At 39.3% G+C, this 124,809-nt stretch overlaps 4 protein-coding genes across 13 annotated transcripts; 1 reads left to right on the top strand and 3 right to left on the bottom strand.

Annotated features, from left to right (window-relative positions):
- Positions 1-6,198: 6,198 nt before the first annotated feature.
- Positions 6,199-34,515, bottom strand: KIF27 (kinesin family member 27). The gene is made up of 18 exons (XM_058828093.1): positions 34,428-34,515; positions 32,633-33,029; positions 30,712-30,912; positions 28,409-29,346; positions 22,274-22,417; positions 19,136-19,342; positions 18,439-18,605; positions 17,925-18,058; positions 17,227-17,382; positions 15,996-16,198; positions 14,861-15,082; positions 14,388-14,498; positions 13,139-13,315; positions 12,293-12,508; positions 11,060-11,266; positions 8,609-8,807; positions 7,988-8,152; positions 6,199-7,375 (listed from the first exon to the last, which is right to left on the bottom strand). Coding segments are annotated over exons 2-18 (3,759 nt in total). The 5' UTR covers positions 32,943-33,029; positions 34,428-34,515; the 3' UTR covers positions 6,199-7,373.
- An 848-nt stretch (positions 34,516-35,363) lies between these two features.
- Positions 35,364-42,593, bottom strand: QNG1 (Q-nucleotide N-glycosylase 1). Its single transcript, XM_058827683.1, has 4 exons — positions 42,167-42,593; positions 40,899-41,158; positions 37,277-37,472; positions 35,364-36,056 (listed from the first exon to the last, which is right to left on the bottom strand). The coding sequence occupies exons 1-4, from the start codon at positions 42,501-42,503 to the stop codon at positions 35,824-35,826; spliced, it is 1,026 nt and encodes a 341-aa protein (XP_058683666.1). The 5' UTR covers positions 42,504-42,593; the 3' UTR covers positions 35,364-35,823.
- An 832-nt stretch (positions 42,594-43,425) lies between these two features.
- HNRNPK (heterogeneous nuclear ribonucleoprotein K) lies at positions 43,426-64,484 on the bottom strand. Of its 9 annotated transcripts, none has more exons than XM_058864905.1 (16): positions 64,349-64,484; positions 61,828-61,906; positions 61,644-61,722; positions 60,682-60,792; positions 59,253-59,309; positions 57,708-57,751; positions 56,753-56,825; positions 56,153-56,266; positions 55,062-55,190; positions 54,298-54,599; positions 53,885-53,939; positions 50,114-50,164; positions 46,071-46,092; positions 45,911-45,993; positions 45,284-45,453; positions 43,426-44,525 (listed from the first exon to the last, which is right to left on the bottom strand). In XM_058864905.1, exons 3-16 carry the CDS (start codon positions 61,689-61,691, stop codon positions 44,492-44,494), a joined length of 1,293 nt encoding a protein of 430 aa, XP_058720888.1. In that variant the 5' UTR covers positions 61,692-61,722; positions 61,828-61,906; positions 64,349-64,484; the 3' UTR covers positions 43,426-44,491. The 9 variants fall into 9 exon arrangements, with proteins under 9 accessions (XP_058720888.1, XP_058720887.1, XP_058720891.1 ...); XM_058864904.1 differs by lacking the exon at positions 64,349-64,484 and adding an exon at positions 64,079-64,231; XM_058864908.1 differs by lacking the exon at positions 64,349-64,484 and adding an exon at positions 64,079-64,231 and having other exon boundaries at positions 43,426-44,464.
- RMI1 (RecQ mediated genome instability 1) lies at positions 63,496-69,747 on the top strand. Of its 2 annotated transcripts, none has more exons than XM_058864903.1 (2): positions 63,496-63,963; positions 66,981-69,747. In XM_058864903.1, exon 2 carries the CDS (start codon positions 67,009-67,011, stop codon positions 68,887-68,889), a length of 1,881 nt encoding a protein of 626 aa, XP_058720886.1. In that variant the 5' UTR covers positions 63,496-63,963; positions 66,981-67,008; the 3' UTR covers positions 68,890-69,747. The 2 variants fall into 2 exon arrangements, with proteins under 2 accessions (XP_058720886.1, XP_058720885.1); XM_058864902.1 differs by lacking the exon at positions 63,496-63,963 and adding an exon at positions 64,487-64,624.
- The last annotated feature ends 55,062 nt before the right edge of the window (positions 69,748-124,809 follow it).

The following is a 124,809-nucleotide window of genomic DNA, read 5'->3' as shown; positions in this document are numbered from 1 at the left end:
AGATATGAGAAAATACTATTTATTTCTTTCCAAGAGACATGGAAAGAATTTAAGAACAACATAGAAGAGAAAGGAATCAGCTGATTGAAGAATTCTATGTAATTTATATTGGATAGACTAATTCTATACTGGACAGGCTAACACAGCAAATGGTGAACAGGGAAAGGAGTTGTGTTGAATAAGAACTGTATTCAGCATTGCCCAAGTCAGGAACATGTAAATGTTTCTTTAAGGCTTAAAAACTGGTTTGTATGGACTTCTTTTATGATGGCATCAAAAGGCATTCCTAGAATCCAATTTTAGTTTAATTTAAACAGGACTCCTGTTAATCAGCAAGCATAATGCAAACTAATTTTTAAATATATCAAACTCTATAGCACAAGGAACAACACAGGTCTACACTGGAGGATGACAGGGCAGGGAGTGGGGTGGGTGGAGCTTTTACTGAATGTCCTGAAAGAAAAAGAACATCAAACCAAGTATGTCAAATAGGGATATGTAGACAAATTAAAACTTAAGGGAAGACAAATTCATAGAATAGCAGGTAATCAGTCTTTTGGATTTTGGCTTCTGTTTTATAATTGTCTTGGTTTGGAAGACAGGTATCTCCTCTGGCAGGAGCCTCCCTTGGAATGAAAATGTAGACCCCTTCCCTCCAAATTACTATAATTTTGAAATCAAGGGGCTCTCAGGCAGAGATCTGGGGATAGGAACAACAGTTCTTTACTAGTATGTATAACAAGGTGTGGTGGGTTTTTAACTCTAGCTAAAACTCTTTTCTTGCTGTGCGATATGGATTAGGAGAAGGGCAAAACAGGCTTAAAAGTAATAAAGAAAGTTTATTAACAGGAGTAAAAGAATAAGAAACCAGAATAAAACCTCCAGAAACTTTTTCTTCCCCCCACCCAACCTTTTTTTTAACTGACAATGATGAGACAAAATCTGGGATGTTAAAGCAGTACCTACTATACAATAGTCTTTTCATCAGTCTTTGTAGGGAGATGATTTTTCTCTTGTCATGCTGTGGAGATTTTTTTACAAGAAACAGTTCTCTCATGGCTTTTCATTTCTATGACTGGTAGCCACCCAGGCACAAACTCTGCCCTCTCCTCTCATTTTCACAGACCTCCTAGAAGTGTGTTCATGGGCCATGAACTCATGGGGTATTATTTTAAGTATGAGTTATTCAAAGGCAAAGGTTCTCTTCATCTGTCTCTTATGATCATCTTTGAGAACAAAGGTTTTCTTCTTCTCTCCCTGGGGCAAAGAGTCTTCATCAGCTCTTATCACTCTGTTCAAGCGTCTCATGGGGTCACAGTCACCATCTGCTCAGCTTCATCCATGGATACCTTTGCTCAGATCTGCAGCTTGAATACTTCATTCCCCCAATACTTTTTCATGAATTAAAGGAGTTATTTTTCAGAACATTATTGTCCATCTCCATGGCCCTACCAAAAGAATATTTCAGCTTATTAGAGCATCTTCTCATCCTCCTTCCATCTGAGGCTTGACTCCTTCTTTTACTGACCTTGATGTTTCACATTTTCTTTTTTATGTCTTGACTGCTCTCATCCTTTTCTCTTGGAGAGAGGGACAAGGTCTGCAGATCTTAACTGTGTAGTGAAGAAGTTAAATCTGGCCCAAGCTGCTGCAGGCAGTCGTGGTGTCGGATTTCAGGTGTCTTTCACCCAGCAGCCGAAGGGAGGGAGCAGACAGTTTTTGGCTTGGAGCGGTCTGTGAGGGCCGAAGGTGGTGGGGCTGGGGGGGATGTCGGTGAGTATCAACAGCTGTCTGGGGGCCTCCCTGGGAAGCGCTTCGGCTACCCCGCCAGAATGGAACCCGGAGAACTTCTCAGGAGAAGCCAGCACCACCACAGAGCCTGTCCCGGGCTGGAGGGGGGACCCCATAGTCTCCATCCCTCGCCCAGGAGCCGCTGGGCTCTGGCCCAGCCCCGCCCAGGCCGCACAGGCCACAGGGGAGCGGGGCCAGCCTCACCAGAGCTCTGCTGCCTTTCAAGGCCGGAAAGAAAGAGAGAGAAGTTCCCAGGCTTGGGTTTTTAAAAGGTGATATTCACAAAGGTGAACTTACTTTTCAGTGGTGCAAAATGCTGTCAGTTCTCAGAACTGGCCAGCTTTTGGCCTGATCTCAAGCACAGAAGAAACTCCCAACAGCTTCTCTCAAAGAAATCACTTCCATGGGTGTTTCCCATTTCTTTCCCTAAACGCCAAACTACCATACAAGGCAAACAAACAACATTAACTACAGCATTAACAAAAAAACAGAACCAGAGGCCCCATGACAGCCTTCTCAGCCGAGACGGGAAGGGATGGAGGAGAGGCTTTGCTTCACAAACCCCCTCGGGCAGTCAGTCCCGGTGCTCCTGCAGGGCTCTGAGGAACACCCAGCTGGAACAGCAGGGATGAGCTGAGATCCTGGGCCGGTGGCTGAGGTGGATCAGCAGCTCCTGGCACTGGCACGTCCTGGCAGGACAGGGGGTGTGAGGCCACCAACGAAGAGGGAAGAAGGAGAAGAAGGAGAAGAAGCAGCAGCACCTCCGTCTGGGTGATGGCAAATTCCGTTCTCTCCGCTGCAACAGCTCCCAGCAGTGTCCTTCTCTGAAGATGAAGAAGCCGCCAAACTGTCCCCACCCTCCTCTTTTCCTGCCCCCCCTTCCCCCTGGGCCCAGCCAAACTCTTTGTGTTTCTCAAGTACACACCAAGTATCTGCAGTCAGGTTTTCCCGAAACTAATGGGTAAAAATTCCATTGGTGAGCCAGAAGAAAAGGAAGGACACCCAACCCCCAACAATAATACAGAATAATCAAATTACTCTCTCTAAAAAGAATCTAGCAATTTAATGGTACTTTGAAACAGACTAATTCGTGTTTTTGTGAAAAGATGAATATCCTGTATTTCCTAATTCAAAATTGCTTACAAATACGAAAATGTTGGAAAAGAAGTCACATCTCCAAGTTATGGGCACCACTGATTTGATTAGATAAAAGTCTTGGTCTTGTAACTCTTGGTGAATGTTTTCCTTGATGCAGCAGGTAATGAAAACACATACCACCTCATCAAATGAAGGGGATTTAGTTTGAATCAGACTGGTAACAAAACAGATTACTTCATTCCACCCAGTAGCATTCTATCTGTCAGGATGTAATTATGCACAGTTTAACCTGTGTGGTCACAGGGTCTAGTTCTGAACAGTGGCACCAGTAACATTCTGAAGATAACAAATTTGAAAATTGTTTTTGAAGAGTTGGCCAGAAAACAAACAAACAAAGGTAGGACAAACAAATTGGTGAATCTACAGTAAAACTTTCAGCATTATTATGGAATCTGAATAAATGTGGACTGTTAGTTACACTGTCTCATTTCTTTGAAAAATCTTATTCGACTGTTAGAATCTTCATGGAACTAGTTTTTAGAAGTCAGTAGTAAGTTGTAACAGTATTACAGAGTCATGCTACCTTTATTAATAACGACTCTTGTCACACTTTACTCTCCTGCTGCCCATACAAGTGAAGCTCATCACAGCACTCTTCACACATACTTTGCTTTGGAAATGGCTTAGTGCTACAGTGTGTGGAAAAAAAAAGAAGTCTTCTTTAGACTTACAGGTATTTTGCTTTGTCTACTGTTTGGTCTCTTCTCTGTTTTTTTCCCTCCAATTTCCGTATTCTCTGCTTGTTTCTCACGTAATTAACAGGTTTCCCCAATTTTCTTCTAATCAGCCAAATTGTAAGTTCAACTTCAGCAATTATCATTAAGTAACATCCCAGGATTTAGTACTGCACAAACAGTTCTGCATTTTTATAGCCATATTGCATTCAGTGACAAAATACATGTTTGAGCTTTGTCTTTGTAGTACAAGAGGAATTGTTTATTACTAGTCTAGCTCTGGAGAATGACACATGGCACTTTTCTTAACACTTAGCAGGCAGGGAAGAGCTTTTTCTGTAGTAGTTGCACAGGTTGTCATCTGTATTTTGCAACTGGAAGTCATGTAGGTGTAAACAAGGCACGGATTATTGAATTTTAGAAACACAGAATGTTTTGGGTCAAATTTAAGTCCGGTATGTACTGCCTTGGCAGTCCCATTGCCAAGGGCAGGGACATCTTTCACTAGTGTCTCCGTCCCAGTTGTTTTTCTCACCCAGGCTGGCTCCTGGCACAACAATAAGAGTGGGCCATCCTGAGAGAGGCAGGCAGTCCAGGGTGCAGCTTGCAGGGAGAAACGTGGTCAAGGCACCACACTCTACGGCTTTTGGATGGTAAGACATGCAGAGGATCAGAGTAAAGGACGGAGAGGGATCTTTGATGTGAAGCCCAGGGTGTTTACTTCCTAAGGGAGTCAGGAACCAAAGACCAAGAATAGGGTGAAACAGTAGCTTATAAACAGGGGACGATTAGAGGGAGGATACAATGCGGTAACCAACCAGGGAATCTTAGGGGAGGGATACAAGGTGGGGTATGCATTTCACAAACCAATAGGAGAACATAGTGGGAGGGTACAGATCAAACAAGCCAATGGAGTCCCTGGCACAGGGAGATTGACAGTGAACTTTATAGGAACAAAGAGTAGGTGCCAGTTTGGATTGACAGGGAAGGTCCTGGAATAAGGGGTTGGGTTACACTGATGGACAATTGGGAAACGGAGACAACTGGTTCAAGGGGAGACTGACACTGAACATTCTGGAACATGGGGAAGGGTTTTGGGATAAGTGACAGTGGGAAGAGGTGGGGACAACTAGGAAGGAACCACTCTTATTCAGGGGGAGTAACCTGGAGCAAAACAGCTGCAAAACAATCCATAATATTGACAAATAACAAAATGCACTACTACACACTAGGTTAAAGTGCTCAAAGCCCCGTGCAACCTGACCTTGAACACTTCCATGAATGGGGCAACCAAAACTTATTGTTATCCAAAACCTATTTCCAAGCTATTTGTTTTCTTAAATTCTATTCAGATTTTCTTGCATTTAAGAGCGAAACATTGTTTGTTGGCAATATTTCTGTACATTCAGTCCAATACTGAGGGAGAAAAAATCCCGTATTTCCTCAGTTTTAAGAGAAGTTATTTTAAAGCTGTATTATAACAAGAATGAGACCTGTACTTTGTTCTATTTTCTCCTATTACATAGAACTGAAATTGGAAATCTGATTCATCACCAGGAAGAAAATATTTGTTTGCTAATAATTACAGATTATTGCTATTCACCACTGTCATCTATAAAACCTTAGATTGGCTTTTGCATGTGGAATTGTTGTTGTTGTTTAGAAGTTGTTCATTGTAGAATTGTACTGGTTGTGTTTTTTGTGTGTTCCAGTTGAATGTTTAATTGTCATAAGCATTATCCCTATTTTTGTAGTCCCTTACTCATTTGTTTGTTGCTATTGATGCATTGTTTATAAGTTTAATAATCTCTTTTAAGTTTGTTACTTTTGAGGTTTTCAAAGCAAATCCCCTCACCAGCAACATCTTACAAAGAATTTTTAACCTGCCCCAGAAGACTTGTAACTTGACACCACGGCAATGGTGCGCACTAATGAGGAACTTCCCCTCCAAAACCGCAGTTACCCCAACGACAGCAAACTGTTGGAGGAGAAGATGTTACCAGCACCAATCAACAACAGCTATAGGGGTGGGACTTCCAGCAACAAGCTGAGGGGACAGAGATTATAAAAGGACCTGTGAAGTTTGAAGAACTGCCCTTTAACTGTGGATTAGCTGCAGCTGAGGACCTGACACTGCAGACTTCGGTCTACATCTCTTTTAGAGACTTTTTTATATAAATTTGAGTGCAGATTAGCTGCATTCACTGCAGTGCTGCTGAGTTCTTGCTTTGGGACCAAAAATGCCGGTTCGGCCAGAGGATTCCTCAATCCTCAGACCCCGGACTTTTTTTAATTTCTTTTCTTTTTTTCTCCCTCACCCATTATCCCTTCCTCCCCTTTGTTTTTTCCCTTAATAAACACCCTAGTTTATTTGAACCCCCAAAATTGTGTCTTTTTCCTCACAACCACAGTGGCTAAGGAAAATTGCCTTCTCTCCCTGTTTTCAGTCTGTGTTACCATTGTCTAGATAGTATCTAAAGCAAAACCCCCCAAAAATCCACTAGGAATTGGCACTGTAACAAAATCCAGTAAAGCAGTATAGAATTATTTTAAATTACTTTATTACTGTTTTTATTCATTGCTTAAAGTACACTGAGCAGACTGACTGGGAGTTCTCTGATACTTCAAAAATTACTTTTTCTTGTAATTACTAAAGACATGAACTTTATTAACAGCTGTTTTCACTTGAATTCCTCAGAAGCAACTTCTGCTTTCTCTTGACTGGATAATAACACCAACACTGTTATCTAAAATGAAATTTGCCAGCTGAAAAATACCTAAAAGTTACAACTTCTCTGAGTGTCTCATAAAGGTAGCCAACATGGTTTTACAGCATCAAGAACTTGCATCATGAACATAATAAGGAGTTATCAGCTCCTCACATTTTGCCCTTTCTATTCAAAAAGTTCACCACCTACAAAAACATCAGAGGTACTTGCTTGTTACTTTCATCTGAGAAGGTGCTGTTAATAATACAAGGCTCATCATTCTAACTTGTCATGTATCCTAGTTAGCAGTCTAAAAACCACTGAACCATGACAAATATGAAATTAGTCATATATTGAAAAACAGCAACTATGCTAGTACAACACACAAAAGACACTCAATAAATTTGACTGCAATATACAAACAGGAATCTTATTATTTCTAAAGCTCAGTAACAAATTATGGTTTTATTGCATTGTATAGCAACAGGTTTCATAATATACTAAAAAGAAAAATAACTAAATGCAGAGTATTTCTTATAAAACTTGCAAATACATGCATTGGAAAAAGTTGGAAATTCATAGGGGTCTTATCCCTTCTTCCCACTCTTACAGTTTGCCAAGGATAGGTGCTTCCCCACATATCCTAAACTACATGTTTTTTTCTATATTAGATACAGAATAATCTTTCCCATGCTCATTTATAATCCAGTCTCTAGAATATTCACGTTCACAATTTGATAGTAATGAATGTGTAGGCTCACTATCTTGCCTAGAGGGGAAGGGCTGAACCCTAATTCACTCTGGGAGTAGAGGTATGTGATCAGCATCTCTCTGTAGGAAGACATGGCACTGAGTGGAAAGCCTGTATTGGAAGGAAGAACCAGTCTTGCTGAACCTTAAAAAGAAACAGCAACAGGCTAAGAAGGCTATGTTGTGCATGTGAGGTATTGTGGTGGCACTGAGAGGTATGAAACAACGGAAACAGTGATGAAACTGAACCTTCTTTTCTTCTCCATGTGAATAGCTCTGTTGTACATCTGGATTCTGGCAAGAAGGACATGGGACAATTAAAAACTTATATTAACAGTTAGTTGTTGTTTTTTGTTTGTTCAGTTGGTTGCAGGTTTTTTATGTCAAAGTACGGAGTCACAATAAAGACCACTTATTTTTCTCCTTCAGTTGTGTAAATGTTCTCTTTAGGCTTTAGCAGGTAAGTAGCTAAAGTAAGTTAGTAACTGGAAGTGTGGCATTCTTCATTGACAATCTCCCAGAAACTTTTAAGAAATCAAATGCATGGCATATAACAAAGGTGTTAGTTACAACAGCATACAGATGTTTTCAGACAGCAAAATGCCTTTGTCTTAACCATAACAGTTTGAGGCTGTAGATGCTGAAATTATGTTAGAATCCAGAGAAAACAGAACAATAATTTAAAGCACTGGCACACCACTGCTACAGCCATAAACAAATATCTCTCACTTGAAATGGGAGTAGAGGTAGATTATATTCCTGAAGAACAGTTAACTCAGTAAAAATACAACGTTTTACAGCTATCTAACATAGTTCTGTTCACCACTCCTCAAATTTGAGGAGTGTTCACCACTCCTCAAATGTTCTACTGACAATTGCATAAATAGTATCAGATAATATGCTTACATTTAGTGGATGACAATGATTGTTCAGATGACTCTCCAAGAAGACCCTTCAATTTCTTCTTCAGCTCTCTGCTGGTTTTCTTATAGAAAAATAAATCTTTTTCCAGTTGCTGGATTTTTACTTCATACCCTTTCAGGGTTTCTGCAATACCTTCACTATTTTTTTCTAGAAGAAATAAAACAAGTTTAAGAACCAAGCATCTGTGTCAAAAATCAAGATGCCCAACTAGACAGAGTATCTCGATGGCAGTTTGCTTGCAATGTGCATGTTTTAACTAACATGAAATAAGATCAAAAAGGCAGTGCCAATCCCACCTTTTAGTTGTAATAGTATTTAGAAGATCAAGATCAACAGAACTGATATCTTACGACTCTTCAATATCAGTATACTCAATATGAAAATAAAACAATTCTGATACTTCTTTAAAAAAATACTCAATTTTGCATTCATACAGACACCATGTGTCTGTTCCTTGACATCTTACATAATGATAGAATTAGTGACAACCAAAATATATCTCTGAACCTTATTATTTTATTTTTTTTTCATATGGAATACAGTATTTCCATTAATGACTGAAGAAAATACTTGGTGTATAATTCCCGTCCAAGAAGAAAATACCTTTTAAATTATTCAATATAAGCTGTATTTTTTTCTCATGTTCTTGGCGCTGGTGAGTCAGCTGCCTGTCACACTGCAACTTGATGTGTTCAAGTGCAGATTCTAATTCACGCATCATGTTTTTCTGGTGTATGGACTTCATTTCCTGTTCTTCAATCTGCACTTGTAATTTTCGTTCAGACTCACGTAGGCCAACAATCTTAGAAAGAAACACACTTTTTTTGATTTATCAAAACATTTTAAGAAGATCTTTTACCCTTCAGCCTAACAGATTAAAACATACAAAAGCACTGGATATCTACAAGTAATTAAGCTTATACTGGAAATAGACTTCCTACTGCTACAAGTTGTCACTTCAGGACTGGTTACATTTTGATCACATGGACTAGTAGATTTTTTTTAATACCCTGTGCAAAATTTAAACTGAAAGAATATTGCTTTCCAGATTCTGAAAAACTTCCAACTTGCATCCCATAGACAACTTTTTTACAAAATTATCAAAGGTTCATCCAAGGTCACAAAGACACCCTGTCATAATGCATTTAATATTTATGTTTCCAAATGTCAATATGATTTCTAAGCATGTAGCTGCACACACTGCAGAGAGCGTATGCAAAATCAGTTTATACTGGTGTCATGGTTTGACACTGGCTAAAAGCCAGGCACTCATGAAAAACTATTCACTTATTTTCCCCTGCTATAGTTGAGCAGAGGAGGAGGAAAGAAAAACTAAAGGGCTCGTGAGTTAAGGACTGGGAGGAAACACTTTAAGGGCAAAACAGGCTCAAATTTAAATGGTAAAATGAAAAACTTATTAAAATAATTAAAAAAGGATAATGAAAACCAAAAGAAAATCTTTTGAACATCCTTTTCCACCCCCCCTCCAGCCCCTCCTTCCTTCCACTGACAGCAGGTTGTGAGAGCTTTCGTCAGTTTTTTCACTTGAAATTTTTCTTCAGTTCACTTAAGGAGAGGATTTTCTTTTGCTGTGCCATGGGACACTGTTCTCTGCATTCTAGCATGGTTCTAATTTTCATGAGTAGAAGTCCTGCCTGACCTGCTGTAACATGAGTCCCTCTAAAGGACAACGCAATCTTCCCAAAACTGCATAGCATGGGTGATTTTAGTTCATGGGGTGTAGTCTTCTAAGGATAAGCTGTTCTAGTTTGGAAACAACGGCTCTCTATCTTCTCTCTCTGTTCAAGCTTCTCACTAAACTACAGCTTTTCAGCATCCACTCACTCCAGCATGAGCACTTTTTCTCACAGGCTGCAAGGGGATTTCTGCATCCCCCCATGCACTTCATGAATTACAGTGAAACAGTTTATTGCATTTTAAGTCCTCACCACGGCGTGTAGAAGAATCTCAGCATAGAAGAGTCTCACCTCTGATGTTTGGAGCACCTCTCCTTCCTTTCACTGACCTTAGTGTTGCCATGTTGTTTTCCTCATGTGTTTTCACCTCCCTTTTTCTGACTCAGAAGAAAATTGTCTGAAGGTTCGTTTGTTCTCAAGTTCTATCCATTAAAAAGTTCTTACAGGGTTTTGCAACACTAAAAGTTCAATCTCGTCCAGGTTCTCTATTGGGGAAATGCTCCCCATGCCCCTTGCTGTTGGCCACATGGTCCCTCCCACTGCTATGTGCGCAGTTCCAGCCACCGTAGCAGGCACCAGTCAGTGCCTCTCTTCATGCAGGGCACCTGAAAGGAGGAGCCACTACCGCTGTCCCTGCCCTTCTGCCCACAGCACGGCTGCCTAAAAACGGCCAGGCAGGCACAGGTCACCACTGGCCGTGCCGAGGTGGCAGCAGCTGCATGGCCACAGCAGCCACGTGGTGGTCACGGCATGCCCCCAAGCCCTCAGAAAAGAACTGCACACTTTTTTTTCCTTCTTAAAGATGTCGTCACAGAGGCATTATGAACTTCTCCAATTAGGGCAGCAGCATGTCCATTGTCAGAACCTTCAGAGATTGGCTCTGCTGGACATAGTAGAAGCTTCGAGCAGCTTTCTCTATCATAAGCCACTTCTGCCCCCACTAAAAGCCAGGCCATGTTAAACCAACACAACTGGATTTAGGAAAAAGACAACAGGAATAGCTTTATGAAGCTTTCTGAAAGCTTGCAATCAGGAAGAATTTGAAGACAACACCACTGTTTAAACATGCTATTTCTCTGTAAGTTAGCAACACAAAGCACTGGAAAGAGGCAAGGTAATCTGCAGATTTTCAGCACCTTTCTAGCTAATGACATCAAATCAAGATATACAAAGTTAACCCACAAGTATCCTATTCAAGTTAACATAAAATTAAACATAATTTAATAGCAGATCTATGTAACCTGAAGATATATTTACCAAAAGCTTTTTAAATTTATTTTTATTTCTTGTCACCATGTCAGTATCTGGAATAGCAATAGAAAATGGGATAAAATAATATTCATAAGCCAAAACAAACCTTGTTGAAATAACTGATGATGATAGCTCTGAGCTCAGCAGCAGACAGGGAAACTAGTTTCCCTATTACATTATGCTTGTTCTGTGAAAGACTCTGAGAAGACGACCTAAGTAAGTGCTGGCGATTATGAATACTTTCATTCTTGTAATCAATTGCAGCTACAAGGGCTTCAATTCCTTCTTCAAGCTGGAGAAGAATATGTTCTTCCTACAGAGAAACACATGAGTGAGCTCTTAAAAAAAAAAAAAAAAAAAGCTCAAAATTAATCTTTCAAGACATCTTTAACTTTATTCTCAAGAACAAACCTAAACTGAATGGTAAGATGAACTAGTTGTAGGACAGACAGTGGAGTGGAGAAAATAAGAGGTAGAGTGCAAATCTAGAACTTTTCCTCCTATAGCACTCTTGCCACAATACAGAGGTTGATCAAATGGCTCATCACAAAACTAGAAATTATGTTTCTCTTTTTATCCTTCCCTCATCCTCACCACAGTTTGACTTCTGCTATTTTTTTTTTTATTATTTATTTTTGGATGTACTAGTTTTCTGTTGGATTAATGAATTTATCAATCAGTCAGTAGGGAGTTTGGTGACCATGACTTGTGTGGGGAAGTGGCAGAAATGCCTGGCCTGAAGCACTGCAGATTTTGATGAATGAGGTGTACTGGAATATCATCAACCTCAGCCATAGTCTCATATTGCTTCTCAAGACCTAAAAGTAATCTGTGCATTTTATATGAATTTATTTTATCTTCAACATAATGATACTGACCAACTCCAAGTAATGGGCCACCTATGTAATATGACTAATTTTCACTGTAAAAATATGAAGTACTTCAGGTAAAGTTTGCTTTTTCACAAGATTCTATGAAAAAAATCAAGGGGCGTCACTATGTGAATACATTGCTTGTTCTGTATCCTGACATTAAAATACCTGCCTGTGAAAAACTGATGAACTTCTGGTTACCTTACTTCTCATTATATGACTCTTAGACCAATAGAGTTTGGCAAGGCACTATCTGACTTATGTTCCTCTGATCTTAAACTTCATTCACCAGTATATAATTGGCGTTATCATAGCAGTATTCTAAAATCGCTATTTACAAAAGTATCCAGCTTCTCCTCCTTATTTCTAGCTTACCTGATATTTGGAGACATTTTAGGTTCCAACTGGAACTCTTTATTATCAAACAATACCTAAATCCAGTATTTATCTCTGAGGTTCTTACTTACTTCAGTTGACAACACTTTACCATCTTTCAGTTTCTCCTCCATACTGTTTCTCCTTCTGAGCAGCTGGTCCCTTTCCATTTGGAGAGCCTGAATTTTTTCCAAAATGTCTGACTTGTTTTCAGTGGTGCTGCCCTGAAGCTGCATACTTTTATCACACAGCTCCTGATCCAGCATACTCAAGCGGGTAGATAATTTCATACTATCTTTGTTTAAAGCCTAAAAAAAAACCCACAGCAATCACAGATATAAAAATGAGATACTCCTTTCCAGCAAGAAAACAGTAGGTGATACTGTCATATTCTGAAATGAAAAAAATTGTTTCTTGCAATGGAACCTCATTTACTTTGAGCGGACAGATACCATAAAAAAAAAAAAAAAAAGCTTTACATGCAGTTTTCTACATAATAAAAATTAAAGATGGTAGCCGTTATATTTAACAATAATACTTTGTTTTCACTCTTTCTACTGAAAAGTAAATATTGCAAATATTCCCTGCTGTGTTCTTTAGATTGCAGAAGGACTTAGTCATATTCCTAAATAATATATCATAGATATCATATAATTTAATGTTCTGCAGTAACAGAATTCCACAGTTCAGAATTGTTTTATTTTGATTTTTGTTTCGTTGTTGCAATTTTGGGGAAGAAAAAGTAAATAAAAATTATTATCTATGTTAACTACATTTTAAATGTCAATTGGTCAAGCTACATATTATCTACATCACAGTGGTACAGACACAGTAGGCCCCTTGAGCTTCCTCTGCTATCTTATCTGCCCACCCCCACCACCAGTCTTTCAGTCAGCCTTATGACTGTGGTGAGTTTTGTGATTGTTTTCTTGAATCACCTGGCTAGATCTCAGTTTCTTGATTTCCAGGTGGCTTTTCTCTTGCAATAATGCTTCTTTTTTTGCTACAATGGCTTCTCTTTTCTTTAAATCTTCTTCTAGTTCTGCTAACTGTTGGTGCTGTTGAAGAATTCTTTCCATTTCTTCATCCAGCCACTTCTTCTGCTCTTCTAATTTCTAAAGTTTCAAGAGAGATCCAGAGAGCATCAGCCAAGACACTTGGAGTCAGAATGTTATGATTATGTTTTACCTTTCTTCAGAATTACTTATAAAACTGTGGAAGACATTAACATATCTAATGTCACTATTAATTCTGCAACAGAATCCTTACTCAGAATAATACGAAAGACTGGACTGACTTAAAAGGGGCCTCAGCAATGTTACATTGCTACATCTCATATAAACAAACTGGTATCAGATGCAGTATCTTTTCTAAAGAATATATATTTTAAAACTAGTTATATAAATAGATGTCATCTACCCAAGCACAGTAACTAGGTTTAGATGGTACCAAGAGAATTCAGCTAGCCCATCCTCATTGCATTTTAGCTGCCCAAAACCAGCTCTTTGTGGAAAAACACTGAGTGACAAGAAATAATGAAAGAATAAAAGACAGTAAATGATAGCTCTGATCCTGCAGGCATGGTCCATTAAAAATATATTCTGAAGCCACAGTTTATCAGTGGATATATTCCTGTTAAGGCTAAAAAGCTTTCTGTATTTAACTTTTAAAATTTCTTTTCACCTTTAAAGACTTAGGGTAATTCATATTCCAGAGTCCACATCTGAAACTATCTAGGTGGCTACATAAGATACATACTCTTCTAACCCTGTTATCAACAACTAAAGCCAGAAACCAGTACAATTTATGTCAGAGTATAAATCAAAACAAAATAAAACGCCTGAACAACCCACGGAACACTGAAAACACAGAACATCAAGGTCACCCTCAAACCTACCAGACAACCAAACTTGCTGAATTCACAGGTATCTGAATCAGTATTTTTGACAAATTATTTGGGGGGGTGGGTGGGCAGGCAAAAGATACTAAAGGTTCTCCTTTCTTTCATTCAAAAAGAGCAGAGTAAAAGAGCTGCTAGGTTCTACTCCCAGTTTTTGCTAAAAAAAAAGAAGATGAAACTATGATGGAATACTCTTTTTTCCAAACAGTTTACAAAAATAGATGACTAGGGATGAAGAAAGATTTTTCTATTTCAGAGGTCACACATATTTGGAATAGATTAACTACCTGTAGTTTCTGTGGAGTTCCCACTAAGTTATTTTTCTTTTTAAAAGCAGCTATTTCTTTATCCTTAAGTTTAAGGATCTTCTGTTGTTGCTCCATCTTAAGTTGAAGTTCCTGTGAACAAACAAAAAGCTCCATTTTTCTTACATCAGTCAGTCAAATAAATTTCATGTGAGAGTCCCCACAAGATATAATCTGAAATACTGACCCTTTATAACTTTATTTATAATTTATTTATAACATTGCAATTCGGAACTGAACATCAGGTAACAAAATGAAAAAAAAATTGAAAGAGAAAGGCAAAAGGATATTAAAGTAAAATGTTTATAGACAGTTTCTTTGGTGCATTTATGAAGAAATTAAGTCAGTATTAAAAATTAGGAGAAAGCCTGGTTTGATTTATTGATTTATTGGGGAAGTAGGGGCAAAAATTATTCATCCTAATCTTTGTCACAGGGAAAGAGGAAGAATCCTACTTTAATTTGTTGCTGATCCTGCTGAAGCTCTGCTTCCAGTTGTTTCTTCTTTTCACTCTCCTCAAAGAGTCTCTTCTGTATCTGGGATTGCTGATGCTTCATCTGAGCCACTTTCTGCTCCAGTTCTCTTGCTTCTCTCTCACTTTGATTAGATAATGAAGCCAAATTCTTGATGTCTTGCTGCTTCTTCTGCAAGGTCTGAATGTTCATGTCAAATTTCAGCTTAAAAGCAGGAAATAACTGAAAATGTAACTGAAATATGACTCAGTTTCATTTTTTATTTCACTGAATTCTTAGGGTCAACAAGATTTAGTAACTTCTGCCCAAACAATCACTTGTTATTGCTATAGTTTCTGAGCTGTCTGGTGAAGCTGGCACAGGCAGAATTAAACATAATAATATTAATACTAATACTAATACTAATACTAATACTAATACTAATACTAATACTAATACTAGTAATAAAGGTACAGTTCATGCTTGACAATACAGTGGAAGTACTAAAATCTAGCAGAAACCACAGTTCTGGAAAATTTTCAGAGACACAATAGTGCCAGAATGCTGGTGTCAGAATGCTGGTACTGAGCTCAAGTCAGTAAGCAAACCACCTCTTTCTGTATGGAACCTTGCTAACCTGCCATTCCAGGATTGAGAGGCACAGAGGACCTAAGCTGGCCCTATACAGAATGCTGACTTAGACATAGCAGAACTTAAAAATAGAAGGTCAGTGTCAAACAAACATATCTGTGTTGGACCTGGTCTTGCAAAGCATCACAGGGATTTGCTTAGAGCTAGAATTTATATACCATTTTCATAAAGCATCAATTTTATTTATGGCAGGTAATACATTTGTAATACCCTCTCTTAGATAAGTTCTTCTATTGGACTATATACAATGATGTATGGACATCTCATATCTCCCAATACTTTCATAGTTTCTTACATACCAAGAAGACATTTTATGTATCTAACCAAGTAGATGTTAACCAGTGGTTTGAGTATAATAGTATTAAGTTTCTCACTAACTACTTCAATCAAACCAGCTTCCAGTCTGTAAAACAGGTAAGAATTTTACAAGCAGAGCGTTAAGGTTCAGACAGAGATTTGCGAATCTTAAAAATCAGATCAGAAATACCTGCACTTTCAACTTAGCTGCCTCCATCTTCTGGTACTCTTTCTGTAACGTAACTTTCTCAGGAATGTCTTTCAGCTCTTTACTGTCCAGCTCCTGAAGCTGCTTTTGTGTTTCAGCCAGTTCTCTTTTGGCCTGCTCAATTTCTTTCTCCAGTTTACTCATCTTCAAAGAATATTGCCTGCTTACAGACTGAGCATCCTTACCTTAAAGACAGCATATACAAAGAGTTTAAAATGAACATGATAATCAGTTGAAATATAATACTCACTTTTGGAGTTGAAACATTACTTACTTTGCTTTGGCTAAGTCAGTAATTTCTGATACATTTTCCAACACTAAAGGAATCTGCAGTTCCCTTCTAACTCTGAAATGGAGATAAAGAGAGTCCTAAACCTGAACGTTTCATGAGTCACCTCATGCCACCAAATAAAGTACCATCTGAGTGTCAGAGTTAAATTCTTCTGCCTACTGTAGATTTTGATAAATTGGCTAGCCTGTATTTCATAATTTTGTTTTGTTTTATTTTTCCCAGAATAATATGCCATTTATTTATTACTCAACTTTCAGCTTAATAATTAGTAAATAATTTTGGATTGTGTTTCTACTCTGTGACTTGTCCTGTTCGGGAAATCTGGGATGGCACAGAGTCCTTCTCAGACCACCTCAAAAGAAGAAAAACAGAAGAAGAAAAAGGAGAAGAGTGTGATTGGAGGGACTGAGGAAAGAGATCCTTCCTGTCATCACAATGCTAGTGTCTGTCAGGACAGCTGTGTAAGGGACATAGGCTATGAGGGACACTAACTATTCCCTTCATCCACTTCTGACTGCCATTTCTCTACTGTTAAAGAATATAGAAGAGACGATGTATCTTTTCTCCTATCCCAGACACTATGTCACAAATACCTGTCTACAAAGTGATCAGTAGCACTGGCCATACATTAAAAATTACACTGCTGTTGGATAAAAGCAATAATCTGCAAAGCACAAAAAATATTTAACAAATAATCTTCATGTCATAGAGTAGGCTGTAATAAAAATTTTCAGTGTGATCAGAACAAGTAATCAGAAAAATTTATGGATTTTTAGGCTATTAAAAGTATTCTTGCCTAAGATAGTCATGTAAATACTAAGACATACAGGACTTCAGGTTTTCTGTGCATTTTCTTTTGTTTCTGAACATCTTCATTCTCTACAGTATCCAATATCCAGTATCCCTACAGTAGCCAGTTACCTGTTCTTACTAACTCCTTAATAAGTTCCTCTTTCCTTTTGATATTAAGTGAAAGTTCTCTTATTTTTTGCTCAGCCTCAGCAAGTCTCAATTCTGAATTCTTTAACTTCTGCATGTTAAAAACATGGATTTTCTGGAGGCTGTCAATCTCTTCACCTTGAAAAAAACAAAACAAAATAGAGTTATAAAATCTGGAATAGATGCTGTATTCAAAAGATAGTGCTCTGCAATATTGACTGTGTGCAGTTCTTTCATATGAAGTACAAGAATCAAAAGGAGAGAAGAAAGCAGGGTATTTTTCCCTGACATGTATCTAAACAGGAAAAAAAAAGAATGATACGCACTTGCATTTCAAGGCTCTAAGTCTGAAAAATATTCCAGAAAACACTTCAATATTTCTGGTAAGATAACAGAATCAATTTTCTTTCAATGAAGCAGTACTAAAAATTTATATCTGACTAGCTTTTTCATAAGTGAATGGCTTCCCAGCTAGTAGGTATTACTTAGAGGTTACTAACATCAATTTCAGAATGGTAAAGAAAAACATCAATTGGAAAACCTACATTGAATTATAACCAAAAAAATATTTGTAACAAATACACATATTTTGCTGGGAAAACTATGCTAAACATGTGCTAAAGACATTATTGCATATTCTGATACTGTAGTAAGATTTCCTTTAATGACTTCCATTGTACCTGTGGTTGTGTCAGTTTGTAGCGCAGATTTATTGGACAAACCAGACTTGTCTACTTGACATTTCACGTCACTTACATCAGGAAGGAAGCACAAAGAAGTGTGATTTTGTGTCCATGTTTGGTTCATGGAATGCCTATAGAAGAATGATAAACATACTACTCTACAAATACACAGGGATTTTTTTTTTTCTTCAAGCATCATGCAAAGTAGATGATCTTAACAGAGAAGAATCTCAGACTTACAAATTTATGCCTTCTTTCTCATCCACATCACTTCCACACATACCATCATCCAATCCCCCAATCTTCAAGGTAGATTCTGACCCCCAAGCAAGGATTACGCAATCTTTGCTAAACCTACATATATTAAACTTATTTTGCAGTATGCCCAGTTGGTCCCAGAGGTTTATAGTAAGTGTCATTAAAGATGATCTCATATCATGGAAGGATTAGGCAGTAATACTACCTTTGCTATAATTTTTTCTGCAACAAAAGTTAAACAACAAAAAATTACTTATATAAGGTTTTCTCTTCGCTGCTTGTGTTTTCATCACTCTGATCAGAGAGGTGGTGGTGAAGGACTTTATCTTGATCTTCTAACTTGCTCAGCATAATCTGTCTGCGAACATGGAATTCTGCCATTATCTGGGCCAGGGACAAGACAGGGGGGCTGGTATACCCCTGTCAAAAAGCACATGAAAATAGTGATGGGTAAAAATACTTGCAACAACTTAGCAATTTGTTACTCATATTTTAAAAAATATTTCACTACTTGAGCTTGTAAGCAAAATTACACAGGTTTTCTATAGTAACTGTGAATACCTTTGTAACAAAAGGTTTTGCAAGAGCCTAGAGGAGTTGTGAAACATGAAAGAGGGCATTGTTACTAATTCATTATCCCATGTACTTAATATATTGGTAAGAATAATAATTCATTTTTTATAATGTTTCAAACTTGAACCTGCAAAACCCCCAGAAAACCAGCTGGGTGATGAAAACATGAGAGCCATAGCACTTGTAGGTGGGAATTTTAAGCCTAAATATTTTGGATAATTGTGATATAAACAAATGTTACAAAACTAATTTTTTAGTCTTCAGTGGGAAGTTAAGCAGCAGTATCTGAGAAAGCCACCATATGTTATTATCTCATGTCTAATCACTGGCCTATAATAATTACAAAGCAGAAGGGGGAAAATTTGAGTAGACCTTACCTTTTGTATCTCTGTCCCTGAAGTTAGGGGAAGGGGGCGTAGCAGGTTTTTTGTGGCTGGAACACTGTAGGGCCTCCTAGCAAATGTCATGACAGCTGGCCCATCTTCATAAGCATGTGGGAAATCTAAAGCTTTCACATCTGTAAACTTCTCTAATTTCAACTTTAGCTGATCAATGAGTATTTGCTGTTCCACCATTTTCTCAGTCTCATGGAAAAAAAAAAAAAAGCATAAGCAAAACTGAGCTCTGTATGATATTCATGACTTCTAATTCCTCACAAAGGTCATGAATCTTGTAAATCACTCATCGACCCTAAGTTATTCTGCTGGGCACAGAAAAATTCTGAAACAAACTGAGAATTCTATGACACCATCAGTCTCAGCACCCCCCACCCCACCCTCACACCCCCCACTCCCCAGTCCAATAACGTTTAGATGCATTTTTGTTCAGAAAGACCTACTCCAGTGTCCTTGATTACAGAAAGAGTGCCAATATGGGGTGTAACCAAATAGAGTATTCTACCCATTACTGACAAACTGTTAATGATGAGACATCAGGCTACAAGCTGGGTGTTAAATGAGGTACGGGAGAAGAGCCAAACCCTGTGAGGAGGTGAATTTTTCTGCACAAATGATTCTGCAGTGCCAACTCCTTCTGGAGGATGCTTGCCGCTTTCCTTCTGTAGATCTTGAGCTTGCTAAGGAAATTATGGTGGGTAGTATGTGCATAACATTTCAAGGTCAAGAAGACTGCCAATAGAATAGTCAATATTCTGCTGGTATTGCCTGACATGTGGATGTCAGATAAGTTATTATACTAATTTTTAAAAGATAAAAGCATAAACATGGATAGCTAGTGCTCTTCTCCTTATTATACTTTTTCTCCTTTTTCCTTTGCTGATGTCTCGAGGAGAGTCAGTGCATGAAAGGTAAGCAAAGGAAAAGAAAACTAGTTATGATCGTTTTCTTCTGTCACTTTCTTTGTTTTCTGTCACTTCTGGCTAAATGTTCTTTTTAGCCTACACTGTGACATTGACATAGTATCAACTGTGTCAACTGTGACACAAAGTAGTGTCTGCTTACATAATTTTTGGAGGATACTAGGTAGCTGTCACAGGAGTAGATAAAAGGTTACTTCAATATCAGAGACAAGAAGGAAGCTTGAGAGCTTTCAGGCACCATTTTGGCATTTAGTTCACTAAACTGCCACATCTATTTTAAAACATACAAAGCAGGTAGAATAATGAAAGGCAAGTGCTTCTGTCAAATATTTTACATTGTATTCACTGGCATATGCAATTTAACACATGCATGTGAAGTTTATACACATACATATTTCATGTAAGGGTGTTACACTGTGGAGTTGTATGTGCAATTGTACCAGGGACAAATAGCTTCAAGGTGGATCAGTTGGCTTCTTCCAAAATGTTACTTCTTCCAAAATGATAACAAATACGATATTCATACATATATTCTATTTTCGGTGACATAGGAATAATATGTATTGTATTCCAACACAATGTCAACTTGTAAGGCATTGTATATTTGTGTTTGGAAGGAACTTTCAGTCTAAGACAACATAAAGAATGATGAAAAACATGTTACTCGAAGTAGAAGAATGCAGAATGTATCATGAGCTATTACTCAACTTCCTTGTTTTTTGTGGGCTAGATTTTACCCATACTTCATAAAGAATAAAAAACAATAGAATGAGTTGAAAATGGATATAATCTTGGCCTTATGGATGAGTCAGTTTGGATAACATAAGTACTTTTGAACAATGTGGAGAATGCTGTAGGAGAAGCAGATAAGGTCTCCAAACTGGCATTATCTACAAACCTGAGGCTGGGTGGAAGAAAAAGCAGTAAGTGATCCTGGGATCATGTACATGTTTTTGTTTATTAACACAAGTAATCTCTAAAATGGCACTGTTCAAAGTGGAAGAGGAAGCACACATACATGTTTAATTAATAAGACTCAGGCCATAGGTTTTATTTGAAAATGTTTGTTTAATCTGCATTTTATTTCACTGCAAACACTCATATAAAGCAAGCATGAGCTCCTAATTATGTCATCCACTTCTCACTAGAAGCCTAGATAGGCTAATATGACTAAACTAGGTGTGCTGGTTTGAAAGTAAACCAGTGGGAAAAATGAAACCCACACAATGACCTTGAGGGAGATTTCAGGTTAGAGTTACAATTTAATAGAAAAAAAAAATAAAAAAATCTAATGATACATGTTAAAACTAGCTTGGACCCACAAAGTCAGATACAAATCTGGGGAGAGGGTTCAGGAAGCATGGAGAGCATGAATGGTTCACTTCAAGTCATGCACAGCTAAGCTCATATACAATCTCCAGGAATCACATTACTGTGACATATCCACTAGATGAACCCAACTCATTCAGTGAAATAGCTCAATTAAAACAAAATGTCCTGTGGAGGCTCCAGAGCCAAAAGCTATCATGGTGTGGAAGGAGGTAAGGTCTTTCCCCATTTTAAAGTTAACAGGAAGGGCTTTTCCCATAATGCTTTGCACCTCCATTTTGTCGTACCCCAGTTTATATACCCAGTTAGCGTGTTGGCTGTCCCTCCCCTTTCTACCTTGTATGTCCCTTCCCTAGAAAGTTCTCCCTTCTCTGTTCCCCTGCTGGCCCCAGTTTGGTGCAATCCTCTGCCCCTGTAACCCCATTGTCTCTCCCTCTCCCTGACCCCACCTCTGCACCACTTTCCCCTGCTCCTATTGGACCCTGACCACTGGATCCACCCCCTCAAGTCCACATATATTCCTGGACCCTCAATTGCTCCCTGTCTTTGTTCCTGGACGCCTTCAGTGCATGGTTGGAATAAACCCCACTGGAACTCCAACAGAGACCCTTCCTGCCTCTCTGTCAGCGATTGCCATCTGTGGCATGTCGGAGAGTGTGTGTGTGTGTGTGTGTGTGTGTGGCCTGCCCAGATGCTGTCTCCTCTGGAGGCACTTTTGGGAAGGTAGTGTCGCCCGACCACCTACACCAATGCTACAATGTCCGTAATATTTACTGGTAGTTAAGTAAAAAGAATTCTGAGAGACCTGTTGAATTCATTCACATGGTAGAAGTTCAAGACAGATAAATGTATACCAGTAGAAGAATACCTGTAATCTTTGTGTTTCTTGAGCTTCCTTTAAAAATTCCTGTTGTTCTTCCTTTTCTTGTAGTAATGTCTTTATCTGATTCTGAAGTATCTGCACTTCATGATTCTTCTGGCTAAATAGTTCTTCATCCGTAACTAGTATCTGCTATATAATAAAAGAAAAGTTCAGCTGAGCGAAAGGGACATTATTATTCCTACAACTGGAATAGGAATAAAAATAAAACCTCATTTGTTGTTAAAAGATATAGCCAGAACTGCAAATCTCGATGTATGTATAGCAAATTGTCTAAGTGGTTATCTGTTGTCTGCAGTTTCTACCCACTATTTCTTCACATCTGTTTCATCTATTGATTTTGTTCTGACAAGAATCATTCTTCCAAAGGAGATCATGTGCTTACAACCAAACCTAATTTCTTGAAGTATATATTAAAATCAATTATTCTCTATAGTATGCTGTTACATGTAGCTACAAGATCACAGCTTCTTGTGATTAATACGCTTCTCAAATGAAAACAGTAAGAACAGATGTTCTCAATCTGCAACTTGTGTAACAGTTTAAAGAAACCACAAGAATACTTCTTCATATGTTCTTGTGAACGAACTGGTACTAATTGATGAAGACTTCCAAGTATTGTCACTCCTGAGTGACAGCACATCCAATATATGTACTTCCTAAATGTATATGGGGATGTTCCTAAATGTATATGGGGATGTTCCAAAAAAGAATTATTTATTTGCTCATGTCTCAGTTCTCTTAGGAGACATGCTCTCAGAAAGCTGAGAACTCTTCTCCCCATAGATCATCTCTAGGACCATTTATCTGCTGTGAGAGAAACAGCTAATCAGCACTACCAATATGACAGGATCTTCACAGGATATCTGCATGCTAAGACTCACAGATTTTGTTTGGAACTTTCACCTCATTTGGAAAACCATAAAGAAGTATGATGTCACCAAAAAGCAAAAGTTGATGTCTAACACAAAAGCAAATGTTAGAAAGTTGTTAGACAAAGAAATCTGCAAATAGTTTAGAAACTCAGTTAGCTAGAGGCATGGGAACGGAAAAGGAAATACAGGAGGTTTTGTGAGACCATAGCTGCAGAAATACAGTTTAGGAATTTGCTAAGAGAAAACAGATGAGGCTAACTTCGTAATAGACAGACTAGCATACTACATACATAACTAATATTAGACAAAAGTTGCAAAACTTAGTCACTGGGTTATCTAAATTCACTGGTATCTTTGAAAATATCTGTATTGTAATTATATCCATAATACTTCTGACAGAGTAATATATTTGCAGGACTCGAAACAATTTTTGGACAGCTGCTAAGGGTATGCAACTAAGTACACACTTCCAAAAGACAAGAAAGTTCTCTTCCTCTCTTTCTTTCTCTCTTTCCCTCTTTCTCTTCTTTTTCCCCCAGCTAAGTACACTCCCTTACTTCCACGCCCCCAATCCCAAGGAAAAGTAAAAGAAAGAAAATTTGTGGGTCAAGACAAAAATTGTTCAGTAAGTAAAGTGAAAGAACAGAGAAAACAACACAAGTAATAAAAAAGTAGTTAATTAATGCAAAACCAATCACACTGTTATAGATGGGTAATGTGATGGTTAGCTCTCACAATTAAGGGATAAATACTGTGTGTATGTTAAAAGAAGTTTTACTGATGTATAGTTATGTTATTGTGGTTGGTTGTTTAGATGTCCTGTGTTCTCTCCATAGTCCCCTTTCCCCCTGGATGGTTGCCAAGGGACAGCCTTGGTGGTTGGGACATGTGGCAGGAGGGTGAGTTCCTGTGCCCCTGCATGAGGCAGTTGGGGGCGGGGCAGGCTTGTTGCCAGGGGGTGTGGCATGGCAACACCTGACCGCCAATCAAGTTACAGGAGAGCAGTCTCCACCAATGGACAGTGAAGAAGAGTTGATTGGCAGCCTCTCGGCAGGGCCAGGACTGCCTGAGGCAACCCCCAGGGGTATAAAAGGCAGGGCAGCCTTTTTGTGGGTGAACACATGGTGTGTTAGTTCCATGCTCCCAGTGCTGTAATTTTCCTTTATTCTGTCAGTTTAATAAACCTTTGAAATTTTCAAAAGTGAGCATTGTTTCTCACAACTCTCTGCCTCCAAAGGGTAGACTGATTCCCATTAGCTCCTGAACAAAACTACGTAACTACATAACTACATCCCCCTCCTCCCCCTTTCAGTTTCTGGGTGCATCATATGATGTGAAATACCTCTTTGGGTAACTTGGGTCATCTGCCTGGTTGTACTCCTCCTGCCCCTGGGTGCACTATCTATATTCACTAGTGAATATTCACAGACAGAAAGAGAGTTGGTCCCTTGATGCTGTACAAACATTCCACAGCAAGACCTGAAACACTGATATTTTATCAGCATTGTAGAAATGTAGTCAGAAATGTAAAATGTGGCACCCTGCAAGCATTCATAAAAAAATGAACTCCATCCTGGTCAGACTTAGTACCTCTGCTTAATATTCCATACCACTTATGTCATGGTCAAGCCCTACACTATCCAATGCAACCTCATTAACCATCCCACCTTTCCTTCTCATCCTTTGACTTACGCACAGATATCATTCCTTTAGTCTATAGGCCACTCCTGTAAAATATGCATAAAATGTCCACTGAGTTTATTTAGGCCATGAGGTGGGTTCTGTCTGGTTACAGTAATCACTCAGGACAGGAGCCCAAGCTATGGTAAAAGAATTGTTGTATGATCCTAGAACAGACCAGCACAGTCCTTCCAATATGTCAGAGACTGAAATTTAATTCATGGCTCAAACATTGTCATAACGATTTTTGCCTGTTACGGCAAAACTGTGCAATGAAGCTGCACCACCAAAACCCACAGTGAATGGCCTCCTGTCTGAAACCCTGAACTGTGAGTTAAACTGACTAAGGCTATCTGAGATAAGAAAAGAGACACTATTGGTCGAAGCATCTTAGGTCTGGGAAGTAATGCATAAGGCTGGGAGAGCACTCACAGAAGAGCCAAGTCCAGCAGCTTCAGGGTGAAGGCCATAGCTCCAGGCTAATCTGTTGGCAGGTTTGCATAAACTGCCCCCCACCAAGCAGTTGGGGAGGAGGGTTTCGGATGCATGTGAAAACCTCTGGTCAGAGGCAGTGAACACCCATCCTCCGCTGTGCAGACTACCTCAGCTGCAGGGCCTCACACCCCAAGAATGTCACATCTACAGGACATTCATGTGAGGGGTAGCTGAGAGGGTGTCATGGCCCATTAAAGGCCCCCCCGAAGGGTTCCCCAGACGCTGTACAGTCCCCACAGGACTGTACATGATGAAAAATGATGCAACTGATCCAAAGTCTTTGAAGGAACAGTATCAAACATAACCCCCAACCAGGGAGGACGTTCCCACCTGCCCCAAATGTATATTTATCCATTGGATACTATGCTTTTGGCAGAGGACCCTCACCATCAAGACCACCAGATCGAAAGGATCAACGAGACAACAAGATCCATGGACGGGTAGTATGTTTCTACTTAATCTGTCTGTCACGCTCCCTGTCCTCCCTGTCCTCTCTGTTCCCTCTTTCCTCCCCTCTCCTCCCCTCCCTGGTTGCTGTCATATGATATCTGTGTGTTCTGCCACTCAGATCACATGCACTGTATATTGTGTGGATCTTTTGAGGCCTGATTATTGTCCATGTCACTGAAGACCACCTCCACCACCTCTAATTCCCTCAAACATTAAATATATTCGTCTGTGGCAGCCCACATGCCTCACTGGATGACAATATCTTCTTTAAGAGAGTACTTCATGATCAATAGGAGTCACCTTTGAAACCTGGAGGTGGCTGACTCTCTTCCAATCCCCTCTGTCAAACCCAGAATCCCTAGCAGAGAATCCCTAGGTGTTTCTCTACCTTTTAGTTACAGACAGTTAGCCCTACTATTCCAGTTCTGGAGAAATCAGGTAGCAATTAGCTCATCTTGTCCGGCAAAATCTTAACACATTATCTTGCAGCTAGGTCATGGATAAGGACCAGGTAACTTCCACTTCTTATGAGTTCTGTCTCTTTCCTTTCCTATCCTGCTGTGGAACAGGCTGCCTGTTCTGATTCTTCCTCTCTCCTCCTCTGAGCAGGAGCTGTGTCTTCTCTTTTTAGAAGAATAAGAGAAGTCTCTTATCAACTTGATCTCTGCTTCCACTGTTTCTTCTTTACTGCAAGATCAGCTGTTACAGTTGAGGGTTCAGTCTCTGGTTTAGTGTCTTTGTGGTCTCAGACCAAGAGACCTTCTCAGTCTCACAAGACTTACCACAAGACTGTGGGCTTTTAGACCATAATCTCTTGCATTTCTAAGGGCACTGGACACTGACTTTATAGGCACGGAGCACATCCAACACAGCTATAGAAGTCACTGTGTTTTACCTTTGCTCCTTCAAATGATATATTAGTTTGATGGTTTAATGAGCCTGTTCACACATGAAATCACAAGCTGTCAGAGGCAGCAATGGGCCTGTGCTCCTGCCCAACTACTCCCATACATACTGACACCTCAGGCATCAATCACCTTAGCACATCTTCCTATGTGGCAACCCCAAATAGCTGTGTAACTTTATAAACAATGACCAAAGTTGGGATCCCAATGTATCAGTATGAACAGTGTGATTACAGAAGGATACTGAAGGAGCTCAGAAGCCACTACATCAAGGCTATAAAAAGCTGTTCTGGAGAAGAGGAAGGGATAAGTGCCACTTTTTCCCCTCTCTCCGCAAAATGTCTCTCAGAGAAGAAGAGGGGAAAAGTATAGTATATATAGTGTATATATAGTGTGTGTATATAAATATATATATATAGTGTATATACACCCACCCACCCCCCCCCATATATATAGTGTATATATATATATAGTATATCTATACTATATATGGTTCTATCCATGAGGCAGTTTTTGGAGTACTGGGACATCCACAGTGTTAAGACCCAAGTACCAGGTAAGGCTGATGGCCAGAGTCATACCTCTCTTAAGCAAAGGAAAACAAAGTGATAAAAAGCAAACAAAACAGCAAAATCTGAAAATAGTCAGATTCTTGGAGGCTGTTGTACAAGTCAGCACCCAAAGCAAGTACGCAGCCTCATGACCTGCAACTATCATTCAACATCTTAACTAAACAGGTATTAACAGCTACAAGTTTAATCTAGCACACTATTGTCAAATCTGTTATTATCTTGAAAGCCTTGAGTCATAGGTTGGGTTCCAAATTAGACTGTTATGGGTAGGTAGCCAGCGAAGCACACAGAGCTGTCCTTTCACTTCCCCCTATTCCCACCTCCTAGGAGAACAGAGGAAAAGCAAAGGGAAGGTGAAAGCAAGAAAATTTGCTTTTGGGTCAGGATAGAAACTGATCAGTAAGTGATGATGAAGTGGAAGAGAGAAAGAAAATAAAACAGATGATGCAAAAGCTATCACCCACCACCTCCCAAGGCAGACTAATGCTAAACCCATTCTGGGCAAAATACAGCTTATCTCCCTAAACCTACTCCTCTCCCTTTTTATTGCTGAGCATCACATCATGTGGTATGAAATCTCTCTTTAATTAGTTCTGTCATCTGCTTTGTTGCATGTTTGTGTCTCCAACTATTCATGCACCCTCCAATCTATTTACTGGGGGTCACAGGCAGAAAAACAGAAGGCCTGTCACTGTACAAAACACTGTTCAGCAAGAGCAAAAACATTACTGTGTTATTACTGTGTTATTGCCATTGTATTGGTCACAAATCTAAAACACAGCATCCTCAGAGATACTATACCGAAAACTAACTCCATCTCAGCCAGACCTAGCGTACTAGAAGAGCTAAAACCAAAAATCTGTAAGACAAAACAGCTCAGCCTCAAGAGTCATCTTGAAACTGACTAGAGAAAATATAAGGTTACTTCACCTATATCTGTGGTCACTGATTGTGTATTCAAACATCCATTAAAATAAATCTATGTCTCAGAGATTAGCCAAATGTAATGATACAAAATTGTAAATTAAATTTAGTTGTCAAATTAAGTACAGGTGACAATTTTATCCATCTTTCAAAATGGAGTTCAAATTTTGGCAGATTGCTTTTTCACTTAGTCATTTAAATAAACAGCTTATAATTAAATACCTGGCATTTCTTTAGTTCCCTCTTCAGCTGCAGAATTGTGATGTGATGTGGTACTGGGCTGGTCTCAGTCCCTGTCTCAGTTTCCTGGACGGTGAGAGCTTCCTTCCTTATTTTCTGTACCATAGTGATCCAGCTCTGCAGCCTGTCCCGCTGACTGCTTCTTAAGCTAACATCATCATTCAAGTCAACCAGAAAGGGGAAGGCTTCATCTACACAATTTCTGTAACTGAAATATTGAACCTGAAGGCGGGTGAGCTGCTCCTCAAGTGAGTTGATACGGGCTTTTTCTTCATTTAGGTCGTGTACATGCTGATTACTGACCTGCTGGCTCTGTAAAGCTTCCCGAAGCAATCTGATTTCAAGTTCCATTTCATCAATTCGGTCTTTTTCTGGGTTGTAATTTACTACTGGTTTATTTCTAATGTTTTTTGCTCTGTTTGCATATTTGAGGGAATTTAAAGATTCATCAAAGTCCAGTGAAGATGGACTTATACATGTTATCATAACAGTCTTGGCATTTCCTCCAAGGGAGTCTTTCAGAATACGAGTGATTTTAGCATCCCTGTATGGAATATGTATGTTTTTCCTCTTTGGGTCTCCAAGGGCACTGATGACATTTCCCAAGGCCAAGAGACCACTATTGATCTGAATTGATTCTTTGAAGCGTTCACCAGTATTTCCAGTCTTTGCTACCCTCTCTGATCCTGCCAAATCCACAAAATGAAACTTTGAAGCAATTGGATCCTGTGCAGCACCAGTATTTTTCTGATACTCTGCAGACTGCTTCTGACAAATACTGATGGTAAAAATGGCATGAGATCGACTAGAGTGCTCATTCTTCTGTGTTGTGCCTGTGTGACGAGCTGCATTGCCACTTCCCAGCAGGCTTATCACTTCATCTGCACATTCTACTTGGAATTCCTTAGCACCAACAATCACTTCAAACACCAAACCAGGCGAAAGAAATAATAATTTAATTAATTCTAAGCTCTTCAGCAAAAGTTTACAGCAACAACTATAAACATGTATTAGAGAAACACACAAGCCTGTGTTATTATGAGGTCATAGGATATAGCTATAGAAATAGAATAGAAGATACAATATGTGAAAAGCATGAGGTACAATACATCTGAAACCTGCAGATATTTAACTTAGGGGTGTATTGTGCCATAACAAATAATATCTTAGACATAAGACATAATTCATTTACACATTGCACACTGCACATTACTTTTACAATTTACAGTGTAGTGCTAGCTAGCAAAAGTGTAAGCAAAGTCAGCTCAAAGAATATTTTGGAAAAATTAAAAAAAAAATACTAAAAAATATAAAGTTTTTAGTTAAAATTATTCCCAGCCCATATTAAGAAAATAATTTCTATTCTGAATAGTGCAGGTAGTTGGCCCTTTGGGGACCGGTAGCTGTTAGCACACTAATAAAGTATAAGTGTACCTCTACCAAGTACTCTTACTAATCACATATTTTATCATATTTTGCTTTTCATGAAAGACGGAAAATGTCCTAGCACAATTCTGAATTCTAGAAGCTGACTCTAACTATACTGAAGAAAATAAATAATTTAAAATATATTGTGGTATCCTTTTGAAGCAATGACACTGTCTGCAAAATTTGCGCTAAACTAGTGCTTTCTCCCAGCTACAGACAAAAAACCCAGGACAGCTTAATATAAGAGTATATTAATACTAGAGTAAACACAACAATTAGAATATAAAGAAAAAAACAAATCCAAACCTAAAACAGATCAGATACTTTCAGAATAAAATATCTCTGATGTGGATTCTTCTAGCATTTTAATGAGGGGAACAGGATACCTATAGGGCAAGTGTTAATCTCGAAGCCTCTAAAAATATCTACTCCCCCTCCTCTTAATGAAGTGGTCTCTTCCACTCATTTCATTGTAAAAGGAGAGCAGACGTTTACAGTATAATTGACTTAACAATTGTAATTTTGAAGGAAGAAGCAATGGTTTAATCTTAAAATATTTATTCAACTGAATAATCACACACTATTTTGTTTCTAGACAGAACTTTCAGAAACAATAATTGTGTATTTACAATTTGTTGCCATTTCCATCCATATAATAGAACATCTGTATTGCTCACAGGCATCTAAACCCCAAACTGCTTCCAAACAGCTAAACTGAGTTTATATTCTGAAACTTTAACTTTTTTTTTTTTTCCCTTTTATTCATTAGTAATGAATAAGCACTCTCAAGAGAAAGCAAGAACAATTTGGACACAAACTGAAACCCAAACAAACAAATTTAAGAGCTGGAATCCTACCTGTATTTCCCTTCTCATCTTCTCGGATATGTAGCTCTTTTACAGAGGTCTCCAAATCCAACAAATCTCGAAGTTCTTCCTTGTAAATCTCTATATAGGATACCCTCACACAGAAGTTAATATTACGATGTTCAGAAATATGATGAAATAATTCCTGAATAGCCCGTGGGATTATGCCCCTTTCATCCATTGCAACTGATGCTAAAATAGAAGCACAAATGTCACAGAAACTTGCAGTCTTTCTGTCACATAAATTACAAATACTGAAATTTGAGAGCAGCCTGTGATATTTAGTATGCAACGCACTAAGGAATCTGAAGAGATCATTGTTCACAAGGATTTTTGTAATTTTTTTGTGTGTGTGTCAGAATTTTTGTTTACATCCAGTGCTAGGATTCAAATTTAAGTTCTAAAGTACATAATTTTATTGTCATGAAAGTTGTGGAAAATATGGATTCTGTTTTAAAACTATACTCCTTAGAGTACAGATTTCTTCTTTATCCCTTCTTAATATGGTTAGCAATGACATTTCAAGGGTTTGAGAAACTATAAATTCTACTTACATAAAGAAAAATCATCAGTAACTTAGTAAGACAAGATTTATGACCAACATTAACAGTAATTTCCTATTTTTTTTATAAACATGGAACACTAGTGCCAAACTCTACCTTCTTTTAAATATTCAGCATAGGACAATGTTTCTATTATTAATCTGTGTTCTTCATCCAAGACTATGGAAGCTGTTTGCCTATGAGACAATACTAAGAGTCTTTTTTACCCAAAAACTAATGGGTTGTTCACATCTAACTATTAATTTATTATTAATTAATTTTAGTAAGTGTATTCATTAAACCAAAATGTTTACAATTACAATTGCAAAGCTATGATCAGCCTTAGACTATGACATCCACTACCAAAACAATTTAGCTAGCAATGGTACTCACAGGAACATGAAATAACTACTAGTGAAGGGAACAGAAGTGAAGCTACAACAATAACTAGAAGAGGCCAATGATATGAGGTTCAACTACGTGTGTGTCCAGAGAAAGGCAACAGAACTGAGGTAGGGTCTGGAGCACAATTCCTGTGACGAGCAGCTGAGGGAGCTGGGGCTGTTCAGGCTGGAGAAAAGCAGACTCAAGATAGACCATATTGCTCTCTACTACCATCTGACAGGAAGGTGTAACCAGGGGGTGCCAGTCTCCTCTCCCAGGTAAAAAGTGACAGGACAAGAAAAAATTACTTCAGGTTGCACCTGGGGAGGTATAGATTGGATATTAGGAGAAATCTTTTCACTGGTGGTCAACCAAGGGAACTGGCTTAGTTGTGGAAATGCAGTGGTTAATGGTTGGACTTTATGATCTTATGGGTCTTTTCCAACCTAAACGATTCTGTGATCCTATGATTCTAAATAAAAGGAAGATTCTACCAAGATATTTACAATACTCTATTTATATCCATTTGGAAGAATTAAATCATAAATTTCTTTGATGCCACAGAAATTTCTCTCAAACGCCACAAAAAAGCAAACAAATCCAACACAGAATGAGAAACCAAACAATTAAATGCCTAATGAAGACATTTTTAAGGTAAGATAAACATAACAAAGATATTCAAAACCACTACATTTCAGAAAAAGAGTTCTACTACAAGTTTCATATTAAAATGTGGAATGGGAAAGAACACTTAACATATTGTGTTTTTGTTAGATATTTTTGATATAGTCTAATTTATGGAGAAGTTTTTAGAATTTTAATTATCATATAAATTTTGGAAGCTTGGTTTTTTTTTACTGCAGGGTTTTTGTTTTTTTTTTAATACTGCAGCATCATCTGCTATGTAATAAATATTTAGCTTGCACAAATGCACCCTTTGCCAATTAACAAGAACCCCCCAAACCAAAAACCTTTCTATAACCTACCAATGTGGTCACCACCAATGGTGTAAGTCTTCCCAGAACCAGTTTGTCCATATGCAAACACTGTAGCATTGTATCCTTCAGTCAGAGACACTAGAAGAGGCTTAATGCAAACAGCATAAACTTCTTCTTGGGTTGAATTTTTGCCAAATACAAAATCAAAAGTGAAGACATGGTCCTTTCCAATGATAATTTGTTTAGCATTTGGAACTAATCTGACACAGACTTGGTGGTTATGAAGTATTTCTTTGGAAAGCAGAGGTCTGACTCGGACTGCAACTTTAACTGGGATCTCCTCCATGCCAGACTCCATCCTTGTGCTTCCCGTTCAGCATTCACACAGTCAAGAAGAAATATCTGTTACCACTGCTCTGTTCACCTCATTCACATCTGCCTGCAACTAAGAAAAAAGGTTTTCCATGTTATATGAACGAATGAATCTCCTGAAGTGGAAAGTTGAGATTTTGTAAGGAACATGTAAGCACCATTACAATCTTGAAAAGCACTTGATATAAATGCAGCTCTATTAATAACTATATAATCAATTAATAAATTAATTTTGCATGCATTAATTTCCAAGCTAGCAGACTAAAGTCAGAAAGTTGCCTGATTTCCTGTATGAATATAACAGTGTCATACAAAGCAATGATATTGTAAGAGCTTATTAATAAATACTGTAACATTGTAAACAAAGGCTTACAATGGATCCTCACATTTTCCTGTTCCTGCATTGATATGGCACAGGCAACACAAATCAATCAAATGAAACGTTTTTCTACATGTTTCAATACATGTTTCAATACTCTCTTCCACCTATTGAGCACCAAACACTTCTAACTCAACAAGCATAAGGAAGTATGGTTTTAAATGTATCTATTTACTACATATAAAGCATTCGTCTGATTTCAATCTGAAACTTTAAGCACATATGTAATTATTTTTTAGTAATTATAGTTTTAGCAGACATAGTTCCTTATACTGCTCGGTGCATATTCATTCTTCCAGTATAAGCATTGCACACTAACACTTTTGTAAATATTAAGGAATTCCCTTTCTTTAAAGCTATTTTTCACTAGAATTCAAAAACTTGCATGGGATCACACACAAATCTTTTCTGTTGTTGCCAATTCTAAGAATCTTCACCATGCAAGGCAAAGTTTGCTGAACTTCCTGCTCTCACACACATTGTCTTCAAGAAAGCTGTATTACTGAACTGACAGAAATCAGCTAAGCTCCCAAAATTCAAGTTTGTTGAAAACTAATTGCTTAAAACAGTGTTGCTCACAGCTGCAAAGAGAAGAACTTTTGCATTTCATTTTATTCCTTTTAGCTCGAGAACTTGGCTATCTACAGCCGAAATCTGAAAAATGAAAAGCCCCAATTTATTGACTGAGCATAAGAAGAAGTAAGCCAAGCACGAGAATGAGCCAAGACTGGTATCATAAGGGACACGGCAATCAGCAACAGACGCATAAACATCCTGTTAAAAACACATTGTGATTAAAAGCACATTTTGATTGATAACTGAGTTTAGTTACTTGGGTGTATTATTTTTTTAGCCCCTAGCAAGTGCTTCTTTGAAATGCCAACGTTTCCTACTGTCTTTTCAAAGTTATATTAATAAACAAACAAACAAACAAACCATGTCCCGGCTGTGGGAGGGAAGCCCTATTTCCTAAGAATCTGTTTTGTAAAAGAACTTGGGAATATAAAATATTCCCAATACGTCAAGGCTAGAGAGACACTTCGGTGTCGACGCCCGCGGCTGCCGTAAGGCAGAGGCAAACATACTGCCAACCTTTTCGCTTGCAGGGGTGTTGTGAGGGCAGACCAGCAAATCTTCCGTGTTTGCAACGTCTCCAAACCTGAGCAGCAGCCGGGATGGTATCACGCGTGAGTGTCGGGAGGGCCGCGGAGGCCGCCGCGCCGTGCCCCGCTGTGCCGCAGGGTGCCGCGGGCCCGGCCCGCAGCGAGGCCCGGCGGCGGCGGCGGGCGGCCCGCGCTGTTTGTGCCCTCGCTAGGCAACGGCCGCCATGCCGGGCCCCGCGCACAGCGCCCCCGGCGGCGGGACGAGCGCGGGCGGCCGCGGCTGGCGGGCTGCCGGCCCTCCTTCGCGCCCTGCCCGACTTCTCGGCCCCTCCGTCCGGGAAGGGCAGTGAGGCGCTGGAGCGTGACGGAGAAACGCAACGGAGCTGGGGAAGGGTCCGGAGCACTTAAGTGCCCTTAGGAGTGGCTGAGGGAACTGGGGGCGTTTAGCCTGGAGCGGGCTCAGGGGAACCTTACTGCTCTGTACAGCTGCCTGAAAGGAAGGAGTAACAAGATGGCTTTCGGCCTCTTCTCACAGGCAACAGATGCCAGGACAAAAGGAAGTGGCCTCAAGCTGTGATAGGGATGGTTGAGGTTGGACATCAGGAAAAATTTCTTCACAGAAAGGGTGATTAAATATTGGAACAGGCTGCCCAGGAAGGTGGTGGAGTCACAGTCTCTGGAGGTGTTTAAGGAAACACTGGATATGGCACTCACTGCCATGGTCTAGGTGACAAAGTGATGTTGGGTCAGAGGTTGCACTCAGTGCCGTGGTCTAGTAGACAGAGTCGTGTTCGGTCACAGGTTGGACTCGATGATCTCAAGATCAAGCAATTCCGTGATTCTTCCTACCCTACCTCCCTCCCTGTGTGGACTGAGACCCCCCCCATCTCACCCCTAAGAGTAAAAACACAGATACACCCCCAAGGCACATTTGTCACCACAGTGTTTATTGGACCAATGGACGGGTTATACTTCCATCTCTGAGCAGTAAAGCATCTGCCAAGCACCTGCCTCCTCCGTGCAGGTGGTACGGGCAGGAACAGAGAGAGGCCAAGGAGCAAGATATACCACGGGATCTGCACGTACACCTGGCTGTGCGCACAGACAGCCACATACACCAATACAAAGGTCAAAGAGCATGAGTAACAAACTGTGCCTTAACAAAGGCTGCCTGCAAGGTTTATACTATTAATTCCAGTCAGTGGAAGCAAAAAATTAAACTAAAAGGTAATAAATCAATGTGGGAAAGAAGAGGCACATTGTTGATCAATCACAAGAAAACAAGCATTTAACAGTTCCAAATTATCACATGACAGATCACCATATGAAAAGCAAATCTGCAGTTCGAAAGATAAGGCAACAATAAAAGAGCTATCAGACTGGACTTAGTAATATATACACCGTACTCGGTGGAATGGGATATCTTTCATGTCTTCCCTGTGATCCCGGGCATAGTCCCAAAGATAATAATCGAGTAAAACCGCATTGATCTTTTCATGCATGTCCTGACCCTTCTTCTGATAGAGCTCCTGCAGGTGCTTACAAATCAGTGCACAACACCAAATAGAACAGCCACGGATCTCTATCTCTTCTTTGTCTCCAGACTGGAAAAGTGTTCCTGCGGAAACAAGGGACAGCAATCCATTTACATGCAATAGACAGAAGGCCAAAGACTGCCTAAATTTCCTAATTCTTCATCCCCTTCACATTTACTCTGTTGTAGGATTCCAGCTCTCATGGCTTACCCTGAAACTGTTAACAATGTTGCTATACATTTTCTAATGATAATTTTAATTTTACCATATTGCACTTAGAAGCTTCCCTCCCATTCTATTCAAACAACATCCTGTATTCGAAGGAACTGCTTTAGCAGCAGGGTGTACTGCAAATCATATGATCATTTTTTTGCTTGTAGACAAAAAAAGTTAAGTCTTTTATTATAGTATACTTTTTAGTACATAATTATTATACTTCATAGTATATATTCTGCCAGGATGACTGAAGTCAAAGATTTTAAAAATAAACAGCCTCCCAAAAGAACTGAATGTAAAGAGAAACAGTGGAATTATTTCAATGGGAATGTTCTCATTAGGATTCATGGAAGGATAAAATGTCTAAGAGGTCTATTTAATATATAGGTATGCATTAAGACATAAATACACGTATGACCATTCTTTTAAAATTCATGTGCAGCTGCATTAATGTTTGTCTTCCTGAGTATTTCTGAAATTGCATAATAGCAGTTCTACATCTAAATACAGTCATTTTACCTTGCAAAAGAGATTTATTCACTAAAATTCATGGTTAGTAAGTATTGGAAAGATAAAACCATGTTTAAAAAATGAGATCCTAGTCATATGCAATTAACTTCATTTAAAGCAATATTTTTTAATGGATGCTTATAATATGACTTTGCATATTAACTAGCAGTTCAGTACAAATAAAGAGGAATTCCCATGCTTTTACATCATATTTGAATTAATGACAAAATCATAGTTTCTTTTACGTAAACCTCAAAAATCCTAACTATTCTCATACTGAAAAGTAGTTTTGCAACAGCAGCTTTTCAGAAACTCAAATTATCTCTGAGTCTCTTTAATCCCTCCCTTATCCATGTTTAATCCACAAAACAGTTAGGTCTTTATAAAAAAGTAACCTTAAGATCTCACTCAAGATCACAGATAAAGTTCCTTCCTGTTCACTACGTAAGAAATCCTTGTTCCCTGAAGGAAAAAAACTGACACATAACCGTTAAATGGACAACATATTACATTTCAGAAATAGCCTTAGTCTACAATATCAGGTGGTAAGATTGCTTATAGCAAGGACAGAACAAACCTTCACGTAGTTTCTTCATTAATTCTTCAGAATACTTCATTGCTTTTAAGTGAACAAGAACTTGTGGAATTCTGTAGTCAGCAAATATTGTCAGACTGGAAATATCATCAAAAGAGCCATCTCCTTTGCCTTCTAAAACACTCCATGTGTCAGCCACAAGTATTTGTGCCCGTTTGTAGAAAGACACCTTCTTTTTCTGAAGAAAGGAATTTATGGATTATTTTAGTCCCTGATCCATAAATATAGCAAATAAGACATTCGGCATATCATATTGTTAAGCAAACATAAGTTAACTAAGAATAAAAAAAATTATTTTAATTTTTTTTTAAAAGAAATCTAAATAAAATTTAAATTTGAGTATTTTTTTTTTACAATTTATTTTAAAAGTATTATTAAGAATAAGACTGCAACACTCTTAAATATCTTAAAATCTAAACAATATCAAACTACAAACATGGATTATGTGGAATGCTCATAAATAAACTGAAATAAAAGAATAACATAATAAAAGTTACTGCAGCAAATAAAAACTGTGTAGTACATGCCTGGATCTCAGAACACATTCATAGTTGTTTACTGCCACTTGGCAAACACTGTAGTTGAATGTCCAGCAACATTAATTTTCAGAAACTCTACAGTACATCCAACCTTTAATTTGACAAGAAAAGCATTACAGACATGTATTGTACTAGACAATTAAAACGTTTTGTTAATCCATTTATCTGTACTGTTAAAGAAATAGGATTCTGGTGAAAGCTTTAATGAATGTTCCTCTTTGTTTACTTCCAAGATACTATTCCCGACAGCAAATTACATCTTTTGTTCTTGAATTATATTCTCCAAAAGCACTAAGAAGTTCAACTACATTTCAAAGAATGACTTCTGCAAACATCCTCAAAATTCCTGCATTCCCTGTGCCACATTCTGTGCTTTATAAAGATGCACAAATTTACTTCTAGAGAACATACGTGATTTTGTACGGTAAATAACAAAACACCACCTTAAACATCATCACACAAGAAGTGGTAATAAGAATTAACAGACCAAATTTTATCATAGTTCCTACTGTCCCAAAAGCAAGGGTGTCATTCCATAACCTTAAGAATTTTCCAGAAGTAAAGAACTGATTGTCTCTACCACCACACCATTTCACAAGAGCAGAGGAAGTCAAAATTAGAATAGAACTTTTCATTTCATGCTGCAGTTTAATTAGGAAGGAAAATATTGTCTGGGACTCATCACTGAGAAGATAAATTTATAATTTCATTGTTTCAATTATTAACTTTTATGTTGAGCAGAACTTACTAAGTTTATACAAAAATCTCAATATGAAAAAGACTATGAAGCATTTTGAGTATATTTTCCCACTACTTATCATAAAGCAAGGAAGGCACTAGGTGGATGATACTACACGTCAAAGAGAAAGAGGTTTTTTACTCTGCAAGTGACTGCACTTGGCACAGATTGTCTAGAGAGGTTGTGGAGTCTCCCTCATGGAACATACTCAAGAGCTGTCTGGACGTAATCCTGTGCCACGTGCCATGTGCCTGCTTGAGCAGGGAAGCTGGAGCCACTTATGGTATAGTCCTTTAAACCCTTAACCAGTCTCTGATTCTGTCTGTGAAAGACTGTGAAGATAGCACAATTTATCAAAAAATTGAGCTTTTTTCAACATGGCAGTACAACTACTTTTCTCTTTTTTTTCTGCAACACTTGTCTTTTCAGGAAATAGTACCACATACAGGAACATTTGCATCTTCTCTGCAGTATAATGTGGTAATATTAAGGAATATGTCTAATTATGACCTACTGACATTAAAAGAAAGGAGGAGTATTGTGTTGGCAAAGAGCAAAATGTGACTGCACAGCCATTAAAAAAAAAAAACAAAGAATGGGATCAAGAGAATTTTACAACCTCAGTCCCAGGTGATAGATGGTAAGTAAAAGAAGAATACATGCAATGTATGGGACGATCAAAAGAACTCCACTAAGTCTCTGTCAGAACACAAAAACCGTGATACGTGAGTACAGTACAGACTATAACTTAAACTGCTGTTGGAAATCAAAAGCAGCACATCTAAATATGAATTATCCACCAAGGAGAAAAAAAAAATTTGGACGTTTTGGTCTTGGTTTGCATTTTCTTTTTCAGAAAAACCAACACTGGCAATTTCTGTGAATATGTGTGTAATTATTAAAAGTATTTTGTACATGTATTCAGAAAAACATACAGTCAAATAATTATGCTAATTTTAGACATTTCCCTAGAAAGACAGCTGTAGCAGTCTGTGATAGTATGATTCTAATGTAGGACTTATATCTATTTCTCCTTTGGAGAGTTACTGAAAAGCACTGGTTTGCTGTTTGATATTTCACCATCTTTCCACTTCCCTCCTAACCCTTCAGAAGTCTTACTCATGAGAGTTCAACCTGCTGCCATGAAACTAATTTGATCCATGTACTACCTTCAAAATAGACATCTTGCTTAGTGAAAGCAGAAAAAAAGCTTCCCTATTCATGCAACAGGCTTTCTTACTAAGTCAGTGCTTACAATCTGGGATCATTTCTGGAACACCTTTTGTTTCTGTAGTCTGCTGCTGCTTTTAAGGAGGCTTGCTTTATAAGCACTCATCATCATCTCATGAAAGATACAATGTCAATGAGTACAGTCACTATAAAGATAAGAAAATATCACTTAGAAAATATCCCCCCTTTTATCGTAAAAAATTGTCAAAATATTACTTAATATGTGGAAAAAACCCAAATAAATGAAACAAGTAACTTCAAAGATTAATTCAAAAGAACCTCTGATTTTTTATGAATATTTGCTTTGCTTCACAGCAGGAGACAAAGGAAAATAAAATGACACCTCCTGCTGAAGGGCAATAAATGCAATAGATTCAAAGCTTCAGTGACTAGTATTCCTAAAAATTGAAAAGACTGCACAGACTAATAGTATAGGCTGTAGTGTCACTAACATAAAGTCTTTTGGATTTAATGATGTAACAGCTGAGTACTACTGCACATGCAACTGAGCACATGTGCTGCTATGTAAGTCACAAGTGCTACATGAAAGTCATGCCTGTACAGGTGAAAAAAGGGAGACAAAAAATACCAGCCGATCACTGTTTAATTCCCATAAGTTTCTTTCAGTAAAAGCTTCAGTATACTGTCAACATTTGTGAAAGTGTGGGTTACTTCTAATCTGTAGTTATTTGAGTAATGCCTGTTGAATCAACAGTCTTTAGAGGGTAGAGTCTAATTCTAGATTTTCACTTCCTTCATCAGCTGCAGAGAGCCTCAAGGTAAAAGAAAAAGAAGATGGTGGGAGTAAGGTTGTCAGCAATTCAAGGAAAACAAAAAAGAAAAAGGATTCCCATTTTTCAGGCAGGAATTATCTCAAATACAATGCATTTTTAAGGAGTACAAAGGAGGTGTGACCTAATTTGGAACAGAGAGTATACCAAAATAAATTACAGTAAAGTGATGAAGAGACAGCATATGAAAAAAAGGTACTCTTCTGGTGGGAAAAAGAAAGTGACTCTTGTCCTGACTAGTTGTGGACTATGATGTATCCTACTAATAGTAGGATTTTTTTTTCAGAGCTTTAGAATTAGCCTACCTCAAACACAGCTTCATCTCTGTAAGAAGGAAAATTCTCCAGTACGAGACGTAGCAATTTCTGAGCACTCTTCTCACTCATTTTAACACAGGTGAGGAAAGACCCTCCAAACTTCTCTAACAGAACTATTCCGCTTTCGTTCAGCACCCGATGTCTTTCTTCAATCAAAGGCAAAGGAACTTCTGTGTCAGAGCGAAATACGTGCCTAACTTGGTCAAGCGTCATGGTGGCAAAATAGGATGCACTGGTGATAGGTATTCCTAGAGAAAAGTGAAAATAAGATATTTAGGCTACCACATAACATAACATATAGACCTAATGTGGTGGTCTGCTAAAAGAAAGCACTTCTCTAAGGATCTTCTAAGAAGCCCATCAATTCTTAAAACCACCTTTGTTTTCAGCGATAACCTGCCCACAGAGCTGCTCACAACTAAATTAGTGAGTGCACACAATGTTTTCTTCTACAGCTAATTTCCAACACACAATCATGGAACCATTGTTACTTTTTGTATGTAATTTTCCCCAACTGTTTAGTCTTCTTATTTTAATTCTGATGTTTACATAGCACACTGGCAAATATAGTCAGGATATAACTAGTTTAGTCAGAATAGGCCTGTTTTCCCATGGATCCCAGTCACGCTGTGCATTCACAAAAAGTGTCTTACTACTAATACCACCTTAATTTACAAGTTACTGTACAAAAAAATAGTTAAAACTTTAATTTATACCTACTAACAGTTGGGTGGGGTTTTTTTTTTCTGAGAACAGAAAAGAGTGAGTGCTAAAGTACTGGGTTTAAGTATGAAACTTTAAAATACTGATTTAAAATACTGGTTTGAGAAGCATATGCTTTTCCAGACTTACTTTAGACGCTCTGGTATTGGATTAGTCCAGAGGATTCTCACTTTATGCCTCATTTCTTCATTTGTCATGGAAATATGCAACTTATCTTAAGAACACACGTGAAATAACCCAAGTAACGCACTGACTACTGGCAATCCTAAAAGTCTTTCGAATGGAAGAGATAACGAAGTCACAGCCACGAGTTAGATTGTTTCATTACAAGGGTATTTCAAAAGCACTTGCAGTTCCCTTCCCCAACCTCTAAGGGACGCCTCCACATACAGAACTACTGACAGAGCGAGCAGCAGCTCCCAAGAGCGTGCCCCATTTCCGAGGCGCCGCCTTCATTTTATACGCGACGCTCGGCTTCCGACGTCCCTCGCCCGCAGCCCCGGCCCGGCCCCGCGTCCCCGGCGCTCACTGACCGTCGTCCAGGGCTCTGTTGACTGCGGCGCACAGCGACCAGTAGCCGCTGTAGGTTTTATCCTTGTATTTCACAAGGTACTTGCGCTCCTCCTGCTCGGACCAGAAGGAGAAGTTGAGGGTGTCCACCAGGAACACCCAATCTACAGCCTCCTTGTCGGCGGTCCGCGGGTTCAGCTCGTGGAGGCTCTTCCACCCCGCCAGCCCGAAGTCCGCCGCCGAGGCTTTGTCGAACAGGCTCTCCGCCACGCGCCGCACCCCCTCCTCGTCCACGGAGACATCTTTGCTGTGCTCGGCTATGAACTTGGCGGACTCCAGGGGGGACGGGAATACCTCCATGCTTGGCAGGAAACACGCACGCTGCCGAGGCCAGCCTCTCTGCCGCGCTTCCCGCCGGGCGCGCACGGGGAGAAGCCCAGGCTCCACCACGCCCAGCCCCGCTCTCACCGCCCAGCCCAGCCCAGCCCCGCTCCCCGCTCCTCCCCTCTCCGTGGTGCTGCCGCTGCGCGCAGGCGCGGGTGGAGACGGGGTGCGGGAGATGCGCGGGGGCGAGCACAGACCCCAGCCCGGGGAGCGCCTGGGCCGGCACATTCATATTGAGTCGCGCTCTTAAATCCTGCCAGGCTGGAGCAGTGCGCAGACCCAGCTTCTTGGCAGCGAAGTTTTCCAGAAGATTCCCATCATTGAGAAAGAGAGGGACGGAAAAAAGAAACCCAAAAAACAACCTGGCAAAAGAACGAACAAAAACGTGTTGTTCTTTTTCCCAATCAAAAGTAGAACCAAACGAAGACCGTCCACAACCCCTTTTGCATACATACTCAAGTTGAAAGCAGAGAAATTCAGCACGTTTTAGTTTACTTGCATTTTGTCCAAAACCGTAGCCTCAGTCGCAGACTTCTCTAGTTCAGGTACCCCAGATGCCTTCCCACCTACTAAAGAGTGACGGCATTTCTTTCTACAGAATTCACTATGACTCTGCCAAGGGAGCCAGTCTTATGTATAATGTTCCAGGCTCCTTGCCTTTACCATGCCATTTGAAAGAGTAGTTGGATTAAAGAGGCCAAGCTCCTGTGCCACAAATCACAGAGGGGAGAAAACACAACAAACCAACCAAAAAAATCCCACAAGAAACCTCACTTAGTCTGGACCGACCTTATCTGTATATGTCACACACCTTCACACTTTTTAATCTGTTTTTATTCAGGAAGTGAAATTAAAACTTTTAACTATAAATACAAATGCCAAGGTATTACATGAGATATCCAGAGGCTTTATATTTTTTTAATTTCTCACAAATAATTCTTACGGAACTCAACATACATTTGGGGAACAAGTTGAAGTTTTGCATACAATGAAAAACAAGTTACATAGTTATATTGTCAATTTGCCAATTTGCAATTCCTACCCCATACAAACAAAAGCTCGGGAAACAGGGATAATTTGTTCAGTAATGGTAGAGCAACTCTGCATTAAGCAAGCTGTCTAAAACCAGGTGTACTTTACCACTGTTTACTCAGTGACATCACAAAGTTTTAAAATATTTTATTTATATACTGTCACCAATAATATATGTATTGCAAAGAGGGCCAAACACTTGCAAAAACGTCAAGTTTTACACAGCATTTGTGTATTATCACCTTTTTTTTTCCATCCAAACAGCAAGGCAGTCATTGTTTTCACACGATCTTTTTAATTTGTCAAAAAAACCAACTCCATCTATGTATCAAGGAAACTTAAGAGCAAGCTTAACAGCAACTTTAATTTATATGGGGAAAAAGAAAACAAACTAGGTGTATCCATTTTAGTTAAGACTTTATGGAGACCTGAAGAAAAATGACCACCAAGAATAGGTTCACTAAATTTATTTAAAAATCCTAAAATGTTTCTTACAAAAAAGCATTACATTCTGCACACTGCTCTCAAGAAACTCCAGGAACATGTGGCCTACCATATTCTCCCCTTTCCAAGTAAGATACAGTGTACATAAAGCAGGGTGTTCACAACAATTACAGAAAAACAGTACAATTTACCACCAACAATGAACAAAAATAGAATTCACTCTCTGCCGCTTCAAAATTTCAATGTTAGTCTCGTGCGCCCTTCACCCCCCATGTATTTGTAAGGAACTAAATCATTACATCTGGTGTACAGCAAAGATTCCACTACACCTCAAATGCAGAACACCTATGAAGCAGAGGAATGTTGGCTTTTTAAACAGAAGCAGATAAAAAAAAAAAGGGTGCAGGACTCCTTCAGTTCTTCACTAGTCTTAGAAAAACTTTCCAGAATACTGCTTCACACTATAAAAAAGAAAAAATAATCTTGCATTAGAATCCTTCAACATCTGCATACTGCTTCACACTATAAAAGAAAAAGAAAAAAGCATGTATTAGAATGATGGACCATACATCTTGCATCAACATTCATAAAGCATTTTAAATTACAAATTCCTAACACATTTAAAAGCACATGATTTTAAAATGTCAATGGCTAACAATTATATTAGTGTATTTCAGGCATAGTTAAATATTAGTAATCTAAAGCCAAACATTCCAGTTAAGACATGAAAATCTGCTCTAGTAGCCAGAATGTTAATACAGCAAATGCTATCTGTAGCTGTTAATATTTGGCAGAGAAGGCAAAGTACTGTCAGCAAGGTGTGAAATGCTGCATAACAGCCCCAAATCGATTTCAACTTGTCCTGTAGAGGCATGGTCTGTGCCATATGGCAGACTGTGATTTGTTGTCAATTTAGTTATCTAAAAACAACAAAATCACTAGTCTTCCACACAGAACTAGGCCAACATCCACTGAAATCTTCTATACTTTCTACAGGCTCTATGTAATTTATTACAAGTAGTTTTTTTGCAGCAGTTTTCACCAGAGAAAGGAGAGGACTGCTTGGTTAAGATGTCTTCCAGCAAGATTAGTTTTGAGGGTGTCTTCATTTTAATTAGAATGGAGAACAGAAGAGAATCAAGGCAGAACTACCACTAGAGAAGTTAGGTTCAAATAGTTACTAAAAACCTGCCTTCTTAAAAAACTGATTCACAGGAAAGAGCAGTTTTATCATATACATGTTAAGTTGATATTAGGGACAATACAAAACTTTAACTCGCCTGTTCTGCAGCAAATACTGTGCATTTTGTATCTGGTCCTGTGTTCCCGTAATAGTGATTATCCGATCTTCCGAGCCTTCTAGTGGTTCATCAATTTTGATCGAAGCTCCTGACTCATGACGTATTTGTTTAATTCTCTGGCCTCCCTTTCCAATAATAGATCCTGCCAGCTAGGGAAGGAAGCAAAAACATTCATTTCCTGATAAAACACAGTCTTTCCAAAAAGTTAGACAATTACAACAGCATGAGTAGATTTTGTAAATTCAGTTTTAAGTGTTGCAATGGGAGCTTATTTCTTTATATGCTAAAAATACACCCTGCAGTATTAATTGTGTAAACACAGGTGAGATAAAACTGTGAGAACCAGCTCTCATTTGCAAAACAGAAGTTACAAGGACCATCTCTATTACTGAATATTAACCACAAGTAAAATTATTTAATGTGTCTCTGAAGACAGAGACCAAACAGTCAGACAATATACTGTTGGTGATTTAGAAACACTTGTTTTGTATTAGAAGTATTTATCAAGCAGTTTAAGAACTTCTGATTTACTTAAACAGTATGAGAAATGACTGTGACTTTTTTTTAAGAGAAAGCATGAGTTGAAAGCAAATCAACTTTACTTACATCTTTGGGAATCGTTACTTGCGTTGTGATGATGGGTCCACCAAGATCTCCGTATGAACCACGCCCCCCTGCGTAAGAATAATCTGATTTAAGTGTATGCATCAAGCCCTTGAGTAACTACATAATGAACTACACACAAAGGTTCTATATAAACACTTACCATAACCAGAGCCGCCCTCAAACTGTAAGAGAAAGAAAAAAACATTAACGTGAACAGCCATACTTCATTAACACATTTTTATCTTAAGCATTCTATTGTTAACTGTGAGCCCATTTAATCAAACATCACAACCCTCAACTTGATATAAATACAACAGTGTTGTGACATCAAGGGGACCCTGAGGAAAAGAGGGAAGACCAGAAAAAAAGGAGTGGCTTATTAACCCCTGTCTGTTTACACCAGGGGCCACCTCGTGCAGGACCACAAGTTGGATGAGATGGTTCTCATAGGTCACATCCAACTCCAGATAATCTGTGATTCTTATCCTACACTATCAGTATCTCCAAGAATAACACATGAAATGACAAAGGATTCAGCTGTGCTGGTTTACCAAGGCAATTTCACTATCTCAGCTTCTTGTAGACAGCTGTTGATGCTGATTTACTTGTGACCTCTGTACTAAACATTAGAATTACAACATCAAGAGTAGAGCCTTATTAATACTACCAATACAGCTCAAGAGAGACTCCAGTCTCCAGTTCTGGAGCAAGAAGTCCACCCAGTCAGTGATCCATGACTACATCTACACTGTTGATTCTGACTATGCCACAACTTTTTACATCTCTGAATAAAAATCACAACATGAGTTACTTCTGTTACATTTAAACCACCATATACCAAATGCAAATCACTGCAATTCCTGGCCCTTTTATTTTTAGGATATGTAAGCTTTCATTTGTTATCAAGTTCTCATTTTATCTTACGTGTTCTAAGTGTGCAAGACCCCATATTTATACTTTCCTACAGAAGCAGAGAATAAATACACATGGTTCTCTCAACTTCAACTTCTGAAGAGTCTCTTGGGGTCCATGATAGGAGTCTGAAGGCTGCCTAAGGCAGAGACCATCAGCCAAGCTGGTGACATCTCAGTGATAATATTTAAGGAAAGTGTAAAAAACTTCCAAGGTACACTGGCTGTAAGAGTGAGCAAGGACAAAAAAACTGCTTCACAAGCTGGAATGGAGACTGCCCTGAAGCTCATAAAGAGAACCACACTGGAGCAGATTGCTACACTGTAGCCCGTTGAGTGATGCTATGCTGAGAGCAGGCAGATACGCCCCGAAGGAAGCTGCACAGGCAGACACCTGGGGCCTTTGAGGGGACCAACAACAAATGAGTCTGCTCTGGAAGGACTGACCCCTCATGAGGGGGACCCACACTGGAACAGTTTTAAGAACTGTGGTCGACTGGAAACAGATCATTTGAGCAGTTCACGAACAGCTGTATCATCCCATGGAAGGGACCCTACAGTGGAGCAGGGGAACAGTGCAGGGAAGAAGGAGCAGTGGCAAGTGTGATGAACTGACTTGGAAGCTGCAAGTCCCTCTCAGCCCTGCACCATTCACGGCAAAGTAGAAGCATAAGGAATGAAGGACTGAAAGTTGAGTATGAAGAAGCGGAAGATGGATAAAGGTGTTTTCATGTTTCTCACTATGATACTCAAAGTGGCAGCAAACCTACCCCAAGCTAACTCTGTTTTGCCTATGATGTTAATTAGCAAGGGATGTGCCTGTCTTCATCACGAGCCACACACTTTTCTGTCTTACTTTCTCCCCTCACTCTACTAAGGAAGGCACCTGAGAGCAGCTGAGTGGGCCCGTGGCAGCCAGTCAAGTTCAACCAACCACAATTACTGACCCACAGAAGTTACAATGTAACAACTTTCCCAAAATGATTTCTTGCCGTCTTTCTTTTTACATCAAAATGGAAGCTACTCAGATCTTAGCATTGAGCTTATCCTCCATCTCTAAGCAACACGTTTTGTATAATCACATTATTATGCAATACATATTATAAGACAAACATAATAGAGATCACAGTGGAGTCCAAAATACAAGACAATGAAGGACTTTGCTTAAGGCTTAACTGAAAAGCTGATCACATAACATACTGCACAGAATGACATATTGCTGTTGGTGTTTGCCATAGGATTCCTTTCTGGACTGATTTCTTATAAAGAAAAAACTTTCCTTAATCACATCTTCCTCTCCACACTACAAAACTATAGAACTTGACAGCAGCTGCTGTGTATATAAGCCAAGAACTGACTTTTCATGTGAATTAATCAAAAGTATTAATTTGGCAGCATTTTGCCATCTTCAAGACATTGCCAACACTTATATGCTACTCCATAATTTCTAAAATAGAGTGACTACATCAGTGAACAAGAAAAGGGCTACAGGTACCATATACCTGGACTTCTGTAAAGGCTTTGACATAGTCTCCAAATTCTTCCCTCCAAACTGGAGAGGGATGGATTCCACAGGTAGAGTGTTTGTTGAATAGGAATAGTTGCATCTAGAGGGCAGTGTTAATGCCTCAGAGTTTCAATGGATATGAAGAAATGCCCCTCAGGGTCTGGCCTTCATTGGCACCAGCGCTATTCAATGTCTTCATCAATGACACAAACTGATTAGGTGCATCTGCAGCAAATTTGCAAGCTGAATGGTGCTGTTGACACACCTGAAGTGTAACTTTTTAAAAAAAAATTCTTTTCAGTTTCTTTTTTCTCTCTCGATTCTGCTGCACTTCCTTTGTACTTTTTTTTTCACTCCTAGATTTCTCAGTCTCCTCTGAGCTGAGCTCCTTGGGGATATTCCCTCACAGGGAGTCCCACTTATCACAGTCCTCCAGGTTGGGGCAAAAACTCCAAAGCCTGTTAGGATCTTGTTTCGCGTGTATATTAGGACACACTCTGTGTCTCAGACTCCATGAAGGACTGGATGCCATCCAGAAGAACCTGGACAAGCTCAGGATGTGAGCCCATGGGAAACTTCACTCAATTTAACCAAGACCAAGAGCAAGGTGCTGCACCTGAGCTGGTGCAATCCCACCCCCTGAGCTGGGGGATGAATAGATAGAGCAGCCTTGCCATGAATAACGTGGGGGTGCTGGTGGGTGAGAGGTAGGACATGACCAAGCAATGAACACTGGAATCCCAGAGTGGCAACCATGTCCCACACTGCATTGAAAAGTCAAGGGAGGTGATTCTGCCCTGTTAGTCTACTCCTTTGAGATCCCAACATGAGTACTGCATCCAGCTCTGGGGCCCCCAACATTAAGGGCATGGACCTACTGGACTAAGTCTGGAGGAAGACCACGAAGATTATTAAAAGGATGCAGCACATCTTCTGTAAGAAAGCTAGAGAGCTGGGATTGTTCAGCTTGGAGAAGGCTCCAGAATGACCATATTGTGGCCTTCCAGATCCAGAAGGCAGCCTACAAGAAGGCTGGGGAGGAGTTTTCACACAGGCATGGAGAGGAAGGACAAGGGGCAACAGCTTTGAATTGAAAGAGGGTTGGTTTACTTTAGCTATTGGATTAGAAAGAAATTCTTCACTGTGAGAGTGGTGAGGCACTGGAACAGGTTGCCCAGAAAAGCTGCGAATGTCAAGTTACTCGAAGTGTGCAAAGCCAGGAACTCTGAGCATCCTGGTCTAGTTCAAGGTTCTCTACCCATGGCTGATAGGTATGATCTTTAAGATTACTTCCAACTAAAACCATTCTATGATTCTGTGATAACATCCCAAAACCTATCTGATCAAATAATGCGTTTTCAAATAGATTGATAGTTAAAGATAGCTTATTCACAAATGAAAGTGAGAAGCTGTTTGAAAAAAATCCCACAATATTAGGAAAGTAACACAAAATATAAATCGTAAATGCATGCATCTACAGTGCATCAGTTATGAAGAAAGCATTTACCAAAATGAAACTAGTCTGTAAAAGAGTCAGAAGAGCTACAGAAAAGCTCTTCTATTTCTACCAAGCTGCTGCATAGTTCCACCTTTCTACTAACATTACTTGCCTTTAAGGGACATGCCATGAAGTCTGCCACTAAATTTGGAGTCAGAAGAATGTCTGTATAAATTTTAATAGGTTCAAGTTGCTATGTACTGCACTCAAGATCTTTTAAAAAATTGCTTTATCACTTAAACTCATTCAATACAGCAGTTTTCAAAAGACAGGCTGAAAGCACTCACCAGCTCTGGTGGCTGCATATCATCACAGGCATCCACATGACACTGCATCATCTTCCAGACGCAACATAAGAGAAAGAAAGGAATTCCAGGTCATACAGACTTTTAGAGAATGTCACAACCAAACAGAATGCACAGTGGTACAAAGAAACTTTCATACTATTAACAGAGATTTAAAATTATGTGATTTAGATCACTTTCAAGACTCACTGGCATTTAATATTACTTTGGGGCAACTCTTAATGGGAAACTCACGTTTTCCTTCTCTTTCTGTGCTATTAGCAGATTTTCCCTCTAAGAAGCTCAGAAACTAATGGCAATGCAAAACATAAACAAACCTTTTTTCTTTCAGAAAACCTTTATACATTTTTACATGTAAAAATACTTTATCTTTTATTTCTGCCATCTGCTAGAAAAAGACGGTTCAGTAAGACTGAAACAAGTAACTGCACACCAACTGCAGGTTGAACAGGAAGGACACTGCTTCTTATGTTCTACTGTTCACCTAGCCAGTAAGTAGACTAATAATCCACTGCTGCCTAACTATATTAGAAACTTAATCATGTTTCTAAAACATATATGTAATTTCTTCCTTTCAGAATTTTACAATTTGATGTTTATTTGTGCAAAATGAGTTTCTGAAACAGGGTGCCTTAGCATACATAGTATTTTCTATGCTGCAAACTAGTTTGTGCTAGTCATTACTCAGAACTGGAACAGAAATCAGACAACAGATGGGCTGGATAAGGCAAAGAGCTTAGCTTTTTACATCTAATAAAAAACTCCGCATGCAGTCCTAACTGATATCAAATTCTTCTGTAGTATGTTTTTCTGGTTTGCAAGAGTGACCTGGAAAGTGAAATTTTTGTTACTTCCTTCCAGCATCTGCAGGAATAAATACCACAGTTGCCATACATTCTTCCTTTACTACTTTTTATACATGCCCCTGAGAATGAGGGCATTAAAAATACAGAAAACTCAGGATTTTTCAGATCACAACAGTCCTTATGGTCTAGAGGATGTGATCTGGAGTAGTTACACACTGAAATATATACATCTATATGCAGATAAACAAGTCTGTACTTTGGAGAAAAAGCTTCAGAACATACTGTAAGCCAAAAGAGCATTTAAACAGCAGTACATATTTCTACCGGAACTTTAAGCCAGGTTATTTAACAGGAAAGTATCATCTTAAGTGATTAACTCTGTAGAGCCAAGAGGAATTTCCCCATCTTTTAAAGTCAAAATGTTTTTTTTTCACTTCTGCATTTACAAGGCTGTCAATATTGTCGTATTTCTGGAACTCAGCAAAAACCACAGTTCAACATTCGATCTTAAATAACTGTTCAGTCTTTCTGCCTTTAATGAAAAGGAGAACTGGCAAAAAGAATTCTCTCTGTACATTCAATTTTTCCAATATTTTTGAGATGCTCATCAATTGTTGCCTTTTATTACACCTATGTAGGATAGAACCCATGTGAAAAGAGCACTTCTACCCTCTAAGAGCAGCTTTTTCCCTCATTACACAAATCACAGTAATATTGGTTTAGTTTAAACTTCTACCTATGCAACAGTTTCTATTTGAAACAAAGGGTAGCACAGGAAGACTTTACCTTTTAGCATGACACTTGAAGCTGTGATGTCACACTCAGTGTGAAGATTTTCTTCCTGTTTGCACAATTTAGGATACTAGGATCATGATGAACTAAAACTAGAAATTAAATACTATCTTTGTTGGGAGGTAGTCCTCACTTTAACCAGGTTATAATACTTGGTCACAAAGGAGCCAAAGTTATGAGCAGCTTTACTATGGAAAGGAAATGAAATTGTTTTTTCTTCCATGAAAAAAAACCAAACTAAAGGAAATTACTCCACTTGCATGTAGAAGCCCATGTCAATAAAGTGAAGGTCAACATGACAGGCTAAACCTAAGTCAAAATGGATTTTCTATTCTAGCCGGGCTGGAATAAAAATAGAACACATTACTGTGCAAGAGTCAAGCTAAGTAAGACTGTGCTCAACCAAATACCCAAAGAAGGGCAGGCCTCTCAGTTTACGTACTCTAGCACAGGCTTTATAAGCTGCAAATAGAAGAAAACAAAACCTAGGGTCTGAAAACATGTAAACACAGATAAGGAATCTTGGAAGTGTACTTCTCCATTCTTCCAGCTTCTTAGCATGTAGAGTAGCATGGGAAACAGGTTTGTTTTTTTTTAGTAACAGCAAATTTTTCCTTTTATTACTTCTAATAAGCACATGACATTCTTGTACTTTATAGTTCCAGTAACTCTTATTCACAAGGAGGACATGTGAAGCCCATTAAGACAGCCTATTTCATAGCTCTTTTTCATTTCTTTTACATTACTTTAGAAGAAAAAAATAATGTGTCATCTGTCATCCTAAACAAAGTACCACACAAAGCCAGAGGAGAAAAGAAGATGGTTACTATAGAGATCCACCTCTGTGGTGCTTTAAGACCAGACTGCAACTAAGAGCTACACAGCTGCTTGCTCACACTGCCCCCCCACCTAAAGCCCAGCGAACTGGGATGAGAATTGGAAGTAAAACTTATAGCTTGAGATAAGAACAGTTTAATAACTGAAAGTTTAAAAACAAAACAAAGAAAGCCAACAAAAAATGAAACAACCACCACCACACCCCAGAACAATAGAAACCAGTAATTAAATCAAGGGTACACGATACAACTGCTCACCACTTTGCTGACCACTGTCCGGCCCCGTCCTCAAACCCTTATGGACCCCCCTACTGGGTAACTCCTCCAGTTTATATACTAGGTATGATGTTCTATGGTGTGGAATATCTCTTTGGCCAGTTCAGGTCACTTGTACTGATTATGATCCCTCCCAGGTCCCTACTCACTGTCAGGAAATGAGACACTGACTAAGTGCTTGACTGAGGATAAATACTACATAGGAATACCAAAACCATCAGCATGCTATCAACCTTATTCTCACACTGAATTCAAAAGACAGCACTGGACCAGCTACTAAGAAAGCAACTATCCGAGGACAACCTCATGGATTTTCTACTGAGGAAAGAGTAATCTTGTCTCACAACAGCAGTTTGGCTGTTGGGGCATGGCTGCTCAGAATGTAAGATACAAGACTATTTATACCCTTTGTTTTAAGCTTCCACATTTCTTTCACCACCCCCCCCCCACCCCCAAAAGAATGCATGTAGGATTCAACTAAGCAGGGGTTCTACCTTCACCACCTTTGGAGGTGGTCTACCTCCAGAACATTTAGAATTGAGTGGATTTTCTGCAGAGAAAATACAAAATACAGAAGAATTGATTTCAAGAGCCATCACCTTCCATGAACTAGAGGTCTTCTCAGATACTGTGCCATAATTTGTATTACCATTTCAAGGCCTGTGTTTTCCAACTTACAGTGTTAAGAATGCTTGTGTAACTCATCAGAGAACATTGTTCTGACATGCTTTCTCTATCTAAAAAATCTACCAATTGCTATTTCTGTCACACTGATTAAAAAAATGTGAAAGATGGCCAGTGCAAGGAAACATACAGGGCTGAGCAGTCAAACTCTATGAATCTTTTTGATCACAGAGAAGAAGGAAGAAAACAAGAGTACCATTGACATCTCAAATACTCATCCACAGGAGGACCACTTGTATGAACAAAACATTTTGGTTTCACTGTCTATGCCTCACATGAATGTGAGTGTGGTTCGGCAACAGGATGTGAGCACGCTAACTATGCTTAGGGACACAACAGAGCAAACTTTAAACTCATACCATGCCATCGTAACGGTCTCCCGGTCTGCCCCTTCGGTCATAGGACATCAGATCTCTAAAATGAAAAAGGCAGCAGCATGTTAATGTGGAATGTGTGTTATGAGCTAGCTGGTTTATTCTAATCTGAATTTTCCCATTCATGGTTCACATATAACTTAGTATCAAACTACTCTACCCAAGTACTGAATAACTTAAGTCCCTAACAGAAGAACTACTGAATACAGTCCTGGCAACTGACTACAACAGAGCAGGTTAATTAAATTGCAGTATATTTCAAAATACTCTTGTCTAATATAGGCTCAATCCTGCATACCCCCTACCAACATGGAAGCATGGAAAAATCACTGAAAATATGCATATGGTTCAGATATACAACATGGGTTTTTGTATAATGCATTTATGCAACAACTCACCCGCCACGAGGAGGTGGTGGAGGAGGAAGAGGAAGATTACGAGCTCTGCTGCCACCTCTACCACCACGACCTGGTGGAGGTGGTGGAGGTCCTCTGCGAGGGCTCATGTCATCATAATCTCTTCTCGAGGGAGGCATAGGTCGTCCACCACGGGGCATTCGATCAAAACCTCCTCTTCCACGCATTGGAAAGCCCACTGGCCGTCCCCTTCTATCATCAAACATCATTGTGAAGCCACCATAGTCATATGTTTCATCATAGAAATTGGGATCATAAGGCTGGGCCCGTCCTTTAATTGGAGACTAATACAAACAGACAAAAAAATTCCCGAAATCAGATAGTTCTATTACAACTGGCATACTTAATTAAACTAGCACATTTATGCATTTGGGACATGTTCTTGATCTCACAATGCTGCCAATAGAGGAGATGATATGCTTCCCATGAACTAACTATGACACTAAAACTACTTAGATGTGGCAGAGACATTTTGTTTTCCTTCCTCTTCGAATTTTCCATTCTGATCACATGCAAAGCATAAGTGGCCCTCTAGTACCAAAAATTGCTTTCCTCCCTCATAAGGTGTACCCCAATTCTGCACAATAGAAACAGTTCTCAAAGTTCTTAACTGTCACTTCCCTGTTAGGAAAGTAGGAGGTACTGAATTTAAACTAGAAACTGAAAGACACCATCTTTCATCCAATTAATGTCTAAAACATTCATGAATGCCAATGAAAGAATAAAATAAATTTAATAAACATTACCTCAGAGATAAGATCCAAGATAATCTTGATGCACTCAACAACTCTATCCGGTTTTCCACCAATAAGCACCACTCTGTCAGTTGAATGAGGACAACACTCCTGAAAGAGCTTAATGGTGGTCTGAGTGTTCTGTAGAAGAAAAAATAATCCAAGATTACCAAACACATTTTGAACAACTTTGTAAGATCATTAATTGTCTTTTTAATCTATTTTAAAAACATTTTAAGTTCCCACCCACTTAAATCTGAATGCTTGCTTCTGAGTTATCACACAAAATTAGATTACATATTTTAAAGATCTTGCTGCTCTAAATTTTGTAGGAAGATGAAAAAAAATTCAATCTTCTCTTATTTCAGTTATGACTCATCTACAATGCTTCATTTAATAAAGTATTAGAAAAAGGATCACATAAACACTGTGAGCTTACAGGCTGTATTAGCTTTCAAATCAACATGCTTTGGATGCTAAGACAGCAATGTTGCTAGGATTATGTCTAGTTATCTTGCCTTTCTTAATCCATACAAAAAAGTACTGGCTTATACCTGAACTGACCTGAAACGGCCTTTAACACAACACCAAGAAACTCAAACATGTGTTTTCAGCTCATAGAGACTGTTAAGTTTTTTAAATCTTACTCTTTCACTTAAAAAAAACAAAACGAAAGTGTCTTCCAGGGGTTGGGATTAAAAAATACAAAACTAAACATGAAGCACTTTTACAATACATCTACTGTGGAGATGCTTTCATTCTAGACTGCTTTGCGCGTCCAACCACACAAATAGTTCTACACTATGCAACAGCTTGTTTTAAAAGGAGAAATGAACACAATTTTAATAAAATGAAGTAAACATCCTTTCTTTAAAAACAGTACCACAAATAATGTTTAACCAAGTCATGGCTTTGCTACCAACATTACTTCTCAGGGTCTGCAAGAAAGTTGCAACTCCAGCTCCATTTCACAACATCAAAAGCCTGTATGCAACATGTTCAGAAGGAATTACTGAACAGCAGATACGTTCGTATGCCCCTTATGATCAGAAAACATTGCTTATTGAAAAAAATCTAATCTCAGAAAAACAGAAAGCAAGTACCTCTCTGAGTTCTTTAATTTTAGCACCCTTGACACCAATAATGCCTCCTGCCAAACTCTGGTGAATAAGAAGTCGAAGTTCGCAGTCGAAGTCACTGCCTTTGTAGTGTTGATACTGCAAATAAGATGCATATTGGGAGAAGCAATAAAGATTAATCACAAAAATTCAAAGTATTTGGGGTTCTAAGCTTTTTCTTCAAACACAATAGGACAATTTAATTTATTGCTGAATTGTAATCTGGTATTTCTTTTCATACAACCACAACAATTTAAACACCTCACCTCACCACAAAGAATCAGTTTTCCCTATTTTTTACATTACTTATTAAATGACACTGTGCCACTTTCTAGAAACAATTAAGAAGTTATCAAAAAGTACAACTTATTATTTGGAAAACAGGAAGGCTGTTCAAAATGTTAATTCAATAAACAATGACAGCCTCTATGCAAAAGATGCCAACATGTAATCTTTCTTTAAAAGCCTTCTGGCATTTTTTACTTTCTAATTTCCTGTATTTAAAATGTAGCAAATACTCTAGAACCATCTCATTCAAAACCTAATCTTTTCATTCTAAACAAAGGAAAATTTCAAGATAAATACCTCTTCTAAAGTAGGGATAATCTTCTTCAAGATTTCTCCAATTGTCTCTATATCTGCACTTATACTCAAGATGCTGTTGGAAACCACGATGACAGACGATATGGAGAAGGTAGAAAAGAGAAAGCAGAAGTAAATGCTTTTTATCATTACACACAAAATTTTAACAAGATTTACTACAAAGAAGAGTTCTCAAATATTCCCCATTTAAAGTAAACCTGTTTGCTCAATTTACAACACATGCATCTTTGTTTATGCCCAGTATATATGCGTGAGAAATTTAAGATTAGGCAGGTCTTGCTGAGAGAGAAAGACAGAATAGGCTTTTGGAAGGGCTCAAATTAAATGGGCAAGAAATTGACGCAGAACTGAAAAGTAGAAGTGAATATTCATGTTCCCCGCCACCACTAATTAGGATACCCTCACTATTACATTCGTAGAACTGGCACACCTTCTCATATTAAAAGTGAGGATATGCAAGTGGTGAACGTTGTATCTGGAATAAGGTTATGGAACTCAGATTACTAATGGGCTCTCCAAGAAAACAAATACAAATGCAAGACAAAAAAAGACAAAACAAATGAGAAGTGAAGGAAAGCGAACCGGAATTAGCATTTCATAAGAAATAATTATGAACAGGCAATGTTGAGGGGAGCAAGGTGGGCCACAAAGACAGAGCGAAGACTATTTCGAACCAATTTGATTTACAATGCAGCAAATATGCAACACTTGAAGCTGTGCTCCTTCCATTGAAATAAAATTAGTGGATTGTTTGGGTGGGCAACTCACGTAAAAGTTCAGTGACAAAAAGACTTAATGGGGAAAATAAGACAGAAAACTTGAAAAAAAACAATACACCGTCTATAAGGGGATACTATTTAATTATATCAAAGGCAGGTAATAAAATACATTTCTCTCTTTCTATTCAGGCAGTGAGGCATAAACTGTTGGGACATACCGCTCGGGGCCACTGCTGTCTGGGACTGAAACACTGGCATTGTACTGCATTGGTCATTGGCGTTCGTGGATGTTGGCATTGGGCATGGGTATTCAATCGGAAGTTGTCAAGTATGGTACCCGTTTGGCAACGAGCACATTTTTGGGCATAGCCAACCAGGGTTTTCACATGGGCGTTCAGGGGCGGATGGGCCAACGTCATGGTGGGCAACGCAGGGGCAAGTCGATCCAGTACATGGGCAACGGAGATATATGGCCAAAAAAACAAGGAGAGGGAAAAGGGGGAAAAGCAATAAATTTTAATTTAATACAAACTATACTCATTACTCTCAATTAATGAAACAAGCTTAAGTTGTTCTGAAGACTAACACAATAACTGATTGCTACACCGACTGTGGCCTAACAGTATGGACTTTAAAAATGAGTCACTTGATCTGACTAAACTACTTTTTACTTTTAATAAATGATGTTTCAGTAGCAGGCTGGCTCATGAGGGTAGACGCAAAACCTGTCGAGACCTATCGTACTAGAATCTTGGGCATATAGGGAGAGTTCATGTTCCAGACGAATTTAAATTATCTGGACTTCGGTGACATACGGATTTATTCAAAAAAACCAAACAAAAAACCAAAAAAACCAAACAAAAAAAAACCCGACTAAAAAAACCCTAAAAAAAGAGGAACAACTAGCTGCCAAAGTTAGTGAGCGTATGTATGATTCCTGACCATTCAACTAAAATCTCAACTCCAGTTGCGGTAGTTTATGAACTTAGTTGGACCTGATTTGCCATGATACATTGCCAAATCTTGTGCTGAACAGAGTCTTGATTGGAAAAATCGTTGAAATTGTAGCTGATGTTAAGTACAGGAGTGTAAACAAACGGAATTTAAGAAGCGTTGCCAAGTTTTATAAATACACAACATTAACGCTGAGCATGTGTCTAATCACCAAAGTCAACCCCCGGTAAAATGTGAACAGGCATTTAGTCATGATGATTTAAAAATGCTTCCAAATAACAGAATAAAATGTTCCTTTAGAGTTTTATACTCTTATTTCAAGCAAGAAACCTTAATATTAATGCTATTGTGCTTCATGTGTTAAGGAACAGATGGATGATTTTGTTTTGCTTTTTTAAAGGAAGTTAAAGAATTCCTCTATCACTGGGTTAAGCCAGCCACCTGCAAGGGTTTCAGCAGTACTATAATTGATGCACACATATGGGGAATAGTACTATTAAGGGGTTTAAGCTTTGTCAATATTTTTGATTAGGATGGTAACTCACTTCAAGTGTGTAATTTAGCAGAATCCTATTAAAAAGTGAAGAGATTTAACATAAACCTCTCCTCCCATGTGTCAAGCTGGGTTTTAATTGAAATAGAAATTGAAGAACTGTTATCTACTCTGACAATCAATACAAATGGCTCGTAACTTGGATGTCTATAGAGTTGAATTGCTCCAATTTCTAGAAATGCACGCAATCAAGTTTCCGATGTAGTGCTCTGAAAGAAGTGGTGGTAAATTAGAGTTCAAACTCATATATACTCACGTCTGTACGAAGTGCTTTAATATTTTTGCCACCTTTTCCAATCACTGCTCCTGCATTCTGGAAAATAGTTTTCAGAAGTTACATTATGACAACACAACACAGCCTAAATTTTTGAACTCAAGACTATAAACAGTACATCTATTTTTGCTGGCTCAAGAGGTGGGGACAGGCACTACTTTGGAAAGGTTCAAAACAAACTGAAACCAACTGGACGTTTGTCCACGTTAAAAAAATTACCAAAAGCTCTTAAAACCACGGAACACACAGAGAGAGAAAGATAACTCAGCTTTGCCACTAGTATTTAAATTCCAAAGAGAAGTTTCTAGGCAATTTTGCCCATGTTGAACTTTTCATAGACTAGGTCTGTTAAAAAAAAAAATAACTAAATGAATGTAATGTAGGTCAATTATTTTCTCAATTCTCTGAATTCTCTGATCAGCTTTTTTTGTCCTTATGGAATATGTGTACAAATTCCACTTCTGTGCTCCAAACATTTGATAATTTCAAGTGATAATATTGCTTTGCACATCTGTAAAGCAACTAATTTCTGAGAGCAATGTAAACTGAAAAAGGCTGCAATTAATCCTAACAGCCACTAACTTTATTCAAGCCACCAGCGTCAACAGGAATAAACTAGCAAATAGTAAAAAATAGTAATTGCAAAATTCCGTTTTTACCAGGTTCTTTGAAGGATTCTATGAAAAGCATTGAATTTATTACACACATACATTATGCTAACAGCATGCAGAACATTTCATGGTACTCCATGTAACTTGGCTATTGGTCAGAAATGCCACAGAGTTAAGGCAACATTATTTCCCACCAGCACAAAAGACTAAGATACTTCAGAAAGCATCTGCAGCAACTGGAAACACCAGAGGAAATTCATATCCCACAATCTCAACTATTTACACCTGTCAACAAAATCACTGCAATCCCTGAAGCACTACTCCCACACTTCTTCCTGCTGATATAGTTGAACAAGCTTAGTATATCTATTTGGAAGAGTTACTAAAATCCTAAATTCTCATCTCACATATTTAATCTAAAATAACAAATTTTTAATCCTCTAAATACTTTATTTTCCAAAGACTCACATACAGTCATTCCCCTCAATCAATATAGCTACCTTCCACTCAAATGTAAAAATATCTTAGGATCTTTACTGTTCTACCTCTTAGCAAGTATATCATTTTAATAAACCCTGTATTGATCCTTAGGGACTTAGCCTTTTAAGAGAACCCTGAGGACAATTCCATTGCAATACATCTACAACTACTATTCCTACATACTAAAAATTACTCTGTTATCTCATTTTAAAAAAAGCACATAATCACTCTACACTTAAATCCCAACATGCACTTTGTCATCACCATCTTGAGCTATGCTATACGAAACAAACAGTTAAAAAAAAAAAAAAAAGGCGTACTTTGCTCTGAAGCAAGATGCGCAATTCAACCATCTCATCAGTGTTCCGAGATCTTTTGAAGGCCTGCTCTTCCTCCATATCTTCTGCAGGACGTTTGCCTGTAGAGAGGTCCATAGGGGGGAAACATAAACATTTATTTAACTTTCTAAGTCATAATAAAGTGGAACATGTGCCAAATTTATGCTCTGCACTACTAATACATTCTTTCCTATTAGCACAAAACTAATTACAGACATCTGAACATCCACAGCACACAAACACATCTTCAACAGGCTTCTTACTGATTAACAACTAAAAACGCACTTAAAAATCTGTGAACTATGGCTTAAATGAGAATGTTGCACAAAAGCAATAAGAAATTAATGACACTTTGTCTAAAGGAGTGCAGCACCACCCACTTAGTATCTATTTATAGTTTACAACTGGGGAAAACATTTCTGGTATAAAGCTCAAATATAGTTTGTCCAACACTGAAATACTGGTGAAATAATAGTAAAGTTACACTTCAGATGCTGTCTGGGAAAAACTGGCAAGAATCAACAACAGCAATGCCCAAATTTCCCTGGTAACTATTCCCAAGAAATTTTCCATTAAGCTCTTCAGCAGTATTTCACATATTCATACTCCTGCATGTAACTGAAATGAACAAAATGCAATTAACAGATGTGTCCTACAGCATACATACATATTCACATCCTCCATACAGCTATGAAATATTTTTCAATATTTGATCATAATTTTCAGTTCTCAAGTCTGAAACATGCCAACAGAAAGATTATGTGTTTATGCTTCAAAAGTATGTGTAAGGACACATTAATCAAAAGTGAACACATTTAATGCAGAACTCAAAATTATTGCTGATGCAAACATAGAGTAAAGTTAAATCATTACAAAATTCTTTGAAATCCTAAAATTTTCAAGAGGTTCTTTCTAAAAGGGAATAGTCCTTTAAAAAATTTACCATTTGTCTCTGTGTTGGTAAAGGTCTCCTCCTGTTGTTCAGTCTCCATTGCCTTTTCTTCTTATGTGGACAAGCAAAACCTGTTGAAAAACAAAGAAGGTACATTTTTTTTGCCAAAAGACAAATTGTACCTCATGCTAAAGTGAAAAAAATAACAAAAATAAATGCCTGCTGCTAGAACTTACCACTGTTATATATCCTTGCTGACCAAAACTCAAGTATTCTGGGCGGGATCAAAATCCAACAGCCTATTGCTTCAAGAGCCTATGAAAACAGCATATCATCAGTTGTGAGTCGCCCCACATTGTGAGCCTGCTTCTCGCTACAGCCAGAAAACAAAGTTTGACCTAAGCAACTGCTGCAAATTTTCTCTTTATAAAAGAAAAAGCATAGGCAAGCCAAACACATCAGTAAGAGAAGCTGACGGCCAGATCTATAGACTTACATCAACCTAATGTCTGAATTACAGGTTTTGGATACACTCTAGATTTAAGTAACCACATAATCTCAAGATATGTGCCTTGGTTGCACTTTCTAAAGGGCACTACACCAGAATCTGGTCTTGCTATCTAGGTCAACACTACTTACACTTAATAAAATAGTCAGTCCTGTTAAGGTAATTGTCAACACTTGTACTACAAATTCTCTAGCCATGTACTAACACACATTTGAGCATGCATTCCTCTCCACTGTAACTGATGAATAAAAAAGTCTGAATAAAATAAAAATTACAACTTCAAATTACACTAAAACAACCTTTTAAAAAATACCATCCTCTGTAGTTACACACAACCCACGGCACACATACACCCTGCAAAAGCAACTGTACTTCAGTATAATTTTCTGAAATAAATTGTGACTTGCTTTTAGCTACTAAGTCACATCAGGGAGAAGTGTAGATAAAATAAACAAATTTTCAACTTAGTATCATTAAAATATGATTTATAAATTCAACCAAACAATTACGTATTTCCCCTTGCATTGCATTAACTTCCACTGCCTAAACAAACAGCAGGCACTCATTCCTGTAGCCATAATCGGGGAAAAAGGAATGGGGGTGGTAAAGAAGCTGATTCAAACTCATTAAACGTACTCTCAGACAGCTATGTAATTGCTGCCCTGCTTAGAGGACTAATAACGGGCTCTGCCTTCCCAGCACATGCCGGTATTTCCAGGCACTTGAAGTGGGCTAACGGGCATGCACAAGTTTAGTAATAGCGGGATCTCAGGTAGGCATTGCCAAAATCGCGCTGTTACGCGGATGGGCAGTAAGGAAGACACAGACAAAGTGTAACAGCCCTTTCAGATACCGATTAATCTATTTACTACTATCCCAAGAATTTTCAGGCAGCGAGGAGCGAACTCTTTATCAGTTACAAATCAGGGCTTAGTCTCCCCTAGCCAAAGCTCCCCATAAGACACGTGCTCAGTAACCTCACTCAGCTAGGTAAATCGAGGACATTCACACTACTAATGAAGCCAGGTTCCTCATCAACACCGAAGGGTCACAGCGGACAAGAGAGGTGAGACCAACGACCACAGCTAAGGAACGCCAGAGCGCCTCCAGGGCACAGCGGCACTTCTCGCCTGCCTTTCTCTTCCCCCCTCCCTCCTTGCGTCTCCAGACGCCCGCCCAGCGCGGCGGGGACAGGGGCGAAAGCGGCGGCGCTGCGGAACCCCTGCGGAGCAAAAGAAATGGCGCCCTCTGAAATGGCGCCCGCCCGCCCGCTGCGAGGCGGAGCCGGGAGCGGAAGGGCCGCCACCACCACGCGGCCGTGGGAAGTGTTACCCGGCTCTGCCCGGGCGGACACAAAGGAGGTGCCCGGCGGCTCGAAGCCCAGTGCAGCGGGCGGATCAGGTCAGCCCTAGAGCCACGGGCAATCCGCCCGCCCCCGAAAGCGGCGCGGCCGCGATACAGAGTGTCCGCCTCCCGATCGGTCTCTGCAGCTGCTTCCGCGCAGGCCGCGGCCCGGAGCGCCCTCTCTGCCCCCGCCATAATCCTCAACAGAAGCTCGCCCTGAGCAGATACCACGGGCGGGCGCGGGAAGGCGGCGGCAGCAGCTACCGCGCCCCCGCCCTTAGAGCGCAGCCGCTGACGCTGCGGAACTCGCGCTGTCCCCGCGGGGCAATGGGGCCAGTGGCCATCTAAAGGCCCTCAGCAGTAGCCGAGGCGGCGGCACACCGGTGTCCTCCACGCAGAGATTTCCCCGTTCTACCGCCAACCCTCGGGACCCCACGGAACCCACGGCAGCCCTCGGCGGTTGAAGCCCCACGACACAGGCCGTCTCGCACCGCTGTGTCACGCAGCGCCGCCGAGCGAGGTACAGCGGCGGTTCTACCGGCCCAGGCCTGGAGTGGCGAGTGGCCTGTGTCCTTTTCCCGCCCCCTTCCCCTACTCGCCGGCCCTGGCTGCACGCCGCCGCGGGCTGCGCGTACCTGCGCCCGCCGCCGGCCCCGCCGTGTACGGTAGAGAAAGGGGAGCAGCCCCGGCCTCTAACGCGCACATCCACCAGCGCCACCCGCGATTGGCCCCACCACCGCCCCCCGTGCGGCGGCCCCGCCGCCTCGTTGGGTGAGGCCACTGCCCATCAGGAAATGAGGCGGCGCCGCGATCCGCACCGCCCTCCGTGAGGGAAGGGACGAGACGGGCCCGGGGAAAGGTTGGCGCCGTTAGGCCCGTGCCGTGGCCGGGCCGGCCTTCCTTACCTGGGCTGCGGGAGCCGCGCGGGGAACAGCGCGGGCAGCGAGGAGCCGGCCCAGGAAAGCGGGAGCAGCTGCGGCCGAGAGACGAGAAAATGGCGGCCGCTAAAACCCCGCCTTGTGCGTGCAGCCCGGCGCCGGCTATGGCGAGACTCTCGCGATGGTTCGACGCGCGCCTCCCATTGGCTGGTGGGTGCGCGCGGCGGTTTTGGGGAGCGTGGGCTCGGGCGCTGCCCCATTCCTCAGGCCGGGGCCGCTCCGCTAGGATCGCTCGCCAGCCTGGTGAGTTGGAGCTTTCGGCCCCTCCAGGGGGCTGCGAGATGCGGCCTGTCCTCATTCAGATCTTCCTCGTCCCCCCGCCTCTGCTTCCCTCCCTCACCCCTTTCACCTCCCTGTTGAAAGCTGACGCTTTACTGGCTTAAGTAACTACGCGGTATCTTACAAGCTGTGGATCTTTTGAGGAGAGCTTGGAGGCTCTTTTGTTCGCTCTGAAGGCTGTAATGGCAAAAAAACCCCAAGAAACACTGTGAAATCTACACCTGGTGTTTCTTAAACATTCTTGCTGTAGGTTTTGTTTTCTTTGTGTTCTGTAGTGAGACTGAACCCCTCGGTCGCCCTTTCTAAGGGATTGAACGTGATCCATGCACAGTCAGGCAACGTAATATCTTTTCAATGTAGTAGTGACATGGATACAGGAGTTAAATACAATCGTAGCCGGTGTGCTAGCGATACCAGATTGGGAGGGGCGGCTGACTCTTTCAAGGCACAAGAGCCTTCCAGAGGGATCCGAATAGACTGGAGCACTGGGTAACTATCAGTGGCATGAAACTTTAATGAGAACAAATACAGATTCTGCCCCTGGGATGCAGTAAAACTGGGCACAAGTATCAGCTGGGAGAGGAGTGTGTGTAGAGCAGCCCTGCAGAAAGGGATCTGGGGGTGCTGGTCTGCAGCAGCTCAGGGTGAATGAGCAGTGTGTGCCCGGGCAGCCAGGAGGGCAAAGCCCATCCCGGGCTGCATCAGACACAGCATCACCAGCTGTGACTGGGATCATCCTGCTGGATTCAGCCCTGCTGCAGCCTCACCCTGACTCCTGTGTGCAGTGCTGGGCCCACAGCCTGAGAAGGGTGGGAAGGGCCCTGAATGGTCCAGAGGAGGACAACAGAGCTGGTGGAAGGGCTGGAAGGCACATCCTGTGAGGAGCGGCTGAGGGCTCTGGGTTTGTCTGGTTTGGAGAGAAGGAGGTTCAGGGGTGACCTCATTGCTCGGTACAGCTTCCTTAGTGGGGACCTGGAGAGGGAATGCTGGCCTTTTCCTGACATCCAGCAACGGGGTCTGTGGAAATGGTTCAAAGCTGTATCAAGGGAGGATCAGACTTGACAATAAGGAATAATTTCTTTACGAGGGACAACAAAGCTGGTGAAAGGCGTAGAGAGTTAGTGGTGGTAGGTGTGGTTGAGGGAGCAGGGCTGGAGTACAGGAGGCTCAGGGGGCATATTATTGCTCTCCAAATCTCCTTGAAGGGAAATTGTTGCGAGGTGGGGGTCAGTCTCTGAGTCTGACATCTAGGTTTTCCAAGGGAGGTTCAGGTTGGACATCAGAATTTTTTCATGGAAAGGATGTTTAATCAATGAACAGTCTGCCCAGAGAGATAATGGAGCCACTGTCCCTGGAATTGTTCAAGAAGTGGTTGGACATGGTACTTGGTGCCATGATCTAGTTGACATGCTGGTTGGTGTTAAGTCAAAAGTTGCATCTTGGAAGTCTTTTCCAACCTGAATGATTCTAATTCTAAGAGAATGATCAAATACTGAAAAAGGCTTCCTGTAGATGTTGTTGATGCTCTAAACTTCTTAGTGTTTAAGATGTATCTGGACAATATCCTTTGTAATGTGCTTTTACTTTTGGTCAGCCCTGAATTGGCCAGGTGGCTGAACTAGATGATCATTCAAAGTCCCTTCCAGCTGAAATACTTCTGTTCTACTCTGTGCAGAGCTACTTCCTAAACTAACAAGAAGTTAGAGTTTATTACCCACTGATATACTTGAAATGATAACTTGCCAAGACTTGGTGCTATTGCAGCCAAGTCCTGTCCTGGGTGTCTAAATAACACTGATTCAAGCCAGCTTCCTGTTGTCAGGTACAAAGCTTTCAGTCACAGACAGAAAGTCACCCCTCTGATGTAAGTGTTCCTAGAACACAGCTTGGTTCTATAGATCCTCTTCTGTTCCTAACAGTGCTGGTGAAGTGGGAGAGTAACATCTCAGGTCAATTTCAAAATAAACTGTCTGTCAACAGAAAGAAAACCATAAAAAAATAGGAAATATATTTTAAAACCTACTTCTGTTTTGGTTTGGGGTTTTTTTTGTCCATTCACTTTCAATTGATATAAAAAGGGTTTCAGTTATAATTTTCTAATTAAATCAACAGAAAAAAACCATGGTTGCTTGTGTAAGTCTCCATACTTTCATTTTGCACATACCTTTTATGCCAATTGAAATGTTAAATGTTGGAAATGCCTGTAATTTTATTGTCTATAGAAGTGTTTTTAATTTTTTTATGTAAACTGAGAATGAAACTTGTAATAATTTCAGTTTTTGTCAAAAAATTAAGTATGTCTTTTTGAATTCAATTTTAGGGAATTCAGTCTCGTACCGTGAAAGAAAATGTCTACATCTAGCATTGTAGCAAGAGTGGAAACCTGGCTTTCATCCACATGGCACATTAAAGTTCCTTTAACGTGGCTGGCAGCATGTATTAATTGGATCCAGGAAGAAAATAGTGGTAGTAATTTAAGTCAAGATCAGATTAATAAGCAGGTATTTGAGCAATGGCTTCTTACCGATCTGAGAGACTTGGAATATCCAATTTTGCCTAACTACATCTTAGATACTCCCAAGGGAGAATTATCAGGCTGCTACTCCATACAGATTGATTCACTGGTGGATGTTAGCCAGCCAGCATATTCTCAGTTGCAGAAGCTAAGAGGGAAAAGCACTGTAAATGAAGAAGTAACAAGCAGTTCTCAGGCATTCCAGAAGCCCTGGGAAGCAAAGCCTACTCGAATGCTGATGCTACAACTAACTGATGGCATACATCAAATTCAGGGCATGGAGTATCAACCGGTGCCTGTTCTCTGCAGTAATCTTCCTCCTGGAACAAAAATCACAGTACAGGGCACTATTGCATATCGTCTTGGTGTTCTTCTGCTTAAGCCAGAAAATGTGAAACTGTTGGGGGGTGAAGTTGATGCTCTTCTTGAGGATTATTGTCAGGAAAGGGTCCTTGCTAGATTAATTGGAGAAGCTGAAAATCCTAATTCTGTTGGACAAGCTGGACATGAAGAGATTTTTGCAAGGCCTGTGGATGAATTAGAACAAACTCTTGGCCCTTCAGATGAAGAGCTTTTAGCCAGCCTTGATGAAAATGAATTTACTTTAAACAACAGAACATCTTTAGAAAGTGGATACTGTAGTAGAAGCAACAATTTTAATACAGCCTCAGATTCACTGTCTGCGCACAATGGAAATGTTTTGCTACAAAAATCTGGAAGTCCTTTGCCTCACTCATATGAACAAGTTTCACCTCCCATAGAATATGCTGATGGCTTTTTAAATGATTTTCCTTTAGAAGATGACTTTCTTCTTGAAGAAGAAATGCAAAGAGAGATGGAAGAAGTGCCACCAGTAGACATGAACAGAAACATAGGTTTAATTACTGACAGACTTCCACATACATCTAGAAGTTCCTGCCCTTCGTCTTTAAATGGCACTGGTGACGAAGACGATGTGAATGGAAGAGATAAGCCCAGGGAAGCTATCAGCAAGGAAAAGAATGTGAGAAGAATGATACTTGATGAAGATGGAAATAGCATAAGTAACTTTTTGCAGCACAAGGGCTTACGTCAGACCTACAGTTCATCTGATTTTTCTTTGGAAAATCGTCCTAAGGAAGGGCATAATTATACAGACCTAGATGAGAGCAGATACAAACACCAACACACTTCTGACAGCAGGGTATTAAATGATGATCCTATATTTTCCCTAAAAATGGATCCAGAAGGATATCAGCAGGAACATGATTCACAGATTTTTCCTTGCAAGGAAGTAGAGGCACATTTAGATTTAGATTCTCCACCTTTCACATATATTTCCGTTCTCCTTGCAAAAAACCCAGAAACTGTTACAGTTCTGAAAGTTAAATGTTTTATTGTCACTCTCACTGGAAGCCTTACAAAAAGCAATGGGTCCTGGGGTATAAAGGCAAAAATTTCTGATGGCTCCGCTTATCTTGAAGTAGATTTTGCTGATGATATTCTAACAAGTTTGATTGGCTTTTCAGTGCCTGAAATGAATAAGCTGAAAAAGGATCCAGCTTTACGTCTAAAACTTAAGGATGGTTTAGAAAAATGTCAAAAACAGCTGATAGATCTCTGTTGTTTGATGACTATTGAGTTTAATCCATTTCAGTCTAAAGCTACTGTATTAATTCTCCAGGAAGCTGATGCTAGGCATCTAGAACAATTGAAGAAACGTTTGAATAAATAACATGTGCAAACTTGCAGACTATATATTAGGGAATGTTTAAGTCAGATTTCCCTTGAAGAACTCTTGAAAGTTAAATGATGTGTCTTTTATCAGGAATTATAATGTAAAAGTGTGACAAGGAGATTACTTGTTGGAGCAAAGCTGAGCATTCTGTTTCTAATGGTGACAGTATTGCAATAAGATTTCAAATATTTGTGGTTTGATTTTTTCATTCTGCAAAATCCTGTGTGTTCTAGACTGGTAATCCTGAGTAGCAGAATTTGTTAGGAAATGTGTAACAATGAACAAACCATCTTGTTACTTTACTTTTTCAGGTACTTACCTGATTTTTAAAAGAAACGTACAGGAGACTCTCAGTTTTTTCTTGGAGAAAATCAGTTGAATAAATTTAAATAACAAATTATTGTTCAAATACAGTCTCTTCTGACTATGCCAATCTGGAGTCTCAAATCTATATTCACTGTGCAAGAACCTGAAGTATAGAGAAATGAAAGATTGACTTCTAAATACTCAAGTGTGAGGGAAAGAAAATCCAATCCTAAACAAAAGAAAATTAAAAATCTTCTTTATTTTTACAAATAATTTAAAAGAAAGCCAAGTGTTTTTAAGTTTTTATTAGAATAAAATTGTAACATATGGGGATTTTATTTTTTTTTTGTCATGTTAATGTTAATAATTGCCAATAGCTTTGAAACTAAAGGCAAACTCTTCATGAACTCTTATGGTTACTTGACTAACCTTCCTGCAGAGTAGTCAAATACTTTTGCTGTGTATATGTTGTATAGTATGTTTAATGTTGGTCTTTATTTTGACTGATTTTTTTAAATTTCTGCTTCTAAAATAATAAAGTTTTCATTTAAATTTTGGTGGATGCTGTTTAGTCACTTTGAAAGAAAAATACATATTTTGTTGAGTATATAGAGTTTGATTAAGTTTTTTGTTTTTTTTTTTTTTTCTTCCCATCCTTTCCCCTTTGCTTGTTTTTTGGTTTGCTTTGGGTTTTTGCTTGGTTTTGGGCTTTTTTTGTTTTTTTTTTTTTTTTTTTGCTTTGGTTGATTGGTTTGAGTTGGGTTGTTTCCCAGTGAATTTAGAAGAATTAATATTCTGGCAGAGGAACCAGTGACAGGAGCAGTTTGCCCAGTGTTGGTAATGTTTGCAAAGAATGTGAAATTGGTGGCTAGGAGAGGGATTTTTTTTTAATTGACCTGTCAGTATGTTTTTTCAAAGACTTTACTTTCTCTGAACAATATCTGTTGGGCCATTGAGATTTGCTGTGACAGATGGTCAGTGTATATTACTGCTCAATCCCAAATTAAGAACCACTCTTGAAGACTCCAAGGAAAACTAGGGGTAATTTGCCAAGTAAGGTAAAAGTGGAGGAAGGTGGACTTTGGGACATCTTGAGGGTTTTTATGCTTGAGGTGTGAGGGGTTTTAGGCTTTGTTTTGTACAGTTTATAAACACAAGCATACCTGTGTCCCTTTCTTTACTTGCCCTCCCACAGGGAAGAGAAACGGTGGAGTTTATAACCCTGTGAGCCACCTCTGTGTTTATTTTCTGAGGCTTTTGGGAACAGCACATTGTCTAGAATTATAACAGCAAAAGCTTTTTCCTGTCTGGAGCCTACACTACTGGATCTTGGGTTACAGTTTCAGAAAAAATTGCTTGTTAGTAGGAAACTGACCAAGCTTCATTTCATGTAATCCTTGTAGAAGTTAATAGAGCTGACTGTAAATCCTTAGTGCCATTTTATGGAAATATTTCTCCTATAATGAGTTAGGAAACTTCCTTTGAAGTTTTTGCCTTAGCATGTAAAAGAATAGGAGTCTTTAAACTTCAAACTACATGAATAATACACAGATTTTATACTGCTTGTGCAAAGCAAGAGCCATGTTATTCAAACTGCAAAATTGAATTGTTGTATTTAGTTTAGATGATGAAGTCACACCTGCCCCTCCTTTTTTGCATTTGCCTTAGCCATCTCTGCTATAATAATTGCATGTCTCCTGTTCTCTTCCTCCTTCCTCCACCTTCCCACCTGAAAGGCAGTGTTACTTGTCTGACATTTTCTTCTCCCCACCCTCCATTGTCCTTGTATTCATTTTCAAGCTGCTCTCATGGCTGTGGTCCAGTGCAAGCAAGATGTCAACAAAGCAGTTTACTGCATGACTGCTCTGCAGATATTTCAGTGCAATTTTCTGGTGTATAAGGTTTCCAGATCTGTGCTCAAGCTTTTAGAATTAATGAGAAATACTGCATAGTTTTTCCAACAAGAAAGGGAATTAAATTGATGATACTGAGAAAGCATGCTTAGTTAAGAGCTGATGTCAAACAGAAAATGGTTTATGTGGTTATGCGTACCAGTCATTGATCTTGCCTTATCCATTTTGTTTGCTCTCAGAATCAATTTTTCACTTAACAGTCTTAATGTTTTGGTGCTGTGTGTATGCATGGTGTGCATATATTGCCTCACTGTACCTGGCAGTGGTGTGTGTCAGAGCTCTTCAGAGAACCACTGTTCTTACAGGCTGAATTTACAACACAGTTGCAACCCCAGCAGAGGTATGGCCACATTTCTGGAGAGTGCAACAGCTCTCCTGTATCAGCTGCTGAAGGCACTTGTCATGGCAGCTGCTCTCACACATTACATGTAGTCTTCTGGCAGAAAGCAGCTTTTGCACTTTCTGTGATCTCTTGTCTGCACCATATCACAAACCAACTTCTTCTTCATGTTACCTTTGGTTCAGGTGCTAAGTAGACTTCTGCACTTGCAGTGTATCTGACTGCAGTTTCAGAATCCGTGTTCTTCAAGAATATTTTCATTTTTATGGGGAAAATAAGCTGCTTTTTTTGTTGCTGTTCACAGTAAGAACTTCCAATTAACTTGGTCTCAATATATGAAACCTACAATATTCTCACACAAGGACATGGATGTTATTCTGTTAACGATAAAAGTTGGTTCTTGCCTTACGGTTATTCAAGAAAATGAAACCCGTGAATGTGCTATGGCAGTGCCAGGTACCTGCATCAAAATATCCTTTAAAAGCTCTGTCACTAAGGCAAGCTAGTAGAAAACAGAAGGCTCTCAGAAACTTAGCTGTGCCCTAATTCTTTTTAAGGTATTCAGTCAAACTGTAGAATAAGGCCATGGCTAGTCCAAGAAATGTGGCAGGTTGCCAAATAGACTAGGCTGGCAAGAACAGCTTGAGGACTAGTCTAATCCTACTGGATATTAGTTTGGTCACAAATATGCATGTCATTATAACCCAGCAACCTTCTTCTTGTTGAACACTGGCAGTGTTCTCAGGAAGCAATAGCTAGTTGAGATAATGTAATTTCAAAGTATGAGTGAAGAATGTTAAGGGATTTCCTAAAAGGTATTTTGGACTGCTCAGTAATGTGAGTTCACAGTAGAATTATATATTCAGGTCATATCAAAAGCAGAAATTTTCATAGTAATGGAACATGATTAGATGGTACAGTAAACATAACATTTGATTCTAAATACAAAGACCCATTTCTTGATGTCTGACTATAATAATGTCAAACATTTCTGTTTTGAAAAAAAAGGTAATAACTTTAAGCTTTTTGCTATGGGGGAAAGAACGATTTATAGTACAGTGTTTCTGAATTATCTGGTGCCACGGAAAATTACATGTATTTATCTGAGAGGAAAAGGCAGAAAGGACTTTAAAATTTAAGTAACACCTCTCATTTCAGATCTAGTTCTCTTGTGTTATGGTCCTAGAAGGAACAGAATACCAGTAGTAATAACAACAAATGAGAGGATAAAGTATAGCAGACATTACAGCTCTGAATTCAACAGAAGAGGCAAGTTTCTTACCAATCAGCTGCTCATCTAAATGTGTGTGTATGACAGTCAATGTTTTGTATCAGTCTGTCACTCTTACTCTTTTCCTTAAGGACTTCCTATCGTACTGGATTTTCTAATACGGTGAAATTTCAGTATGTGGCTGTTAAAATTTGTCCAGCTTCTGATTCTTAAGGCTAAAAAAGCCTAGTTCTTTCATCCTTTCCAGGAAATGGCATGTGCTCCATCTCCCTGACCACCTTGGCAGTGCCTGCTGGTCACCTGCTTCACTGTCAGTGGCTTTATTATGCTAGGGAATGCTAAATAGGACACAACACTCCACATGTTGTCTCACAAGTGCAGAAAGCAGAAGGCAGCTTGCTCTCCGGGACCTGCATGTTGGCTCTGATGGTCATTGCTGCCATAATGTCACATGGCTGACTTCTGATATGCCGCACACATGGGCTCTTACTCTAAAGCTTCCTACTAACCAGCTGGTTCCCAACCCATACTCTTGCATGGAGTTGTTTCTGCTGTTGCCTTTTAAGCAAGGCAGACACCCTGGTTCAAGGAACAGCACGGTGGCCAATGCCCAGGCCACTTGGTCCTTTTGCACACAAGACACCAATGTGATGGATGGCAAAATGGCGTTTATTGCTGGAGAATTTGACATTTTATTACCTAGGTTCACTGTGTTACTCCCATCTGCTTTCATCACAGCTAGGTGCTATTGGCTAATTGCAGGAGGCATTACCATACACTGTGGAGGAGAGGGGTGACTATCTTTCCGTTACATCCCAATAACTTCTGAGCTGCCAGGCCCTACTTCTGCATATTCCCCCCTCTTTATCCCTAATCAAATTTGCTAGAATATAAGGTGTATTAGTCTTAAAAAGTTCTAATGTTATTTTTTATATGTCTATCTCTAAACATTTTGTCTAACTTATCTATATTATAAAAAGTTTTAAAAGTAGATATTATAAACTTGAGTAAAATACAGAGTACACTATACTTAACTAACAGATTAAAAACTTATAAAATAGACACTGCAACTTTTCATTAACAAACATAAGGCACATGTGGTGACCAAGTGTATTTTTAGAGCATCTGTTGCCTTTCTATAAACAAAATGTTGACTTTTTCTAGTTGGCTCTTAACAAAAGATACAAGCTTATTTAAAACACAGTTTTTCAGTTATCTGCAAGTCTTTATCAATTGTCATTTGTAGCTGAAACAGTCTCTTGTTGGGTCACGATGGCAGAGACACCTGTGGCAGCACCAGTTGCTCCCAGGTTAAGCAGCATCGCTATGGTCACACCTGTCACCAGTTCTCTTTTCTGAAGTCGGGTGAGTCTCTCCGCTTGCAGGCTCAACTTTTCATCCGGGTGGTACAGGACCCTGGGAACAATCACAACTTGCACACAAAAATCGTTAGAAACACTGAAGTTATAAACTGATAGGCATAGGGTAATCATTGTCTCATCTGTGTTTATCAGCTGCTGCAGGCTGGAGCCTTGCAGTTTAGGATTTATTGGTGAGTGAACTCTTTGCCTCCCCTCTGACACCTGGACTGGGAACGCTAGTGCAGCTGAAGGGACCCAGCTGGCATATGCAGTTTTTATCTGTCCCCAGTCTGTGAGAGGAGTATCGTCTCTCAGTTCTTTTTTAATGTGGAGGGGGGTATTCTTGTTTATCTTTGTTGTTTCTTCTTCTAAGGACTCGGTCTCCGACCGTTCGTCTTCACTAGTGTCTCGGTTGGAGTCGGAACTCAACTGGCTAGCCATTTCCTGTTTCCTGTGCCTTTTTGTTGGGCTCCGGCCCCGCCTACCACCCCTGTGGGTGGGCCATTCCCTCCCTCCTGGCTCTCCCCGCCTTTCACTCCGCCTTTCACCCCACCTTTCACTCTGCCTTTTACTCCACCTTTTACTCCGCCCTTCATTCCACCTTTCATTCCACCTTTCATTCCGCCCTTCACCCCACCTTTCACCCCACTTTTCACCCCACCTTTCACCCCACCTTTCACTCCGCCCTTCACCCCACCTTTCACCCCACCTTTCACCCCGCCTTTCACCCCGCCTTTCACTCCGCCTTTCACTCCGCCCTTCACCCCACCTTTCACTCCACCTTTCACTCCGCCTTTCACTCTGCCCTTCACTCTGCCCTTCACTCTGCCCTTCACTCTGCCCTTCACTCTGCCCTCTGTTCCTCCTTCTCCTTCCCCCTCCTCTCCTTTCCCCCTCCCTCACATTCCTTTCCCTCTCCCTCTGTACACCTCCTCCACATCCTTCTTCACATTCCTTATCTTTTCCATCCCCCCGACTATGTTCCTCTCTCAATGCCAGTGTTTGTTCTTTGTTCTCACTGATGACATTCCTTTCCCGCTCTGTCTTTTTGCTCAGCGCCATTTTGAAGCACCTGGGGGAATATTTCCCCCCGGGCTTTTTGTGCAGCACCTCTGGCCTCTTTGTTAACTTTTTCCAAAAATCTTCTGCTCTCTGCTGTTCCTTTGAGAGCAGATCAGGGTTTGGGGATTGAGGGGACGTATCGCCCTCTTGGGCCCCTTTTGGCTCAGCTGAGCCTCTCTCATCTGAGGGCTGTAAAGTCTGGGCGGCCAGTCTGACCCCAGATTTTGGGGTGGCCAGCAGACAGTTTCTTGCCACCCTCCAGGTCTCTTTGGCAAGGGTTTTAGTACATCTGTCCCACACCTTAGGGTGGATAATCTTTACTAGCTGATTTATGACCCCAATATACAAAAGCCTTGCAATAGCAAGAGTAAAAGAATTAGGTTTACAATCTAATTGCAATCTGACCTTTATCAGGGCTTCCATCTTCCTTCTGGTCTCAGGGACATCTCCCTCGCCAGGACTAGTCCAGCTGTCCTGACCACTGCTCCCGTTTTCCAGGTAATCCTTGCTTTCTGGGTTTGAATCCCGCTTCTTCTCGGGTTTCAGCACCAAATGTTGCCTTTTAAGCAAGGCAGACACCTTGGTTCAAGGAACAGCACGGTGGCCAATGCCCAGGCCACTCGGTTCTTTTGCACACAAGACACCAATGTGATGGATGGCAAAATGGCGTTTATTGCTGGAGAATTTGACATTTTATAACCTAGGTTCATTGTGTTACTCCCATCTGCTTTCATCACAGCTAGGTGCTACTGGCTAATTGCAGGAGGCATTACCATACTAAAGAGGAGGGGGGTGACTATCTTTCCGTTACATCCCGATATCTTCCGAGCCGCCAGGCCCTACTTCTACATTCTGCAAGGATGAAGGAATTTGCATTTGTCTTTGTAAAACTTATATTTCTAAAAGTCCACATGTCCAACCTATTCTACAAGTCCAACATGTTCAAGCTGTATTGATTCTGTATCTAATTGCTTTAATTTCTTTTCTTGCCCCTCCCTGTCATGTGTGGAAGCTTTCCTACCACTCGTGCCATATATAGGCAGACACCTCTTTCTAGAAGGAATTAAGTTAAGCAGACATGACTTGACGCTGTAGGCCTGTGCTGACTGTTTCAAACTACCATCACCTTCATGTGCCTAGGTATGGATTCAGAGAGGATTTGCTTTAACCTCTGCGACTGTGGTCAGACTGTCAAGTCAGTAATTCCCTGGATCCTCCTCCCAAAACATGGGTGTGACACTTGTCCTTTACCACTCACCAGCTGCTGCTATAACCTCTCCAGTGTCATGGAGAATGTCCTTGTGGGACATGATCCAGCATCTTCTCTGGTCCCATGTGTATGTGTTTGCAGGGTAAAGTACTCTTGCTACAGGGGATGCTGGTATGTGTGAGCTCAGTAAGACACTCTGACTCTAAAATACCATTTAAAACACTAGTTATTAGAAGTAACACTTCTAGATAAAGACAAGGCCATGCAGGTGGCATTAGCTCTGATACAAATGGCAGCTGCTGGCTGGCTCCTCCAACACTGCGTCCTGCTGAGCTTGTCCCACCACTAAGAGATTTGGACAGCCGAATACAGCCTGAAGGCCACAGTGGCTGTGCACAGCACAGACCTGTGCCTGCTCAGGTTAGCCATTACATGACGTGGGTCACTGGACACTCAACATCTTCTGGTCAGCATCATCCCATTCCCTGTCCCATTACTTGCAGTAGGCTGTACTACCTTTCCACAGATACTGTTCATAGGCTTGTGAAAGCTAATAGGCTTCTTGTCATCTGCTCACAGATCACCTGCTTCTTTGGGAATCTGTGTTGCCTGTGTGAGCTGTAAGTTATTTAGGCTGTATCACAGGTTTCATACTGTAGTGGCAGAGGAGATGGTGGAAGAACATTTTTGGCCAGACAATACTATTTAAAAAGCCATGGTAATATATAACTTACTGCTTTGTGCCAGCTGAATACCAAAACATATTTTAGATTGTTTTCATGGACAAAACTAACATTGATTTCAGCAAAATTCTGTTAATATAAAGGAGGGCAAAATGTAGGCTTCACAAATACTGTCTGAATTTGTAATGTGGCACAAACCAGTGAGCTGAGTTGGGTGAACTTAGAGAGGTACTCACAGAAGGAGTTAGAGATTAGAGACCTTTCAGGATAAAGGTATTTCCCTGTTTATCAGGGGAGTTCTCACAGTCACTGTGACAAAGAAAATTTCCCTCAATTCCGTGGCTATTCAAAAAGCAGGAATTCCAATCCAATTGTCTGAGAGAGCATTAAATCTTCAGCCCAAAAAGAAAAGTTTAAGCAACTTTTTGGGTAGGTGGAAATTGGAGCTGGGAGACATTCCATACTTAACACTTCTTAGTAGCTAAATGAGCACACAGACTTAGATTTTTTTAGCTTAATTCCTTGTATAAACCTCAGAGATACCCAATACAGTTAATTTACCTGGTGTAAACCACTGTGACATGTTAAACAGCTCTTTGTTTGCATACTTGGTAGGCTGGAATTTTCTTCTAGGATGAGAATTGTCTTTTGTATAAGGGGAAAAAAAGAGCTCTACAGAGAGACCTGGAGAGATTCAATCAGTGGGCTAAGGACAGCTTCATGAGGCTCAATAAGGCAAAGTGTCCAGCTCTCGAGTCACAACCACCCCATGCAGTGCTACAGACTGGGGAAGGAGTGGCTGGAGGGCTGTTTGGCAGAGGGGGATTTGGGGGTGTTGATTGAAGCCAGCTCAATGTAAGTCAACAGTGTGCCCAGGTAGCCAAGAGGGTCAATGGCATTGTGGCCTGTATCAAGAATAGTGTGGCCAGCAGGAGCAGGGCAGTGACTGTCCCTCTTTATTTGGCACTGGGGAGGCCGCACCTTGAATCCTGTGTTCACTTCTGGGCTCCTCACTTTAAAAAGGATGTTGAGGTGCTGGAGAGTGTCCAGAGAAGGACAACAAGGGTTATGAAAGGACCAGAAAGCATGGAGCATACAAGCATACAGGGAATGGCTGAGGGATCTGGGTTTGTTTAGTCTGGAGGAGGCTCAGGGGGTACCTCATCGCTCTCCACAGTTGCCTGAGAGGACAGTGTAGTGAGCTGGGGGCCAGTCTCCTCTACTGTGCCTGCAGTGAGAGGACCAGAGGAAATGGTCTTAAGATGAGACAGGGGAGATTCAGACCAGATAATAGAAACTTTATTTTTCACTCTTAGGGTGGCCAGGAAGTAGGTTTCCCTGGGAGGTGGTAGACTCACTATCCCTGGAGGTGCTCAAGAGGAGTCTGGATCTGTTGCTGAGTAGTGTGGTTTAGTAATTTACGGGTTACAGTGGTCATGCTGGACAGTGGGACTGGATGATCTTAAAGGTTTCTTGACAATTCTATTATTCTATGAAAAGCAGATTATTATTTCTGCTTAAAGGGTCAAGGATTTCTTTTATTGATGTTGATAACCACAGTCTAAGCGTGATGCAATGGTAGCACTAACTGCAGAAGTATGAGCTCACTTTTAAAGTATTGACAGAATAACAGTCTTCACAAAGCATTCTTTCAAATTAAAAAAACATTTAAGGGCTAAGGTGAAAATATATCTACGTTGAACACAATCTGTGATGGAAATTATTGTGATTTGTGGTAATTGAAGTGTGCTCCACTACCTGCATTTAAGAAATAAATGTAATTTCAACCTAAATATCCACAACTGACTTTCCTGCTCCTAGGACAATCTCTTTTTATATTTACAATTACAGCACAATCATCATTTAACAGATATGTACTATATACAAAATTTGGGCAAGTATTACTGATATTAAACGACAAATCTATCATTTATTGTAAAGAGAAACAGCAGCCCCTAGTGATGCTGGCTGCCTAAGCATATGCATAAGTAATTTACTCCCTAGTACCAACTATTAGTGTAATTCCCTCATACAGTTTCTCCAAACTAGAAAGTGCCATTAAGTAGAAAGTGTAAATAAGGATCTACTTGTAACTTAAAACATTCAAATTATCTTTCATTAGATACCTTTTTATGGAAACACGTCATTTGTCTTAAACCTTTTATTTAAAAATGGGCAACTCAAATGCAAATATTGAGAAATTTGTTTGAGCTGCCAAGAATATTCTGCCAAGCATATGTGCAGTAAAGGCCTATATAAATATTACTTTAAAATAAATGTTAGTATACAGAAGAGCACTGAAATAGATTTTACTTTTTTGTTTTAGTGGTGATACAAAGGCAAGCATCATCTGTTAAGTGCTATGAGATCACATTGGATAGAGTAGGCAGACAAAACAGGAGAAAAGTAGGTGTCTTACTTATGGGGCCCATTGATATTCATGAAAGAACATGAGGCTAATGCTCATGATACTTGCAAAATCAACATTATCTTTTGCTTATGAGCTTCTTATTTTCTAATACCAGTGTTTTAATATATTTATATAAGTTATAATATTTTAATATAAAATAAGAAAGGACAGTGTGAAATAATCCTCTATATTAATCTATTGTCTAATACTGGTGATGGTTGATGACTAATGAAGAGACCAAAAAGCCTTAAAAGTCTGGTTTTCTTCTGGTTTTCTTCTATCAGGTGACACCAGTTAGGTGACTGTCGTTTTCCCAATTGCATTTAAAACTCCTGATTCAGTGACCATTCTTCCATTTATATTATTTTAAAAATAGAATTTGGAGTTAGTTTGATCTAATGATATCTTCATAATGGCCTTTATAATAATCAGTAAGTTAGGCCCTGGTTACATGTACAAAAATAAAGAGGTAGCATAACTGTGAATATTGGCAGCTCAGTATTTCTCCATACATGAGCATTGATTGTTAATCACTCTGCAAAGACAGAAACAAGTACACAAAATGCAGCATGTCTGCATATTTTATATGTTTTCCATATTTTTTAGTTGTAATTTATCCATGCAACACAGAATCTGGTATGTTTCAACTGTATTGATGTATATCGATAAGATGTATTGATGGTGCTTTTGCAAAACCATTATCTTGTAGACAGAAATTAAATATTAAGGTCTCTATTGCTGCTTCTTTGTAGAGGGAAGCTTTCTTTATAGAAGTTTTTTTTCTCATCTGAAGATACATGAAATTGTGTGCTAAGGAAAAATATTAATATTCTGATAATTTTAACAAAGTGATTTAAATCCACAGTTTGTTATTTATGAAGACTCAGTATTTCATGAAGTGAATAGTTTTGAATCTAAGAATCCAAGAGTATGTCTTTAGTGTAATTTACAACTTTACATCTTCCTGAGAAATACATTTTACATTCCCTGAGAAATACTTCCAATACTTTCATATTGTATTATGCCAAGGATTTAAATGTTTAAGAAAGATGTTTTGTGATGGAAGTAAGCAAAATAAACTTTTATCATGACAGAAGTATATTCTAATATTGGGAAATGGTGTGTCTGTTTCTGACTTCATTTTGGGAGTATAAGGGATTGATAGAGGAGGAGAATTTTTTAGTGGAAAAGGAAAGGATAGTTGGAGAGAAAGTCAGGTATCTTAAATAAAGTTTAAGCGAGATGTTATTTGACCTATTGTTTGTTATAAATGAAATTTTAGCAAGATGTTTCCTTACTTGATTTGAGGGGAAAAAGCAAAAGCTCAAATAAAGCAACTTTTAAAAAACCTGAGCGTCATATCCTGGTTTTAATTTAATTTGGTTTCTGTAGGAAAGTCTATTTAAATAAACTAGGGTTGCTGTCCTAGGCAAGGAAGTAATGTGCTTTACACATATGGTGTACTTGATGTTGCTCTAGTGGTATACACAGAGCAATCAGTAGCAAAACCTTTGCTGGACACTCTCATAGCAGAGCTCATCTGCCAAAAGCTTCACGCTGCTCTGTTTTTTTTTTTACCATTCTGTCTCATTTGGAATGTTGTTCAAAACATAAGCTTGTCTATTCTACAGAAGAAGCCTGTGAACCTCGTGCTTTTCAGGTACAGGAGGTGAATTTGAGTTTTTTGGGGAACAGGGTCAGTGCAGTTAATTATTTGTGGTACCATTGACACAAGATGTGTAAGCTGATATAATTAGTGTCATCTTGCAGAAAGTTGTGTAATAACCCCAGGTAATAAAATAATGCCCATGTTGCACCTAAAATTTTGGGTAGAATTTGGCTGACTGAAAAAGGATTAAAAGAACTGATCACTTCATAGCTTAGTACTGCATTTGCTTTATATCTGTATAAACCATACTGGCCACTAAAAGCAGGTATTACACCTTTCCTGACGCTGTTTTCATGCTTGCATACCATATTCTGTGGCTGCATTAAAAGCCATCAAAGCCATCACCCTTAACTGCTGGTTTAAAAATTCTCTAGTTGTTGGGCCAGCTTTTAGCTTGAATCAGTTCCCTGAGTTACGAAGGAGGAAATGCTGCTGGGGTGGAAAGAAGCAGGGGGAGGGACATGGAGAGTGCATATGCCAGTTTATTGTGTGTAGAGCCATAGCTACTGTTCTGCTGAAGTATAGCAACAGTCATCCTTTGGAGTCAGCAGGAGGAAAATAGGATGAAAATATATGAAGAAGGAAGTCAACAACAGAAGGGAAGGAAGCCAAGAGGTAGAGCTATGAATATCAAAATGAGAAAAAGCTTACTGTATCCTTTGTTTTCTTTCATGAACCAAATAATGTTTTTATTAGGAGCAGTAAAGAATAATAAACAAAGAAGGGTGGAGAAAGGGAAAATCAAAGCTTTCTGTTATGTTGAAAACTGTATGTGATTGTAGAAAGCCCAGAAGAACTGCAGAAGAAGCTAAAAATGAAAATCATGCATATTAATATTGATTAAAGCTACCACTGAAGATACACAAAATAATCGTAATAAATAGCTTAATTTGAGGAGGCTTAGTATCTACAGTATGTTTCTTGTTGAAATTTTCTTATTTCTCCTAAAAGAGAAAGGAAGGCACAGTGAATCATTATTTTCTCGTAAGTATTCCACTGAACTCGAATTTCTTACATCTGGAAGTGCTAAAGTATATACTGTACTTCTGTGAATGAGTACAAAAGTAATGTAACAGTAATAATATTTGTCTTCTTGACAAGTGATAACACAGAATCATTGAATTATAAGAAAATGTCTCTAAGATCATCTGTGCAAATATAAACATAATAAAATATTACCTTTAATAAACCTTTAAACAGTCTTGTATCATGGTGCTAGCTTCATTTTTTCTGTCAGAATTCAGGGGGGAATGCAATGCAGGTATAATACAAGCAAAGGAATTGCATGTTTAGGACTTTACTCCCAGAGAAAAACAAAATGAGGTGTGGCTTAATATATTTTGAACCCGATTCTATGCCATCCTGTTCACTTACTGAACTTTTCAGTCACATGAAACTAAACATGGTCTGTTGCAGCACTTCAGCCATCCTTCCATTGGTTAGGAGCATAGCTTTCTTCTAGGTTCCAATATCCCAGTTCCTCTGAGCTGCATAAGTAAAGAACAATCTGGTTCTAATAAGAATATAGACAATCATGCTGAATTTCATAGCACTATTTATGACATTGAAGGGGAGCATGGGTGAAGGCTGAGCAAGGATTCTCGATGCTAACTTTTCCCCTGATGTTTTTTAAGCAATGCATTTATCTGTTCTTTATTTCTCAAAGTATCTTCTCCAGCTGTGCACTTGTAATTCAGCAGTGTCATGTGTTGTCATTTCTGCACTAGTAAATAGGTAGGACCTATTTACTGAGTAATTATGAAATAACCTCATAATGAAATGCAGGAAAGGGTTCTAATTAAATTTTAAAGTTGCTAAACAACTCTTCGACTTTAAATGAGGATTTTTTATCTATGTATCCTAATGAGTTCTCAGAATACATTACTAAAGTATGTAAATGATACAGTAAACACAAAATGTGATTTTCCCACTTTTTCAGTGTATAGAAAATAATTTGTAAACAAAATATACACAAGAATTCAAATATTAACTTACGATGGAATAGTAGGGCAACCACAAGAAATTTTTAGTACTTTTTAATATATAACCAACAATAAAGGGAGCCTGTAAAGATTGATATCAATAACCCATGTAGTTGAATATTTTGTCTGAAAATGTCTAGTACTAGGTGTGGTGGATAGCATGGCAAGGGTGAAGTGTTACTTCCTGGGCTCTTTCAGCAGTGTTCAGCTTGTGGACATCCTCAGCCAGAGGTTGTATCCTTGCACTTAATAGTCCCTCACTGGAAATCAAGAGAATGAGATTATCAGACTGTGCCAGATAATCAGACGTTTCAGTGAATATAAAATGTTGTTAAAATTTAGTTCTTCTTTACCATCTCTGATTCAGGTACTGTAACACTTATGTGCAAAGAAAAACTATTTTTTGGCTATAATATCTATTCCTAGTTTTCTTAAATTCTTACCTTGTTCTGTTACCACATAAACCTTAGGTTAATCTGTTTTTTAAAAATCTGGTGTGTGCACAGTCTAATACAAGTACAGTTAATGTCATAATCTACATATCATTAGCATTACTTAAACTGTAAAAAAAACCACCAAAAAACCCAGCAAAACAAAAATCTCCACACAAGTTAATCTAATAGTTAGATTAACACAAATTAATCCAAATATGAAAACGGATTTAAAACACTAACTGAAGATTTATAAGTAGTATTAATCATCACAATATTAATTAATAATAATTTGGAATTTGTAGCAAAGCTACATGAAGTAGCAATTATAGTATTGTTTGAAAAATCTTTTTGATAACTGATAAATTCAGTGAGGATAGAGCTAGTCTAAGGAAAGTCTTCATTAGATTAGAGAAATAAATACACAAAACTAGTTATATTGCTAAGAAAAAGTATCTCAATCACACAGAAGCCTTACCAACAATGCAACCCTATCTTCAAGTTTCTGACTTTACCATTGTGTGTACTGCTCATACTACTTTTTCTCATATTCTTTCTGGTTTTTGTTCTTGAATTTTAAGTTCATTATCATTTTTACTATTTTTGTAATTAACTTTAACTGAAGTGTCTTATACTGTTTCTCTATACTTGGAACTTTTAGGTAGGTAATAAAAAACATGAAACATAATACAAGGAAACATAAACCAACCCTAATAACCCCAGAAACAAAACTGTAACACCCTAAACCGAACTCCATAATATCCAATCCTTAATCATAACCTTAAAATATGAAATGATGCATAGAATCATAGACTCACTCCAGATGGAAAAGGTCTTTAAGATCATTGGGTCCAACCATTCATCCAGCCAAGTCCATTCAACCATTGCCAAGTCCACCACTAATGCATGTCCCTAAATTCCACATCTACACATGTTTGAAATGCATCCAAGGATGGTGACCCAACCACTTCTTTGGTTAACCTGTCCCAATGCTTGACAACCCATTCAGTGAAGGAATTTTTACTGACATCCAATATAAACTTCTCCTGGAGCAATTTGAGGTCATTACCTCTTGTCCTGTCACTGGTTGCCTGGGAGAAGAGGCCAACCCCCACCTGGCTGCACCCCCCACCCAGTCAGGGAGTTGTAGAGAGTGATAAGGTCTCCCCTGAGCCTCCTTTTCTCTAGATGAAACAATCCCAGCTCCCTCAGCCACTTCTCAAGTTCTGGACTTGTGTTCCAGGCCCTTCACCAGCTCCATTGCCCTTCTCTGGACACACTCCAACCCCCCAATATCCTTCTACTTGTGAGGGGCCCAAAACAAGATGCAGTTTCATCAAGATAAAACACAGGGGGGCGATCCCTTTCCTAGTCCTGCTGATAGACCACACTCTTGCTGATACAGGCCAGGATGCCACTGACCTTCTTGGGCACCTGAGCACATACTGGCTTGCTGTCAGCCTGTACCCTCAGGTCCTTTGTGCCAAGCAGCTTTCCAGCCACTCTCTCTCAAATCTGTAGGGCTGCCTGGGGCTGTTGTGACTCAAGTGCAGGACCACACACTTGCCTTGTTGAACCTCATACTGTTGTTCTCAGCCTCAGCCCAGATCCCTCTGCAGGGCTTTCTTACACTACAGCAGATCAGCACTCCCACCCAGCTTGGTGTTACCTGCAGACTTACTAAATGTGCTCCATCACCTCATCCAGATCCTTGATCAAGATATTAAAAGAGCATTGTCCCAGTACTGATCCCTGGGGAACACCTATAGTTACTGGTCACCAACTGGATGTAGCTCCATTCACCAATACTCTCAGCCCAATCATCCAGCCAATTTTTAATCCAGTGAGCAGTGGACCCATCAAAGACATGAACACCCAGATTCTCCAAGAAAATGCTAAGAGAAATGTTGTCAGATGCTTTATTAATGTCCCAGTAGACAATGTTCAGAACCTTTCCCTCATTTGTTAAGTGGATCACCCGCTTCACAGAGTGATCTTAGGATGACATCAGGTTGTTTAAGCAGGACCTGCCTTCCACATACCCCTCCTGGCTGGGCTGTCCTGCAAATGCCATACGATGACATTCAGGATGATCTGCTCCATGACTTTGCCTGGTACCAAGGTCAGACTGACAGGCCCATAGTTGTCTGGATCCTCCTTCTGACCCTTCTGTAGATGGACATCACATTGGCCAATCTGTAGATTGGACATCACATTCAATCATCTAAGATCTCCCATTTGACAAGGGCTGATGATAAATGATAGAATGTGGCTCAGACACACTTTCAAGAGCTCCCTCAGTATCCTCAGGTAGATTCCATCTGGCCACATAGACTTGAGACTAGTAAGTCACTGACCATTTCTCCTTGGACTATGGGAGGTTCATTCTGCTCCCTATCCCTGTCTTCCACCTCAGGGGGCTGGGTACCCCGTAACTTATTGCTGTCTCCAGCTTATTGCCCTTTCAGATACAGGAAATCAAGTAGAATAAATTCCTTGTCCAGAAAAAACTGGTTCTCTATTTTTTGATTTACAATCCTGAACACAATTTTGGGGCATTATTTTACAAGGAGAAGATTATCAGAACGCAGCAGTTTTCCATCATGTTTCCTTCTTGTTCTAGTATTTTAAGTGATCAGGAAGAAGTCAATGGGAAAACAATAGCAGGAGTAGAGTAGGTATTTCTGCCCCAAGAAGCAGGAGACTTGTGTAGCTACTTTTTTATATTACATCTCAAAAATATTATGTTTTGTGTTTACTTACTGATATTCAAGCCTGAGGATGCATACTCTCAAATTTTTTCTCCACACTCACTTTCCTACAGAGTCAAGGATTATGGGTTTTATTCGATTTCAGGTAACCACATAATAGCTGGAAGAGAGGCAGCACTACCATCTTACTCTGGTATACACTATGTTATAGATACTCTACTGAAAGTAGGGTCTGTGTTGGTAACCACTTTACACACACAACCGCTCCCCTTAAAGGCACCCTACTTTAACTAGACTGCACAAGAAGTGCTGCCTCTTAAACTGAAATGAATGCTGAGGACTTTCCTTATAATTGCTGTCCCTGGCACCAGTGGCACTCTGGCACTTAGCACAACAGCTAAGAGGAGAAAAGTTTTTTCTGCACTGCAGAACTCAACTTCTGAAAGAGAGAAATGGGAAAATGGAAAGGACTGAGTTTTCAGAAAACAGAAAGTAAGGAAAAGGCTAGAGGAAAAGAAAGCATGAAAGCTACAATAAATCTCTTTTTTGTAAAGGGTAGTCCAGATGCAGAGGACAGTCCTGAATTTCTGAGTATCTGGACAGAACAACAGGAAGTAAAAGCTGGAGATGTAAGAGGCAGGCAGGGCCCAGATAGACAGAGAAAAAGGAAATTTGATTATGTGGAGGCTTACAGAAGAAAAAGGGAAGAGCAACTAAGGTGAGAAACTAGAATAGCTATGGGAAAGGGTCTGCATATGAACTGTAAGATGGTGGTAAATGGGCAGATGCTAAAAGTTGGAAGACTAGAAGCTGGCAGGGCTGGAAATAAATAGAAGTTTGATAGTGTAGCAGACAGCCAGGCTGGACATGCAGTGCCTATGAACATAGAGATAAGAGAGAAGAAAGACAAAAAAGATAGATCCCTTCAAATGCATTTTCCCATGACTGTAAAATTATAAGCAACTGTAAAGCTTTTTTACAGTCAAAATAAAAATGTTTTCCTTCTGAAGAATATCAACACTTGAGACATTCCTAAAGCTATCCTAGGGTGGATGGAGTTAGACCTACAAAAAGTGAGTTTATTTGAAAGGTCTTTTTTACCCTAACAATAGTGGACTATGGCCTACAAATGTGCTATTATTTGCTTATCCACAGCTGTGTAATTTCTGTATTTATCATGCAGAATCACCAAGGCACTTTTTGTCAGTGGAGTCCTATTTATGCTAGGAACATCTTTTGGCCTATCTTGTGGCCCTTTGCAATCATATCTTAAGGCATTTCTGATATAAAATGGGCTTCTTTGCTTGGTTCTAATTTTACATCTGCAACCTGTGCAATTCATTAGCAAGAAATGGAAAAGAAGATAAAGTCACAGCCGCAGAAAGGGAAACCTTTATGAAATCCAGAACAGAATCCACAAAGACTTTAAGTGCTGATAACTTCCTCCAGTACTAAAAAAATTTAAGTTTTCTGGTCTTCAAATTCACAATTTAATTTTAAAATACAGTATCTCTTAGTTTGCAAAAGTTGATTGTTTAATAAATTTGTTTTAAATGTCATTATGTCATCAATATATATATTGATCTATATCTATATCTGCATCTGTCTATGTATATATCTACATTGTCCACGTTTGAACCTTGCTTATCAGAATCTCTTTTGACATTAAAATTCAAGTTGGTTCTTTCTTTACAGTTTTTGCTAATCCAGTTCCTGCTGTTCAAATAGGACATCATAGTCTATTTTTCACTTCTTCCTTGGTTTTCCTGGAGAAGGTAATGAGATCTGTGTGGTTTGGAGGAGTCTTATTCCTTTAAAGAGTGATTTACTTAGCTCATTTTATCTAAATAATCAGTAAATCCTTTACATGTAGTGGAGTTACCAGCACATGCAGCAAGCAGATCAAAACTACCAACCCTTTTTTGAGATACTAATTATTTTTTAAAAAAATGTGTGCTGTGTTTATGCATGTGTAATATGTTAATTAAAATGTGCCTTGTAAAATTTGTATTTATTAACTCCTTTCTCTTTCCTTAACATCCCAACCAGGTAGTTGTGACGCCTATTTTAAAACCCTAGGTACTGCTGAAATATCTGTATATACTGTAATGCTGACGTATCTCTGCTACCCTTGCTCTTACAGTATCTAAATAATGCATCCAAATCAGTATTTAGACAAGTAGCTGATATTTAACATAGCAGTTGAGATTAATACAGATTTCAGGAAGTTACAGGTTTCTCTGATGTTTTAAAACAGAGCATCGTACAATGAGAATGTTGTTAGCTATATTAATGTTTTATAAGTAGAGCTGCTGTAATTAAAAGAAATAAGGTGGCATTTCCAGTTCTTCTGTTTCCTCTGTACGGATCTTAATTATCCAACCATAAAAGCTGTAAGTTTTTCACATTTTGGGGGGCCTTTGTATGTGTAATGCAGAATTCAAGCAATTCAAGTTATTCCTGAATAAATTCTTTAATATAAATTCTATAACATAGAATATATTTTCAAGTGTCACAACGCATTGCATTTATTGCATACGTTTATCAGAAGATCAGCAAACAACGTATTTCAGCTTCCTAGGGAACCAGATACTGCTGGTGATACTGTTTGTTTTCAGTATGAAATAATGAAGAACAGTTACTTCAAATATGTTTGTGTTTTCCTTCAGGGTATTTTTAAAAATACCTTTTAAAACAACTTTTTATTTCAATGAAAAAACTTCAAAGCATTGCATAGAATCAACTTCTGCTCCCAGGGTTGTGTTTACTGATGTTATTCTTTTTAATGCAGTTCCAGCAATTAATAGAAATGGTTCTGAGTGGAGACATCTGGAACATAAAGATAATTATTCTGTGTACTGTGACTTGATACAATGAGTGGAGCTAAGGATATGCTTTCTATCTCTCCAGCAACAAAAAGCTATCTATTATCACATGAACAGTACTAAAAGAAAAGAAATTCTATCTTGATTTAAGTAGGACTCTCTATTTCCTGTTACAAAACCCCAAACCCTCAAACAATGCTAAAAACAAAATTTTCAGATACGGGGACAATCAGAGTAAGAAGTCAGAAGAGAATAGTACCTAGTTTTTGTTCCAAAGGAAATATAGGAAATGTTCTTTCCTGCTCTTGAAGACGAGAATTTATTAGACCTCTTAGCAAATAATTTAATTTTACAGTAGATTACCAGGAATTAGTGAGATTGGTTATGTCGCTAATTATGTGGTTTTTTAAAATGTCCTTAGGCTACTTTGAAAAATTTTGAAGTGGAACTCTATTATGCTTACAGAATTGTTCAAAGGAGCATAGCACTCTCAAAATAAGGGTCACAGGTGGAATGTAGCAAAGCTAATATAAAAGGTAGTGGAAAATCCACTACTGCTCTCCACTGCTTAAATTATGTGATTGGGTAAATGGATTTCTCTACTTTCTAGGTGTGTGCTTCTACATTAGTCTAGCAGCCATTAGAGAGAAGAGGTTGCTCTGCAAATTGTCTCCATGAATCATGTAGTTCATCTTTTTATTGTGGAAAACATAAAAAATTGCTTCTAATCAATCCACTTCAATTTTCCATCTCAAAATCATTTATCATCCCTTTTTGGCCTCGAGTGCTTCTGAGATGTTTTCCTGAAATTAAGTAAAAGGAGATGGTATTTGTATCAATAAGCAGATTATGGCTATGTGAGGTAAATCTTACTGTGGCAGCAACAAAGATTCAACATTTTTACCTCAAAGTCCTTAACAAATTGATCAATGCTTTTAGAATAATTAGTCCATGTTTCAGATGTAATAGTGGTCTCTAATAAATAAAAGATGCATCTCTGATTACAATAATAGACTCATAGAATAGAATCATAAAACATCCTGAGTTGGAAGGGACCCAGAAGGTTCATCGAATTCAGCTCACATCCCTGCACAGCACCATCCCCAAGAGTCACACCGTGTGCCTGAGAGCATTGTCCAAATGTTTCTTGAACTCTGTCATGCTGGTGCTGTGACCACTTCCCTGAGGAGCCCATTCCAGTACCCAGCTGCCACTGCGGTAAAAAACTTTTCCTAATATCCAGCCTAAATCTCCCTAACACAGCTTCAGGCCATTCCCTCAGATCCCGTCACTGATCACCACAGAGAAGAGATCAGAGCCTGCCCCTCTTCTTTCCCTCAGGAGGAAGCTGTAACTTCAGTGAGGCCTCCCCTCAGTCTCCTCCAGGCTGAACTGAACAAATGGTCTCAGCTGCTCCTCATACATCTTCCCTCATCTTTGTAGCCCTCTTTTGGACACTCTCTGATACGTTTAGATTCTTCTCATGTAGTAACACCCAAACCAGCCCCCAGCACTGGAGGTGAGGCTGCCCCAGCTCAGAGCAGAGCAGGACAATCCCCTCCCTTGCCCAGCTGGTGATGCTGTGCCTGATGCCCTCCAGGACAGGGTTGTCCCTCCTGGCTGCCAGGGTACTGCTGGCTCATGTTTAACACATCATTGACCAGGAACCCCAGATTCCTTTCCATGGTGCTGCTTTTCAGCATCTCATTCCCTAGTCTATCCATACATCCAGGGCTGCCCCATCCCAGATGCAGAATCCAGCACTTTCCCTGTTGAACTTCATGTGGTTGGTGATTGCCCAGACCCTGATTTGTCAAGGTCTCTCTGCAGGGCCTCCCTGCCCTCGAGGGAGTCAACAGCTCCTCCCAGTTTTGTATCATCTGCATATCATCAGTATCCCTTCCAGTCCTGTGTCCAGGTCATTTATGAAGATGTTGAAGAGCAGAGGGCAGAGGATGGGGCCCTGTGGAACCCCACCAGTGACAGGTTCCCAGTCTGATGTCATCCCATTCACTGTGACCCTTTGTGCCTGATCTGTGAGCCAGTTGTTCACCCATCCCAAGATGTGTTTATCCAGTTGTGGGCTGGACATTAGGTCCAGAAGGATCCTGTGAGAGACAGTGTCAAAGCCTTCACTGAAATCCAGAAAAATCACAACAACTGGCTTCCCTTGGTCAACGCCTGTGCTATTCAGAGGAGATGCTTAAAAGGTGACCAGCATTGATGGACCCCAACACTTTCAAAAACATTTTCCCCACAGGACCTTTCTCACTATTACTCTGAGCAGCCTGGCATCTGCTCCGTTCCTGTCCAGGGCTGAAGTTTTGCTGGCCTTTTTCCAATTGACAACAGAGATTTTAAACTTGATCACTTTATGGCCACTGTGACCAAGACAGCATCAATCATGAGACCTTCTCTGTTAACAAACAACACATCAGGGAGCATTGATCAGCTGCTTTAGAACACGTACCATGAAGTTATAATTGTAGCGGGACCTCTACCCCTGCCACAGGACAGCTTATCTGTTGTTTGCTAGCTGGTGCAGTAACTCATGTAATCTTTCTCTCACATAAAACTCAGATGAGTTTTGGTGAAGTAATTCAATCAGGACAGCTTGTTTTAGTGCCATGTGGTTGATGCTTTCAGCTGACAGTCAACATCTTGCTGTGGAAGCAGATGTGGAAAAATAAGCTGGAATTTCTGACTGACACTTCACTTCAAAAACTATAAAAGCTACACCATACTTTCACAAAGCAGAAGTCTGCCCATTCCCTGAAATGTGTGGAGTTTTCTCCCTGAAGTCAGGATGCCTACTCCATGATTATTCTCCTGCGGGCTGAGAGAAAGGACTATCATTACTATCGTACATTATTGTCAATCTGGTGGCAAGTGTCATTGACTCCTAATCTACACTACTTCTTTGCTAGCTGTAATGTAGGTACCTTTATGTCATGCACTGTTTAATGTAACCTACTAGTAGTTCTTTTTGTTTTATCCTGTCTAGTAAGTAACTTTGTTTAAGGTCTTTTATCTGTTAATCTCCTTTTTATTCAGTAAATAACTCATTTTATAATAGCCTGATTGGCTATCCTTAAGAACTTGTGAACCAGAGTGATTTAGGTGCAGGGATTTAGAGCTGCTGCCGAAAATCTGATCCTAAGGCAGGGCTTGTCTAAAGCCATCACTCAATCCATAACAATCATTCAGGCATTTAGGAGTCTTCTGGACCTGTTTGTGCCATCTCTGTGGTTTCCCCATTTAACATCTGGAAAGCTGAAGTCCCCTGTCAGGAAAAGGCCGGTTGATTTACAGGTGCCTGTTAGTTCCTAGAAGAATTATTCATTGGCATTCTCAGCCTGGCTAGGAGGTCCATACTAGATTCTCACACTGATATCCACATGATTTTTTTGTCCCCCTAATCCTTTCCCAAGGGCTCTCAGCTGTGCCAGTAACAACCGAAAGCTCCGTACATTCCAGTTCTCCATTACACAGAATGTCACCCACCTATATCACCTGCCTATACCTCCTGAAGATCCTGTAACCATCCAACATGACACAACACTTAGAGGGCTCATCCCACTAGGATTCACTTATGCCAGTGATGTCATGTCTCTGGGACTGGGCCAATGCTTTGAGCTCCTTTTGCCCATTCTTTATGCTGCATGTTTGTGTAGAAATGTTTCAAGCGTGGTTCGTTGAAGATAACACCTCCTGGAGAAGACTGAAGGATGCCTCTGACACTCAGTTCCTCAAGTTTTGGCGTGCCATCCTGTAAGAAATACTTCAGGGGTGGACGGTCTGGGACACGGCAGAGACCCCTATAGTCGAGTTAGATGTTAATAGTTTATTTCAGGGCATGGGAAAGAGAGCCCTGCTAGAAGTCAGCAGATGAAGCTCAAAGCAGGCTCAGAGGAACAATACAAAAGGGGGTAAAATATGAATACATGAGTTCAAGACTTAAGATAGCTAAGAAAAAGAGTAACAGAACAGAAGTGAGAGAGCTGGAAAAAGAGGCAGAAGAAGAGAAGGAAAAAGAGCAGCAAGAGGAAGCAAGAGTGAATCAAGAGAGGCAGGAGCGTAGCAAGAGAAACAAGAGAGCGAGCTCTCCTTTACAATTGCTTATATAATCTATACATTTGAATATTCTATCCCTTTACTAACCAATCTTTATAAGTATACTAATACAGTAACATTTGTGTGCCATCTATAGAAATCGCTGCTTTTGCATACTTTTAGTTATCTCAGGGGTACTTTGGACTTTTCCTTATAAGGCTGGGGAGAGGGGTCTCAGGTTTTATTGGGAGAAAGAATGTGTTCTGGCATACCAGACTGGTTTCTTTGAATTATTCAAACTGTGCTTTCATTTGTATTTCTTCCTTAGCCTTTCTGGCTAAGGAGTCATATTTATAATTCCTTTCTAATTCTACCTTCCCAACACCATCCCATTCCTTACCACTGGCAAGGTTGGTTTTGTCCCTTCCCTGCTTCAAAACTTGTTCGAAGTTCTACCAATCAGTGCTTCTAGTTCCTGTGCTAGAACACTTTCCCCTCTCCGAGAAAGGTGCATCCCATCAGATGTTGGTAGACCAGGTGTTAGCTGCACCATCTCGCAGTCAAAAAGCTCAAAAATTTTTCCAGTTGCATCAGACTTGTATCCATGTGTTGGACCAATCAGTCTTTTGATAGAATTTTGTTATTCTTTCTTGCTACTGAATGACTAAGAAAAACACTACCTGTGCTCCTGATCCTTGAACAAATCATCCAAGGCAATGATTCAGTACTGAACTGTCTTATTTTTTAAAAAAGAAACTAAATTATATTGAACTTCCCACTTACAGGTAGCAAGTAACTTACTAAATAAAGATTATTTTTGGCTTATATTCATTCTTCTGAGACTTACAGAGACTTCTTTTGTGAACAGTAGTAATTTCTATTGGCTTACTGATAGTCATTAGCTCCTAGAATATGATACTCATCATGTTCAGGTTAAAGAACAGTTAGGAGATATGACGGTAGGCTACTAGTTTGTCAGGAAATTATTAAATCTCTGGATTTTCTGTAGTTTGCAGGTGTGATGTTCATGGCTGGAATATTTCAAGGCTTAATTAATTGCTCTTGAGATGTTCTGGCAGAAAAACTTCTGAAAAGTACTGTTGTCTGAATAAATATTTTGAGTCTAGTTTTGTAATCCTCTAAAAAACAATGTTATTATTACAGCTGATAAAAAGCTATAATTCCATTTCATTGTAAAAGTCAATCTTTTCAAGTTTGTTTCTCTGCTGTGGTGCAGTAAAACCAAAACTTTTAAAAAATTTTCACAAGGAAAACGGCATTGTAATAGCGTTTTCTGAATAAATTATTTAGATTTTCAATTTCATCTTCTCTCAGCAGAAACAGATGCCTAACTTAAGATGTTCAAAACCTTTCCAACAAAACCTACACAGAGCTAACAATGTCCTATATACTTCAGCTTGGACAATCAGGATATTTTTTCAAAAATGTGTTTTTTGAAAATGTTGCAACCAGATTTACTGATATAAAAATTTTCTGATCAATTATATCTTGTACCTGTACACAGAAATTATAATCTAATGTTATTCAAATTTGCCTTCTATAGCCATTTTGTAACTTTGCTTAAAGTAGTGACACCACAAATAAATCACACTCAGAATGTCATAATGTTCCTATTGGTATGTAATAATGATACTTGAAAGTATATTAAGATAGTTGGAAGTCTTCTCTAATTGTTTAAGTAAATCAGTGCAATCATCCTGTACAGTGTATGTGAAACTTTAATAGCATATTATGGCATGTGGTACCAGAAAACTGAGCAGTGAGCAGGTTCTATTCTGACTTCTAGATGGATATGTGAATCCAAAATTCACATTTCAGTGTATTCTGACTCGTGAACGGCTATGCGCAAACCAAAATTCACATGGTTTACTTGGCCAACAGCATGCAAGTGCAGGGAAAAAAATGTTCAAATTCATAAAAATCCAGGTTGAATTTTAAGGCTAAAAGACAGACTGGAAGTCTTTTGGACCCAATCAAAGTTTGTGCTGGAACTCTTCTGAGTCAAATTAGAATGTTACTTTATGGTGAGTTAATCTTTTTAGGTGAAGGTGTCCCAGAACAACAGCAGGAATTTCTATATGTTTCCAAAATTACCTTCACAGCCAGTGAAAGCTTGTCGCTCTATTGGGAACAGTGAGAAGAATGACACAGACTCTCTTGTGGAGTTGACCTGGAGAATTTCTCCCGGCTTATTACCTCAGATCTTTTTTATAGACTGATACGTGAAAGTACAGAAAGGTAAAACTCTTACTGGTTAGTGAACTAACACATCACCATCATTGGTCAGTGGGGTACACCACCCCTCGACCTTCTCTTGCAAGAAAACAAGAAACTGACAAACAGCACCTGCAAGGCTGTTTTCTGTCTCTGAGGATTGTTTTAATTCCTCCTTACGATTTCCCAGGCCACTTTCTCAGGCAAGACTGAGAAAGTTATGCGGCCTGCTATTCCACAGGCACTGTGCTGCCTGCTTCATAGTTAACATCCATAAAAGCTGTCTTGGAAAAATAGAAAATATGTTCTTATCTTTGGAGATGTAATATTTAATACTGATTAATTTATAATTACTAGTGATCAACAGGATTTTCAAAGATTTGCTGTGTCGGGGCAGGTGAGGGTGGTAGAGTGTCGTGACCTTCCAAGGGAAGTGCCTCCAAAGAGACACCCCTTAGGCACACAGGCATGTCTGCCTTGCCCCAGAGATCTCAGCTCCCAGCCCTAAGAAGGGCTGTTGGGTGCTGCAGTTCCACGGGTGATGCAGAAGGAAGGGACCAGAGTCTTCGTGTGGGGCTCAACGAGGGATCTTTATTCTTCTCTCACAAGGGGTCCTGGGATGAAGGATAGCCCAGGTCTGAGAGGGCCAGGGTTATATAGGGGAAGGTTATATATGGGAAGGTAGGAGGTGGGGTACCGCAACAGGGCCAATGGTCTGAGGGCTCAGGGGCAGAGCAGGGGGGGAAGGGCCAATAAGATACAAAAAATATACATACAGGGGAAAGGCATGCTGGGGGGAACTTATCAACTTTGGAGGGGAATGGGTGCACTATTGACCACCTTGCCAGCCCCCACATTGCTGTGGTCAGTGAATGTGTCTGTCTGGCTCTTCAGAATACTGGGAAGAGGGATGCAGGCTGTGCACAAAATATTTCTGATGTTACTTGCATATTATATCACACCGCCTCTGAATTTGGGTTTCAAAGAGCAGATGAGAAGTATCATTTATTGTCCTTCAACGAGCATACACATAGTTCCAGATAGGATACTGCTTGTAAGTGTGGGAAGAGATTTTTCAGAAATATTTGGAAACATTTGGTGCTTCTGAGTGCAGATAGTTAGAACAGAAATAGAATTCAGAATGCAAACTATAAGGCGAGAATGCTATTACTGGCACTAAGGTGGAAGATTGCAGGCCCACATTATCTCGGACCTGCTTATTATAAGCTAGCTCAAGAAAGGCAAGTAGGTAGTTATAAGAAATTAGAACTTGGTTCCAGCATTACAGGCATTTCAAAGGGTATTATTAGATATTTTGAAACCTCCTGTTACATAGAGATGTAGATTTAGCTTAGCTGCCACTATGCTTATCATCATAAGCGTGTGGATTTCTGTACATGAAAATGTGAAGGTATATAGGTCTAGAGATTTTTATATAAATACAGACAGATATGTAGTGTTTTTCATTTTTTCCAGAAAACCAGAAGAGGAGTGGAATGGAGTTGTTTACCTGTTTGTTGATATGTCACTGTGAGATGTGTGACATATTTTGTTTCTTAAAGGCTGCAGCTACAGCACCAAGTTACTATCACCTTGTAAACAAAATCAACAGCTTTTTTCTATGTGCTTCAGTATACTGTCCCTGAGACCAAGCTACAGCCCATATAGCTTCCACTTAGAAGTGACTGCAAATGTGATTCTGTGTCTATTTATCTGCTTCCCAAACCCCAAAACTATATAGGGCTTGGCTGAAGATCCAAGCTTACAGGTGCTGGTGTTTTAAATGCTGCCATGCACTTCTAGTACTCTTCACTGGTCTCACAGGCAGAAGTATAGCAATCCTTGTCAGATTTACATCTTGCTAGGGGCTTCTGAAAAACTAGGAATCAAAATGGACTGTATTTTCCAGCGTCTCTCTTATGCAGAAGAGCATAAGGGGAGCATATTGGTAAATTCTGCCCTCAGGAAATTATTTCTCCAAATAATTAAGTCAACAGACTTTTCTGAGAAAAGGTCTAGAATTCCCTGTGAGCTACCATTGCACCCTAAAGAGGATAAATAATTCAACTTACAGTCAGGCAGCCAAAGTCACTGGCAGACCTGTGACAAAGAACTCAGATTCTGATTATAGAAAATGGGAGTGGAAAACTAAGGTGGCCAGAATGTGATCATGTGATTTTTCTGTGCAAATAAAACTAAATATGGCATCAGAATCTCCCTCTATGGTGTGATCTCCCACAAAGGGCTAAGTACATAAGTACTGGGGTTCAGGACAATAAGACTGTTGTGGTTTAGGAATGGTATTCCCCAAATTAGTTATTGTGCTAAAACCACACTGTCACTCACTTCCCCTCCCTACACCCCAACAGAACGCACAAAAGGCAGAGATCATGAGTTGAGAACAATTTACTGGAAAGACCAATGAGACAAGAAAATGAGCAGTAACAGCAAAAATATTAATGGAAAAAGTGTACAAAGAGAGGCTGATTTACATGTAAAATGCTCACAAAGTCTGAGACAACAGAAACATCTGCCGATGAAACGTCTGCTTCCCTCCATCTGCCATATTGGTTCAACTGGAAACCACACCCCTCTTCCCAGAGGCCAGAGGGTCCCCTGGCCCTTCTCCCAGCAATGATGTGAGATGGTATAGAACAACCTCCTATCCAGGCTGACAAGGCTCTACCCCCTCATGACTATGGCAAAAATTAACTGTGTCGTGGCTGGAACTAGGACGTTATCCACGCTGTATGCTATACAATTTACATCATGCCCAGATCCTACTATATGCACACACATTTATATTAATATACACCAAGTCAGAAATAATTCACCCTTATGGTGCCACTCCAGATCCTCCTGAGACAATTTTAATTTTGGCAGCTCAGTTCACCCGTCCCTTGTTGAGATGTTCTTCAGCAGCCCAACACTTGGGCACATATGCATCTCATGAGGTACTTCTACACAACTTCTCTACCCAGTTATATTGCAATTCCTCCCTACCATGTGATATGGAACAAGGATGATTTATTTATTTTATTTGTATTTAAAACATATTCCTTTAGATGTCTTTCTTTTTTCTTCCTCAGTAGTCTGTAACAAGATTCTATTTTTATTTCATTGTCTGTCCATTCCTTTTTGAAAAGCATTCTGGTTTACTTTGACATATATGGGTCTGATGCCTTGAGAGTCTACCTGGAACAGTGGCTTGACAGAGTTAAAGGAATAAAGTAGGTTTTTATTAAAAAGGCCTTCAAAGGATATACCCTGGGCAGTACAACGACCCAGTTGTGGCTGCACCCAAGATGGACACTGAGTCACGAGTTTTCACACTTTTATAAGTTTTGGTCCATTTACATATTTGGGTTAATTATCCAATTGCAGCTTCGGGTTATGAGGTCCCATCCTCCCAGACTGCTCTCCTCAGTTTGCCATTGTTTATACTTTTTTGGGCTTGAAGCTACAACAGTGTCCTTGGTTCTCGGGCTGGAAAAGTGTTATAAATGAAATTAGAATTTTGACAACTAGGTCCCTTGAGTTAACAGCAGTTTAATTAAAAATGAATGCAATTTAGTAAATTGTATAGTAATTTGGTATAAAAGAATACAATTTTGTAGAAGAATACAATTTAGCCAAAAAATTAGAATTTAAATATGCAATTTGCCAGTAATTAAGTGTGATTAAAGCATAAGCAAAACTGAGTGGGGTACGGAGAGGGCTTCCCACTCTGCCTCATGTACAAAACAAAGCACTTCAAGCTAAACTTATATACTGTATACTTATACATATTGATTAATGTTTCCCATAAGTTTCCTCCTATTTCCGATTTTGCTGACTTTATGTCACTCTCTGTCATGGCGCATGCCTCACTTGTTTTAGGGGGTCTCCAGTCTTCTTTTGGTGGTCTTTGGACAAAAGCTTATCCTCATCCTTGCTGTCCTCTGGATGGCCTCACAAATTTGCACGTGTGTACTAAGTGTTGTGTTATGTAAATCTACTAATTAATCTTACATTTAATGAATTTTAGGGCCTATGCCTAAAGTCATTCTAATTTTGTCCATTTCGAGACTGTTTTCGTCTTGGGACATCACTTACCTTCCAAACTACATCCTGTACCTTAATTTTAACATATAACATCCATAAAGGGGTACATCTGCCTTGTAACACTGATTCTCTTGGTTGCTTCTAATAATAGCTTTCCAAATAGTTACAATTTAGTTGGCATAAATCAATTCCATTTATTATGAAAGGATTGTTTTGTCTAACTACACTGTGAAGTGAAATTTATAACTTCATATAATGCTTTATATGAAGTTTAGAGTTATATACCAATACAGTACAGAATCTGGAAAATATGAAAGCTAAAACTTAAGGCATCAGGTCAAAAGTTCAATGTTCTTGAAAAATATACAGCTTGATATGTAAAGGTTGCATTGCTTTTAGTAAACCATGCAGAAGTTCATTCAATGCTGAGAAAAACACACCCCTGCACATATTAAAGAAAAATAATCCACAAATTTGTGCATAATCTTCCTTTATTCCATGACTACTAGTCTAACTAATCTTTACTAATTAGTGTTTTCATCTGTGCCACTTGTTTATTTGCAGTCTTGGATGTGAATTTATGGAGACTCTTATGGCTGTTCTTAACAAATAATCTATTCCTCTTAATTTTGTTCAACATTTCATTTCTTTATAAGTTACTGGTGATTTGCAAACATGTCATGTCCACATGTTTCTTTCAAATCTCTAGTCTACACGTTAAAATGGAAAGGTGCTTAATTTGGAGGCCAAAGACAGAGCAAATCAACAGCCAACAGAGGTCAAACAAATATTATCAGGGTTTCATAATTGCAGTTTACAGAACAGGCTGTTTGTTTGGGTTTTTTCCTAACTATATTTGAAAATCAGCATGATTCAGCTCTACTGGATAATGTCACCTAGACAAAACAAAATTATTTTATCTGGCTATACTCACCTGCAATGAAATACCTCTTGACCTTGTTATTCTGTCAACTATAAATAAACTGACCTTTCACAATCCTTGTTAGTCTTGTTTCAAGTCCATAAATACATATCATATAAATGATACTTTAAGAAAAGGTATATAATGCACAGTCTTTAAAGATAACATTTAAATCTGTATCTCTTAATGTTAGTTAATTTTTTTTTCCCATTTGTCTCCTTTAAACAAGTGAAAGTGGTGTGCTCGCTGTGAACTGCTGGAAATCAACATTAATACAGATGGTAAGTAAATAGGCATCTTATCTTTCCCATGCCAGATGTTCACTAATTGTAGAACTGAATAATGGATAATAACACATCCTAATATATTTATCAAGCACATATCTTTTTTACAATGCAAAAGCGGTTATCTGAGACCTTTGTAGGTTTTTCCAGCTCTTACTATGCACTAACAAGGAGCAGCCTGAAAAGGCTGCCATGTGAAAGAGAGGCCACATTACCTAGAAACAATAACGGAGTGTGATACCACATTAAATAGAAATTCACTTTGACTGTGGCTGGGATATGGTTGCATTCATCAGTATCACTCAGAATTAAAGTTACACTTAAAAAAGGATATGAGGTGAGTTTGATTTAACAGTGACCAGCCTAGTTTGTTCCCATTAACTCCAAAGCTTTGAAAGAAGAGGAGGGAAAAACCAGTGATATGATCACCATATTGTTAACACCAGAAAAAAAATGCATTGCCATTTTAGTTATCTTTAAAGGGAACAATAATAGGATAATAACTTCAGAACACATAGAGCACTGTATTCCTCACTAGGACTTGGAGGTTAAAACCTCAATAATGTTCTGGGGTGATTTTATGATGCTTGTTTCCCCAATCATTTGTTCTGCTTAGATTACATATTAAGTTCTGCATCTTTAAGACTGGTTCTGAGAGGGAAGGGGGGAAAGAAGAAGTGCACAGTTTGTTTTCAGAATCTGCACTCACTCCCCTGCATGCTGCTCCTAGACTGTGTTGTGTGCAGCACAGACAAACACTAAAACCGCTTTTTTAATCCCTTCAGGAACTTCACAGAGAAAACTGGAATAATGCCTGTGAAAAATGGACTCCTAATTCTGGAGCATTACAAGAATCCAAGAGGGAAGGGAGTTTAGTGTGAAAGCAGTTAACAGACAGGAATGCAGTTAAGCTGTCCAACTTTACGATGACAAACTAGCTGTCCATCACTGGTTATTGACTTTGCACTGCTTCTTGTCCTTGATTTTCCACTTAAGCAATAAAAATGTTCCTGTTTTTCAGCATAAGAAAACCAGCTATTCTGCATATCCTAGAGTAAGCATTCTGCATATTTTTAAAGATTCCTAATCAGAAACAGTAGACTCTTAAAATTTCTGGTGGAAGGCTAAGAGAGACAAGAAAATAAAACATATTTTAGTGGAACTATTATATCAAGTGTTATTATATTACACCTGGCATCTGTTTGTCTCTTTTCTTTCTCTTTTCCAGTGTCCTTGCCAAGTGACTGCTAATAAATAGATTTAACCTGTGCCATCTGTTGTTTTACTCTAGACCTATGTGCTGCAGCCTCCTGTTTACTATAGCATTACATTTAATCATTTTTTTGCCGATGACATTTAAAATATGCACACATCCAGGCTAACCAGACAACCACTGTTAAGAAGCAAAGAGAACCTCCTCAAACATATGTTTTATGACATTCTTTTTTGTTTACAAGACCCGCTTAGTCCTGGAGTGCACTTGGAGTGCACCTTAGTTGTGTTTGTTTAAAAGTTGCTATTTATTAATGCACCAGACTAGAAATGGCAGGGGAATCCCCATATGGTATATTGTATAGCTGATTAAGTAACTGAAGAATTGATCATTATGTGTTGACTCTTTGGCTCTTTCCTGTGATTAGATTTCTTTCTTGCTTTGCAGCATTTTTCTTTGCAAGGGACAAAGTACTGCTGTCACTTCAGTTCCTGATAAAACAATTCTTTCACAAGAGGAGGAATTGGTAGCAGTGCAGTTTCTTTTGCTGAGCAGAACAGTAGATTGTAACTCTTATCACCTCTCTGTCCTCATCATAGGTGCAGGAACCTGGCCAATAGAAGTCTATCAAAGGTGGTGTGCAAGCACTGAAAATGGATCTATCTTGCTGTCATATACACAGAGATTAGGCGTGAATGAATAATTACACAAAAACCCAAACATGAGGTTTGGTTTCTTTTTCGAAGATTTTTAGAGCTATACTTATCTGTGTCATAAAACACAGCTATGTTTCTGTCTAGTAAAAAGATGAAACACTTCAGATAAACCATTTGGGCAAGGTGTTGCCATTATAACATGAAAAACCTTTTAATCATTTTTATGTGGTCAATGACTTCAAATCTGGGTGTCTGGAGAGTGGTCAAATAGTTGGTTTTTTTCGCCTCCTGTAAGAGACTAAGTAAAGATGTCCTGGGTTTAAGAAGTTCTAAATATGTGGAGGTATTGTAAGAGTGAACCGAAAGGGAGCTGCAAGTACTAAGTGCTATTAAACAATGAAAATCAGGAGATGAAGTTGCAAACACTGTTTTCCCCACCTTTTTAATGAAACTCCTTTGAAGAAGTGATACTTCTCAATTCTTGCTCATTTCAGGGCTCAAAACTGACCATAAAGAGATTTGGCAAAGGATCCTTAAAACAGGTGGCCAGAATGAGTAATACCCTTATGCAACAGCAGATTTTTCTGTGGTATTTCTGAGCTCATGGAAGCAGAAAGGTTAGCAAATCCTGTTTAAATATATTTAAATTGTAAATAATTAGCTTCTTTATGTAAAATGCAGACTACTCTTAAAAATTTTGTTGTTCTTCAGATGTTCAAAATGATTCCAAAGATAATAATATCAATTAAATACTTCCAAAGATAATGGCAATATCAATGTGTGTGTAGTACTTACAGCACAAAAAATAAAAATGTAAATTTATACCTAAAGATACCTCACAAATACAGTTACATCATTAAATATTGGTTTAAATAAAAAAATTCCACATCTTTCCCTGTTTACAATTTTTTCAATATCACAGTGTCCTAGTACTTACATTCAATTAGGACTGACATAAAAACTTCATCTATGTCTCCATTTCTTGTTCTTTTATTTGATACTCCATCATGAATCATAGAATCATTACATTTGGAAAAGACCTCTAAGACCATTAAGTCCAGCTGTCAACTTAGCAACACCACCATGTTCACTGCTAAACTATGTCCTCAAATGCAATATCCACACATCTTTTAAACACTTCCAAATATGGTAACTCAACACTTCCTTAAGCAGCCTGTTCCAATGCTTGACAACATTTTCCTAATATTCAATCTAAACCTCCATTGGTGTAACTTGAGGCAATTTCCTCTTGTTCTATCCTTGTTACCTGGGAGAAGAAAGCAACCCCCACCTGGCTACACCCTCCTTTCAGGCAGCTGTAGAGAATGGAAACATTTAATTTAATTACTTTCCAGATCACTGAATAGTCTGAGTTGGAGTGATACCATCTCCCCTGAACCTCCTTTCTCCAGGCTAAAACAACCGCAGCTCCCTCAGCTGTGATTCCTCACAGCCGGTTCTTTCCCCTTGGGCACTGCCCAGCCGCTCTGCCCTAAGTCTGTAACACTGCCTGGGGCCATTGTGAGCCAAGGGCAGGACCCCACACTTCACCTTGTTGAACTTGTCTTGGTTTGAAAAAGACAGGTGTCTGGTAAGGAAGGCAGAAACCTCCCTTGAAATGGAAAAATGCAAGCCTGCCCCCCCCTGTGAATTACTATAATCTTGAAATCAAGGTGCTCTCAGGCAAAGACATGGGCATAGGATTAAGTTCTTTACTAGGAAAATTAAAATAAAATGCAGTAGTACAAAAAGTACTACTTTACTTTGTAAAGACTGGAAGTCTGGTCTTCCTCTGAGAATCCAGTGGAGAAAGGCTGTCTGCAATGTTCCAAGTCTCAGATTATATCCAAGTAGGAATGCTTGGATCCTCCCACTGGGTGGAGCATCTCCCAATTGGATGATGTAATTTTATCAGCCGTGCAGTGAGACTCACTGGCCCATTAACAGGAGATATCCCCCTGGAGGGAGGATGGGTTGTGGAAGAGATAAAGAACACTGCCACAGCTGGTTTTAACAGATGGTAATGGAATTCACAATTTTGCTTACATCTTGCATTGCAACCCAAAACAAAACCTCAAACAATTGACCTCATCCCACTGATCCAGCCTGTTCAAGTTCCTCTGCAGAACTTTCCTGCCCTCCAGCAGATCAACACTCCCACAACAGCTTGGTGTCACTTCTAAACTTGCTGAGGGTACACTCAAGTCATGTCTTTGATAAAGATACTAAACAGGGTTGGCCAAGACTGAGCCTTGGGGAAAACCAGGACTCAGGAAGGAATTTTTTTATTTATTTATCTATTGCTTGATTAAAGTATTTTACTAGTAAATGGCAACATTACAAGGCTCAAAATACTGCATAAACGTGTACAAGGTGAAATCTTCCAAACTTTAAATTAAAAAAAAAAGTGTAAAAATGTTAAGCTAAGAACAATCATGACTGCATCATGTAAAAAAAACCCCAACAAACCTTGAAATGCAGACTTTTTTCTGCTGTTTTAATAGTGATACGGATAATAATTTTGCTGGTGTTTAAATGCCATGACCATTTTCTCTTTTTTCCTTTATTTAAAATGCCTTTATTTATAATGCCTATAATGAAGACTAACAATGTGCAAGGTAACTACAACAGGCATATTAGCTGATGCCCAGGGATTACCTCAAGAACACACAGGAATTAAAGCACAGATGGCAGAAGACCTACAAAGATGAACAATGAACTCATAACAGAACTTGGAGATAAGGGAAGAATTCAAGAGAATGAAGAGAGACACTGCCCAAATGTGCAGGAATGGAATTAGGAAAGCCAAAATCCACATGTTACTTGGCTTTGGTCTGTACTGCTAGAGCTCATCTTTAGGACTTCCAGGCCCTGAGATCTGTGAGAAAATCTGAAGCAAAGAAGACTTACCTTTGGTGCCGAAGATCATCTTAGGGAGTGTATGAACAGAGTAGACACATGGAAATCCATGAGGCCTGATGGGTTGCAACCACAAGTGTGGTGAGCGTTAGCAGGTGACATAATGTGACCACTCTTAATTCCCTTCTAAAGGGTGTGGCAGGTGGGAGAGGAAAAGAGAAAGTGTCATTCCTGCCTTCAGAAAGGGCAAGATGGAAGACCCAGGGCACTAGATGACTCTCAGCCTCACCCCAGTTTTTGGAAACCTGATGGAGGACATAATCCTGGTAATAATTTCTATGTGTATGAAGGACAAGAAGGTGAATTGAAGTAGTCAGCATGGACTTGTGAAGGGGAATCATGTGTGACCAGCCTGATAGCCTTATGGTGAGCTCAGTGGGTAGGGGAGGAGCAAAGAAGATTAGGGAGCAGTCTTTTCTTCTCAGTGGTGCCCAGCAAAAGGACAATGGGCATATATTTAAATACAGAAAGTTCCTTGAAAACAAAAGAAAATGCTGTCTTTTTCTTTTTCTTTTTCTTTTTCTTTTTCTTTTTCTTTTTCTTTTTCTTTTTCTTTTTCTTTTTCTTTTTCTTTTTCTTTTTCTTTTTCTTTTTCTTTTTCTTTTTCTTTTTCTTTTTCTTTTTCTTTTTCTTTTTCTTTTTCTTTTTCTTTTTCTTTTTCTTTTTCTTTTTCTTTTTTTGTCGTCTTTGTCTCTTTTTCTTTTCTCTTTCTCTTTCTCTTTCTCTTTCTCTTTCTCTTTCTCTTTCTCTTTCTCTTTCTCTTTCTCTTTCTCTTTCTCTTTCTCTTTCTCTTTCTCTTTCTCTTTCTCTTTCTCTTTCTCTTTCTCTTTCTCTTTCTCTTTCTCTTTCTCTTTCTCTTTCTCTTTCTCGTCTTTTGTCTTTTTTTTTTGTTTTCTTCTTTTTAAAATAATGGTGGTCAACACTAGAAGAGGTTTCAAGAAATGTTGTAGCTTTTGCATCCCTAGCCTCATTCAAATCTCAGCTGGACAGAAGTATTGGGCAATCCGTTCTAGCAGTCCAGCTCCCCTCTTTCAGCAGGGGTTTAGACTGCACAGTCTGTTGAGCTGCCTGACAGCCCCCAGCTATGCTGTGATACTGTGGTTATTAAAGCTATATATCTCTTGCAATATAACCTGCATTAAGACCCATGCAAGAGGAAACAGCAGCAAGGTACAGTATTGATGATGCCTTGTGGTATGGAATGGAAACACCTGTTTGCAGACAGATCCTCTCTTGATGGTGATTTGTTGCCTCCCTGGGACCCAAATTAGGGACGTCACCACAAGGCTCAAGACACTAGCATGACTTTCAGAGAGGGATCCGAATAGACTGGAGCACTGGGTAACTATCAGTGGCATGAAACTTTGATGAGAACAAATACAGATTCTGCCCCTGGGATGCAGTAAAACTGGGCACAAGTACCAGCTGGGAGAGGAGTGTGTGTAGAGCAGCTCTGCAGAAAGGGATCTGGGGGTGCTGGTCTGCAGCAGCTCAGGGTGAATCAGCAGTGTGTGCCCGGGCAGCCAGGAGGGCAAAGCCCATCCCAGACATAGCATCACCAGCCAGCCAAAAAAAAGGCTGGAAGGCATGACCTGTGAGAAGCAGCTGAGGAGTCTGGGTTTAGAGAAAAGGAAGCTGAGGACTGTACAACTTCCTAATGAGGGGATGTGGAAAGGCAGATGCTGACCTCTTCTGCCTGGGATCTGGTGACAAGATGCATGGGAAGACACGTCAGGGTAGGTTCAGTCTGGATGTTAGAAAGTGTTTATTTACCAAGAAGGTAGTTAAACATTGAAACTTGTAAAGGCTTGTAAAGAGGTGGTTGATGCCCCAAAACTCCCAGTGTTTAAGAGGAATTTTGACAATGTCCTTAACAATGTGTTTTAACTGTTTTTCAGCCCTGAAATGGTCAGGCAAGAGGATTAGATGATAGCTGTAGGTCTCTTCCAACATAAATATTCTATTGCATTTTATTGGCATATTTTGGTTCCTGTAAGATTAGCAAATCATATACTGTAAGATAGCTGGTGATCTGTGCCTTCAAATTTCAAACTAAAGCAGATTTCCCTGCTCAAGCACAAGTCTTGGAAGTTGTGTCTGCAAGACTGGTGTGTTCTTAGTGTACTTGTTTGCTATGGCCCCAAGGACCCGATAAAAAGATACTTGCCTAAAACTTGACACCAAGTCAGTACTCAACCATCTGAAATGCCTGAACTAGAAATGGCTGCTGAGTTGGTACCCTGGTACCATCCAAATAAATGACTTAGATGAAAGCCAGGGAAGCAAGACAACCCATGAAAATGTAGAAGACAAAATCTATTTTGGGTCCTTTTTTTTGAGGATGTGCTCTTTTCAATATTAATATTCAGCACTTAAGCATGCTGCTAAACATGAAGGTCTATTTCTGCATGCATTTGAGTGTATACCGATTTACTGAGCCAAAGACTGCTCCCAAAATATCACTGCCCTCAAAAATATCAGGCACTCCTATTTGGACAAGTTCTATCCCCTTTTGAAAGCATCCAACACAGTGAGGATATAGCACATCTGGGAACTTTGACAGCAAGGTGATTTGTTACACTCACAAATGTTTACGTGCAAAAGAAGTGGATAAATTAAACATTTTGTGATGGGATGTAGATCTGTTCCCCTTCATATGTCTTCTGAATCTGGTACAGCCTGTCTGGAGCTGAACTTGTGGGTGGCTGTCTAATGGGGAAAAATGAAGCAGTCTTCTTTGAAGTTCTAATGACAAGCACACCTTTTAGAAGTAGCAAGCCATCTTCTCTGAAGATATTGGCTGGCTACACTAGGAGTTGTTCTGCACAGGGGTGGAAAGTGCAGTGAGGTGAGAATGAGCCAGTGGAGGGATATTTCTGAGTCTCAGTGAGGAAAGCCCAACAAGTGCCTTAATAAGGCATCTGCTTTAATAAGACAGAATAAGAAGAGGATTATAGGTAGTGAGAAGAGTCTTACATGCCCTCAGATGCTGTACACCCCATGTTTGTGCAGCGTCAGGCATGGTCCTGAGGGTTTTCTCATGGCTAGAGCAGATCCTGTCCATGGGGAGAAACTCCTCTTTTCTGCCATTCACGTTCATGTATAATGAGTAAACAAGTCTGGGAATAATGATAAAATCATTTAGCTGCGTTATGGATTCTGTCTATCCTGCTGCTATCAAGCTTTCCCTGGTGGGTGATTATTGATATGACAGAAAAATTCTTAATTTTTTATTCCAAAGCTATACCACAACACTGTTAGACACTCTGAAATGCCATGTCATGCCCCAAGGCAGAAAAAGGGGATTGTTGTTGTAAATAACCAAGATGTAATTGCTAAACACTGCCAGCAATAAATATGTGGCTTCTCTACTTCAGGTAAATTCTAATTAATTTCTAATCATGAGTCATGCTGAAAGACCACTGTGTTGACTTTCAAATTTTCTTCTCTTTTACAGGTAAAATATTTGAAATATACTTGGAGTAATGTATTATATTATGTATATATTATAAGAAATTAAAATCAAGCTGGCTGGGAATCCTGTGCTTGAATTTGTAAGACTAAAACAGAGTTCTTATTATATTCCAGGAAAAATTTACATACTGGGTAAAAGACAATAGTAATTTTTAATTCTGACAGACACACTAACAGTAATGACATGAGAATTCTGTTATTAAATTACAAATCCTGCAAATAAAGGCCTTACTTAAGGAGAGGAGTTGTACTGGTCATCTTCCAAATCAATGTTTTATATAAAAAATAGCTGGGAACAAAAAATGTCAAAATTACATACAGTTAGTTATAGCTGAAATACAGTGCTGCAGCTTTGGATTTCTGAAGATTCTGGGTTTTTTCTATTTTTTTAGGCCATGAACTGTAATTCTGCCAGGCCCAACAGTCCCTACGAAAAGGGTGATTTGCAGGGACACTGTAGCCATGTCCTGTGAGTGAAGGTAGGGATGGAGAAGGCTGGCTGAAATCTATAGATGGAGAGGGTTAAGGGTCCTTGTGAACATTAGGGAAGAGAAGAAGAATGTAAGTTATGTAGATAATGGCCACTTCACAGGAGACACTTTAAACTGGCATTAGGCCACTCTCTGCTGGGCACAACAAATTTACTAGGTCACTCATGACACAGAGGAGGGGTTAGGATAGTTCACTAGAATAATACTGGATTTCCTGTCAGGTTTTTGGGCAAGAAATATGTGGTCTGTGGCAGAACAGGCACATCAGAATTTTTCACTCTGCAGTGACTGAAGGACACAGACCATGCTATGCAAGCAAAAGTCACTTTATTACACTAATCACCAGTATTTATAGTTCCCTGACTTCCATACAAAATTTTACACTCAGACCCCTTTGCCCCTGTTCCTTTAGCAACACAATATTTTTGATTATCCAGTCCCTGTTACATTCTTTTGCGCCAGCAATGTCCTTGTTACATCTTTTCTTGTCAGAATGGTCAGAGTGACCAGACATGATGTCTTCACTTTTGTTCTTGCCTTGAATTTATCTCTCCCACGGCTTTCACTGCACCAGGGCCAAGAGGTCTGTGGCACTACCCAACTCAGATTCTGTGGCTGTCTGACCTTCTACACACCTCTTAGTTCTTAGTGGTCCCATTCTGTGAAAGAATCTGTTTCCTTCTTGCACAAGTCAAACAATAAGATTTGTAATAGCTAAAAGAAACATGATGAGAACCCCTTCTTTCTCCCTTCATACACTCCTTCTGTGAGCATGCCCCTCTCCCTGGGGCAAAGTGTGGGCTCTCACCCTTGATAAGTCTCCCAGTCTCCATTTAGTTTCTGTCATTGCGCTGGTGTTCTTCCTCCATCCTACCCTCAATTTCCTTTTCTTCCATGACAGGTTGCAACTCAGAGATGAACTCCTGCTCTTTGGTATCTACCATTGCATCCTGCTCTCCTGTCATGAAGAGCTCCTGATGATGACCCTGCTTGCCACAGGTTTGTGTGATCTCTGCCCTTCTTTGTCTCACCCCTGAACAAATAGCCCAGCAGGGTTAGAGGTCAGTCACTGAGGACAGCTAATTCTCCAGTTTTCCCTTCAGGTGATGCCTCCTGTGGTGGCTGTTAAGTCATTTTGCATCATTTTCATAACAAAATCACATGGCATCTCCTCATAGCTGTTGTCTTAAAAGGCTTGATCCCAGGCATCTTTAAAGCCTGTTTTCAGTTGTTCCCATATTTAACTGAAAGAGACACAAGGAGATTTTCTTGATTGCCAGGAAAAGCCTTCCCAGGCTCTTTGGAGAAGAAAGGGTCTGAGCTGCCCAAGGTTACTGAGCCACAGTATATAATCTCCTTTGTAAAAATTTGCTTTGAGGTCACAGACAGAAGGAGAAAACATGGAGAAAGGTATACCCTAGAAACTCTTTCAAGAGACAGCTAGCAACTCAACATTTGTTGAGTTGTGCTTCAATGCACTTGGTTGCCATTTTATTATTACCTTTTCTTTTTGCACCAGTTAAATAAGGTTGACTGCATACAAAACTGATTTGCTAGAATTAATTGCCCTCATTTTCCCCATGTTGCAGTCCTGCTACAGATTGTAGAGAGGATGTATATGGTTATCATAATGTAAGAGTAGTAAAAAATATTAAGAGTTAGTAAATGTATAAAGTCTTTGAAAGTGCTCTTTGCTAGAAGTTTCAGAACTTTTCTAAATATTGTGACCTGTACAATAAGAATCATACTTAAAAGATGGCCAACAATGATTCAGAAAAAAAGCTTCAGCAAGATGCAGACTCCCTATTCCAAAATTATTAACTAATTAATTAGCTGCTGGAGCACTAAAAGGCTCTTTCAAAAGCTGTTATAGCTCCTGTCCAAATTCAGTAGGATGTGAGAAATCATGAAGTTCTGCTTTAGTTTTACTAAAAGAGTAATTTAGTGAACCTAAATTATTTCAGTGAGCCATGAGGAACAGCCTTCTGCTAACAATTTTTAACATTTTAAAGATAATGTTTTTCTTCTCTTCCTTTTTCACAGACAACATAAATTCTGGGATTGGACTTGAATGTATTAGAAGGTAAACAGCTATTAAGCAGTTTGTTGTTGCACTTTACTTATTTAACTTCTATGTCTACAAGAAATATGAAAAAAATCTCATCTTCATAATATGAAAACAGGAACATTGTGCCTCCTGGCAACAGTGCATGCAAATGATATGAATGTGCTGCCAATGTTCAATGATTACCTCTGCAGGTAACTTTGTCCTCCTTTATAAATAAGAGAGTTTAACTTTATGAATGATTGCACCTTCAGATCGCATGTACTTTCTGTGATTAGAATGTGCAATAAAAAATTTAGATTAATTCACACTTGGGAGAATATACAGTATATTGGTAAACATTAAGGTATTTATTTAAGAATCACTGATTGCCTTCAACACATTTCTATTTTTAATAGTAGCTTGACTGTCAGACTAATCAATACTCAATCAATAATCGATACCTTGAGAGTGTGAGAATTCCCTTGGCTTTTGGCTTTTGCTAGTGTATGCCACACTCAGCCTGGCTTGAAACACCAAATCTGTGTAAATAACATAAATACGGATATGCTGATACACCATGTCCCTGAGCACCACTCCTTTGGGTCAGGAGGAGTTTCCAATGAGTTGTTTCCTCCTCTTAAAGCCCTGACATCATTACACTCTAATGCCAGGAAAACACCTAACAGGTCTTCTACCCACACTCTAGCTCTTATATTTTAATCTTTTCAGGGGTCATGACAGAACCCTCAATTCAAATCAATTAATTTCGTTTATGAGCAGACCAGCACCATCAGCCTGGCATCATCATCAGGTTACAAAAGTTGCCCTACCAGTAATTTGGTTTCATTTCATTAAGCCTGGATTCTCATGTTTCTAGTCTTGATTTCCTCAGACTCACGTTCAATTGGATGGACACATAATAAACTTAAACATTATGCAGCTACTGGCTTTGCATTAAGCTGAAGTTGCAAACCACAATTTTTTAGTTAGTATAGTGCTCAGAAAAATAACATGATGATTTCAATTGTAGTCTAGATGCAAACTAATCCATTACTGAGGATAAGGAGTATTGGCCAAAGTAGGGTAAGATGAGCAATTGTATAAGAGCATGTTATAGTCCCTGAGGTACATTAAAGTGCACTTTAGAAAATCACAGAGAACTTGTAATTACAGAGATCAGAGGTTTTTTTCTTCTCTCTGCCTCTTTTGTTTAGAAAACAAATTGGTATACATTTTGTTTGAGAGGTTTGCCTTATTTCACACAGCTTTTTAAAATTTTTTAACTTTAAAACAAAATGTAGAGACAGGTTAGCTCTGTCTGGTAGAGTTTAACAAGTTCTGAGGTATGGGTCAGCTTGGAAGCTGAAACAGCTAATGGTCAAAAGAAAGGCACAAGCTTAAACAGCTGCAGTGTGGCAACCTCACTGTAGCATTTGCTACATTACGTTTGTCTTTTGGAGAACAAGCGTTTTACCATATACTACTGAAACAATCCTTTCAAACAAAAAGGTTTTTTGAGCAAATTACACAACTTTTGCCTTCAGGAAACTTGGGAGCTGAAGACATGAAACAAATTCTTTTGTATCAGTTTATTTTATTTCATGGCAAGTAATTTTTAATACTGCAAAATTTATAATGTACCTTTGCCTTTTTGCATTCTATTTCCATCAATGCCTGCCACCTGTATAGACTGGACAATTAATATTTTAGAATCCCAGAGTAGTCAATATGAATTAGGCACTTAAATTATTGTCTTGAAACAGTTTTTGTGATATGGAGGACAAGTTTTTCTGTCATCTGCTCAATATTTATTTTATTTTAAGCATTTTAAAATATTCCTCAGGAATATTCAGTGCACAAGGACCTTTTTATGTTTGAATGGATTAAATTTTCAAGTCCAGATTAAAGCTATAAATTGCATTTACATAGTTCCTTCTCCACAAAGGGGAATTTGTTTTGCATGTGTAGCTTTTAATAGATGCGAAAGAAGATGGAAACACAATACATGTTGCTAACTTGGACAAAGCAGAGTTTTTAGACCATTTCAACCCCAGGTTGATGACCTTTCTTTCAGCACCTCTGTTTCACAATTATGCAGCATGTACAGGTGTTCTCAAGTAAAAAGGGTTGTGTTAAGTAACAGACCTCACTTTGGCTCTTAGAAATATAATAATGCTTCAAGAGCTATTATTAGTATTTTGTTTTTTAGCATAAATAGGAAAAGGCAACTGGGGATAAGTAACGTAATTGAACAGAAGATTAGGCACTGCTGGTTTTCTTTGTCAGTTTGAAACATCTGCAAGAAAAAAAAAGCCAAGATCAAATACTAATTAGCATTAGTCTTTGATTTTAAAAAGATGAGATGTTTTCTAGAGTTAACCAAAGCACTAAACCATTTTGCCATGCTTGAAATTGGTAAAATTTATGTGGGTAAATCCACCTGTTATTTTGAAGTCACAAAGTTTGTGGTCTCTTTGTCTTTCGGCACAACATATGTACACAAATTCAATAATTTGAAGAGAAAATTATGCTAGTCTCTTACTGACTTATACCCTATTAACTCACACAGACACATAAATAAAACTTAATATGTACGTGGTCAAAAGTTCTTGAACTGTAATTATTAGTAGTATTATTATTTGTTACCTGAGCACATATTTCTAGAGCCTGAATACTTCTGCATTGTCTTGCTTCAGTAATGGGTCAGCTTCATCGATTAGTGGCACCTCATTATATGTAATTTCAGCTTCCATTCCAAAAACTCCCTGAATGATCATGTCCCACTAAAATTAATTTGAATTCAGACCAAATACATAAAAGAAAACAAAATTAGAGTAACAGTGCAGTGAGGATACAGGCTAATACTTAGTCACAAAATTTTGTATGCCCTTACACAACACCTTAATGGTACATGTTACTGGGGCCTTTCTTGCAATGATGCTTACCCATTGGTCCTCATGACATGTTTAAACTACATGTTTCCACCATGGCTGTGTAGGACCTCCAGTCAGCAACTGTATTCTCTTCTGGATTTTGTCTTGTTTGGAAAACACCTATGGGGATGACATTGATAAAGTGCGCAGACATAGGCAGCTTGGGGTCATCTCAGAAAAGATATTATCTTAAACAAAAACTACTGCCTGTTAGAGACTGTTCAGCAGTGTCTGCCTTATGTCAGAGCCTACCTCCTCCAGGGAATGACATGGTGCTTTCTGAATCTGAAGGAACTGTTATCAGCAGAAACTATATTTCAGTTTAATTTGTTTTGAGCTGATCAGGACCCGCTGAGGGTTCATTCACTGCCCTCCAATCCCTCACCCTCTGTAGAACTGTTAGTAGCTCTGAGTACAATCTGTATTTTACTGTTCATGGGCTTGGTTTTATGGCTACTGCAGGACTTGTGCCATACTTCTGGAGGCACCAAAGCATTTTGTACTGCAATCCCCTCAGTCAGAGAAAACGTGGTATTGTGTCCCTTTTCAGCTGTGGATAATCAGCCAAGGAAATTTGCAGGTAATCAAAAAAGTAAATCAAAAAGCAAAAAGTACTGAGTCTGGTTGGGATGCAGTTAATTCTCTTGTAGCAGCTTGTACAATGCTGTGTTCTAGATTTGCGGCCAATACAACACTGGTAACACAGCTGTTCTTTCATGTCTTGCTGAACATTGTTTTCCCAGCATCCAGGGCTTCTCTGTTTCTCCCTCTGCCACCCCAGTGAGGGGGCTGGGGGTGGGCAGGATGTTGTGACGGGATACAAGGGAGATGAGCTGAGTTACCAAGGAGATGCTGCACATCATATCATGCCACAGGCAGCAATGAAACAAAAAGGAGGGGGTTTAGAGACATTGTCCATGTTTTGCTTCAGTCTGCCTGTGAGAGGCGGTGAGTGGTTTTGCACGACTTGTTTTGTTGCAATGTATTTCTTTCTTCTTCCTCTCTTTCTTCACTTACTGAACAGTTTTTAGCTGGATCCAAAAGGTGTTTTGCCAATACCCTTCCTTTGCTCCTTCCCCATTCCACTGGGGGAGGGGGCAAAGTGAGAAAACAGCTGTGTGATACTTAACTGTCTACCAGGGTTAATACATGATAGCAATTAGTTTGAAAGTCTGAAGTTTCTGTTATTACTAAGCAGAGTTCTCTACTAACAGCATGAGTTATGAGAAATAAAAATGTTAAACCAATCATACTCACACTGAGTAATTTTATTCAATTCTGCTTTTTTCCTGTTAATTATAAAGACATTATCCCTTTTTTCTCATAAATACTTGCAATGTAAAGTGTATGAAAGCTGTTGTTTCAAAGACTTTAATGATTTTGATTACAATCATTTTAAAATAATGACTGCATAGAAGTCAAGGTACTCCCCTTGCTCCCCTTCTGAAAACATTTTCTCTGGTAATGGAAAAGACTGAGGTCTCACTTTTATTGTACAGAGCTGTGTAGAGGATCCTGACTTGACAGACTGTAAGGTCAAGTGGTGTATCCTCACTGCAGAGTCAAGCAAGAGCTTTTTGTAATTCAGTTGACCAGGCAGGTCACCCTTACATATGTGTGAGGAGCAAGCCCTTGCTGATGGCCACTGGCATTTGTAAATCAGATGTTCTGATATTTTAATAAACTCAGATGTTTTGTGATTCCTCCATGCTCACTCAAAAAAGAGCATGCTTTTTCTTTGGACGTGATATGGGAGGCACCGGAGGCCCATACCCACAGCTCACTGACATCAGCTGCAACCTCACTGCAGCATGGAAGACTTAAAAGCTGAGCCCAAAACCTAGTGCAGGGTTTAATATGTAGTCTAGAGAGCAAGCTAGCACATCTAGAGGGTTACTGTGAAGATGGGCAAGGTTTTAGCTGATGAAGAGGAAGATTTATGTCAACCATGCAGTAAATGCTCAATTCATGGTAAATGCATATGCATTACATTATTTGGTAGGAAGTTTTACTATGGCTCAGACAGAGAGAAGTGGACTTGGAAAGTATATCTAGGGCAGAAAATGTGAAGTGTTGTGAGCACATTGTGCTGAAATCTGGCTCTGAAGGAAGTGTAACATGGGGCTGACACACAGCACAGGATATTCCAGCATGTCATAGGCCCTTTTCAGAAAGATGTGTAAGGTCTCCCTACAGCTGCCTGAAAGGAGGTGCAGCCAGGTAGGGGCTGGTCTCTTCTCCCAGGGAACCACTGACAGGACAAGAGAACACAGTCTTAAGCTGTGTCAGGAGAATTTTAGGTTGGACATTATGAAAAAGTTCTTCACAGAGAGGGTGACTGGGCATTGGAGTGGGCAGCCCAGGAAGATGGTGGAGTCACCATCCCTGGAGGTGTTCAAGGAAAGACTGAATATGGCACTGAGTGCCATGGTGTAGGTGACAAGCTGGTATTGGGTCATAGGTTGGACGCAGTGATCCCAGGTGTCTTTACCAACCTAGTTAATTCTGTGATTCTGTCTTCCTCTTTCACTCCTGTGTTGAAGGACTGTTTGAGACTGGAGAAGTTCAAGCCAGTATTTAACAAGCTGTAACTAATAAGCACATCTTTTAGAGCTTAAAAATAGCCTGTTGGGTAAAAGATGGTTACCGACTGTCTTGGTTTGAAAGACAAGTGTCTGCTAGGGAAGGCAGCAGACTCCCTTGGAATGAAAAATGCTTCCCTCCAAATTATAATTTTGAGATCAAGGGACTCTCAGGCAGAAATCAGGGAATAGGAATAACAGTTCTTTACTAGTATGTATAACGAGGCAAACAAACAACAATAACTACAGCATTAGCAACAGAACAGAACCAGGGACCCCGTGACAGCTTTCTCGGCTGAGATGGGAAGGGATGGAGGAGAGGCTTTGCTTCACAAACCCCCTTGGGCAGTCAGTCCCGGTGCTCCTGCAGGGCTCCGAGGAACACCCAGCAGGACATCCTGGAAGGACAGGGAGTGCGGGGGGAAGCAGAAGCAGAAACAGAAGCTGAAGCTGAAGAAGATGAAGAAGAAGATGAAAAAGTAGTAGTAGTAGTAGTAGTAGTAGTAGTAGTAGTAGTAGTAGTAGTAGTAGTAGTAGTAGTAGTACCGGCAGTCACGTTTCCCCACAACTAAAGGGGAAAATTCTGTAGGTGAGAAGGAAGGAAAGGAAGGACACCTAGCCCCCCAACACTACAAAATCATGCTTTCGTTCAGCTTGTGCTGTCTCTCAAACTGCACAGAAAACACAGGCTGTGCTCTGAATGCCATTTGATTGTCTGATCCCCTATGTCCTGCTGATGCACTTGCTCTCTTTTCTCTGTGCTGTATTATCAGATGGTCTCCACTCTCAGCAAAACTGCTGGCAGTCAGCCATTTGGAATAGGCAGCCACAGCATGCAGAGAGAGTCTTGCTCAGTTTAGTAGATGGATTTTACTGGACAAAGAGCTGGAATTTTCCTGGGAAGTGGAGTATTTTAAAGGGATAATTTCCTCCTTTTTTTTTCCTTTACTTTTGCAAGGTGCTATTTGTTTAGTAATCTACTTCTCATTCCCTCCTCAGTTTGCAAGTTCACTAAATAGAGCTTCTCCTGCACCATGATTCTTACAAAATACTTATATTCCAGGGAGAACAATCCCCCCATTTGACAAATAAACAAATTCACAGGGGATAAGCTTTCAGTCTTACAGTTCTCATAGCAGGGAATGAACAATGTCAGTATTAGTACTGGATGCAGCTTAGAGCAGTACTTGAAAGAAGAAAATCAGTGAGTGTATAAACACTGGACACTCAGGAAATAGAGATTTGCTGTTTGTTTGTTCTGTGTGATTTACCTCTCGAGTTGCAGGAGTACAAGTACCAAAAGCAAGTAAATTCACCAGGGAAAACTCAGATCAGCATCATGGCTGCAGAAATTATTGCCCTTGAAACTTCAGCAACAGATATTAAAGAATTGTTTGTATTAGGGTGAAGCAAATATATTTGAATGCAAAAGTGTGAATTTCCTGAATGTGATCACTAATTTCAGTTTAGCAAACACCCTCATTTCTTTCATTTGCCATATCTAGGGATGACATTGCTCATCAACTACTTTCTATTCCAGATATGTTAAATCATTCAAAGTAAAGAAATATGACCAAATAAATGGATCATTTAAGCTGGATCTTCCAAGTCCGTCAGACTTCAAAAATGGACTTTTGTATTTAGGGTCTCTGGGCCCAGTTACTCATATTATCAGCAGCTGTTTTCAAATCAAGGATTTAAACTAAAAAAAAAAAAAAAACCACAACTTTTTTTCCCTCCCTCTACCTTTCATTTTTGTTTTTGTTTTTGATGTTTTTTCAGCCATTGTTTTTTGTCAGTGGATCCATTTGCATTTGAAAGCTTCCAATTAAATTTTTGGAGCTTGAGTAAGTAAATAGAAATGCCAAGTAACTTGAAGTTGCATCTAAAAAATAGTGAAAGGAGCGAAGCATCAGAAGTTACCATACATATTGCATTGGTATAGTATTGACATAATGAGAAAGATCTAAATAAGGGATTTTTACTGAAATAATATTGTTCAAAGAAATAACAAGCTTTTTTCCCCTGCAACTTCTCTTCCTTACTCTGCTGCTGTTGTATAACAACCCTGATCCAAAAACCTCAGTTCCCCATCTGACTCAGGTAAATGCCTTCTCCCCTTAAATACAACAAATTAACCTCTTCAGTCTTCTTCTTAGGTACTGTGCATGGACTGAAGAAAATTACATCTGCATTTTCTGTTCCATTCCTAGTACTGCAGCCAAAGCATGATGAGTTGCTTGTGCTGCTTTCAGTTTGAAAGCATGTAGCCCTGCATGTGGGAGAAATTAACACACCACAGTATTACCAACATTTTAAGGGCATTCTCAGGCCTCTAGTCATGGGGATTACTTAAGTGATTTAAGTTCCTGAAATACAGGTTGTTATGGAAATGCAAACAATTATTGATCTATTTCAAACTGTGACTTCTGAAATATAAAACCCAAGGATACATTATTGTGGTAGAGGGACAAATCTTTCATTTTACAGCTTTTACAGAAAAAGTTGTCTCCAATCCCAATGTAGAATATGCTGTACATTAGCATTTAATTGAGCAGCACTGGAAAATAGAAAACCAACAATGAGAAATATCTGGAATGTACATTTAGAAAATAAAACAACAATAATAAAGTAGGGTCCGTTTAAATCCAAGATAAAAAGAAATAACTTGAAGTAAACAAAAAGATAAAGCCTTTAAGCAAGTCTCTGATTATATATGCTTGAAAGATGACTACTGTGATACACATAAAAATAAAATTAATTCACTCCTTAACAGCATCCAAGTGCCCCACATGCCTACATACACAAAGGGCTGACGTAGAAAAAGCATTAGTTGAGGACACCATTAATTCACTGAATTATGGGAAAACAGCTGAATTGAATGTTTTCCCATACAAATTATATCAAATCTTTAAAGAAACTCTGAGTTCCACTTACTGTGCACCATTCACCATGGTCTTGAACATGGTGACAAGCCAAGACATTTGGCACAATCCTGATTGAGACCATGCATATCCAACATCCTGCCATCTATCTGCAAATGCATTTCCAGAGGACTTAAATCTGTGTTTCCCCATTACTGAAAACCACAAGTAGATAAACTTTTTAAACAGACATTATTTGTTGGCTTTCCTGTATTAATCAGAGTAACAAGAATCATTACTCATGAAACCTATAAAGTATTTGGTTCCAAAGTCTTACCTTTAAAACAGTGGTAAAGGCTTCTACATCCATATTAGCAAATTGCACTAGATTTTTCAAACAAAATATTGTTCCTTAAGGATATAGTGCCTGGAATAATTCAAAGCACCCTTTTCCTCCCATAAAATGTAATTTCTCAATCGAAACATTGTTTCTGAGGAAACAATCATTTCAACAAATTCTTGAGCTCAAAAAATGTTTGAATAAGTTTCAGAACTATCAAAAATTCTGTTCAAGATGCAAAATTGAGTCTTTTTTTGTGAGTGTGCAAAATAGTAGTTATAGTATTATATAGTTTTAATAGATTATGCCAAAGAAATGCTTTAATGAACCTTAATCAATAAGTCCCCAAGTTATGGGCAGGGCATCCCAACTGAACCCTTTCACTGCATTTCCCAGTTATCATTTTAGAAAGATACCCCTCTTACTCTGAGACAAGGAGATTCTTCTGGCCTTCTTAGCAGATCTATGGTTTGCTCATATCAAGGAACTGAAAGTTTTCATCCACTTTGTGTAGGCCAGAAGTGGCCCAAGATTTTCTTAATCTGAATCATCTGCTATCCTTGTGTCATTTGTTTCCTCACAGGGAAATATACCATAGAATGAGGTTGAACGCACAGGAGAAAACTCAGTATGTGTAATTATGTCTTGCATTTGTTTTCCTAGGGTTTTGAATTATTCAGGGTCAAAATAATTTTTTCTCTGATTTTTGTTTCCACTTCGTCATCCTGGTCCTGTAAATTTAATGTTCCTACTCAATTCTGCAACCTTTCTTTCACTCCATCCACTCTATTTCTTCCACTCACTCTTTTCTTTCTAATCCCTGCCCAAATGACAGCAGATTGTTCAGTTTCTTTGGCAAGCAGAATTAAAAATGAAAGCAAAAGCAAATTACAGTAACAAAAATGAATCAACCTGTGGAAATTATATCTACAGTTCACATTCTCATATTAGAGGGAAGAGGGACAATGTGGTTTTAGGTCCAGCTTAAAATTAAGCACCACACAGATACTCCCTCTACCTCCACTCTCTCCTCCTCCCTCTTCCCCTGTAAAATGGAGAGCAGAATCAAGGTAAGATTTGTTGGCTGAGATAAGAACAGTTTAATAATTGAAGAGAAATTTAATAAATTGAAAATAAAATACAGTAATAATGGCTAATAATAATAGTAAAAAGGAAAAACCAAGTGATGCACAATGCAATTGCTCCCTGCCCACTGAAGGGTGCTGTTCCCACACAGCTGGGCTTCCAGGTAACTCCCCCCAGTTTATACACTGGACATGGTGTTCTGTGGTGTGGAATATCCTTTTGGCCAGTTTAAGTCACCTGTCCCAGCTGTGCTCCTTCCCACTTTCTTTTGTGTTCCTACTCACAGGCAGAGCATGAGACACTGAATAAGTCCTTGACTCAGGATGAACACAACTTGGTAGAAAACCAAAACATCAGTGTGTTATCTACACCATTCTCATTCTGAATCCAAAACACAGCACTCTAACAGCTGCTGAGAAGAAGTTAACTCTGTCCTAGCTGAAAACAAAACAGAAAACATTTATTTTTAAAGGATGTCAAAACCCATCAACCCATGAACTGCACTGCCACAGGGTAGTAACAAGCATTCTGCCCCCCAGGGCTCCAGTGTGGCATGCCACTTGAGAGTTACTTATGATTGTCATGTCATCAACTCCTAAATATAATTTTTCATTACTCCAGCTCCCAGTAATGAATGTTATCTTTCAAATAAAATATAACTAACCCCTGAAAAAATTCTTTTTGAAAATCCTTAGAGATCTCTTTACTTAAGCTTTAAAAGCTTCATTGTTCAGACATTGATGTCATTCTTCAAGTTTCTGCAGGGAAAAAGAGGAAAAATCCAAAGGTTTTATTCATTAATTCAGATGTAAATCAAATAAGAGAATATGTTAGTTACTTAGTCCTGTATAAACACATATTTACTGTGGATATTTTCAATCTGACTTCAGAGTGACCTTGGAAAGACAGTGTCAAACGTATAAGCCTACGCAGTATCTGTTACATGCAATCTCCTTCCTGTCAATTTTCCCTGATACTGGCATCTCAAGAACCCACATACATTATATTTTTTCCACTCATGTTCTTGCAGTTATAAAGTGACAGGTAACTTAACCAATATTTTACATATACAGATCTATTACTTCATCATTTTACAATAACACATCACACCTCAGCTACTGTCAAACTCAAAAGTTCTCTGAAATTATTGTGACTTACTGATTGTTATATGACTTCCTCTGACTCTGCTTGCATTTGAAACAGGCCCTACATTGCTGTGACTCTCACAGAGCGGTAGACAAGAAAACTTCCTAATGCTCAGCATGGCCTTCTCCCTCTTTTATGGTCAGATATTGATTACATGGACATTTAATTACAAATATTTACAGCTGTTCCCTATTCAAAAATAAACCAGAAAAACAGGAGAAGGATAAAATTCAGCAGTGAGTGGGGGAAGCCAAGAACTTAGGAATGGCTGTGACTGGATGGTCCTAATGTGCTTAATTGTCAGAAAAGCAGAAATGTTCAACAGGTTTGTGAGAAAGGACTAGAAAATAGAATGCAATGGAACTGATGGGCTCAGAAAAGCATTTTAAAAGTGGGGAACTACAGAAACAACACACAGCTGAGTTAGTAGGACACAAGTGGAACAAAGTCAGCTTAAAACCAGGGCAGAGGAGCAAAGAAGCAACAGTTTAAAAAAAAGAGGAAATTTTAGAAGGTTGCAGAAATTTCTAGAGTAGATGAATTTCCCATTATTCTCAGAGAATGAAGAGGTTAGAGATGAGTTTTCAATCAGCCAGAGATGATGAGGTGACAAAAGAGCAAACGTGCCTCTGTGAAAGTCTACACAAAATTTGGAGTGTTGAAATACTCCATTTTCACCTTGAAGCTTAGAGTTTTTCAGAGATGGGTGTTTTAAGTAATAGGCTTCTTTGGGCTCAAGAATGATTACTGCAGAAATCATCACTTGATGAAAGGTGAGTGCACTTACTATTCTATCATCTTCTCTCAAATGTTGTGTCACTTCTCTGATGCTTTGCAAACCTGAGCTTGGGAAACTTACAATTAAATAACAGGAAGCTCAAAGTGAGATCGGTCATTCCCACAAAGGGTTTGGCCAATGGATATAAAGCAGTTTCAAGCCTTTCTGGAGTGTTTCTCATCACAGTAAGTATACTCTAGATGTGTGAAGAGATATTGTGCTAGACAAAACACATAAATAGACAAACACCCATCCAGGAAGTAAAGAAGTTGACAAAGTAAAAAATTAAGTCCAGCTCTGAAAAATATTTCCAGTCAACCCTCTGTTTTTATTTAAAATTTAAAATTATGTTTTGGAAACCAGGTGACAGAAGAACTTATTTACATTCTAAGTATATAAGTTATTTATATATAGATATATAGATATATGTATATATATAGATTATTTATACATATGTTTGAGAGATTCACAATGAGAGATGGAGGAGGAGTCAAATTTTCAACATTGATGGGAGTTATTACACATTTTTCTGGATATGCATATTGTTAAAATGTTGTCTGAAGGCTAATTTTAAATTTAAACCTTTGCCACCTTCTGCGTCAGGAAAACATATAGCTTTAAATAAATTGGTTGATTAGAAGCAATGAACCTATCGTATGTAAGTTGTGTAACACATAATATTTTTGGAAGGTTGGGAAGTCCAAACACTGGACAAAATGAGTGATGGTCTCAGCTATCATATGGAAAACCAAAGTGTGTTCAGAAAAATCTGTCTCAGAAAATAACAGTTGCATGGAAAATATACAGAGGTTTTAATTTCCCACTGTTTCGAATTTTGTATTTCAGGTCTACTTTCCAGGCTTTCTTAACTGCTGTCATCTTTTACCTTTGGGATGGTGAGAAATTTTAGATATTTCTGCGTATTCCCAAAGGACACAGTACTGAAAATCCTATTGGGGTATGACAGTCCTCAGCTCATGAACAGTGTTTAGGTTCTTGTTTTGCAAAGACAGCTTTGAAATTGGGTGCTCCACATGTGGTCAAAGGCCTCACTCCCACTCCCATCCCACCCCACACTGTGTGTCCCACGGCTCCTTTCTCCTTGTGACGTCCCTTTGCTGTCCTTCTTGTCCCCCAGAGGGAAAGCAGTCAATGGGGGAGGCAGAAACACAGTCTGACCTCTGAAAAGAGAGACAAGGAAACACGGGGAAGCACAGAGGGGGGAACAGAGAAGAGGCGGAAAAGTATCAGAGGGAGAATGGAGCGAGGAAAAGGGAAGTCTCCATTCCATGGATGCTGGGGAGAGGTGTGAGCCCACTGACTTTGGAAAGCTCCTTCACAAAAAGGTCAGAGCAGACATGAAGGACAGAAAAGAGGTTTGAAAATCTTAAAAAGATGCCTCAGAGATAAAGAAATATCTGTCAAAACCATAAACATTCAAGTAGGAGACGACATCCATCGTGCTTGGAGATGCACGTTCTTCCCTGCCTCTCCACCCTCTCCACCTTCGTTACTCCTCAGAGGAAGACTGAGGCTCAGAAGCTTTCACAACATATGCTACAACATATGTCAGTATGTCACCAATGCCATATGGATCATTGCAATCTCCAGTGTAAACAGCATGGAGGGGATTTTTCAGATCTTTGTAGTAAATGATGACTAGAAACAGCTTAAGAACATGTATATGATGGGTTAGCGGTCAGGATCCTTCAGTCT

The sequence above is a fragment of the Poecile atricapillus genome, chromosome Z (assembly GCF_030490865.1).
Source record: "Poecile atricapillus isolate bPoeAtr1 chromosome Z, bPoeAtr1.hap1, whole genome shotgun sequence".
Classification (NCBI taxonomy): Eukaryota; Metazoa; Chordata; class Aves; order Passeriformes; family Paridae; genus Poecile; species Poecile atricapillus.
This window is presented reverse-complemented; position numbering and strand designations above follow the sequence as displayed.

What these genes read in the sequence shown, in the direction of transcription:
- KIF27 (XM_058828093.1), bottom strand. Translation starts at nt 32,942, where the DNA reads ATGGAGTCTGGCATGGAGGAGATCCCAGTTAAAGTTGCAGTCCGAGTC. An exon ending in AGATGAGAAGGGAAATACAG is followed by an intron (nt 29,347 to 30,711) that starts GTAGGATTCCAG and finishes TGGTGTTTGAAG; the next exon opens with TGATTGTTGGTGCTAAGGAA. An exon ending in TCATCAGTTATTTCAACAAG is followed by an intron (nt 8,808 to 11,059) that starts GTTTGTTTTGGC and finishes TTTCTTTCTAAG; the next exon opens with ATTGTTGGCCTACGTGAGTC.
- QNG1 (XM_058827683.1), bottom strand. Translation starts at nt 42,503, where the DNA reads ATGGAGGTATTCCCGTCCCCCCTGGAGTCCGCCAAGTTCATAGCCGAG. An exon ending in CAACAGAGCCCTGGACGACG is followed by an intron (nt 41,159 to 42,166) that starts GTCAGTGAGCGC and finishes ACTTTTCTCTAG; the next exon opens with GAATACCTATCACCAGTGCA. An exon ending in GAGATGAAGCTGTGTTTGAG is followed by an intron (nt 37,473 to 40,898) that starts GTAGGCTAATTC and finishes TCCTTTCTTCAG; the next exon opens with AAAAAGAAGGTGTCTTTCTA.
- HNRNPK (XM_058864905.1), bottom strand. Translation starts at nt 61,691, where the DNA reads ATGGAGACTGAACAACAGGAGGAGACCTTTACCAACACAGAGACAAAT. An exon ending in TTATCCCTACTTTAGAAGAG is followed by an intron (nt 56,267 to 56,752) that starts GTATTTATCTTG and finishes TCTTATTTGCAG; the next exon opens with TATCAACACTACAAAGGCAG. An exon ending in GAGACCGTTACGATGGCATG is followed by an intron (nt 50,165 to 53,884) that starts GTATGAGTTTAA and finishes TGCGTCTGGAAG; the next exon opens with ATGATGCAGTGTCATGTGGA.
- RMI1 (XM_058864903.1), top strand. Translation starts at nt 67,009, where the DNA reads ATGTCTACATCTAGCATTGTAGCAAGAGTGGAAACCTGGCTTTCATCC.